The 127,810-nt window shown below is 38.4% G+C and overlaps 9 protein-coding genes and 1 pseudogene across 15 annotated transcripts; 5 read left to right on the top strand and 5 right to left on the bottom strand.

Annotated features, from left to right (window-relative positions):
• Positions 1-1,851: 1,851 nt before the first annotated feature.
• LOC121777302 lies at positions 1,852-3,802 on the bottom strand. The gene is made up of 3 exons (XM_042174505.1): positions 2,906-3,802; positions 2,627-2,819; positions 1,852-2,503 (listed from the first exon to the last, which is right to left on the bottom strand). The coding sequence occupies exons 1-3, from the start codon at positions 3,281-3,283 to the stop codon at positions 2,013-2,015; spliced, it is 1,062 nt and encodes a 353-aa protein (XP_042030439.1). The 5' UTR covers positions 3,284-3,802; the 3' UTR covers positions 1,852-2,012.
• A 14,188-nt stretch (positions 3,803-17,990) lies between these two features.
• LOC121775735 (pyruvate kinase isozyme A, chloroplastic-like) lies at positions 17,991-22,900 on the bottom strand. Its single transcript, XM_042172769.1, has 6 exons — positions 22,249-22,900; positions 20,677-20,767; positions 20,372-20,565; positions 19,807-19,928; positions 18,976-19,454; positions 17,991-18,592 (listed from the first exon to the last, which is right to left on the bottom strand). Exons 1-6 carry the CDS (start codon positions 22,771-22,773, stop codon positions 18,291-18,293), a joined length of 1,713 nt encoding a protein of 570 aa, XP_042028703.1. The 5' UTR covers positions 22,774-22,900; the 3' UTR covers positions 17,991-18,290.
• A 19,246-nt stretch (positions 22,901-42,146) lies between these two features.
• Positions 42,147-44,962, top strand: LOC121776427 (guanine nucleotide-binding protein subunit gamma 2-like). Its single transcript, XM_042173603.1, has 4 exons — positions 42,147-42,658; positions 44,364-44,416; positions 44,492-44,536; positions 44,626-44,962. Exons 1-4 carry the CDS (start codon positions 42,542-42,544, stop codon positions 44,708-44,710), a joined length of 300 nt encoding a protein of 99 aa, XP_042029537.1. The 5' UTR covers positions 42,147-42,541; the 3' UTR covers positions 44,711-44,962.
• Positions 44,963-46,729: 1,767 nt separating this feature from the next.
• On the top strand, positions 46,730-50,143 carry LOC121775991. The gene is made up of 4 exons (XM_042173111.1): positions 46,730-47,510; positions 48,317-48,924; positions 49,213-49,400; positions 49,524-50,143. Exons 1-4 carry the CDS (start codon positions 46,994-46,996, stop codon positions 49,906-49,908), a joined length of 1,698 nt encoding a protein of 565 aa, XP_042029045.1. The 5' UTR covers positions 46,730-46,993; the 3' UTR covers positions 49,909-50,143.
• Positions 50,144-68,080: 17,937 nt separating this feature from the next.
• Positions 68,081-69,745, top strand: LOC121775880 (calmodulin-like protein 11). Its single transcript, XM_042172960.1, has 4 exons — positions 68,081-68,247; positions 68,343-68,500; positions 68,614-68,694; positions 69,331-69,745. Exons 1-4 carry the CDS (start codon positions 68,172-68,174, stop codon positions 69,466-69,468), a joined length of 453 nt encoding a protein of 150 aa, XP_042028894.1. The 5' UTR covers positions 68,081-68,171; the 3' UTR covers positions 69,469-69,745.
• A 6,424-nt stretch (positions 69,746-76,169) lies between these two features.
• LOC121776096 (putative calcium-transporting ATPase 13, plasma membrane-type) lies at positions 76,170-79,339 on the top strand. Its single transcript, XM_042173226.1, has one exon. The coding sequence runs from the start codon at positions 76,204-76,206 to the stop codon at positions 79,150-79,152; it is 2,949 nt and encodes a 982-aa protein (XP_042029160.1). The 5' UTR covers positions 76,170-76,203; the 3' UTR covers positions 79,153-79,339.
• Positions 79,340-83,445: 4,106 nt separating this feature from the next.
• Positions 83,446-86,948, bottom strand: LOC121776097 (ATP sulfurylase 1, chloroplastic-like). Its single transcript, XM_042173227.1, has 5 exons — positions 86,397-86,948; positions 84,326-84,731; positions 83,991-84,251; positions 83,824-83,910; positions 83,446-83,751 (listed from the first exon to the last, which is right to left on the bottom strand). The coding sequence occupies exons 1-5, from the start codon at positions 86,873-86,875 to the stop codon at positions 83,614-83,616; spliced, it is 1,371 nt and encodes a 456-aa protein (XP_042029161.1). The 5' UTR covers positions 86,876-86,948; the 3' UTR covers positions 83,446-83,613.
• Positions 86,949-88,333: 1,385 nt separating this feature from the next.
• LOC121777889 lies at positions 88,334-91,071 on the bottom strand (annotated as a pseudogene).
• A 2,300-nt stretch (positions 91,072-93,371) lies between these two features.
• On the bottom strand, positions 93,372-112,003 carry LOC121776464 (glycine--tRNA ligase, chloroplastic/mitochondrial 2-like). 5 transcript variants are annotated; one of them, XR_006045298.1, is made up of 37 exons: positions 111,615-112,003; positions 111,285-111,335; positions 110,652-110,719; positions 109,994-110,075; positions 109,819-109,882; positions 109,615-109,670; positions 109,399-109,476; positions 109,175-109,249; positions 109,017-109,087; positions 108,401-108,517; positions 108,191-108,292; positions 107,913-108,039; positions 107,125-107,208; positions 106,739-106,825; positions 106,278-106,379; positions 105,395-105,458; positions 104,451-104,506; positions 104,264-104,335; positions 103,871-103,953; positions 102,757-102,805; positions 101,571-101,633; positions 101,399-101,488; positions 101,121-101,207; positions 100,790-100,861; positions 100,633-100,691; positions 100,354-100,447; positions 99,950-100,168; positions 99,323-99,417; positions 98,574-98,664; positions 98,389-98,493; positions 97,989-98,027; positions 97,341-97,430; positions 96,696-96,797; positions 96,033-96,114; positions 95,838-95,923; positions 95,496-95,718; positions 93,372-93,899 (listed from the first exon to the last, which is right to left on the bottom strand). XR_006045298.1 is itself a non-coding variant. In XM_042173636.1 (36 exons), exons 1-36 carry the CDS (start codon positions 111,879-111,881, stop codon positions 95,620-95,622), a joined length of 3,228 nt encoding a protein of 1,075 aa, XP_042029570.1. In that variant the 5' UTR covers positions 111,882-112,003; the 3' UTR covers positions 95,299-95,619. The 5 variants fall into 5 exon arrangements, 3 of the variants coding, with proteins under 3 accessions (XP_042029570.1, XP_042029571.1, XP_042029572.1); XR_006045299.1 differs by having other exon boundaries at positions 95,519-95,718; XM_042173636.1 differs by lacking the exon at positions 93,372-93,899 and having other exon boundaries at positions 95,299-95,718.
• Positions 112,004-123,060: 11,057 nt separating this feature from the next.
• On the top strand, positions 123,061-126,483 carry LOC121775879 (enoyl-[acyl-carrier-protein] reductase, mitochondrial-like). Of its 3 annotated transcripts, none has more exons than XM_042172958.1 (9): positions 123,061-123,362; positions 123,635-123,766; positions 124,253-124,396; positions 124,465-124,567; positions 124,916-125,015; positions 125,502-125,578; positions 125,661-125,739; positions 125,912-125,983; positions 126,193-126,483. In XM_042172958.1, the coding sequence occupies exons 1-9, from the start codon at positions 123,077-123,079 to the stop codon at positions 126,319-126,321; spliced, it is 1,122 nt and encodes a 373-aa protein (XP_042028892.1). In that variant the 5' UTR covers positions 123,061-123,076; the 3' UTR covers positions 126,322-126,483. The 3 variants fall into 3 exon arrangements, with proteins under 3 accessions (XP_042028892.1, XP_042028891.1, XP_042028893.1); XM_042172957.1 differs by having other exon boundaries at positions 125,912-126,030; XM_042172959.1 differs by having other exon boundaries at positions 125,912-126,014; positions 126,193-126,335.
• The last annotated feature ends 1,327 nt before the right edge of the window (positions 126,484-127,810 follow it).

Raw genomic sequence — 127,810 nt, 5'->3', positions numbered from 1 at the left:
AGTAATTACAAATTAAATACTTAAAACAAATAAATCTCCCCTGATAAAAAGGAGAAAAATCAGATTTCATAGCCAAGTTTCCACTCATTTCAAATATTTAAATGCAGTGTATAAAGTTCAATAAAGTAAAATTGCAAAATAGAGTATTTTTTTTGTCAGCGATTACAATGATTAAAAACCTGTAATCTTTAACTCTTTTGTACCAAAAAAGCAAAGCTGACAGCACCTATCTCTACTTTCATACGTTAGGTAAATTCCCATTTACAATAATTTAACTTCGTAAATGAGATTAATTTAATAAAAGAGATAATCACCTGATTAAATTCTTAACCAGTGACTACAAACCAACACACAATCAAACCATACAAATTCAAGAAAGTCAAATATTCTTTGCTTGGGGCCTCTATAGTATTTTAAAGCATTAATTTTTCTTTATTTACTTTTTACTTTTTACTTTTTACTTTTTACCACAACCAATGCTTACGTACCACGTTGAAAGCTTCTTTAAAATAGCTTTTCCCAATACATATAATTATGTGCACATATATTTACTGCCCATTTCCTCTTGTCTGGTCAAAGTAAAAGGCTTACAGAGATAAGTATAAATAAATAAATACACGAGTGTAAATAAATAGGAGAGAGTTAAATAATGCAAGAAATTGGAGTTCACGATTAAATATACATTGAGCCTTTTAAAGCAGCCATCTTAAAACAAGAAAAATATAAAATCCTTATTTATTTTCTTAAAGAGAGGGCTCAATCACTTGACCTCGATCTCGAAATATATCATGTGTTTTCCCTTTAATTAGTGTAATACTCCCTCCGTCCCACATAATTTGACTCAGTTTTCCATTTCAGGACGTCACACATAATTTGACCCATTTCACTTTTACCATTTTTTGTAGTGGACCCCACATTCCACTAACTCATTCTTACTCACATTTAATTTTTAAACTAATATATAAAAGTAGGACCCACGTTCCACTAACTTTTTCAATTCACTTTCATTACATTTCTTAAAACCCGTGCCCGGTCAAAGTGTCCCAAATTATGTGGGACGGAGGGAGTAGTTTTTTATTAAACCTAAAGTATTTGATTCTTTAATCTCGTAACACTGTCCATGTTTCTTGCTCATTCAATCAATTCCTCCTTTTGAAATATATAATCAATCAACTTAATATTAAATTTTCTATATTTAAGACCGACCTTTACAATATGTCAATTTCTACACATATATACATACCTATTTAACTTTATTTTATTTTATCAATATTGAGCTTAAACTTTGAAAAATTATCAATTACAATATCACTAATAATCATGCTGAAGTCATGACATTAATTGTTCTTCATCATATAAAACAATCACCAATAAATACATATATTAGAATCTAATGCATTCCACACTAGTGAGATTGTCAACGGTAGATAAGCAAGCGGTCAGAATCGACCGCGAAAGTCAACATTATCGCATTAGTTTTTCAATGCAATTCCAATCTCATCTCTGATCTGATGACGACGAACTAAATGTTACTACAAATCGACATATGTGTAAGATACTACACTCAAATTTCATTACAACCGATCATCATTTCAAGTGTAATTCGACAAATAGGAACAATAAAAATCCAAAGAGACTCATAAAAATCGAGATTTAACCTGAAAATATTCAATAATCTGACATTAGCAAACACCCAGAAACAGAGAATATCCACGCCTTCCGAGATGGCACGGCCTCCTTCATCATCCCTCACCACTCTTCCCAATGTATATTTCAATCCACAAATTCATTTTTTATATTCCCTCTGTTTCCTCCATCCCCAACAATTCTACTGTATTATCCACAAAAATCTAATTTAAATTTCAAATTGATTGCCTTTTGCATAGAAAGATAAACATCTCCATCTCTATATATTTGATTTTTGTAAATCCAAAAAAGGAAAATTTGATGGTAAAAAAAAAGGTTAGATTAATTATTCTAGGGGGGTAAAAAAGGGAACAAAAATTTCTTCATCAGAGTTTCTCTTTGAGGAGAGCAGCTAATCCGGTGACCACCGCTTTATTCCCTCTTTCAAAACTCTTCGGCTTGACCGCCGGCAGCTGCCACGTCATCGACACCGGAGCTTCCTTTCCCGGCGATGAGGGCTCCGCCTCACCGAAGAACAAGTCCAATTCTCCCCCCTCGCGCTCCAATTCCACCACCTCCTCGCCATCGTCGGCGGCGAGGCGGAGGTGAGGGCTGAGCCACTTCGATTTCATGTAATCAGCTTTCCGCCACGGCGGGATGTGCATGCCTTTCTTCTTCAGGCTCTGCCGCGCCGCCTCCGACGCGATCGCCACGATCTGAATCAGCCTGTCGGTTTTTCCGACGAAAATGTAGGGGAGGCTCTGCAGAATCGCCTTGTAACTGCTCGTCGATCGGGCGATCTCGAACTCCGATCGGAAATCCACGTCGATTATCACTCTCTCGCCTTCCACCACCACATCGATGTATTCGTACTCTCCTACACAATCATCACCAATTTGATTGATGAGTATTGAATTGAGAAACGAAATCTACGCCAATTTTTAAAATCTAGCAGAATTTAGGGGAAATTGGAGTGGAAAAGTGGAATTGAGAATATTACCAGCTGGAATTGAGGGGGATTTATCCCATTTGGATTTGCAAAGGGAGGCGTTATAACCGAGGGAGATTAGACCATCGGTGACAATTTTCCTCAAATCGTCTTTTCTTTTGGGAGTTTTGTTGTTCTTCTCGACAATCTTCGAAGCGTCTGCCAATAGATTCCTCTCCGCCAGAGTCGCGCAAGGCGTCAAACTCTGCAACAACAAAGCGCAAGCTTCAGATTATCAACCAATAGGAGAAGAAATGGACAGAAAATAATCCAATTGAAAAAATTCTGTACCTTGAGAGTATCCGATGGGTCGCTGAAGGAGGAATTAGCGGAAATTGAATCGGAGAAGAAATCGAGCTCGTCGTCGGAGCTATCGTTGCTGTTACCGTTAAAGCAATTGCAGCTGTTGCGAGCACATTTCACGGCCGCGGAGGGCTTCTCGTTGTTATCCTCCATGAAATTCTGAACCATTTTATCCAAACACACAGAGCTCGGCTCGAACTCCGCTGCGCCACCGCCATCTTTGTCTCTTCCGGTGACCGGCTTCTCAGATGAAGTAACCCGGAGGGCGCCGTTGAACGGACGGTCAAATAACCGCTTCAGCCGAGACCTAAACACCGGCGGCTTCACGGCGTCGCTCGGGATCGAATCGATCGGCTGGATTCTCATCAGAAAAGTTGAATTTCTTTAAACACAGCCTATACTTAGACCTTATAACCCTCTGTCACTCAAAAAACACTACCTCACTCACAAAATTTTACAGAATATTCCTCCAAAACTTTCAATTTCAAATTCCTCCAAACATCATTTCAACCTTACAACACTCGATCATCAACACCAAAACGTCAGAACAAAATTTTCATAGTAATATGTACTCAGCGAGAAAATTAAACAAAAAAGATGAAGGAAATTTCCGTCTTTCTCCTTCAACCGAGAGAAAAATGAGGTGTTTAGCAGCTTTCGGTTATTGCTTTTCGTGAAAAACGTGGCGGCGATGATAGGAGCGACGAGCATTGTGAGTGTAACGAGGGGAGTCGGAATCAGATGCCGGAAAACTAATTTTCCGGCGGAGCTCCATCGCCGGAGATCAGATGTTGATAATGTTACTAGGAAGTTTCTAGTTTTTTTATTTTTTCAGGTTGCGGTTTCCTTTTTCTTTTTTTTCAGTATTTATGGTTATTTTGTGGGATAAAATGATGGGGGTTTATATAGGCACCTGGACTTGCTGATATGGAGTCACTGCCACGTGGAGTCACGCGTGGCGCAGAGTTACGGCTACAATCTGCTATGACGGACGTTGGTGCAGGGTGATCTCGACATGCTTCGATCAAGACACGTGTTGATCATCTTATGAGCTCTCATATACACGAGCTATCTCCACTCATTCGTCTATTTTAATTATGATTTTTTTTAAATATGTAATTTTCCTTTATTTTAATTATGTAACTTTTTATACTTATTCCTAAACTAAGTTAATTAGAAGTTAAATTTTTTAAAAATAAGAAATTTAAAAAGTACGTAATAGAAATCCGTATCAAAATGCGCTACTAATTAATCCTCCAAACTCCTTGAGATTTATAACATATTTAAATATTAAAATACTTAACTTCAATGTGGCATGGGGAAGGTTTTCCTAGAGCGTATATAAAAAAAAACTCTTATTCAATAATTGTATGTGTGTCAAAATAATTGAGCTTGAATGGTAACAAAAATGATTGTTTATAATCAAATGCCATGTATAAAGAATTGAATTAGGAATTATATAAATTATTTTTAAAGTACCAAGACATAGACAATCAAATTTGACATTGCAGTGAAGGATAAATTCAAAGCAGAAAAGTAATGTAGTAAGAGAACTAAACCAACATTCAAATTAATTTCATAATGTATCAAAATTATGTTATTACTTTGATCTTTTTAGTAATCAAAATAAAAGCTATCAAGTGCCAACCCTCACATTCCATTAAGGTTTGTTTCACTCAAAATGTAGGGAACAGATTTTAGTCATGTTTAATTCTATACGGCAATGTGCCATTCAATAAGTTTTGGTATACAAAAGTTATGAATTTTTTTTTTGAAATGTCTAACTATCTCGGTATCTCTCAGATAAACTATGAATAAAGTTGGAAATTAAAGTAATATTTTGAATTGGTATCAACATTATTGATTATTAAAGGAGCAGTCAAATAAAAACTCGAAAATAACGTCTAGACTCTAGAAGATTCAAAGAAAAATTTAACTACTTTCAACATATTGCTTGAAAAAAATTAATAGCTAGTATGAGTATATAAAATTAAAGTGAATCATACAAAGTATAATGGAAATGTGTAGGAAAGTGAGAAATGCATAAATATAGTACTGGACTATTAGCTGGTTTGAGATTATTAAAGGATTTTATTGTACTAATTGATTCAATACTAATATTGTTAGCCTATCCACAACTATATCTCAAAATATCTCATTATTTCCATTATTTGGGCTTCACTCGTACCATTACTATTAGCTCTTAAACACACACTATATATTTAACGCGTGACAACCCTCGTGTGGTCATTTCGTGGCGGGTTGTCATGCGCAAATACTCCGCTCCCCGTGCCTCATGCCGGAGGCCCATCATTATCATGTCAACCTGAACCTATAATGGTTTTAGAACTCAATTTTAGCTCGAATCTTAATTAAAAAAGAATTCATGTATTTTTTCATCAAATTTTATTTTTTGCTAATTAAAGACTAAACCTCACATATTTCTCTATTTATAACGTTTATTTTTATTGGTACTTGAGTTTTAATTTAATTATGAATTCATGAATTGTAGTTTTACAAACAAACTTTTGGACGCCTTGCTACAACGACTTAATTATACAATCCCAAAGGCAAAAACCATTTTTGTATGACAAACAATTGCAGCTTATTCTTGGCTTTGTGTTATTCATTCGAATTTCCTGTTGCATACTCTTTATTATATACAATAACTAACTAATTAAGTTATGACCACATATATATGGTGTTGCTTTCTTGTGTGTCTCCATCAACAAATAAATGCTAGATATTTGATATACAAATTGAAACGATAAAATAAAATATTTTTGTGATCATTGTTTATTTCTCTCGTTTTGTATAAAGACATACAAATTATGATTCTTCACCTAATCTTGACTCGTAACACAAACACATCTTTATATAAAGTTGTACTACTAGCTTTGTACATATTGTTGTAAACGTACTAAAAAATAATAAATATATTTGTTAATAGTGCCACTATGGGTATGACTCATGATACTTGTCTAATTTTGTAGTATAACAAAATTACGTTTTTATTATTATTAATTCTATAATAACAAAGTTAAAATGCAATAAATTAATTAACTATGAGTAGTATTCATTACAACGAATCTAAGGGCATCCCGAAATTAAAAAAAATGACTCTAATAATCCGATAAATTTAGAGGGTAAGTGTTGAAACTTTTTAACTCGATAAAACTTCAATCTAATTAGCTTGTAACCTAACTAAGGATGGCCTAGTATTTTCATATTAGAAGAACATGCAACGTGTCAAATTTGTTTTTCTTAACAAGTAGTATCTTCAATATATTAAATCTTTCTACAACTCAAGATTTATTACTTAATGTTATTCTTATCAATGTCATATATGTAAAATAACTATACTATTAATACTTAATTGTGTTCGGATTTATGTTTTTCATGTGACTAATAAATTTATTTTAAAATAAATTATAAATCAAGGAACTTTAGAAATAAAAAATTATTATAATATTTAATTAAAAAATTAATTCGATAAAATTTCTATATTTGATTAGACCACAACCTAAATAGAATTAAATCAAAATTAGAGGAGCTGATTCGATTAACATATCAGTTGATTTTATACATAACAACCATACTTGCACGCAAATACGCTCACATATATTATTAGTAATTTATTCATATAAAAGTTAAATGTCATTGATTTCACCTTCAAAATATTGGGGCGATTATGTTTCGTTTCATATAAAAGAAATATTAATACATTTATTTAAAAAACAAAGCCTAAGAAAGAGTCAATTTTATGAAAAGGCTGTCCTAATCCTAGCATTACGCGTGTTCTTGATTTAATTCTAAACAAACCCTACTATATTAGTATTAATTATTGCACTAACAGTTTATTCATAAATTGACAGCCTAGTTTACTAATGTTCTTGATTTAATTCTAAACAAAAAAATCAGGATTTATTTTATACTATTTCAGTTTTATTTTTTTTATAGGCTAAATGGCCACTAGAGAATAATCAGGTCAGCTCAACCTACACTTAAATCCATGGGCGGACCCACATGTAAAGAGAAGAGGGCTTTAGCCCCCTAATGAATCTAATTTTTTAATTTTTTTCTATTATAAAATTTTAAAATTTATTCATATTTTGAACATATTGGTATATAAAAGCACCTAATAATATTTTAAATTACATGAAAATTTATTTTTATATAAAATTTTGAAAATTTAGCCCCTACTCATGTTTATTTCTGCGCCCGCCCCTGCTTAAATCACAATGCCCTTATACATGGGCTCGGGCAACTCGGCTTAAATAATGAACCACAATGAAAGGTTCTTCGATAATATAAAGATTAAATATTAATTTTGATTTTAAATTTATAACCATTTTGTGAATGTGGTCCAAAATATTGTGTTTGGTAGCTTATGGCTCTCGACATTTCATATTGGTTCATTTTAGCTTAAAACGTGACGAAGCTGTTACATATTAAAATCAGTTATTTAATGTTTTCCGCGTCTCAAATAAATTGAGTCGTATTTCTTTTTGTAGTGTCTCAACTAAGTTAAATCATTTAATTTTTTTTGGTAAAAATAAAATATGTAATCACTTTTATTTTATGTAAAAATTCTTTTTGTTATTTACACCTAAGGTGTATGTGACACCTAATAACAAACAAGCATTGAAGAGATAACTAAGAACATAAGTTCTAATTGATGGCTATGTATGTTATCATTTTGTATTCTGAGAGATGGGAGAGCAGTATAAATTTAAATTTGTATTTATACTATCATTTGCAAATTAAATTAGGTTCAATTCATGCCAAATTGTTTGCAATCATATTTAATAAATAAGTATCCAAAAATTGAATTAGTTAATATTTTTCTAGTCGAGGTTGACCATCTGATATGGATAGACAAGAATTCCTGGTCAAGGTCGAGTCCGTCAAAAACATTAAGCTCGTGTTGTGCAGACAGAGGACTCGGAAATGTGACCTGTTTTTTTATGATATTTCCCCTTATTCGTTCGATTCTTTTTCGCATTCATAATTATTTATGTTGTGTAATTTATTTACTTAAAAAATTAATTAAATTTATTTGTCAAGGTAATCAAATGTATATTGAAAAAAATTAAAATAAAATTAAAATATTATATTGAGGACCAATTTAACAAAAATTTCTAGTATAATGTTGAGTGTCAAATTAAATGACTAAATGCACTAAAATTTAGTTTTAACTTTAAAATTTAACAATTCCATCATCGTTTAGGCTAAAAATAAAATTAACAATTCATAATATTGAGTATCAAAAGCTAATTAAGATATATTGGTAGACAAAAATCTTAAAACGACCCTAATATTCATAACAAAAATAGACCTCAATCTAATTCTCCATAACATATGAAAAGGTTGGTAGTCTATATATGCATCTCTAATGACTTTTTTTTATACACAATTACGTATACTCATATTTATGTACATCTATCTATCTATATACATGTGCACACATTTAGGGTAGATATCAAACCCAGCCTAATTTTAACAAATTCATTCATCAATCAAACTAAACAATCCCACTACAATGTTTCCTTCCGATTGATGACGTTGATGTCAAATTCCATTAGACTACTAGTTGGTTATTTATTTTTTTTCTAGTTTTCCATAGTACACAAACTTCCCATTTTTAAAAAATATCGTGTATTTTGGTTTTTGGATATGTTTTAAATGACATGCATAATTAAAAATTAGTTCGTACATGAGGAAAATGTTCCAATCAAATATAAGTACTGGATATTTTTCATGAGAACTGTCATAGTTGTTTCAAATCCATGGAGAAGAATGATGTATTTTAGAGCATAATGTGTTAAGATTAAATGAGCACAATAAATTTAATTATTATCTTAAAAAATACCTCATTTGTTCATTCACAGTTGAGACACTTATTTTTTACATTAAGTTTAAAAATGAATGTTTAGTGTGTTAATTGAGTATGTAATAAAGTAGATAAAGAAGAAACGGATTATGACAAACTAAAAAACTACAAATTATATGTAAACACTACAAAAAACTTATCTTTTAAGGACACAAAAATTGAGACACAATTACTAGCGTTTGAGAATTTTTAAAAATAACCATAATTTAGGACGCAAAGTAAGTGTCCCAAAGTTGAGGGAAAATTATCTTAATCTTTTGGTTTTTTTTAGGACGATTTTATTTGCGTTCCCTAATTTTAGTTGGGACACCAATCATAAGAACCCTTGTTGGTGGCTAGACACACAAATTAACGTCTTTAATAGCATTAGAAAGTGTACTTATTCAATTTTTCATCGCAGTGAAATCAATACTCACGATAATTCACAAGATAAAGAAACATTGCTAATGACACGTTCCGAATCTTAAACTATGAATAATTCCTAGTCAAGACTCCATTCCATTCACAATTTCACATGCCATAAAGAATGTGTTTCATTTCTTTTACTCCAAATTAAAAGTATTAAATGAAATGGAGTATATTTTAAGAATTGTTGAATTAAAGGTAGTTAAATATATAACATAGATATTTAATCTGTAGAATAATAATCCTTTAAAAGCATATCATACAAACCTACAACACTCCTTAACATTCTGTGGTGTGTGTTTGTGTATATTATGTGCAGTGTGTGTGTATGTACTTGTGTGTCCATAGTAAGTGTATTCTATGAGCATTAAAATTGAAATCAATTATAAAAAAATGATTTCGTTAATTTCGTATTCATTGTGCATACCAAGCAAAAGAATTGTCATTCCATTGCACCCTTATTTCATTCCACCATGCTATGAATAACCTAATTTCGTTGATGTCCTATATCGTCGGAGATACAAATACTAAAAGAACCCCCCAATTCTTTAGTCCTACTCAAAAAGCACCAAAAACTTTCTGAGTTTGATATATCAAGATAGAGTGGATTCAAAAAAAAATCAATGTCATTTTCCCATCAAAGTTCAATTGAATTAGGTCTTGTTAATGGGTGCAGTTGTGATGTGGGGCATGTGTTTGTTTATCTTTATATAAAGGCAAACGATCGATGCATCCAAATCCCACTTGACATTTCTGGTAGTACTTCTAAACCACATTTCCCATCACACTGATAAATTCACCATGGTCCCTATATAACTCAATTATTGCATGCCCACCAATAATGTGTGTTCTAATTAATTTCCCAATTTTAATCATGCATGCTTATTTCGATTAGGTTTGCACTAAACTTATGTAGGCAAGTCATCGCTTATGATGAGAAAATACTAAAAGGAATTAATAGTTCTACGTTAGTTAATATAGATTTTCTGAGCTTGATTTGTTGTCAAATTATATGGAAACAGTGTGTGTTGCTACGTATAGGGTTGTGTTTAGAAATTTAGGGTTCCCCTTTTAACAAATTTGTGGACCTATTGTATTTAGGGACAAGCTTAATCTTTATAGGGTCTGTAATTTGTATGTTTGCAGTTATAATTTAATACGAATTTTAGAAAAATAAGTCTTTTACTATTTTTTTTTAATCTAAGATGTGAATTTTCTAGTTACAAAACGATGAATCGAACAACAGTGATCGGGCAATACAAAACCAACAACATTGTCCTTTAACAACAACAAAATATGGGAACAACAAATCTGTTTAAAAGGTCACTATATACTAGACAATCAAGCAAACAATACCAAAAACAAAACATAGATACAACAAACATCCCAACATACAAACATAGACAACTAAAGAAACGAGCAAAATGCTCGGATCAATCAAATTAACGTGTGTTCTTGGCTTCGTGTCACCCTCATGCACTCCTTAGATCCTCAGTAATCCGGCCTGAAAAAAAGAGGGGGTTGGACATCACCCTTTAATCCATGCGTTAAGCTGCCAAATTAAAAGAGTTACTTCCTTTTAACTAACATGAAGATCGAGATCTTTTGTTGAACTTACGAAGAGGAGACACAACATTTCCTCTTTAAGCAAACAAATAGATAAATTTTATCGCTTGCAATATAAGTACCAAAGGCTGCTAGAGACTTTACAACCGAATATTAGTATATGTTAGGTGGTTTCCGGCTCTTCCTTACATATCACAAATCGATCGTTTCCATTAAAAATGAACCAGAGTTGGAGTTATGCTAAATTCCTTCAAGCCAAGACAACTATGTCCGCTATGGGGATACTTGTCGTCCAAGAGTTATGTGACCTATGAGACAAAGTTAGAGATGAAAAAAATCTTTAACATAAATTTATTTTTATTTTTTTGTTTCTTACCATACCGTTAAAAAAGTTGAGATCGCAACGGAAAAACAGCTCTTCTGACATGATTTTCTTTTTAAAAAGTTGTAATGTACATATAGTAATGTGGGGGATGGAATTTGGTCAGTTTAGCATAAAATTTATCATAGGTCACTGTTTCAACAGTAATATAAGTTAATTCTATATATCTGTTATTTGGGACCTCTAGAATTAATTCATGACATTCCATACCCAATTGTGGCGATGATATATTCAATTTTCTTAAACAATAGTAAATGACATATACGTACATAAACTATTTATTGAAAATATTTCAAAAAACAGAAGTTGCATCTAAGATATTTATTAATACTAGCTAGCTAGTTAGGCCAAAATTATTAAGGCTTTTAATTGCCCTTCTTTTTTCCAGTGAATGCTTGGCTTTTATTTCCTCTAATTGCTTGGCATTTTATTACTTTAAAAGAGTGATTTTGTTTCTATAAAACCTTTGCATTTTGTCTTACTAATTATTCCTCAGAAGAGCTCATAATAATATAATCAATTGTTCTAAATGGAGTATATACATATCACGTGCTTATTTCTTTTATAGATAAATAGTTTAAAATATTAAAGGCTATGATCTACTTGAACTTAAGATTTTTGGTTTCTAACCACCATACTAACTACTATTAGGCCAACTCATATTGTAAATTTCTTTTTAGGTACCTTAGTTGGGACTTGGGATCGATACGTTTTATCGTGATATAGTGCTAATGGAAGTACTTACAAAAAGGATCAATATAATTTTTCATTCTCTTGTAAGTATGGTGACTCAAATTTCCGACTTACTCCATAATTATAAAAATAGTAAAAGTCAATTTTGGTCTTATATATATGATCAAAATACGAATTTGGTCCGAAACATTTACTTTTTGAAAAATATGTCCATAACAAATGAAAATGTCTCTGAAGTAGTCCTTTTTTTACGTTTCCATCAAAAAACTAATGGTCAACGCCAAATGCACAGTGGCATGACCGTTAGTTTTTTTATGGAACCGTAAAAAAATGATCATTCCGACAAGGATTTCATTTGTTGTGGACATGTTTTTCAAAAAGTGAATGTTTTTGACCAAATTCATACTTTGGTCACATATGTTTAGGACCAAAATTGACATTTACTCTTATAAAAAATGAACACTCTTTCCATTTAAGTCCGTCATATTAAAATAGTTTTTTCTAGTTTTAGTATAATTTTTTTCTCTAATTGGTTGACATTATTCTCCACTAACAATATATCAATTACTTTTTATTTTTATTTATTTTTTAATTTATTAATTATGCTTTAAAATTTATGTTGTCTCAAAAATATCTGTTTTTATAAAATAAAGGAAGTATTAATTAAAAGAGAAGCGTTTTAGTAAATTAGGCGGCGCTTAATCATTCGCCATTTGTTGAACTTGTTACTTGGAGAAGTTGCAAGTGTGAGCATATTGCTAGAGACCAAATAAATTACTGTCGTGAATTTAGATGGGGGTAATAATTTTTTAAAATGGAAAGAATTTATTAAGTCGCAAAAATTTTATACATTTGTCTACAACTTTTATAGAAAATGGAGAAAAATTTATTAAGTCGCAATAATTTTATGTATTTGTCTTTTACAGATGTCTCTATATCAAATATTACTATTAAATTGGATTTTGGAGATTTGTTGTTTCGCTTCGCCTCGTAATTGTCTATAAATGTTCAATTAATTGAACATAGGAATTTCCCCTATACAAAGTTTTTTCTTTCTTTTAGCAATCATATTTAACTTTTTGTTGTCATGCTTTTGATTCCTGCTGTTTAATTTAATGCATGGACTATATTCCAAATATTAAAAAAATGCCAAATTAAAAAATAATCTAAAATTTAAAAAGTTGGCAATATAATCCATAATTTATATACTCCATGTACTAGTACTATATTTTTTGTAATTGGAACTGAGACTGGAATTGATACAATTGACCTCCAATTGACAACGATTTTCTTATTTTTTGGACTTAAATGACTCAATTACAGTGGAATGGAGGGAGTATAATGTTCCGAATCAATATCATAAAATAATCATATATTCAGAATTAAATATGGGTTTCAGAATAATTAATAATCCTAAATATTAAACGACGATCCCTATCACCATTGATTTGCAATTCAGCACCTCGATTAATGCAAGGTTTTAATACGAAAGAGATGGATATTTCAACCACTAAACTAAATTATTAGTAGAAGACAATCCTAAATCAATAAGACTTTTTCACCATCCAAGTCCCAATAAACATTTAATTTTACATAAAGATAGCTTTGTTTTACATTGAATTATGGTGATGCCTTTCTTTTATTTCCATGTTAAATTTCACTAGTGGATTAGACATGTTGATAATGATAAGTACCGATTTTAACAAAAGATGGTGTCATAAACGTTTGTCAAATTAAAATTGTTGGTAATAATGGATGACAACATAAAGGTGTTTGATAGGATTATGAAATGATGGGCTTTGTTTTCCTTTTCGTCATCTTTTAGTTTCTTCCTTTTGTATTCTCTTTAAACCATTGAAGGTATCTAAGGGTTTCAAAATGTGTACTTCTATTTATATGCATTCTAACATGCGAGGTGATGAATTGGCCTTTTTTATCATTGAAACACACACATTACAAAGTGATTTTCTTGTTTTCCTTTCCTCTTTATTTTGTGTGGTATATATGTTGTATTGGGTGGGAGTGGTTTTAAACCCATGGTATAAGATGTCATCATCATTGTCTATTTTAGTTTAAGTTCATTGTAAATTGAGGTTTAAGGTGACTGCTCACATGAATTGTATAGTGATGATGTAAACCATTTTTTAAGATGGGGAATATTTTGGTTGAACATTAATATTTCTGTGGTCGAATGAATGGTGGTTTGAGGTGCACTATGGCAAGGCCGGCTGATCAACCAATAATATTATAAAAAAAAGTAATTTGAATATAAAATAAATAAAACTTCATTTTAGATATAAAAAATGGCAAATAAAATTAAGCGATTAAGATCAGGTATTTTTCAAATAATATAGTAACTCGAAATCACATGTATTAGGAGTGTAAATGCTGTTTAATACGATTGGGTATTTGTTTATAATATTTTTTATTTAAAAAAAAATAAAGTGTCTCTTAAGTAAATTTATCATCTTCTCCATGTTTTCCTCGAAAACATTTTTATTTATTTTTATTTTTATTGGTTTTTTTTAATTATTATTAATAAGAGTGAATTATTCAGGCTACATTAGATAGCAAGACTAAGTATTTGAAAATAGGATGCGTTAGGATAACATCAATCTTAAAATGGCAACTTGACAATAACGTAGCATGCGATTTGCAATACATTGGCAAGCAACTCGGCATATGGTTCCAAGCAATCTGTGATACGAAATCAGAGCATTATGGTGACTCCATAATTAAAATGACAATCTACGCAAACAACCTGTGATACATAGGCAAACAATTTGTGATACATAGGCAAGAAACTCGGCATATGGTTCCAAGCAATCTGCAATACGAAATTAAAGATAATTAAGCAATCTGCGATCCATAGACAAGCAAACATGCCACGTGGCAGGATAAGATTGAATCTGCTTCTAAATTTAAAGAGCATTAATTGATGGTATATTGTCATTTTAAATATGATTGTTATTTCAATACAATCCTTGGAAAATATGCACCATATATTTATTAAATAGATCGCATCGAACCATAAAAAGTCCTTGAATAATGACTTTGTACTTTTTGTTATAAATTTAAATATCGCCCAAGGTATCATAAAAAAAATCATAATCTCATTTATGGAGTACTTTGTACCGTTTTCAGAAATTTTTGCACATTTTTCTTTTTTGATAAAATACTGTTTTAGTGAATCTTTATGCATACACTTAATTTCCCTTTCTATTTTTCAATCTCCCATTTATTTAATTTATCCTTTTCTCTCGATGTGATAGCTAAAAATGTTTTCTAGATAAAACAAAAATGAGAAAAATAAAGACAAAAGAAAAAAGATGAGAGAGAAATTAAATAAATGAGAGATGATAGAGAAAATGACTAAACTAGCTTCGAAGCAAAAAACAAAAGGTAGATGGAAGATGGGTGTGAATTGGCCCAATAGTAAAATGATAATGCATACCACAGGTCTAAGGTTTATTTATATTCATTTATCAAAAATAAAGGATGAAATAGCAAAAAGGAAAAAAAAGGAAAAAAGAAAAAAACACAAATAAGATTATTTTAGCCCAGAGATCTCTCACGAAGTACTAGTATTTATTTATTGAAAAAAATGTAAACATCATTAACAACATATTTTTGTTTCTGTAATTCACCCTATTTAAAACATAATATAAAATAGTTCATGCAAATAAAAACATATAGCATACGTATTAAAGCAAATTTGATTCTAAATTATTTTTTATCAAATGTTCCAACTCTAAAATTTTACTGTTTCAGAAATAATACTCCACCAGTCCTTCAAAAATAGAAAATTTGATGACAACATAGATTTACTACAAAATTGGTAAAATATAAAAGAAAATGCAAATAGTTGCAATATGACTATTAGTAATAGATTGTGGAAGTCATATATTACTAATATATTGTGGGGTGATTTAAAAAAATAAATAAAAACAGTCTAATTTTACTGGACGAAATAAAATGGCAAAAGAACAATTTTTTTGGAAAGGAGGGAATCATATTAGAATATTATTATCATTCTTTGTTATTATATTACAGTTTACAATTTTGCTTGGTTGCATTTTTCTAAGAAACCAAACCTCAGTCGTAAACCTTAATATGTTGAAGATATTAAAGGAACGAAATCCTTTTATACGTAAACCAAATAAAAATGGTACAAATATGAACGCACCTAAGAATAAATATTTTTGTATATGTTTAAGAAACTGATATTTTTAAGAAATCTTTTTTGGAAGCCTTATATCTTCAAATTGATCGATCATATCTCCATACTATTAGTAGAGAAAATTATATCCCAATATTCAATATGGCAATCATGATTCTTGACAATCCAATTGGGGCTACATAAACCATTTGTCCAATTTGATACCAACGTTTTCAATACATAATCTTGTCTTGTGTTAGTGTTTGTGTGTTTTGGAAGAAGCCAAAGCTAGTTGGGAGAGGTCTCTTTTCTGTGAACCTTTTTTCTCTGAGATTGTTTTCATCAACACAAAACGATGACGAAAATTAGGGCCCATGGTGTAATTATGCATTTTTTGGGTACAAGTTTTTCATCATCACTATTATTGTTTTGTAGTGAAATATTTGTAGACAGAAAGCGTGTCATGTCCAATTAAATAGCTATAGGTTGAGAAATAGGTAGTAAATTATGTCACATTTTGGTAAATTCTATAAGTCAAATGAGTAGAGGTGAAAGCAATCTTGATGAACAATAAGTTAACAACCACTGGACTAAATTATAATAATAGTAGCAGTACAAAATTAGTAAAATATGCTTTACTAAAATAACAACAATATAAAAGCAATGGAGGATCAATATGAGGGATAAATTAATGGTCAATGATAATATTCAAGATTAAATGCAGTTGTATAGTCAATATCAGAAGGTTTATCAGATAGCTCTAGTCATCCTATTTGACAGGTAATTCAAGAAGGGGTATACGTTGGCAAGACGCTTCTCCTTCAACAGACGCTTCTCCTTCAACGAACAAGTAAAATATTCAAGTCACTACGGTTACGGGGATAAATGTGGAACCATTATTAATGAATAGTCCTCATCTACTCCACTATTTTTCATGTGAAGCCATTTGTAGGGAATGTAGCCCGCAACCCGTGGGCTGGCCCGAATAGCCCACCAAATTTAAAGGGTTAGGGCTGGAAATTTCTAGCCCGATAAAATTAAAACTCAATTAGCCCGCGACCCGTTAGGGCTAGACCCGAAAACCCGATAAAATTTCTATTATTCTATGTTTTACTCCTAATTCGACACTTAATTGATTAATTTTATGATATAGATAGCTAAAAAAATAGCACTCAATTTTATATTAAATATACAAATTATATATTAAATTTTTATTAATATAATAATTGATAAATAAATTAAAAACTTTAAATTCACTTAAAAAATATTTAAATTTCTAAAACATGCATTAAAATTTCACGAAATATCTCAAATACAAATATCTCAAATATTAATATTTGATCATGTTTATGATTGAATTTGACCATATATCTCAAATTTATCATAATTAAATATTTTACATTTTATGAATATAACTAATTTTCATCATTATTTATTGGATTGATCGCATGTTAATCTTATCGGTAGCAATCCGATTAATCAGTTGGGCTAGCTCGAAACCCGAGCTTTTAGGGTTAGGGTTGAACTTTTACAACCCGAAAGAATTCACAACCCGATTAGCCCACACCCGATTGACCCGCAACCCGAGTAGGACCGGCGCGATTGACATTCCTAGCTATTTGTATGCTCAATGAATTGAAAAGGTCCAATTGGTGTCACCAATATTAATTTTGCTGCCATTGATTAAATAAACCACACAAATATTGCCGTACGAGAAAATGCAAAAGAGGTAAAACGACAAACCTGTCTGAATCACCTTCTTCAAGCAAATTCCACTTCTTCTATACCTCGGAGACATGACTATATCAGATTGCTTCTACCTCAACATGTGGTGCTCTTTGTCAAACTGCAAAGATTATATCACCGAAATCAGTTAAAGGGATGGAGCCAAAGACCGAGTATATGTTAGAACAAACAACTTCGACAGTTGTTCGTAGATATCTGCAGCTACTTGGTCCGAATAATAAACATTGTATAGCACAAAACAAAGCTTCGAATAAAAAAGTCGAGTAACATACACCCCAGTTGTTAATAAGCCTTCAGAACAATGTAAACAAACAGAAAATACAAGAGCCTAGCATCACTCTATATTCTAGAAAGAAAAGCTCTCCTTCGAGGCTAAGTTGCCTCTTGGCTGACAAGCATCCAGTAAACACACGTCTCATCCTTCAACATCAACAACCGAAGTCTAGTAAATGCTTATGCCACAAACACCAGTAAAGATGTGAAAATGATGATGGTGAACTGAGCCATCCCTCCATGGAAATAGGATGTTTTATGGGACATTCATAACTTGAATAGATTGCAACATGTCAGAGACAGCAATAACCAGGTCTCCTGACTTTATCATTCCCCGGGATTTTAGCAAAAAGAAAGTCTTGTTGAGGTTGCTGTCCATATCATCAGAAAAGCTCAAGCGGAAAGGTATTAGACCCCATTGCAGGTTCAGGCGTCTGCGTACAGATGTTGATGTAGTAAATGCGAAAATGGGGCAGTCAGGACGGCAGCGTGATAGGAGAGATGCCATGTGACCTGTTTTAGTGTAAACAAAAATAGCGTCCACACCCAGATTGTTGGCTGCATTATAAGATCACGTATTAGCAACTTGCACTATAAATATATAAGATCCGTAGAGTATGTGCACAGCTCCAAATATGTATTGCTAACTAGAAATTCATAAATTGTGAGACATAAATGTTAGATTAACAAGCACGAAGTTGGTGATACACCAAAACACCTACATATTTGAGATGTTTGCACATTTATAAATCTGAGAAGCAGGAGAAAGAAGTAAACTACTACAAGGTTTCCATTCAATAGCCTTGTTCTGGAGCAATTATGTCATGATTCCCTCTTTCAATAAGTTAAGGGCTAGTACTTAACAGCATCTAGTGGCATGGCCTCCTTAGTTGAGGCAAAGAATATAAAACAAATTAAAAAAAAAAGTAAGCACTTCTTACCCATCTTAGCAGTAGAGTTGCAAATCTCTTCTGAAATTCTGTCTCCAAAAGAGGATGTGATTCCAGGGAGTTCCATAGCTTCATGGCGTTTCTCATCTCTCCACCATTTCTCTATTCTTAGACTAACACTTCTGAGAACAGTCAATGCTTTGTCAGGGAACTGGCCCATGGCAGACTCACCAGAAAGCATTAAGGCATCTGATCGCTGGCGAACTGCTTCAGAAACATCAGCTACTTCAGCTCTTGTAGGTGTGGGGTATTCTATCATCGATTCAAGTAACTGGCTGGCAACAATAACTGGCTTGTTTAACTGCCTGCAGAGCTGTACAATCTTTTGTTGCTCTGATGGGACCTGCTCCAACGGGATCTGTGCACCGAGATCTCCTCTTGCCACCATAGCTCCATCTGATGCTATTATGATTTCCTCCAAGTTCTTTAATGAGTCGATACTTTCAATTTTTGCAATCACGGAAATGTCACTGCATCATAGGATCATTTTATTACTTTGACACAGATATATTTGTATATCTTAAAATGAGAAAAAAAAATAGCAATATAAAGTATTTATGATTCAGAAGAACATGCATAATCTCCATATTTTCTCTGCTAATTTCACATCTGGGTGCATGAAAAAAATAACAGCAATGTGAAAGTGTGAGCATGACTTTCAGATGGTTATCATGTAGAAAAGACCAAATGAAGTTAGGACTAATGAATAGAGGACTTACAAACCAAGAGCATGCAAATAATTCCGGGTAATGAAGATTGACAGATATTACAGCCTCTACAACAGAATATAAAAATCTGAAATATAATGAGAATGCTTCTCACCTATCACGAGCCCGTGCCTGGATATAGCTCCTGAGGTGCTTTATAACTTCCGCAGACTTAACAAATGATATAGCAATAAAATCAACCCCCTCAGCAATCCCAAAATCAATGTCCAGCCAATCCTAACAAGTGACGCTAAGTCAGACTAATTATCCAAATACAACTGTGTGATCAGAGTAAATAAAGATGATGACAATAACAAATAGATACTCCCTCCGTCCCAAATTAATTGATTTGTACCTTTTCGGGACGTCGCAGTTTAATTGACTCATTTCCTTTTTTATGGCAAAAGTTAACTCTCTTCTCCCTCTCCTATTTTATTCTCCCTCCTACTTTATTATCTTCCAATTTAACTAACTAAACAACTTTTTCTTAATTCTTGTGACCAAAAGAACTGCTTCAGTTAATCCGGGGTGAAGGGAGTATATATCAGCACAATGGCAATTGGTAAACTAACTCAATACCTAGCAAAGTAAGATGATGAAGCCTTTTTCATAAATGGTTTAATAGCACAAAGTTGGCTGGTTCAAACTTTGTGAAAGCAAGTCCCAAGAGAAACACATACCTTTGAGGATATCGTGGGAAGCATTGCATTACGTTCACGCACTAAGCTCCCATCTCTCCAGAATGTAAGATTAGCCCGAGGTAGCAAAAGTCCAGGATCCGTACAGCGACACTTAACATCTGGACCAATTTTCTCAATCACTTCAAACCTCACCATTCCACCATCAACTAGAAGTTCATCGCCTACTTTTATATCTGCCATGCAAGAATCCGAATTTTATTATCGCAAGATAAATCAATTTTGTTCACTACAAATGAGACAAAAGTAAGTAATTAAATACTACTGTACAGAAATGGGTTTTCAACCTTCGGCAAAGCCACCATAGTTCACAATAATTGTGTGCTCAGGGAGACCAGAATCAAATTCTCGAACACTGAAAGTCCATATTTCACCATCCTGCAAAAGATACAGAACCTCAGATTTAGCTCGAGATATATGTGCTTGCAATCTTAGGGCCAAATCATCAATTCATCTTACAAAATGCAAGGTTCCACGCATGTCTCCGATAGAGAGTTCATGCTTATTGAAAATCTCATATATGCTGGAGCTTCTTATCCATTCATTTTAAAAGACGGTATGCGTTATCTTCACTACAATCTTAAGGTGTGTAGATAGATATAAGTCCTGGGCTTGTATTGTGTATGATACTATGATGCTTTATTCTATGAATCAAAACTAATCAAATGTATAGCTATTGTCCCATCACCCATGAATCATGCAAATACATCATAAATCATACTCCTTCCGTCCACAAAAACTAGTCTCATGTTTCCATTTCAGTCATCCACCAAAATTAGTCCCATGCCAAAAATGAAAAGTTTCTCCCAATTTATTACCCCACTTTATCCCTTTCTCTCTCAATACTTTACCCACATTTTTGTCTTTCTCCATCCTATTTTACCCACACATCTCTTTCTCTCTCTTACTTCACCAATTTTACATTTAATCCCGTATCATGCACCAATGAGACTATTTTTGGTGAATGGAAGAAGTACAATATAGCATGATACTACATCAACCTCAAATACCCATCTTTTCAATCAATGTTAAGATTCAGAAGAATGTCAAAGAGTTGATATTTTGTTGGAAACGTGACTTCATTAGCACAAATTCAGTGGTTTGGAAATAGTGGACTCACAATATTCCTCAAATGAGGTTTACTTCAAGAAAGAGACTCCTTAGTTCTAGGAAACAAGATATTTGTTCCTGACAATTTAGATAATAAAAGGACCCATCTTTGGCCAGAGATAGACCAAACAATTTATATATCACAAAACCTGAGAAGATATGAGGATATTTTTCCAGACAGTAACTAAAAACATATCGATTGCCATGTACAAGAAAATTTGACATCATTCAGTCTACTTCAGCAAAAAAAACCTCATCATTGGTTAGTTTAACTAACACTTACTAGATATTCTTGTTCTATCAAGGACAATATCATTTGGTAAATTTGATTCTTTTTTTTACAATATACAACTTCCTTTTCCAAATTTATGCTCTGATATTGTACTACCAGAAAATCTCATTAAAGTTGAAAGGTTCCTTAAATTTATTTGCTGGAGTCAGTCATCTTTCTATATGTAACTATGTAAGTGATTGGTTAATTTCTGAAAATACAAATGCCACAGCCATGTTGTTCCTCAAACTTAAGAAAGAAGAAATATTTCTAAGTTCCATTTATCTGCAATGACCGTATTGAGTGGAAAAGTAGTTCCATAGTAACAGCATTGTCCCTAACCCTCTAACGAAATCTTCTAGTTGCAACTAATAATAACTACAGTCAACCAAATTCTGTGTCCTTGAGAAATACAAGTAACAATTAAGTGATTGTAAATTCAAAAGAAAATCAATGCTCATGAAATTTCTATCAGTACCTCAGCTTTGGCAGACGGAGCGCCGCCAAGATCCCCCATGTGAATCTCACTCCCCTCCGTATCCATCATAATAGCAACGGCATACCCCTTCTCCTCATTCAACCTCCTCAGACGCTGAATCACCTCCCGATGCCACTCCCTGGTGCCGTGGCACATGTTAAGCCTGGCGACATTCATCCCCCCGACGGCCAGCGCCTCCAGCTGCTCCGGCTTGCACGTGGCGGGGCCGATCGTGCAGATGAGCTTCGTGCGGCGCGTGCTCCGGAATCCGTTCTCCTTGAGCTCCGCCTCCGTCACTGCATCGACCTCGATCGAGCCAGCAGAATCGGCGGCCGCGGCGAAGAAGGAGACGGCGTCCTGCACGGTGGTGCCGGCGCCGTTGTCGGAAGCGGACGCTTTGATGGAGAGCGAGGTTTTGCTAGGGTTTTTGAGGAGGGTAAAGCGGGAAATGGAGTGAAAACGGTGAGAGATTAGGGGTTTGGGGGAATAGGAGGTGGAAATGGAGAAATTGAGTGCCTGCGCCATTGCTGAGTAATGGAATCAATGGCGAAGAACAATGGCGGAGAGATTGAAGTTGAGGTGGAGGAAGAATTAGGAAGTAATAAAGGAAGGGGGCGGAGAAAGCGAAGTTCGACTTAGGATATCTCGTTGGATATCGAGATTTATTTTTTAGACGCTCTTTTTATAACTTTATTTTCTTTATACTCCCTCCGTCTCAATAAATAGGAAACATTTGGTTTTCGACACGAGATTTTATGCAGTGTTGTTTTGTGAGTTAATGAAGAGAGAGTAAAGTAAGAAAGAAGAAAAAGTAGAGATAGTGTTGTTTATATTTTAAGAAAGGTTTCATTTTTATTGGGACAGCCAAAAAAAGGAAAACGTTTCATTTCTAATGGGATAGAGGGAGTACTGATTTTCTTATTTTCCCTAGTAATTGATGACATCCTATTTCGTAATTATAATTATATTATAGGAGTATCATCTTATGGTCTATCGGGAATATTCAAAGTAAATGATCTTCTAAAATATCTATACATATATAAGGGGGAGTTTTAGGGGAATTTATGGAATTATCATTTAAGCTTAAATATATAATTTAAAGACTACAATCTAGACATTTAAGAATAAAAACTCTCACATTTTTTATTTATTTGTGTAGTAATTAGAGAAATTAAAAGGTTCCCATGATCTCCTTCCACAACTAACGCCATTATTTATGTAGTAACTAGAGAAATGAAAAGGTTTTTATGCATTTGTGTAATAATTAGAAAAATAAAAAGGTTTTATTTATATAAAACAAGTTATGTACATGATACACTCTAAGAAAAATCAATCTATTTAGTAGTATTGTGCGAAAATGATGGTTTCAATTAATTTAATATTATGTGGTGTTTAATTTTCTTTTATGTATTTTCTTGAATATTGTTGTGTTTGATTTATGATTGGAAAGGTTTCGATACTATGATCCATTACTAATATTACATTATAATCATGCATATGTTTCCATACTAAATTATCTAATCTAACAAAGCGTGCGAAAAAATCAAGCGGTCAAATTTAATTTTAAAAAATTGTGTTTTGTCTCTTCACTTCCACTTGAATAATTTGAAAGGTCACAAGATATAAAAGATAGAGTAAATGCCAAAATTGGTCCTGAACATATGCTCATTTTATCATTTTGGTCCTAAACTTTATCTTTTGAATTTTTTGGTCCTGGACATTTCAAATCGGATCACAATTGGTCCTCCGTCAACAATTCTGTTAATATTTAACGGTCAACGATTTTAATCACAATTTTGACCAACTTAAACAATTTTTAATTATTTAATCATCAAAATTATTTGTTTAAATAAAATCATAAATTATTTATTAGAAATAATTAAATAATTTTTAAATAATTAATTTATTTATTCCAACTTAAACAATTTTTAAATAATTAAGTTATTTATGATTTTATTTAAAAATAATAATTTTGATGATTAAATACTTAAAATTTGTTTAAGTTGGTCAAAATTGTGTTTATCATCAAAAAATCATAAATTATTTATTACAACTTAAACAATTTTTAAATAATTAAATTATTTATGATTTTATTTAAAAATAATAATTTTGATGATTAAATACTTAAAATTTGTTTAAGTTGGTCAAAATTGTATTTATCATCAAAAAATCATAAATTATTTATTACAACCTAAAAAATTTAATAATTAAATTATTTATGATTTTATTTAAAAATAATAATTTTGATGATTAAATACTTACAATTTGTTTAAGTTGGTCAAAATTGTGTTTATCATCAAAAAATCATAAACTATTTATTACAACTTAAACAATTTTTAAATAATCAAATTATTTATGATTTTATTTAAAAAAAAAATTTTGATGATTAAATAATTAAAAATTGTTTAAGTTGGTCAAAAGATAATGTTTAGGACCAAAATGATAAAATGAGCATATGTTCAGGACCAATTTTGACCTTTACTCTAAAAGATATTTATTATTAATTTAATTTGCAATAAATAATACTATACCATTGAGTTACTATAAAATCATCTATAAATACCAATCCTATTAATAAAAAAAATACTATTTCGGCAAAGATGTTTATGTCCGTCAAATCATGTGGAGTATTATCTTTCTCTCCCAACTATTTAATCTAATTTGTGTTTTTAATTATGTTATTTTACTTTTGATGCTTATCTTATTTTAGTTTCTTGTCTTTCCTTTTTATTACTGTATTTTATTCTATTCATTATATTATTGCAAACAATTAAAAAAATATATGTGAGCAACTATTTTGCAAAATCTTCACTTATTTTTGCAGGTATACTTTTGCCTTCAGAAAGCTTCAAAAGTAACAATTCTGCACCAAGATATGAATCCACAACCTGTTGGTTTGAAAAAAATAGATATTATCATATGGGAAGACATAGTTTAGTTGGAGATTTGCGGCTATTCAGTTTTACCTTACTTAACTCGTAGAATTATCGCATCACCGATTACTCAATATGCATGAAATTATAAACAATTCAAGATATTGACAGACTGGTTTACCTCTCTTGCTTTCATACTTGCTTTCAAGAGCAACATTATAAAGTTACAATTTTTCTTAGGCATATTAAAATTTCATTGGCTATTGAAAAAAACTTGAATTTCATAAAACAATTAAATTGAAGCATGGAATTTGAAAACCTGCTAATAATGATGCATTGCTTTTCACGTCTATTGCTTGCGCAACATGAAGCATGGAGTTTGTGAGAAAATTAATAATATAATACAAATTTATTTAATTCAATCAGTTAATTTTCTTTCTCATTTTTAGCGTCTTTTCATATTTCATTACTTTGATTAATAATAAAATATAAAATGCAATCCAATAAAATTTAACTGTAGTTAATAACGTACTGATATAAAATATAAAATTGCCAATTTGTGGGGTTTCAAGAACTACATTACTGCTTTCAATATCCCCATGATATTAAAGTCTCTACATTGGTGTTGAAGTATTTTATACAATTATATAAAATCCATAATGATATTTACGGAGATTTAATATTGCCATTGATTGGTATTTATAAGTATGAGGAATAACGACCTTTTGTTGTATGAGTATGCGGATTAACCGAAAGGTTGTAAAGTAAATTCTGAGATTATTGCTTCAATGACCTTCCATTTCATTTTCCAAAATTTATTATACATTTATTCGTTACTCATTTCATACTAATACAATGGCGGAAATTATTGTCATTCATTTTCCAAAATTTGATAACATTTACGTAACACTTAGTTTTTAATTTTTGGGAAATTAAAAGGTTTTAAATTTTTTAATAATAGGTGAAGAAAGTGAAAAAGTTTTGAGGAGTTATTGATAGGGTCCTCGATATTGTGAATCTCGTCAAGCATATCCCGTCCAACATATCTTCTTGATTTTATTTATTTAGCATATCTTCTATTTTAGTTAGTTATTTTTATGCAATCTTTATCTTTATTGAGTCTAGTTAGTATTCTATAAATTAGAGGTCTATGTACTCTTTTATTCATTGAGAAATAAAGTATAAACTTATTCTCATTCCCGGTTCTGGCGGAAATCGCCCCCTAGCACCTCAACTAGGGTTTATCTTGTTCTTCATAACCGTTCTTGTTATTCGTTTAACTACAAATCGTTGGTGCTCTAGTCCGATAGATCAAGGATCTATCAATTGCTGCTTCCATTGTTTACTCTTCGTCCATCCCATTCCTACTCTCAAATTCCCTCAAATCTCTCGCCAAAATCTTCCCCAAAATCTCTAAAAAAATCACAACATCATGCTCTCTGTGATATCACTGAGATGCTCATGGACTTACGCCGTCTAGTAGCTGCTCACAGCGAATTTCTAGCCAATTTCAGACAACACACACTGACCGAGGAGCCTCCGAGCAACCTTGCCGAGCGCTCACCTCTGAATCAGAGACCGAAGGAGCCGCCAGACCAGCAGCCGGTGATGACACCGCAGCAGGGCTGGTCTCTTCCGCCGCCGGTCACAAACCCACCGCTGGGTATCAAACCCTGGGTCGTACCACGACTCCGCCTCGAGCCACCACGTTTCAACGAAGAGGATGCCTCAGATTGGATTCGTAAGATCCAAGAGTATTACAACCACCACTACACTCCGCTCGATGATCGCCTTTATCTTACGAAATACTTGTTCGATCCGCCGACGACCGATTGGTTTCATAATTATCAAAAAACTGACATTGATGGTTCGTGTGAGGATTTCTTGGTGGCGGTCTATCATCGTTTTACTTCGGAGTTACTTGAGGGTGATTCACATATGGTGGACGATGTCCATCACTCTGGGCCTATTGTCGATGCACCTAAAGAAGTCATGTTGGATTCTTCAATAACTGATGCAGCGCCAACTTTCTGCAGCGTTGATGATGTCTCGTGTGATACGATTTCAGAAGCATATAACGTAGGTGTGGAGACTACCCACTTTGCTCCCGAATTAGAGGATGAGGTTTCACATGCTGTTGATGATGATCAGTTGGTTGATCAGCCTCCAACTATGGAATCGACCAACAATATTATTTCTAATGGAATTGGTTTTGATACAATAAATTGCTATGAGAATTCAGAAGCTATTACCGAGGAGGTATTTGCTTCGGCATTCTTTGAGGAGGCAGGTTCTTGTGTATTTGATCAGGTCAATCTTGGGATCCCCTATATTGTTGAGAATTCAAAGACAGCTACGAGTGAACCAGTTTATGTAGGTGCATATTGCATATTGGACTCTAGCATTGTTCTTGATGAAAAGATGGCTCGACATAATATGGAGGAGTACAGGAAGCATGCTTACGCATCCTCTATTCCACCGAATCTTGAGGATTTGATGGTTTACAAGACTATGGAGGCGGGATGTAACAAGAGGTTTCATGAAAATGATTATGGAAAGGACGATACAACAGCTGCTCTAGGAAAACAACATTTTGAACTGCTATGCATTACTTTAGATGATACAAGGGAAAGAAGTGATGGTGTAGCGGGGCATAATATATCTTATAATTTAACTAAAGCTTTCGCTGCTGATACCCACTCATTTCTGTCGATACGTTGCATTTGGGCAGAAACATTACTATAGGTTTGAAAGTGCCGCCTGACCGAACGACCTGCTCCAGCCGTGCTGCTAATGCTTCTGCCGTGGACTCGCTGCTGTCACGGATCAGCACTGTTGTAACGAACAATTAGTCTCTGTTGCGAGTAACTTCAGCCGCTGTCGCTGCTCCAAACACACGCAAAAGCCGCGAGTCAGCTGTGAACTCCGTCGGATATGCACGCAAGTCCAGATTGGGTCACGAAGTATCCTTGTCTTGTTCAGGCCGAGACCCAAGAGCATTCTGGAGGTATTCTGATATTACGTAACATGGCCGATGTCGTCGACTTTCTCTACTGCTTCAACACGATGGGGACGTGCACTTCTTTAGTTTGGCGAGAAGAAAGGAGTGTGTGTTTTTTACCCAGGAGATTTTGAGAGTACATCCACCTTGAGAAGGAGTCACTCATGTTCTTATTGGAGTGATTCTCGTGGTTTTATAAGGAAGTTAGTAGCTCTTAAAGGAGTTGATGCATTGGTGAGAGAGGTGGCTAGCACAAATGATGGATCAGAGAACGTTTTCGATGATTATCCAGAGACGATTGTGGATGGTTACTTCGTTGATGCAACAATTGTCAAGCAATTTGGTTGGAAGGAGATCCTTAATGGGTACAATGATAGCTATGACGGAAGAGAATAAGTGTCCTACTTTGGTGCGATGAAAGGAGTTCGTATTTTTTACCCTGAAGATTTTGAGAGTACTTTCACCTTGGACGAGACACTCGTGCTCTTATTTCATCACCCACCTTGAGGGCAAGGTGGTTTTCAATGACTGGAGAATTGATAGGGTCCTCGATCTTGTGAATCTCGTCATCTCGTGAACCTCGTCAAGCATATCTCGTCCAACATATCTTCTTGATTTTATTTATTTAGCATATCTTCTATTTTAGTTAGTTATTTTTATGCAATCTTTATCTTTATTGAGTGTAGTTAGTATTCTATAAATTAGAGGTCTATGTACTCTTTTATTCATTGAGAAAGAAAGTATAAACTTATTCTCATTCCCGGTTCTGGCGGAAATCACCCCCTAGCACTTCAACTAGGGTTTATCTTGTTCTTCATAATCGTTCTTGTTCTTCGTTTAACTACAAATCGTTGGTGCTCTAGTTCGATAGATCAAGGATCTATCAGTTATCTTCTATTTTTTGGACTATAAATATATGACATTTGGTAATTTATCTACTCACATATTTTTTTTCATCACATTTTTCACTCCCTCCATATTTTCCAATACTCTTCATATTGTTTAACATGAAGTTATGATATTCTTTTTATTTTTTTCTATTATTAAAGTTTGTTTTAAGTGATTAACAAAGTAAAATTGAACTGGGACGGAGGGAGGATTTTATTTATATTTGGCTCATTTGTTGGTCATGATGATTATATTTTAACGTTAAGGGTTTATGATTTAGGTTTCAAGGTTTGAGTTTTTAGCGTATTAGGGTCACTATATTGCAATGTAATGAAGCTCTACTATGATAAAGTATAGTACTAATTTAAATGGATACAGAATACAAAAAAGATTACACACAATTTTGTGACAATATTATTCTGCGTCGGCGCTTTTATACGTCAAAATACAATTTTAAAACCGTTTTGAGGTTTGAAAAGCTATCGTCCAATTTTAAAACTTGCAATACTACCAATTTATTTTTGGAATCAAAACTTGATCTTGTGTTAATCAATTAACAATTTAAAATCGTATGATAAAAAAATATTTCGTCGTGCATCGCACGTGGGTTGAAATGCTAAAGCGAGAATTTGAAAACTAAAATTGGCAGTGAAACAACACAAACTAGATTCCAGTTCATGTTGTTACTCTTCCTATTTTAGTTTTCTTGTTGTGAACACTAAAATTGGCTGTGAAACAACACAAACCGCGCTCTCTGATGATTCCGCGAATTTCTGATGTTTGTAAATGCTGGTAGAGAATGAAGATTATGACACAAAGAATTTACGTGGTTCGATTTACTGAAGTAAATCTACGTCCACGGGAAAAAGGGAGGGCAAGATTGTATTGCTTGATCTGTTTTCTACAGCTTACAAATACAAACTTGCTATTTGCTATATGGTGTTTTATCTCTAGAGAGCTTTAACCTTCCATATCAGATCTAAGTTCTATTTATATATGGAACTAAGATCGTGGCTTGCATCTCCACCCTAAGTCATGGATGTCGTGTAGGTCATGGCCTAAGATCGTGGATGTAGCGTAGGTCATGGCCTACGATCGTGGCCTGAGTTGACACCACGTGGTAGTGAGTGTGTTGGACATCCTGTATGGGTCCACCCACTCCTTGTTCGGTCGAATACTGAGACCGAACTGCTTTGGTTGCCGATCTGAGAGTAGAGCTTGATGCCGACCTGAGAGCAGAGCTTGATTGGTCGGCTTTTACCGAGCTGTAGGCTGAGGCCGAACTCTTTGGTAATGCCGAACTCATACTCCTGCTTTGGTTGCCGATCTGAGAGTAGAGCTTGATGCCGACCTGAGAGCAGAGCTTGATAGGTTGGCTTTTACCGAGCTGTAGGCTGAGGCCGAACTCTTTGGTGATGCCGAACTCATACTCCTCCTTGGGCTTTGGGCTGATGGGCCGTTATTGGTGTGTTGGACATCCTGTATGGGTCCACCCACTCCTTGTTCGGTCGAATACTGAGACCGAACTGCTTTGGTTGCCGATCTGAGAGTAGAGCTTGATGCCGACCTGAGAGCAGAGCTTGATTGGTCGGCTTTTACCGAGCTGTAGGCTGAGGCCGAACTCTTTGGTAATGCCGAACTCATACTCCTGCTTTGGTTGCCGATCTGAGAGTAGAGCTTGATGCCGACCTGAGAGCAGAGCTTGATAGGTTGGCTTTTACCGAGCTGTAGGCTGAGGCCGAACTCTTTGGTGATGCCGAACTCATACTCCTCCTTGGGCTTTGGGCTGATGGGCCGTTATTGCTGTTGGGCTTGTTTAGTACGCACCCCATCACTACCCCCCCCGAAAGACGAAGTGAATCACTTCGGCGAAGCGAGTCACTTCGGCATTCTGGAAAAGGGTACGGGGGAGGCTGAAGTCAGGGGACGTGCCCTGCGCGTGACTGCATTAAATGCGGCATTAAATGCGACAGTAAAATCCGGCCGTTGAATCCTGAAAAGGTGGGATACGAAACGGTGCGATGATTTGAAATCTTTTCCAAATCTGATAAATACCGCCTTTCTTCATCATTCGAACACCTTTGCTATTGGCTTCTTCTGCACTCTCTATCTTTTGCGTGAAAAATTTCCTTCCGCTTTCAAAAATTTCCACAGGATTTCTTCAAACTTTCAAAGAGTAAGAACCATGTCTGCTTCTTCTTCGTCTGAGTCTGGTAGCGGTAGAAAAGGGGGTAAGGGGTCTTCTAGCCGGAAAGAATCCGGGGAGAAGACCGTAGAGTATTTTCACAGTATCTTGAGTAAGGATACTGTGATATCCCTTTACGAAAAATACTCTTTTCCTGGGGGGAAGGCGGTGGTTCCCGACGATGATCATAGGGCTAACGACCCGCCGGAGGGTTATGCCACCGTTTACGAAGCCAGCTTAGAATGCGGGCTTCGTTTCCCTCTTCCCCTTGCCTTTGTAGAGTTGCTAGATTTTTTTCAACTCCCTTTAGGTCAGGTGACTCCGAACTCTTGGAGGCACTTATCGGCTTTTGCTGCCGAACTGCGTAGGCTAGATAAGGATCTGTCTCTGAGGGCAATCCTTAATTTTTTCCAGTTTAAAAGGAAGGGATCTTGGTTTTACTTGGTCCCTTTACAGCCTTTTAGGGCCTTTTGTAAAACCAAATGGCCGAAATGGCAAAATCGCTTCTTTTTTTATAATAGGACTGCGGCTCCTAGTTTTCCCTGGAGAGGGCCGAAGTCCGTTATCCGTCATCCTCGGCCTGAACCGTTGGACGAGCTCGATGGCGAGCTCAACAAGATTCCCATAGTTAGGAAACAATACACGGAGTCTGAGCTCGTCAAGGGCGACGTCGTGTTCGACATCTCGTCTTCGGACGAAGAGGCCGAGGGTGAGGATTTCTCTTTATCTTTATGCTCTACTGCTTTAACGAAGAAAACTAACCTTGCTTTCTTGCTTTTTGGCAGTGTACATGCTGAACAAGGCTACCCGAAAATCTTCGGAGTCCAAGGAGCCGGAGAGAGAGAAGGCTACCAGCTCGGCGCCTGATGCCGAGAAGAATCCGAAGAGGCAAAAGACCTCTTCGGGTCCAAAGAAGCCGGAGTCGACTTCGGCAAGTAGGAAGGGGAAGACCCAGAAGCCCCCGAGAGCGCCAGAGAAAGACGTGGTCTTGGCGCCTCCTTCGGAGCATATCTGTGAGCCATTTTTATGGCCCACGGACTTCGCCGAGGTGAATTGTCTTCTTGATTCTTTGGCTTGGCTTCTGTCCTGTATTTTTGGTGCCCTCTGTTGACTTTTTTCCTTATCCATTTTCAGAGGAACGATATGCTCTCCAAGCTCGTCGCAGTCGAACTCTCCAAAGCGTCCAACGACTATGCCGAGATGCAGAGGAAATTGGCGGCTGCTTGTCACCGGGCCGAGCAGGCTGAGGCAAACTTTGAGAAAGCCAGAGCTGCTAGGATTTCGGCCCAGGATGAAGCTCAGTTTGCCAAAAACCAGCTCGTCATCCAGCGAGAGCAGACGAAACGGAGTGATGCTGCCGCCGTGGTTGCCCAAGGAGAGGGTCTCCGTGTTTACACGGAGAAACTCTTTTTGAGCAGCCAGTTCTCGGCCTTTGTCGGTAGTCTGGTAAGGCTAATTGCCGATAAGGGCGAGCAGGGGGCCGACGTCGTGCTGCCTCTGTACAGCCAAGAGATAGCAGCTCGGCTTCAGAATCTGCCGCTCCTTGAGGAGCTCGCTTCATCCTCGGTCCTGCTTTCTGCAGACCGAGTACGGAGTTGTCGAGCTGATCGGGACGAGAACCTGGAGGCTATCTTTGCCTCCGTGGGACCCGTTTCACCCGCTTCGACTTACAACGGAGAGGGTGAGGCCGAGCCGCTGGAGCTGGAGGCCGGCGATAAGCAGGCCGATCAGGAGGCGCAGCAGATCGGCTACGGTGGCGCCGAACAGGCTGGGGAGAGCAAGGAGGCAGAGGCTGAAGCTGAAGCAGATAAGGAGAAGGAAGCTGAACCTCACCGAGAAGGCGGAGACGAGGCTAGCGAAGTATGATTTCGTCTCCCTTCTCTTAGTTTAGTTTCTTCCTTTATGTAAAATGGCCTTGAAGCCCTCCTTGTATAGAAAAATTTTTTTCTTATGAATGAAAAAATTCTTCTTTCTGCTCTTGTGTCTTCGTTTAGCCTTTCGTACTCTCTTACTCCTGTTGTGGTTTACTACCTGCTCGGTAAGCTGAAATGCCGAACTGACGTAGCTGCTTTGTACTCAAGGAGATGGAGATACTTCACTGGAAACGGCTGTACTCTTCGGCTTTAGACGAAGCTGAGAAAAGAGCTATAGCCGATCAGACGAAGAATGACGAGCTTCTGGCCCGTTTAGTGAAGCTGGAGGCCGATAATAAGGACTTAGAGTCCGATAAGAATGATCTGGAGGCCGAGCTGAACACGACCATTGCTGAGAGGACTGCGTACGAGGATTACATCCGTGTGCGCGGGGGAATGACCATATCAGATGTTCAGAGTCGAGTTGACGAACTGTGGGAGGAATATAATGTACTCCGGAGGAACAATGCGCTGGAGAGCTCGGCTTGCCAACAAGTCGTGACATCATTGCGGCGCTGGGCCTCTCGGTACGACATAGTTCTTGCCCGGCGTCCCTCAATTGAGAGATTCCTCCGGCATTTCCCGCCAACAGATGCTAGTACTCCAGCTCAAACCTCTGATTCACTTGCTCAAAACCCTACTCCAAGTCAGCAACGAACTCAGGGACAACCGGAGACGTCAAGTCGAGGACGGACTGAAGTTCGCAGAGGAGCTGTGGTTATGAGTGAGCAAGATCGGCAAATGCTTCGTGAAGAGACTCTTCGCCGCCGAGGTGCTAGGGCTTCCCGGGCTCAGAGAAGAGGTGGCAGGTCGAGGAGAGCATCTCGTCGACCTGCTTATTCTGCGGCTGCCTGGAACGCCCGAACTCAGCTTCACGAGGATTTTATGAATAGATGGCTCAACTTTAGCAACCCTGGACAGTAGAATAGTCCTTTGTAATAGCGTAACGCCATCTCGTAGGGTAGCGGAGTTGTGTGCCGAACAAGATTTGAAAAATGAAATTTTGTTTTCGCTTCTAACACTCTGTATTTACAGCTTAGCGAAAAATTTCATCGTACTTGTCCTCGGTCTTATGAAGTAAACTTCTTTGACCGGACTTGTCTTTGGTCTGATGAAATAAACATCTTTGACCGGACTCGTCTTTGGTCTGATGAAATAAACATCTTTGACCGGACTCGTCTTTGGTCTGATGAAATAAACATCTTTGACCGGACTCGTCTTTGGTCTGATGAAATAAACATCTTTGACCGGACTCGTCTTTGGTCTGATGAAATAAACATCTTTGACCGGACTCGTCTTTGGTCTGATGAAATAAACATCTTTGACCGGACTCGTCTTTGGTCTGATGAAATAAACATCTTTTGACCGGACTCGTCTTTGGTCGGATGAAATAAACATCTTTGACCGGACTCGTCTTTGGTCTGATGAAATAAACATCTTTTGACCGGACTCGTCTTTGGTCTGTGTTCTAATTTGGCGATTTTTGTCGCCGGCTGACCTGCTTATTCTGCGGCTGCCTGGAACGCCCGAACTCAGCTTCACGAGGATTTTGTGAATAGATGGCTCAACTTTAGCAACCCTGGACAGTAGAATAGTCCTTTGTAATAGCGTAACGCCATCTCGTAGGGTAGCGGAGTTGTGTGCCGAACAAGATTTGAAAAATGAAATTTTGTTTTCGCTTCTAACACTCTGTATTTACAGCTTAGCGAAAAAATTTCATCGTACTTGTCCTCGGTCTTATGAAGTAAACTTCTTTGACCGGACTTGTCTTTGGTCTGATGAAATAAACATCTTGACCGGACTCGTCTTTGGTCTGATGAAATAAACATCTTTGACCGGACTCGTCTTTGGTCTGATGAAATAAACATCTTTGACCGGACTCGTCTTTGGTCTGATGAAATAAACATCTTTGACCGGACTCGTCTTTGGTCTGATGAAATAAACATCTTTGACCGGACTCGTCTTTGGTCTGATGAAATAAACATCTTTGACCGGACTCGTCTTTGGTCTGATGAAATAAACATCTTTTGACCGGACTCGTCTTTGGTCGGATGAAATAAACATCTTTGACTGGACTCGTCTTTGGTCTGATGAAATAAACATCTTCGACCGGACTCGTCTTTGGTCTGATGAAATAAACATCTTTGACCGGACTCGTCTTTGGTCTGATGAAATAAACATCTTTGACCGGACTCGTCTTTGGTCTGATGAAATAAACATCTTTGACCGGACTCGTCTTTGGTCTGATGAAATAAACATCTTTGACCGGACTCGTCTTTGGTCTGATGAAATAAACATCTTTTGACCGGACTCGTCTTTGGTCGGATGAAATAAACATCTTTGACCGGACTCGTCTTTGGTCTGATGAAATAAACATCTTTTGACCGGACTCGTCTTTGGTCTGTGTTCTAATTTGGCGATTTTTGTCGCCGGGATCGAACTTTCCCTTGTCCTAATTCGGCGAGTTTTATCGCGTGGATCGGACTTTCCCAGTTAACCGAAGTGGTCTTATGCAGTAAACCTCTTTGACTAGACATGGTCGTCCTCGGTCTTATGAGGTAAACTGCTTTGACCGAACTTGGTCGTCCTAATTCGGCGAGTTTTATCGCATGGATTGGACTTTCCCTTGTCCTAATTCAGGCAAGTTTTATCGCGAGAATCGGACTTTTGTTGCAGTTCGTTTCAGACGAAGTGCTTGATTTTTAAGCAGAATTGTGGTCTTGTATCCTCTTTAGAAGCTTTGACACACAATCTTTGGCTTGTTGCAGCTCGTTTCGGACGAACTGCTTGTTTAAGCTGAATTGTGGTCTTGTATCCTCTTTAGAAGCTTTGACGCACAATCGTTGGCTTGTTGCAGCTCGTTTCGGACGAACTGCTTGTTTAAGCTGAATTGTGGTCTTGTATCCTCTTTAGAAGCTTTGACGCACAATCGTTGGCTTGTTGCAGCTCGTTTCGGACGAACTGCTTGTTTAAGCTGAATTGTGGTCTTGTATCCTCTTTAGAAGCTTTGACTCACAATCGTTGGCTTGTATATGTTCTAAGAAGGGGATCAGCCTTCGAAGAACAAGATACCTCAGTAACATTTGTAAGAGACGACACGCACATAGACAGACAAAACGCATATAGACAAATAAAAAGCACATAGAGACGAACAAAAACCAAGCAAACCAAATAAAGCACATTGACCGAACAGGACTCAAGACCGACTGACCGGACTGTCTCTTACAAATGGAACTTTTTGAGGTTGGAAACGTACCATGTTCGGGGTACTTGTGCTCCTGACACTTGAGTCAATTTGTAAGACCCTTTGCCGAGGACTTCTGACACCCGATATGGACCTTCCCATGTGGGTTCGAGTTCGCCCAGCTTTTCTGCTCGGCTTACTTCGTTGTTTCTCAAGACGAGATCTCCCACTTGAAATTGCAGCTTCTTCACCCTTTGGTTGTAATACCGGGCTACTTGCTCCTTGTACTTGGCTGCTTTTATGCAGGCCAATTCTCTTCTTTCTTCGGCAAGATCTAGTTCGGCTCTCATTCCGTCACCATTCATTTCTGAGGAGAAATTGAGTTCGGGGACTGGGTATGCCGATCTAAACCGGAATCACAGCTTCAGTGCCGTACACCATTGAGTTCGGCTCCGGTGTGACTTCGGTCATTCCGCCTGCCTCTGACTCCGGCTGCTGTGATTGCTATGCTTGATGGTGCCGAACTGATTGCTCGGCACTTTTAAGCGCAATCTGCGAACACACTTGCTCTTTTTCGATCACCTCGGATGACCGCTATCCCTCCTTTGATGGGGAAGGTGTTCGGCGAGGAAGCCTCTGATCGCTATGATCGGGCTTCTTTTCGTCTCCTCTAGATGAGCTGTCTAAAGACCGTTTTCGACGGTCTGCCTCATCGGCTCGGGAGAACTGGTCCGCAATGTCCCACATCTCTTGAGCTGTTTGCGGACTGCATTCCACGAGCTTTCTGTAGAGAGCTCCGGGCAGGATTCCATTTTGGAATGCCGAAATGACAAGTAGATCATTGACGTATAGAAAGCAGCTGAGCCGAAGTATTCCGGGCTTCCGCTTTCTGAAAGAACCTCCTGTGGAAAGCATCCATCAGATCTCGGTAGGATCTAATGCTGCCTTGAGGAAGGCTGTCGAACCACCTTCTGGCGTTCCCGATGAGCAGCTCGGGGAACAGCTTGCACATATGGACCTCATTGAGACCTTGGTTCGCCATATTATACTGATAGCGTCCCAGGAAGTCATGAGGATCCACGAGTCCGTCATAGGTTATCGACGGAGTTCGGTAGTTCTGTGGAAGGGGAGTTCGGGTGATATCGTCCGAGAATGGAGTCTTCAATGCTCCGTACATGGCGAACCCGACATCTCTTCGGTATGGAGGAGATGGAGATCTCCTGTGATTCCGGTACCGAGGAGGAACAGGAATGTGTCGGGGTTGAGGATTCTTCTTCCTGGAAGACACGGTACTACTGCGGTAGTGACTTTCATGTCTGGACGAGGAAGGAGAATCTACCGTTTTCGTCTTCGTCTGTTGGCTCTTTTGCAGGAAGGCTAAGAACTCATCCTGCTTCTCAGCCAAGAACAGCTTGACAGCCTCATTCAAATCAGGCTGCTGGGAAGACTCGGTGGGACGATCTTTCCTGGAGCGGCTTGTTCCTTCGCCATGAGAACTGGTGGTGGATTTATCCCTAGGCTGTTTTCCAGACCTGTGGGATGGATTGGCTTCCTCCTGGTTCTCACGGGCGGGAATACGGGTACTCTGCGATCTGGTATGCATTTTTTGGGTGGAAAAAATGGATCAAAAATTCGCTTTATCACACATTTTGTTCTCTGTTTCCCACAGACGGCGCCAGTGATGATTCCGCGAATTTCTGATGTTTGTAAATGCTGGTAGAGAATGAAGATTATGACACAAAGAATTTACGTGGTTCGATTTACTGAAGTAAATCTACGTCCACGGGAAAAAGGGAGGGCAAGATTGTATTGCTTGATCTGTTTTCTACAGCTTACAAATACAAACTTGCTATTTGCTATATGGTGTTTTATCTCTAGAGAGCTTTAACCTTCCATATCAGATCTAAGTTCTATTTATATATGGAACTAAGATCGTGGCTTGCATCTCCACCCTAAGTCATGGATGTCGTGTAGGTCATGGCCTAAGATCGTGGATGTAGCGTAGGTCATGGCCTACGATCGTGGCCTGAGTTGACACCACGTGGTAGTGGGTGTGTTGGACATCCTGTATGGGTCCACCCACTCCTTGTTCGGTCGAATACTGAGACCGAACTGCTTTGGTTGCCGATCTGAGAGTAGAGCTTGATGCCGACCTGAGAGCAGAGCTTGATTGGTCGGCTTTTACCGAGCTGTAGGCTGAGGCCGAACTCTTTGGTAATGCCGAACTCATACTCCTGCTTTGGTGGCCGATCTGAGAGTAGAGCTTGATGCCGACCTGAGAGCAGAGCTTGATAGGTTGGCTTTTACCGAGCTGTAGGCTGAGGCCGAACTCTTTGGTGATGCCGAACTCATACTCCTCCTTGGGCTTTGGGCTGATGGGCCGTTATTGCTGTTGGGCTTGTTTAGTACGCACCCCATCACTCTCTCTTCTATTCACATCTCCAAATGATGATAGTATTAAACAAAGATGTATTCCAATAATAGAGTATGATTAAATATTTGCTGCACCTACTAGTTCATAACTACAAATTATGTCCAACGGTCATCCTTACTCCTTAGTAACATGTAAGCATGTTTAATCTAGTGAGTGAAAGAGATTAAGAAAATGAAATTATCCCAAAATAAATGTGTGCTTCATACTGAATATTCATATTTCTTCACGCTTCTAATTTATTTTGCCATGTGTATTTCTTTTTCTATCTGAAATTGGTTAAATTCCACAGAAACTTAAAGGTTGGAATTCAATCATCAACCATTTCAATCTTTTCAAATAACTTAACTTAAACAAATAAAAATTAATCATTGAAATAAAAGGCTAATATTCTTACTAATTTTACTTACGTAATCCATAATTTCCAATATTTGTTTTGGATTCAGTGAAGGGGGGAGGTTAAACTATGGACCAGGTTTAATTTCGGTTTTGATAGTACAAGTGTTGTTTTGGCTAAAATATTTGTAGTAGTTAATACTCCTATTCACTAAATGAATCTATATATTTCTAACATGTTTGGTGAAAAAGATAGAAAACTACTACATTAATATAGTTTTTGTTGACAAAATGGTTAATATATGGGAGAGAGAAGAAAAAATAAATAAAATATGAGGAAAAATACCTTTTTAATTTTAGAATTGAGACTATTTTTTTTATGGCCATTCCAATTCGATTATATTTGGTGGGCCAAAAAAGTATATTTTAAAAATTCAATTTTTTAAATTAATAATAATATGACACAGTCACTCTTTTAATGAAAAGTAGATCTTATTTTTTAAATTCAATCACGTCTAAACTTTTAATGAAAAGTAGATCTTATCTTCATATGAAAATGGCACAGTCACTCTCCACAAGCTGACATTTATTGTCTTACACATTAATATTACTCCATTACTTTTCAAAATGGTTATTATCCATTTCATTTGAATCTATATACCAAAGGTCCATATTATTGCCTCCACAAATCATTTTTGGCCATCTATATTAAAATATCTATTAACATCTCACTCTAAAATTATTAGAAGTGGAATCCATTTTCTATTCACTTGTTTCACTCATAATATACAATCAATTTATTAAAACACATGGTAAAAGTAGACAAATTTTTAATTATGAACAAATGTAGTATTACAAAATAGCTTACTTTTCTCTCTGCTCAATTTCATTTAAGTTCGATCTCTAATAAAAGAGTTTCCCTCTAAAAATACTCTTTCCATCCTAATTAATTGATCACATTTCTTTTATACTATGTACTGTATTAGTTATGTTAACTTTTTTTTTCTTTTAACTTTATTCTTTAGGGCATCAGCAGTGGGCGCCCTAAGGCGCGCCACGTCATCAGTTTTATCCTCCTACCTCCCCACCTACAGTGGGGCGCCCTAAGGCGCCCCACATCATCAGTTTTTTAATATTTACAAAATCCATACGAATTTTAAAAAACTAATAAATTAAAATACGAATTTCAAAAACTTCATTTCATTTAATAAAAATTAATACATTACAATGCGAATTAAAAAAAACGCAAACTCAGCGACGGCGGTTACGAGCCCACACTTCTTCAATCATGTCGCTCATGAGCTGCGCATGATCCTGTTGGTTGCGCATTGAGACCTGTCTAGATAGAACCTCATTGAAGCCTAACGGTAACCCTCTATCGGGTATCTCGGTCGACGTGCCGGACGAGCTAGATGCACGGTCATCTTCATTCCAATCGGTGATGCTTCCGCCTTCATTCTCGACTATCATATTGTGCATGATTATGCACGCATATATGACATCGGTGATGACTTCCTTGTACCAGGAACGAGCCGGCCCTTTCACAATTGCCCACCGTGATTGGAGCACACCAAATGCCCGCTCGACATCCTTCCGCGCCGACTCCTGCTTTTGCGCAAATAAAACCCTCTTCTCACCAATTGGGCAGCTGATCGTCTTTAGGAAAACTGGCCACCGTGGGTAGATGTCATCGGCCAAGTAGTACCCCATATGGTATTGGCGTCTGTTGGCAGTGAACTCGATGGCTGGGCCGTTGCCGTTACATTGCTCGGTGAAGAGGGTGGACGAGTTGAGGACGTTAATGTCGTTGTTCGACCCGGCTACGCCGAAGTAAGCATGCCAGATCCAGAGTCGATGGTCAGCGACGGCTTCGAGGATCATCGTCGGGTGGCTGCCCTTGTATCCACTTGTGAATTGGCCTCTCCACGCCGTCGGACAATTCTTCCACTGCCAGTACATACAGTCGATGCTCCCGAGCATCCCAGGAAACTCGTGCGCCGTCTCGTGCATCTGCATCAGACCCTGGCAATCAGTGGCAGTCGGCTTGCGCAAATATATGTCGCCATAGGCCTCTACTATCCCCCGACAAAAGCGCTTCAGACACTCGCGCCCTGTAGAATCCCCGCAGTGGAGGTACTCGTCAAAAAGGTCCGCCGTGGTGCTGTATGCCAACTGACGAATAGCAGTCGTGCACTTTTGCAATGGTGTAAGGCCGGGTTTGCCGATGCTGTCCTCCCGAAACGTGAAGCATTCATCACGTGAAGACAATGTCCGAACAATGCTGAGAAAAAGGTACCGCGACATTCTAAACCGGCGGCGGAAAATAGTCAGGCCCCATCGTGGTTGATCGGCAAAATAGTCTTCAACCAGACGTCTGTGAGCTTCCGGTTGGTCGCGTCGGACATACGTCCTATGTCGAATAGGCCTATGGACTTGCTCAGCCGTCGCTGCCGCCGCCTCCTCCTCGCGCTGCATTGCCACATAGCATGCCGCCATGGCCTCTTCAACGGCTGCATCTAATGCTTCTGACGTCGAACTACCGGACTCAGACGAACTAGAACTATTGGTGTCGTTGCCGAGATTCATTTTGGTTGGATGTTGAGAGAGAATATGTAAAGAGATAGTTGATATGTTCGTATGTACAAATGAATGAGAAACGAGATTTAAATAGAAAATAAAAAACGCGTGTCATCGTCCGCGTAGCCCACAGTGGGGCGGACGATGGCGCGGCCGATGACCTATCGTCCGCGGCCATCGTCCGCGTAGGCCGCAATGGGGCGGACGATGGACATCGTCCGCGCTATACTCCGCGCCCTTAGTATAGGGCGCGACGATCGTCCGCGGCCTATGTCACGCACCCGCAATGGGGCGGACGATGGCGGGCGCGGACGATGCGCGCCATCGGGCGTGCCATCGTCCACCCCATTGCGGATGGCCTTATACTCAAAAAGCGATTCCCTCATTATTAGGCATAAACTCCCACGATACCGCATAATAATAGTTAAAGAATAATAAAAAGGTAAAAAATCATTAGCACAGCAATAAAACATCAAAATTAGTGGGGCAAGCAATAATTCCTTAACTATTATCCTATACTATATTATAACACCAAAAATCAGTGGGGAAGAGAAGAAAAAGACACAAATCCATTTGACTAACAAAGTGCAGCTCCTTTCCCTTCATCTTATAATTTGATTCTTCACAAAATCAAATTAAAAAGAAACCAAAGCAAAGCTTCTTTCTTTCTGCTTTTCGCTTTCCTTTTACGAACCTTTAAACAACGGCCCGCATAAATCCAAACAGTAAAGCCCAATCCCTTTTTCACGATTGCAATTAATCTCTGAGATTCAGATGGTAGTTCAACTGATCACGAAGCTGGCATTTCCCCTTTCTCAGAATGCCTTTCTAGCATAAATCCGCAACCACAATTGTGGAGGGCTTTATCTCTCTCTTTCTCCCCCTTTCCGAAATTCGGAAGGAAAATGCAAACAGGGAATTCCGGTGAAGTGCGATCGGGTGCTGGAGCAGCGGATACTCGAGGGAAGCACAGGATATCTGCTGAATTGAAGAGTCTCGAGCAAGAAATTCGTTTCTTGGAGGTATATTTCGGTTGACTTCCATAATTTTTAGCTTTTTCATTCACTGTTTTTTTTTTGTGATTTTGTGTTGTGATTTTATTGAGGCCCTGTTTGTGTATTTGTGAAAACTTGATGGTAATGGTGCATTGGAATTGAACTCTGTTTTGGTTGGTCTTTGCTTCTTTCTTGTTAGTTTGTGGAATTATTGAGGAAGAGAACAAAATTGCTGCCCTAATTTGTTGGGCAGTAGACTTTTCGTTCTGCAGTTGTCTTTTTCTTGCTTAGCTTCACATTGGGGCTACCTTAGTTCGTTAAACTTAGTCAATTTAACTTCTCAGCAGCTGGTAATTTTCAGCCAAGGGAAATATTTGAAATGTAAAATGTGCCCTGTGATTCTTTGTAGTTCATGTAGTTAATAGAATGATAGTTTTGACCAAAGAATCTTACTGGCTTGGAATTTTGTTACTAAACAGCTATTAGTATCTGCCTATGTGTGTGTGTGGTTGGAGGAATATCTTCCATTAGTTATGCAGGATGCTCTATTAAAGATTTGCTTTACGTTTTACCGATCATAAGATAGATACTAGGAAAGTACTTCTTTGGTCTCTTTTGAGGGAACTCAAGTCTGTTTTTGATGTGTTTGACATTGTTGTTGAAATTTTGTTGCTAGTAGTGAGTACATGAAAAGGGGAAAAGATCTTCTTGAAATTCTTCTACCTTAAAGATTCTCTACCTGTGAAATTAATGTTACCGAGGGAAAAAAAGAGTCTTTTGTTGCTTTATGAATGCTACCTTGATTTTATTTGTGGCTACTAAAATTGTTCTAGGTGGATACACAGGTTACTTTTAAGATCCCTCACATCATGCACACTGCAGGTTAGCCTCTACCATTATGCGATGGGTTGTATGAAATGAGAAAAAGGAAGTTAGAAATTGAATTATTAGGCTGACAAGGTTTTAGTATAGCATTTTTAGAGTCCATATGTTTATTAGTTCTTCCCTTTTCCAATTCCATGCAACATAATAAGGGGGTTGTTCTTCATAGGATAAGAAGTCGATTCGACATATTTGATGACCTATAAAATGAGATCTAATATGCTCATAGGAGCTTATCGATGCACGTTTTGTATACTAAAAACTCTCCTGTTTGGCTTAGAGGTAGGTTGTGAATTCTTTCCTTGCTAGAAGTATTAATGAATGTAGCCTTAAGCCTAGTTTGGTACTGCTATATCTTTGCTTATATACATCGATGCCAAATTAGTGGATGTCACTTGGTTTTTTTCCCTGCACGCCAAAATACCAGAAACCAGCCACGACATCTTTAATTTGCATAAACATGGGCTTTTATAAAGTTAGGAGAAATGGAGGAACATGTAAAATTTTATTCATAAAATCTGTCCTATGCAACCGGTATTTCAAGATTATGTGCTTCATCAGGCGTTTCAAGAACTTGGTCGAATCGAGGATATTCTTGAATGAGCTTGTACAGATATGGTGTAGTCTTCATTTTTCAAGGAACCTTCTACAGTTTGATTGTCAAATGATGTTTACGAATGCTTGTTGCTGGAGTAACTTTGATTTCTTGTTTCCTTGGTCAAACATCATTTCTCAAAATACATTTTTATCATTATCCATGATTCTGCTACAACCATGTAGTTCTATTAAGTATGCAACTTCAACAAAAAAGAAAGAAAAAAGATACTCATGACTGATAATTGTTCAACAGGAAGAACTGGAACAACTTGAGAAAATGGAGAACGCCTCGGCTGCTTGCAAAGAGTAAGCAAGATTACACTAGTTTACAAGTTCGTATTCTTATGCCATCATCCTTTAACGTGAAATGTATTTGTCCAGGATGCTGATCAACATTGAAACAAGACCAGACCCTTTGCTCCCAGAGTAAGAAGCTTCTGCTTGTTTTCCCCTTAGTAGTTACTCAAATCGACTTCTCTTACTGAGCTCATTTCTTGTCTTCGCTCTCGTTTCAGGACCATCGGGCCAATAAATCCGACCTGGGACAGATGGTTTGAAGGTCCAGAAGAGTCTTCAGGCTGCAGGTGCTGGATACTGTGATATCTTGCCACGAAATCGAGACCTAAACATGAGCCTCGTCTTATAACCAGCAATGACATCAACACTAGACCGTTTGATCGATGCAGAGTGACCGGTTACCCCAAAAAACAGCAATGCCCTCCAACTGACATGTTTTACAATGTATGAAACTGACAAAGATGCAATTTTTCAACCTCAATTCATTTCCCAAAGTTCTATTTGATCGAATGTTAGCCTCACTGTATTTATTTGCCTTGTTTCTGTTTTACTTCATTCTGTATTCCATTTTCTGAATTTCAGTAATCACCCTCGACAAAAATTAATTAGGTCATAATTTGTGGAGTATATAATTATATTTACGTGTATTAATCATTTTAGATTTTAATAATGCATTGGATTTTTAATCAATATCTCAGAGCCACGAATTCTTGAACTCCATTCTTCTCTGCATGAAGTCCAAGTGTTCCCTTATTGCCACCTTCACACACACTATGTATATCTATTTTCTCACTTGCAACTCCCAAACCAAAATTCATCATCACCTAAACTAGTGAAAAAAGAAGAAAATGTGTACAATTGTGGGTTCAATCTCATCAAATTTCTTCAAGAAAAGCATCCCAATCTATGCTTCAATATCACACAATTCCATGCAATTTCCAAGCAAAATTGTGGTTTACCTTTACTCCGGGTAGCCCATGACCCGACATACATACCCGGAACTTCACCGCCGGAGATCACCACGGCGCCGCCGACGCACGATCCCAGCCTCATGGGCCCGAAATCACACACCTCCGGAGCCGGGCCCGATATTCCAACTCCCATCATGGGCTCAAATGGGCTTGCTTTTTACTAATTCTAAAAGATAGTGTGTACGTATTATAATTGATGTTTATTAGTAATAAGTTTTGATATATGGAAAGTGCTAATTTTGTAAATGCAATTAGTTAATTCCCTCAAGAGGTTAACAATAATTAAGATAATTAACAAGTGATGTCGATAATCGCTCGAGTTTATGTGGTTAAGAAAATCAAGTGAAAGGAAAAACTGGAGAAAAAGAAGTCGACAGTGTTGATTTGGTACATGACAGCTACCTGAATGATTGTAGAATAGAATTTGTTTTTTCATCCAATCATTGTCCGGCAAGGTAGTGAAATTACTTTTGCAAAATTCACCAATTCAGTAAAATTCAGAACATGAAGTTTATACTACGGTTAAAATACGTCCCCAACCCAAAGAGTATAAACTTTAGATTCTGCATGAGTTTTAATGTATTATTAGTAAAGGGTTTTAATGTATTATTAGTAAAGTAAGAGAGAAATAGATACAGAAAGTTTTTAAGTATGGTTATTGGAGAATGAGTTTCTTATTTGAGAGAATAAAGTTTCCAAAATTGAAAGTTTATGCTCTTTGAGGACGGATAAAAAAGGAAATAGTGCATACTCTTCAGGGATGGAGGGAGTAATAAAGTTAAGTTTTTGCAAGAAATAGTAGTAAAAATACTGAAACAGTGAATCATGATATAAGAAACTTTTTCAAAGTTGTTAAAATAGTCACGAAATAGAGAAATATTTTTGTTTTGATGTTTTTGTCTTTCCCCCAACATGGCTGGACGTAATTATTGAATAATTGAGGATGTATTCATTCGTCCACGAATACTTTCAGAGGGACAAACACAAACTAATTTATCTGTCATTTCATATATGTCTATTCACTTTTCATGTGTATGTATCATCATATCATATCATATCATGGATGATGCATGACAACTTGTTAGTATGTTTAGAAAAGAAGAATGTGTGTTAATTAAGTTTAGTAAATAATTTCTCAACAAGAAATATTTACATTTTAACTTATAACCAACTTTTTCTCTAGTTTACATTTTAAACCCACTTGAAATATTTTTTCTTTTGGAACTACAATATTCTCAATTTCCGTAAATGAAGTAACGTCGTCTTAATTAATGAAAAAAACGGAGGCCAATTTATTAATTTAACAATAGACAATCAACTTCACCTCGGAAAAGTTCCCTACACGACTTTACATACAGTTCCCTGCAATTCCTCCCAAAATCGCCACTTCCCACGTGAGTCATCGTAAAGCAACAGCACACGTGAAAGGGCAGGTATTTTCCGTTAAATCCTGCAACTTTTTTCTCGGACCTTGAAGCTAGGCATCTTAAACCTTCCTTCAATTACACGAAAATCTCTTTCGATTCCCCCCAATCAAGGTCCAAAACGAATCAAATCTCCTTCACCATACTCAATTTCACTCCAAATCAACACCAATTTCGGTTACTCCGGAAAAATGGCAACTCACTTCCACCCACCTCACTCACTCGCCACCGCACTCCGCCGCCGGAACGGAGGGAGTCCTTTTTTCATCTTCACAGAGAAAACACTTCCATGGCGGTCCGTACACATTTTGGGGAATCAACACAGTGCGATGAGCATTTCGAGGATCGCGGGATTTTCCAGAGTGAAGGCTGCGAACGAGAGTCGAGACTCGTACTTGGACATGTGGAAGAAGGCGAGGGAGCGCGAGAGAAGCTCGCTGCAGTTTGAGATAATGGCCGATAAAACGGTGGAGGATTCGGGAGAGGAGAGCGCGGAGGATTTGGAGAAAAGGAGCCGCGAGTTCGAGAAGCTTCTAGAGGTTCCGCCGGAGGAGAGGGATAAGGTGCAGAGAATGCAGGTGATCGATCGTGCCGCCGCCGCGATTTCGGCCACCAGAGCGTTGATCAAGGACAGCGCGCCTCCGCAGCCGGAGACCGGTGAGCTGGACGTTCTCAGTGGTGGTGAGGAGATGGCCGATCTCGATGAGGGTAATTGATTTATCCCCATTTTTTAAAAATTTATTTAATAAAAACTCAAATTTTATTTCTCAGCTTGCAATTTTATTTGATAAGTATGTATTTTTGTTTATGGATGAGAAAGCTCAGACAAATTGGGCATGAGAAGTATCTTGCAACTTTGTTTATTTTGGGCATCATTCTATTTCATGTCAAGAATGAATAAATATGTAGTAATAGTTGCTGTATTATTCTAATTTTAGTAAAGCAGACGGTTGGATTCATCCTGTTAAACTGATTTTATTAGTCACCTAATCCGTGAATTACTGTTTTCAAGCTTCCAATATTGAAAAGGGTGATATGCTCAAGAGTTCAGTTATGGTTGAGATTGCTCACTTAAGCCAGCTATGATCATTGAGTATTGATTGTGATTGTGAAGAACTCCTTGATAACTTAGTTCTATGCCTTTTTTTAATGATTATTGTATGATTCTGATCCAAGAACTTGTGTTTGAGTTTGTCAACAAACTATGCTTTCTATCTTCTGTTTCGCCTAATGTCAAATTGTATGATAATGCATTGCGTGTTCTTGTTTTCGTCTGGCTGATCCTAGATGTCATATGTTACCATTTTACAGTTACGGCTTCTTGTCCTTGAGGATGTTATTAATGTCTACTGATAGATGGCTGGTCGTTAAAATCTTAACAAAATCATTATCTCAGTAGGACTACTGGAAACCTAAATCGGCATTCTGTATTTGCGTTTCTCAATAGTTTGAAATTGTTGCTTATTCTTGATGTATCATGTCATGGATTTGCTCTGATATGTTAACATGGCCAGGGAGGGAAATTTCCAGCATTTCGGTACCGCAATCCAGTAACTCGACCAGCGGAACACCAGGTCCAAGTTTCTGGGCTTGGGCACCTCCTCTACAAGATGATGGCGGTGAAGGTGATGATTCTTTCGGCAGTGCTAAACTCAAGCCAGCGTCTCCATTTTCAGCTCCAAGCAGCCCTGTACTGGAACAGGAGCGAAGCATGGAATCTCTGTCGATTCCATTTGAGACTGAAATGCTTCAAAGTCAGAATCTTGTCCCCATACCCCCTCTTCAGTCTTTTGTGGAGGTAGAGAAACGGGATGTTGAGTTCTCGACAAATGCAACTGAAGCAGCTGAGGCGCTGAGTGAAATTAATGAAGAATCCAACCAGGGAGTAAACCCTGATGGAACGAGGTGGTGGAAGGAGACGGGTATAGAACAAAGGCCTGATGGGGTGGTTTGTAAGTGGACTCTGATCAGAGGCGTTAGTGCGGATAAAGGTGTTGAGTGGGAAAACAAATACTGGGAAGCTGCTGATGATCTTGCTTATAAGGAACTTGGTTCTGAGAAATCTGGTCGGGATGCTGCAGGAAACGTGTGGCGTGAATACTGGAGGGAATCGATGATGGAGGTTAGGCATTATCTTACTTTATAATGAGCAGTTTATTATGTATGTGATTCCATGATCATCTGTGAAGCACCATATCTTCTGAAACTGTCTAGTATACAACAGCCAAATGAAACCGAATACGAATCAAAACTAATTCATTCAAAACGTACCCATTACTTATATGATCACACATGATTAGTGATACGTCTAGTTTGTGGTGTTTAGATCCTAATTGCTTCTGAGGGATAAGTTTTTAGTTCAAGAATCAATAAATACATGTTCCTAATAGCTTCTTTGATGAGTGCCCAGATTGATGGTTCCGTCCATCTTGAGAAAACAGCGGAAAAGTGGGGAGTCAATATGCAAGGGACTGAGTGGCAGGAGAAATGGTTTGAGCACTATGGTGCAGGCCAAGCCGAGAAGTGGGCTCACAAGTGGTGCAGCATCGATCCAAACACTTCTTTAGAAGCTGGTCATGCACACGTCTGGCACGAAAGGTACCTAAATCAGGCTAAATGCTTCCATGAAACAACTAAATGAAACTGAAATGAGACATGTGTGTGATTATCTATTACAGTACATAACATGTTTAGTACATTGACTGTTCTTGTTCATGATAGGTGGGGTGAGAAGTATGATGGACACGGGGGGAGCACGAAATACACAGACAAATGGGCTGAGCGCTTTGAGGGTGATGGATGGGCTAAGTGGGGCGATAAATGGGATGAGAATTTCGACGCAAACAGCCAGGGGGTGAAGCAAGGGGAGAGCTGGTGGGAAGGGAAATATGGAGACCGTTGGAACCGGACATGGGGTGAAGGCCACAACGGTTCGGGGTGGGTGCACAAGTATGGAAAGAGCAGCTGTGGTGAGCATTGGGACACTCATGTTCAACAAGATACGTGGTACGAGAGATTTCCACATTACGGTTTCTACCATTGCTTTGAGAACTCAACTCAGCTGCGCGACGTTAAGAAGCCATCCGAGTGGCCGGAGAACAGTTGATGCCATTATTATTAGCTAGTAAGGCCACATTTGGTAGCTGAGTTGGATTTGCCATGTTAGTTTATAAACAATCTCATCGGTAGTATTCCTAGGTTGAGATCTTTCATACCTAAGTAAAACATGAATAAGTCATTCATCCTAGTAAAATATAGCTACCAAATGGACCCTACATATATATACATATATGATAATCTTGATTCTCAGCTTTTAGTGGAAGTACATATTTAGTTATTTACTTTCTAGCATCGCGATTACACGCTTTATTTAGCTATTTTGGTACATCCATTACTACTTGTTGTTCACTGGTAAGTAAATTTTACCCATTTTATTACAATAAAACTAATACTTCATATAAAATTAAACACTTACATTTCTCTAACTTTTACCATTCACATTTAGCTATTATCTCTAAAAATAAAGTTAATAAATAATCCCTTCAAAATAGCTAAATTGTATTCCTTTTCGGATCCTTCCAAGATAGTTGAGTCGTTTCATTTTTTGGCAACAAATTTATTCTTTCTTACTTTAATCTCCATTTCTCAATTTTATTCTTTAAACACCCGTTACTTAAAGTAGGAGTCCAAAAAAATGCCTCATGCATCTTGGAACGGAGGTAGTATCCATTTAGTATTAGGTTTAGTGGTTAAATATAACATTTTCTTTAGTAAAAATAATTATACCCTATCAAAATTGAAGTAAATTCTCTATATTTATCCAAATAGTGCACTAGAAAGTATTCACTTTTTTTATATATATAATGCATTTTCTTTGAATAAAACAAAGATAAAAATTTTAATTAAGATATTAAATTAAAAATAATATAAAAAACAACTATTTTTTGGATTTTGAAGTTCCAAATTGTTATTGCACTTTTAAATCGAAAATCTTGAATACGCTATCGTCTATATTTGTTCACATTTCTTAAATGTAAGTCATCAAAAAGTAAGACTTGTAATCATGGATAGATAGAGTAGTAGACGTAATACTTGCTTTCTTATTGTTTTGTATTAACAATATAAATTTTGATATATAAATTCATTGCTCCTATATTAATTGTGCCCCTCTTCAGTTTAGTACATATAATGACTAGATGTTTTTAGAAAATAGATATAGAAGGATTCTTACCTCGTATTAAAAACAAAACCAAATTTAGTTGTTCCAAATTGCTAAGATATCCTTATAAATTAAGATATATAAGTATATTTAAAGTTCAAAATTTGTAAGAGTACACATTTTTCTAGAAATATATATTAATGAGGGGGAGAAAAAGTCTTCTGAAAACTTTATGAATATATTAGAATTCAAACTCTGGAACTGGAAATTGAATTCCAAATATTCTACAATGAATTTTGCCAACAACTATGAAAACTACATCTTCAATGAAACATTGAACTATAATTTTACATAGAAATTTGAATATTTTATTCAAAGCTAAGTACGCGTAAGTGATGAAAACATGTTCTTTAATGATTTATTCTAGTTTCCACAACACGCGGTTGTTGAATTTCTATGCATTTTCGACTTATTAATAGTATCAATATTTTTCTTTATTTTCAAGACTTTTTTGTTATAACAGGAAAATACAATACGGAGTATATTTTATTTTGACTGAACTTTAAAAAAATCCACTTGTCAGCGATAATTTTATCTAGTTCCTAGCAAACTGCAGATGTTGTTTCATTTACACATGATTTATTTTTGAGACCATTTTACCAATAATTTAGTTGCATGAATTAAGTTTTTGATTGGATAGAACTCTCGCAACCAAATAAATATGTGGTAATCAGAAGTCAATTTAGAGATAACATTTTTATGCTTTGAATTATCTTTGGAAGATAAGCATTTATTGAATAAATTTAATAAAGATGTCGGTACCTTGTTTCGCTACTTTAAGTTTTCAATGTCGGAGTAATTAAACATTTCATAACATAATAGCTCCCACAAAGTTTGTCTCAATTTGATCTGACGCATATTTTAAAAAATTATTTAACTTTGAATTAAATGGAAGGTGTGTGGTGGAATAAGGGTCCCACGTTGAGGAAATTGAGGATGTATTTAATATCTATTTTTTAAAAGATTGAAACTGGAACAATCTTTGAGGGACGAATGAAAATAATAAAATGAGACAAACTTTGTGAGAAAGAAGAGTATATAGGGTTTGGGTAAAATGGTAAGGTATGAGTTTGTACTTCCGATCCATCATTTCAGAATTTAATTAGTTGTTTATTTGGCTACTTATGTTCATCAATTTGATGTGAATTTTGAATATTAGTCATCCATGAAAGAAGTTTATTGATACTGCTCCCCTGTCCCCAAAGAATATGCACTTTGGGGGCGGCACGAATTTTATTGTAAAATTGGTGAAGTAAGAGAGAGGTGGAGAGAAAAAATAAATAAAGTATTGTTAGTGGAGAATGAGTTCCACCTCATTAGAGAGAAAATACTTTCTAAAATTAGAAAGTGCATATTCTTGTATGACGGACTAAAAAGGAAAGAGTGCATATTCTTGAGAGACGAGGGAGTATTATTTTGGAAAAAGGCCACTTTTTATGTTCATCAATTTGATGTGAATTTGAATATTAACCATTGGGTCAGTCACCCAACTGATTAATACTTTTTAGAAGTAATGGCAGCTCAAATTATCAACTTTGTTTATTTTTTTATTTTTCTTGTAAATTACATATTTTTTATTAGTAATATCACAAATTTTGGGGTATAGTTGTCCCTCTTTGTCTTCAATCAGAGATGCTGTTATGTAATTTTGTCGAACGTCAACTATAACAACATCAGATTTTAGACTCTCGAACGGCGTATTATAGCAAATTAAATAATTTTATTTATTGAATTGGAGTTTATAGTATTATGCAAGAATGGGATTGTGTGACATTGTTTAATTTAGTATAAAGTGAGAAATGCTGGCTAAACCTGATTATGTGATATTGTTGGGATTGTGTGACATTGTTTAATTTAGTATAAAGTGAGAAATGCTGGCTAAACCTGATTATGTGATATTGTTGGGATTGTGTGACATTGTTTAATTTAGTATAAAGTGAGAAATGCTGGCTAAATCTGATTATGTGATATTGTTTTGGTTAATGCTATAAGTTTGGGTTAAAATGACAACACCATTTAAGATGACACTGTACCACTAAAGACAACCGTTAGATTTAGGAGCAGATTCAATCTTAGTCTGCCAAGTGGTAGACTTGTTTGCCTATGTATCGTAGATTGCTTGATTATCTTTGATTTCATATAGCAGATTGCTTGAAACCATATGTCAAGTTGCTTGTCTAGATTGTTATTTTAACTATGGTGTCACCATAGTACTCAGATTCCGTATCGCATATTGCTTGGAACCATATGGAAAATTGTTTGGCTATATATCACATATTGCATGCATATGTATTGCAGATTGCTTGTTACTTGTTGTCACGTTGTCACTTTAAGAGTGGTATCACCCTAACGCACTCCTAATGCTACATGAATAAATTATTAACTCGTAATTACCATTGAATTGCTGAAATTTTGACATGATTGCAAAATCAGATTAAAATAATTATTTTATAATTTATTAGCATATTTTAGTATCATACTCCCTCCGTCCCCAAAGAATATGCACTTTAGAGAAGCCACGGGTTTTAATGTAAAATTGGTAGTAAGAGAGATGTAAAGAGAAAAGATAATTAAAGTATTGGTAGTGGAGGATGAGTCTCACCTTATTAGAGAGAAAAGACTTTCTAAAATTAAAAAGTGCATATTCTTGTGGGACGGAGGGAGTAATATGAAAAATCATAATTTAATGAAGGGATCGATTCCTAAATTATTGAAGAGGAAATTAAACTGGCTATGTGGAATTGTGGATGGATTACAGGAGTAGTATTAATTTGTTAACAATCGTGTTTTTTTGGAATAAAAAGGTTTATCGCAGTTCCCAAAGCTCAAAGCTGTTTATATTAATTATTTATATGGCTCTTGATGGATCCGCGAATTTTTGATGTTAGTAAATGCTGGTAGAGAATAAAGACTACGACACCAAGAATTTACGTGGTTCGATTTACTGAAGTAAATCTACGTCCACGGGAAGAAGGGAGGGCAAGATTGTATTGCTTGATCTGGGATTACAGCTTACAACACAGACTTGCTATATGATGTTTTATCTCTAGAGAGCTTAACCCTGTCTATCTGATCTAAGTCCTATTTATACATTGAACTAGGATCGTGGTTTGCAGCCCCACTAACAAGATCGTGGGTGAGCAATAACTGCTCAATAACTGCTTCGTACCACTAAATAGATCGTGGGTATAGTGGAGGTCGTGGAGGCCTTTCATGAGTCCACTAACTCCTAGTTCGGTCGAATGCTGAGACCGAACTGCTGGACTTTACCGATCAGCTCTTGCCGATCTGAGAGGAGAGCTTGACTGGTCGGCTTTTACCGAGCTGTAGGCTGAGTCCGAACTCTTTGGTCGTGCCGAACTCTTTGGTGCCGAACAGATACTCTTTCTTGGGCTCTGGGCTGATGGGCCGTCACTGTTATTGGGCTTGCCATTAGGGTTTAGTTCGTACCCCATCACTACCCCCCCCCCGAAAAGCGAAGTGAATCACTTCGGCGAGGTGAGTCACTTCGGCATTCTGGATAACGGTAAGGGGGAGGCTGACGTCAGGGGACGTGCCTTGCGCGTGCCTGCATTAAATGCGACAGTAAAATCCGGCCGTTGAATCCTGAAAAGGTGGGATTCGAAACAGCGCAACGATTTCGAAATCTTTCCCGAATCTGATAAATATGCTCTTTCTTCCTCATTTGAACACTTTTGCTGTTGCGTCTTCTATACTCTCTCTTTCTCGAGAAATTTTCTTCCGCTTTCAAGAGCTTCTTCAGACTTTCTTCACCTTCAAAAAGTAAGAAAAATGTCTTCTTCTTCTTCTTCGGAGTCGGGTAGCGGTAGGAGAGGCGGTAAGGGGTCTTCTGGCCGGAGAGAGTCCGGGGAGAAGACCGTAGAGTATTTCCATAGCATTTTGAGTAAGGATACTGTGATATCCCTACCCGAAAAATACTTTTTTCCTGGGGGGAAGGCGGTGGTACCTGACGGTGATCATAGGGCTGACTCCCCGCCGGAGGGTTACGCCACCGTGTACGAGGCCAGCTTAGAATGCGGGCTTCGTTTCCCCCTCCCTTCTGCCTTTATAGATTTACTAGATTTTTTTCAGCTTCCTTTAGGCCAGGTGACTCCGAACTCTTGGAGGCACTTGTCGGCCTTCGCTGCCGAACTCCGTAGGTTAGGAAGGGATTTGTCTTTGAAGGCGATCCTTAAATTCTTTCAATTTAAGAGGAAGGGGTCTTGGTTTTACTTGATCCCTGTACAGCCCTTTAGGGCCTTTTGTAAAACGAAGTGGCCGAAGTGGCAAAACCGCTTCTTCTACTATGATAGGACCGCGGCTCCTAGTTTTCCCTGGAGAGGGCCGAAGTCCGTTATCCGTCATCCTCGGCCTGAACCGTTGGACGAGCTCGATGGCGAGCTCAACAAGATTCCCATAGTTAGGAAACAATACACGGAGTCTGAGCTCGTCAAGGGCGACGTCGTGTTCGACATCTCGTCTTCGGACGAAGAGGCCGAGGGTGAGGATTTCTCTTTATCTTTATGCTCTACTGCTTTAACGAAGAAAACTAACCTTGCTTTCTTGCTTTTTGGCAGTGTACATGCTGAACAAGGCTATCCGAAAGTCCTCCGAGCTTGTGGAGCCGGAGAGGCAGAGAGCCCCTCGCTCGGCGTCTGAAGCCGAGAAGAATCCGAAGAGGCAAAGAACCTCTTCTTCGGATCCGAAAGAGCCGGAGCCGTGTTCGGCTAAAGGGAAGGGGAAACTTCATGAGTCCCCAAGAGTGCCGGGGAAAGACCTGGTCATCTCCGAGGTGGTTGCAGACATCCCGGAACACGTCCCTGAGCCTTTTCAATGGCCGACGAATTTTGTGGAGGTAAGCTTTCTGACTTGGCTTCTTTTCCATATTTTTTGATGGCCGTTCTGTTGAGTTTTTTCCTTGTTCATCTTCAGAGAGCCAAGTTCGTCTCCGTGGAGCTCTCCAAAGCATCCCACGACTACGAGGAGATGCAGAAGAAGTTGCATCTTGCTCGTAGTCTGGCCGAACAGGCTGAGGCCAAATTTGAGAGGGCCTGAGCTGCTAGGATCTCGGCTCAGGATGAAGCCCGGTCAGCCAAAAACCAGCTCATCATCCTGCAAGAGCAGACGAAGCACCGGGAGGCTCAGAAGGAGGCTGCCGCCGTGGCTGCCCAGGGGGAGGCTCTCCGTGTTTACACGGAGAAACTCTTTTTGAGCAGCCAGTTCTCGGCCTTTGTCGGTAGTCTGGTAAGGCTAATTACCGATAAGGGCGAGCAGGGGGCCGACGTCGTGCTGCCTCTGTACAGCCGAGAGATAGCAGCTCGGCTTCAGAATCTGCCGCTCCTTGAGGAGCTCGCTTCATCCTCGGTCCTGCTTTCTGCAGACCGAGTCCGGAGTTGTCGAGCTGATCGGGACGAGAACCTGGAGGCTATCTTTGCCTCCGTGGGACCCGTTTCACCCGCTTCGACTTACAACGGAGAGGGTGAGGCCGAGTCGCTGGAGCTGGAGGCCGAAGTCGAGCGGGCCGGGCATCCGGAGAAGGAAGCCGATCAGGAGGCGGAGGCGAGGCCGGCAGGATGCGAGGCCGAGGCTGAGGTAGCTCAGGAGAAAGAAGCTGAACCAGACCAAGGAGCCGGAGACGAAGCTGGCGGAGTATGATTTCGTCTCCCTTCTCTTAGTCTAGTTTCTTCCTTGTAAAATGGCCTTGAAGCCCTCCTAGTGTAAAAATTTTCCTTGTGAATGAAAAATTCTCTACACTTGTCTTCGTATAGCTTTTCGTACTCGCCTTTATTCCTGTTGTATTTTACTATCTGCTCGGTACAGCTGCCGAACTAATATAGCTGCTTTGTACTCAAGGAGATGGAGATACTTCACTGGAAACGGCTGTACTCTTCGGCTTTAGACGAAGCTGAGAAAAGAGCTATAGCCGATCAGACGAAGAATGACGAGCTTCTGGCTCGTTTAGTGAAGCTGGAGGCCGATAATAAGGACTTAGAGTCCGATAAGAAGGATCTGGAGGCCGAGCTGAATACGACCATTGCAGAGAGGACTGCGTACGAGGATTACATCCGTGTGCGCGGGGGAGTGACCATATCAGATGTTCAGAGTCGAGTTGACGAACTGTGGGAGGAATATCATGTACTCCGGAGGAAAATGCGCTGGAGAGCTCGGCTTGCCAACAAGTTGTGAAATCATTGCGGCGCTGGGCTTCTCGGTACGACATCATTCTTTCCCGGCGTCCCTCAATCGGGAGATTCCTTAGGCATTTCCCGTCAACAGATGCTCGCACTCCAGATCAAGCCTCTGGTTCCCTTGTTCAAAATCCTACTCCAAGTCAACAACGAACTCCGGAACAGCCGGAAACGTCAAGACGAGAACGGGCTCAGGAGCATCCGGAATCGTCAAGACAGGGACGGACTGAAATTCGCCGAGGAGTTGTGACTATGAGCCAGCAAGATCAGCAGATGCTTATTGCAGAGACTCTTCATCGCCGAGGGGTTAGAGCTTCTGGGGCTCGCGGAAGAGGTGTTGGGTCGAGGATAGCATCTCGTCGACCTGCTTATTCTTCATCTGCTCGGAACAACCGAACTCGGCTTCCAGAGGATTTTGCAGATAGGTGGCTTAACTTCAGCAACCCTGGACAGTAGAATAATCCTTTGTAATAGCGTAACGCCATTTTGTAGGGTAGCGGAGTTGTATGCCGAACAAGATTTGAAAAATGAAATTTTGTTTTCGCTTCTAACACTGTATTTACAGCTTAGCGAAAAAATTTCATCGTACTTGTCCTCGGTCTTATGAAGTAAACTTCTTTGACCGGACTTGGTCCTTGGTCTTATGAAGTAAACTTCTTTGACCGGACTTGGTCCTTGGTCTGATGAAATAAACATCTTTGACCGGACTCGTCTTTGGTCTGATGAAATAAACATCTTTGACCGGACTCGTCTTTGGTCTGATGAAATAAACATCTTTGACCGGACTCGTCTTTGGTCTGATGAAATAAACATCTTTGACCGGACTCGTCTTTGGTCTGATGAAATAAACATCTTTGACCGGACTCGTCTTTGGTCTGATGAAATAAACATCTTTGACCGGACTCGTCTTTGGTCTGATGAAATAAACATCTTTGACCGGACTCGTCTTTGGTCTGATGAAATAAACATCTTTGACCGAACTTGGTTTGTGTTCTAATTTGGCGATTTTTGTCGCCGGGATCGAACTTTCCCTTGTCCTAATTCGGCGAGTTTTATCGCGTGGATCGGACTTTCCCAGTTAACCGAAGTGGTCTTATGCAGTAAACCTCTTTGACTAGACGTGGTCGTCCCCGGTCTTATGAGGTAAACTTCTTTGACCGAACTTGGTCGTCCTAATTCGGCGAGGTTTATCGCGTGGATCGGACTTTCCCTTATTGCAGTTCGTTTCAGACGAAGTGCTTATTTCTTAAGCCGAATTGTGGTCTTGTATCTTCCTGAGAAGCTTGGACTCACAATCGTTGGCTTATTGCAGTTCGTTTCAGACGAAGTGCTTGTTAAGCTGAATTGCGGTCTTGTATCCTCCTTGGAAGCTTGGACTCACAATCGTTGGCTTATTGCAGTTCGTTTCAGACGGACTGCTTGTTAAGCTGAATTGTGGTCTTATATCCTCCTTAGAAGCTTGGACTCACAATAGTCTTTAATAATCGATCTAAAAAGGGGATCAGTCTTTAAAGAACGATATACCTTGGTACCATTTGTAAGAGACGACAAGCACATAGAGACAAAACACATAGAGAAAAAATGAAAAAGATGAAAGAAAAAAACTTTAAACTTTTTATAAAACGACGAGTAAAAGGTACAAGTAAGAAACAAACAAATAAAAACATATACCCCTATGACCGAACTAGACACGAGACGGACTGACCGGACTTTTGTCTCTTACAAGTGGAACTTCTTGAGGTTGGAGACGTGCCATGTTCGGGGTACTTGTTCTCCTGTCATGTGAGTCAATTTATAAGACCCTTTGCCGAGGACTTCTGACACCCGATATGGACCCTCCCATGTGGGTTCGAGTTTGCCCAGCTTTTCTGCTCGGCTTACTTCGTTGTTTCTCAAGACGAGATCTCCCACTTGAAATTGAAGCTTTTTCACCCTTTGGTTATAATACCGGGCTACTTGCTCCTTATACTTGGCTGCTTTTATGCAAGCCAATTCTCTTCTTTCTTCGGCGAGATCTAGTTCTGCTCTCAGTCCGTCGTCATTCATTTCTGAGGAGAAATTTAGAGTTCGGGGACTGGGTACGCCGATCTCCACCGGAATTACGGCTTCAGTGCCGTACACCAGACTATACGGAGTTTCACCGTTGGAGGTTTTGGGCGTAGTTCGGTAGGACCATAGGACTTGAGGGAGATTTTCTACCCATTGTCCTTTGGCTTGTTCTAACCGAGCTTTTAACCCTTTCACCAGAATCCGGTTCGTTACTTCCGTTTGTCCGTTTGCTTGGGGATGGGAGACCGAAGTGAACCGCTGTTGAATGTTCAGCTCTTGGCACCAATTCTTGAACGTCTTGTCGGTGAACTGAGTCCCATTATCCGAGATGAGGATGTGGGGTATGCCAAATCGGCACACTATGTTCTTCCAGACGAAGTCCAATGCCTTTGAGCTCGTTATCGTAGCTAATGGTTCAGCCTCCACCCACTTCGTGAAGTAGTCCACGGCAACGATAAGGAATTTCATCTGCCGAGGAGCTTGAGGAAGTGGTCCCACTATGTCTATGCCCCATTGCATGAAAGGCCAAGGGCTTTGCATAGTGTATAGATCGGTCTGCGGCATCCTTGGGACATTTGCATGAATTTGGCACTTCGTACACTTCTTGACGAGCTGCACTGCCTCTTGTACCATGGTTGGCCAATAATATCCCCATCTCAGAACTTTTTTAGCTAAAGCTCTGGCTCCGATGTGGCTACCGCACGATCCTTCATGAACTTCTCTGAGGATGTAGTCTGTCTCTTCTGGTCCTACGCACCGCAATAACGGCTGGAGGTAAGACTTTCTAAAGAGGACTCCTTCATGAAGTTCGTACCGAAGTGCTCGGCACGTGATCTTCCGAGCTTCTCTCTTATCCTCGGGCAATAGTCCTTGATCCAGATACTGCAAGATCGGCGTCATCCAGTTCGGCGAGCTGGATACTGAATGTACCTCGGCTTCATCAATGCTTCGATGCATTAATTCTTCCGCCTTTGAGTTCGGATCTGAGGCCAACTTACTTAAGGTATCTGCTCGGCTATTTTCCGCTCTGGGAATGCGGATTATCCGAAAATAGGAGAAACTTCGGCTGATGCTTTGCGCTTTGTCCAAATACTTCTTCATTCTCTCGTCACGAGCTTCACTTGTACCCAACATGTGATTTACTATGACTTGTGAATCACAATGGACTTTGAGAGATTTGACGAGCAGACTTTGCGCTAACTGGAGTCCGGCCAGGAGGGCTTCGTACTCGGCTTCATTATTAGTAGTGGGGAATAGGAACCGAAGTGAGTAGGTTACCTCGTGTCCGTCGGGAGCGACAAGTAAAATACCAGCTCCACTTCCCATCTTGTTTGAAGCTCCATCTACGAATCCGCTCCAGCAGTCCGGCGGCTCTACTTCGGATTCCAAGGGCTGTGCTAGTTCGGCATTGGCAGAATTCTTCTGTTCGGCAATAACAGGAATTGCTTGATCGAACTTTGCTTCTGCAAGAAAATCTGCCAAGGCTTGTCCCTTGATGGCTTTCCGAGGTAGATATTCAATTGTGTGCTCTCCCAACTCTATAGCCCACTTGGCGATTCTGCCTGATGCTTCTGGTTTGGTCAACACTTGCCGAAGTGGCAGATCAGTTAAGACGCATACCTTGTGAGCATAGAAGTATGGCCGCAGTCTCCTTGCTGCATTTACTAATGCCAGAGCAATCTTTTCCAGAGGTTGATACCTGGTTTCTGGACCTCTTAATGCTCGGCTTGTAAAATAGATGGGAAGCTGCTTTAGGCCTTCTTCTCGTACAAGCACCGCGCTGATGGTTTGATCCGATGCCGCTAAGTATAAGAATATTACTTCGGCTTCGGTTGGAGCAGAGAGAATAGGAAGCTCGGCTAGATAACTTTTGAGCTCGTCAAAGGCCTTTTTCTGCTCGGCTCCCCACTCGAACTTTGGTGCCTTTTTCAACACCTTGAAGAACGGCAGTTGCTTTTCGGCTGCTTGGGAAAGGAATCGATTCAGTGCGGCTAGACATCCGGTTAGCCTTTGCACGTCATGTATGGACTTCGGCATTGCCATGTTCTGAACGACTTGAACTTTTGAGGGGTTTGCCTTGAGTCCGTCCTTTGAAACCCAACAACCCAGGAACTTTCCCGAATCTACCAAAAAGGTACACTTTTGGGGATTAAGTTTGAGGTTGGCTTTCTTGAGCACGTTGAGAGTGGACTTGAGGTTGTGCTCGTACTCCGAAGTGCTTTTGCTTTTGACGACTATATCGTCAACATACACTTCGACCTCCTTTCCAATCAGGTGCCGAAAAAGCTTGTCTACCATCCTTTGATAAGTGGCTCCGGCATTCTTTAAACCGAATGGCATCTTTTTATAAGCGAAAATGCCGAAATCAGTAATGAAGGCCGTTTTTGAAGCGTCAATCTCATCCATTAAAACTTGATGGTATCCTTTGTACAGATCAAGAAAACAAAAAATTTCAAAGCCTATCAAAGCTTCTACTTTTTTATCTATGTTCGGAAGGGGATAGCAATCTTTGGGACAGTGCTTATTTAGATCGGTGAAATCTATGCACATCCGCCATCCTCCTTCCTTTTTCTTGATCATGACAGGATTGGCCACCCACGAAGGATACTTCACTTCGAATAACACATCCGCCTTCAATAATTGACGGACTTCGTCATGGATGACTTGACTTCGTTCTGCCGCAAAGAGTCTTTGCTTCTGTTTTATCGGCCGGACTGAAGGATCAATATTTAACCGATGAGTGATTACCTCGGGGGGCACTCCGGTCATGTCCAACGGAGACCATGCAAAGACGTCTTTATACTCCTTGAGGAGCTGGATGGTTTTTTCCCGAAGTAGGGGCGTTCCCGCGAAGCCGATCTTAACCGTTCTGGATGGATCGTCTTCGTACAGCTGAACTGTCATCGAGTTCGGCTCCGGTATGACTGCGGTCATCGCCTCTGACTCCGGCTGCTGTGATTGCTATGCTTGGTGGTGCCGATCTGACTGCTCGGCACTTCTAAGCGCAATTTGCAGACATTCCTTTGCTCTCTTTTGGTCACCTCGGATGACCGCTATCCCTCCTTTAGTAGGGATCTTGATGGTGAGGTGATAAGTGGAGCAAACGGCCCGAACTGTGTTGAGCCAGTCTCTTCCCAGGATGATGTTGTACGGGGACCGAGCTTTCACCACGAAAAACTCAATCATCGTACTGGAGCTAGTAGGCGCTTTCCCCACCGTGATCGGAAGGCTGATAATACCTTCAGGGCGGGTGTCCTCCTGGGCGAAGCTCTTTAGGGGAAGCGGAGCCGGACTGAGCCGAGCTGGGTCCACTTCTAGTTTGTCAAAGCACTCTTTAAAAAGAATGCTAACCGACGCTCCTGTATCCACAAACACCCTGTGGATCAGTTTGTTTGCCACTCCGGCTTGGATGACAATGGCGTCTTGGTGAGGAGAGATCAGCAGCCGAGAACGTAATCACTTCGTCCTGCTTCAGCCTTTTATGCGTTGGCTCCTCTCGATTGGAGCCTCTGCGCTCTGACTTTAGGGACGACTTGGTCTTCCCGGCAGGGAGCGCGTCAATAGTCTGGATTACTCCATCATATTGCGGCTCGTCATCGTCTTCGGGATCCGGCTGCTTTTTCGGATCCTGAGGAGCGCAGTTCGCACCACTCTGCTTTTTATTCTTCTTTGGCTGCTTGCTTTGGTATTTTTTCAATGTCCCTGCCTTCACAAGAACATCGATACCTGCAGCCAAGTTTCTGCACTCCTCAGTATCGTGACCGTGGTCTTGATGGTAGGAGCAGTAGCTATCCTGTGGTCGGCGCGCGGCTGATTTCGTCATCCGCTTTGGCTTTTCGAATAGGTCAGAGTGCAGTTCGAAAATTTCCGCTCTCGGCTTGTTCAGCGGTACGAACTGAGCGGGCGGCTTCTCGGGATTGAGACGAGGTCCCAATCTGTCTTGCACCGGAGCCCTTTGAATTCTTTCAAATGGAGTCCGGCGAGGATGCCCCTGATCGCTATGATCGGGCTTCCTTCTGTCTCCTCGGGTCGATGAGCTGTCTAACGACCGTTTGCGACGGTCTGCCTCATCGGCCCGGGAGTACTGGTCCGCAATGTCCCACATTTCCTGAGCTGTCTGCGGACCGCACTCAACGAGCTTCCTGTAGAGAGCTCCGGGCAGGATTCCATTTTGGAATGCCGAGATGACAAGCAGATCGTTGAGATCGTCTACTTGCAGGCATTCCTTGTGGAATCTTGTCATAAAGTCGCTGATTTTTTCGTCGCGACCTTGACGAATGGAAAGCAGCTGAGCCGAAGTGATTCGGGCTTCCGCTTTCTGAAAGAACCTCCTGTGGAAGGCATCCATTAGATCTCGGTAAGATCTGATGCTGCCCTGGGGGAGGCTATCGAACCACCTTCTCGCGTTCCCGATGAGCAGCTCGGGAAACAGCTTGCACATGTGGACCTCGTTGAGACCCTGGTTCGCCATGTTATATTGATAGCGCCCCAAGAAATCGTGAGGGTCCACGAGCCCGTCGTAAGTCATCGACGGAGTTCGGTAGTTCTGTGGTAGGGGAGTTCGGGTGATGTCGTCCGAGAACGGAGTCTTCAGTGCTCCGTACACGGCGAATCCGATATCTCGTCGGTATGGAGGAGATTGAGTTCTCCTGTGATTCCGGTACCGAGGAGGAACTGGAACATGTTGGGGACGGGGATTCTTTCTCCTGGGAGATGCGACACTACTGCGGTAGTGACTTTCTTGTGCGGAGGGAGAAGGAGAATCCGCCGTTTTCGTCTCCGGCTGCTTTTGGCTTTTTTGCAGGAAGGTTAAGAATTCCTCCTGCTTCGCCGCCAAAAACTGCTTGACAGCCTCATTCAAATCGGGCTGCTGGGAAGACTCAGTGGGACGATTTTTGGAGCGGCTTGTTCCTTCGCCATGAGAACTGGTGGTGGATTTATCCCTAGGCTGTTTTCCAGACCTATGGGATGGATTGGCTCCCTCCTGGTTCTCACGGGCAGGAATACGGGTACTCTGCGATCTGGTATGCATTTTTTGGGTGGAAAAAATGGATCAAAAATTCGCTTTATCACAAATTTTGTTCTCTGTTTCCCACAGACGGCGCCAGTGATGGATCCGCGAATTTTTGATGTTAGTAAATGCTGGTAGAGAATAAAGACTACGACACCAAGAATTTACGTGGTTCGATTTACTGAAGTAAATCTACGTCCACGGGAAGAAGGGAGGGCAAGATTGTATTGCTTGATCTGGGATTACAGCTTACAACACAGACTTGCTATATGATGTTTTATCTCTAGAGAGCTTAACCCTGTCTATCTGATCTAAGTCCTATTTATACATTGAACTAGGATCGTGGTTTGCAGCCCCACTAACAAGATCGTGGGTGAGCAATAACTGCTCAATAACTGCTTCGTACCACTAAATAGATCGTGGGTATAGTGGAGGTCGTGGAGGCCTTTCATGAGTCCACTAACTCCTAGTTCGGTCGAATGCTGAGACCGAACTGCTGGACTTTACCGATCAGCTCTTGCCGATCTGAGAGGAGAGCTTGACTGGTCGGCTTTTACCGAGCTGTAGGCTGAGTCCGAACTCTTTGGTCGTGCCGAACTCTTTGGTGCCGAACAGATACTCTTTCTTGGGCTCTGGGCTGATGGGCCGTCACTGTTATTGGGCTTGCCATTAGGGTTTAGTTCGTACCCCATCAGCTCTTAACCCAAAGTTTAGTTGTGAGAGAGTAATGGTGCTTGGTTGGAATGTTGACATCAAAACGAGTGTTTAATTATGAGTAAGTTTAGCTGTTTATGCAATGTTTTTTAGTAAATGAACCCACCGAAAGATCTTAGCTTATTTTATATAGATCTCATTTTCCAATTTTTAAAAAGGTTTAAAAATTAAATAGTGAATCCATGAATAGCTAAGGTTTTGATCTGATTTTCTGTTTAATTATAATTGCAAAATTTTATGGTATGAACAGAAATATTGATGTGATACTTTAAATTAGTACTCATGTTTGATGGTTTGAGTCTAGGTTTATAGTATGTGACGATTGTTATTTTAAAATTTTATATAGTCGAATTTAAGTTATTATACTAAGCATTATTTAACTTAGATTGCATCACGTATGCAGGAACGACTCAACGTGAAATTAGTGAATCACTTCGTCGAACTTGTTGTAAATTTAATAGCTTAATATATTGATATATCCTTTGACCTATTTATAAATAAATACTTATAAATCTAATGCATATTCATAGCCTGTTGAGTGCCTAATTATAAGAGAGAAGAAAACCAATTAACTTTGATATCTGATCATCAATTTGGTGAAATTATGCAAGGTGGTAGGCTGGTAGCTATATAAAAAGCAATTTTCTATTGTGATTATATTTTTGTGCAATTTAGTTATATATGTTTAAGGGAAGATAAATAGAACATCTAGTCATTTAGAATGGGTGGGTAGGTACGGTATACCTTATCGAAACCACCATACAGTATACCTTACCGTAAATTCGGTATACGAAAAAGTCATACCTTTACCTTTCCAAAGTTTTCGGCATACCGAACTTCGATATACCTTATTTTCGGTATGACGAATTTCCATACCGATACCGTACCTCATTTTCGGTATACCGTATCAAAGTTCGGTATACCGTACTTTTGCGGTATACCTGACTTTCAACATCAATTAAAATAGAAAATTTGAGTTTTTAGAATATTATTTATATTTTCTAATTTTAAAAATATATAAAATATATTTAATTCAGAATTATATTTATATTTCACAATTGATTTTATAATTTAAAAATATATAAAATATATTTTGTATATAATTATATTTATATTTTATAGTAGATACCTTAATTTACTGTATATGCCGAATTTCGGTATGCAGCGGTATACCGCGGTATTTGAAAAATCATACGTTACTTTGCTGGAATCTTTCTGTAAGGTTTCATACCGTACCGAAAACCACGGTATACCGATATTTCGGTATTTCGGTATTTTTCCCCAGTCCTAATCTAGATGCATATCACAATGATAAATAAATCAATTTCAGGAATTGGAAATGAATGAAAAATTAAAAAAATAATAACTATAATAAAATATAACAAACTAACATGCATTTATTCTCACAAAGCTACATAGTATATAGCTAGAAATGCGCAGTTAATAACATTATAATGAAGGATCATGAATTTAATATACTAAAATAATTGCACAATTATGTTTACGCGGCACAATATTACGGTTATTAACGTATGGACTTATTTTATACTCATAAATAGCTCTCATAGTCATATAGTATAAAATTTTTATTTATAAAATGATATTATCATACCCCACCGGCCACTCACCTTCCTGGTCAAAAATACAAAATCATCATGATCTAATTAGCCGTACAAAAAGATTAGTGTAACAACTAACAACTTATAAAAGCAAATATTTTAATGTGCACATATCTCACCTTTGAAATATAAAATCCTCCAACGATAATGACTTCATCGTTGAGTAATGAGAGTAAAAAAATACCTTCTTTGAATTGAATTTTCACCAATTCTATAGTGCGATAGCTCCACACTAGATATTGAAATTAATTTTTTTAATTCTTATGTCATGTATTACTAACAATATCCTTTGTATTAACTTCGCTTTTTGATGCCAGCAACGACTTTATTCACTATAATCGATCCAATGGTTCCATTTTCTAGATCCGTCATTGGCATCAAAACTCAAGCCAGTATTTTTTGATAATTCACCGTTATCCAACAATATAAACAAGATTACGAAAGATGCGTGGCACGTGCGAAACAGAAGGCAGATCCCCTCGAGCAAGAAGCGCAGCGTGGTCTTTGGTTATGGCTGCAGAGTGTTTCAAACACGCTTTCCAATTTATACCTAATTTTCCCGCTTTCTCTTCTAATTCTACCCAACTTGACTCCTTGTTCCCTACCAATCAAACACTATAGCTGTAACAACAAAATTAACTAGATAAATACCTCAAAATATTTAAGTTTACCACCATATTTAATTCAATTCACCTCTATAATAGTAGTAACATTTTTGACTCCCAAACTTGTCTATTACTACTACAAACTTTGCCCCGACAACTTTTTGTGGTCAAAGGAAATTATTTGTCTGTTTTTGCTACATGGTCTTGTCCTTATTGATATTTCTACTATTGGTTTGAAAAATATGGTGAATTGGTGGAGAGATGATATTTTCATTCTAAATATCACTAATTACAAGTTGAAATGTTAAGTATTGCATAATAAAGCCGTCAATGAATTAGGTTATAGGGTCAACTTATATGTAAGTCTACAAATTACTAGATATTGTTTGGGATAGTATTAATATGTTATGAAAATTTGGTAACATTTTCTCAAAAATATCAAATATTTGATCATAAAATGATATTTACACCTTCTGAACTAAGAAAATGCCAAAACACTTTAGATGTAAATCGATAATATAAATATATACATTGCATATAGTAGTAGGTATAGTATATGATTTAGATTCAAAAGGGCATTAATTTTTCTACGTCACGAAAAGGGATTTGACGTGTGTGGGAGAGTGTTTTTCCTTTACTTGACACGTCCATATATTTCATTAATACACTATTACAAATATTGACCTACTCAAATCACAACCTCTAATAGTATATTTCATCTTTTTGACTACTTATTTTATACTAGTATATTTAAAGTTTAATTAAAAATTGAATGTATTTACAAGGTTTTCTTGTCCCCCCTTCTGCCTTCCCCTACTACTTAAGCCCAGCCAGGATTGAGCTTGAGCTATACTCAACCATCTCTCTCTCTCTCTCTCTCTCTCTCTCTCTCTCTCTCTCTCTCTCTCTCTCTCTCTCACACACACACACACACACACACACACACACACACACACAAAACCTCATGGGAGAAATATTGAAGGAAGATCAAATAGTGGAGTTCCAAGAGGCCTTTAGCCTATTTGACAAAGATGGAGATGGTAATTAATAAACTACTTTTACTCTTGATCATTCATTTTTTGGACATGTTTTAGGAGATTTTGATGATATATTTATTGATGTAACATAACTGCAGGTTGCATTACCATTGAAGAATTGGCGACTGTACTAAGGTCTTTGGATCAAAACCCTACTGAGGAAGAACTCCAAGACATGATCAACGAAATCGATTCCAATGGAAATGGCACCATTGAGTTTTCCGAGTTCTTGAACCTCATGGAAAAGAAAATGAAGGTAGCTAAATTATTACAAAATTATTTTGTTCGTAAAGAAAAGAATTGTTTTGTTGTTATTTGATTAATTATTTATGTAGATTTATTTCTGATAATTTCGATGATTTTTGGCAGGAAACTGATGCAGAGGAAGAGCTGAAGGAGGCTTTCAAAGTGTTCGACAAGGATCAAAACGGCTACATCTCAGCTGAAGAGGTATCAATTAATCTATTACTTATGTTAAAAGAATTAAATCTATCTAAAGAAACCCATTTTACATAATTTTTTTTGGGTAGGTGATGTATTTATTGTTTTCTTACTTTGTTCATATCCATATTTTTTATATTTATGTGTGTGTGTTTTAGATGTTAACTACGATTGCTCATCATCCGTAGTGACATTGTACTTGATAAGTACCATAATTTAATTGCCATATTTTTTATTTTCGTCGTATTCATTTATTACATTGATTTCCTCGTCCAATTTGGATTTTTGTCGCCTAGCAAAATTACAAAGTGGTAAAAAAAGACGTGTATAAAATTGAATTTCACTCCTCAGTGCTCATTTTGCCTATAATCATTAGTTATATTGTTTTCATTTTGTCTCGTTTCTCTTTTATTATACCAATATTTTAGCATTAAATTAATTGGTATCGTCTACTATCAAGATTATAGGTAAACCCAGTTTTTTTTAGTGTTTCTGCACACATCCATCTCCAATACAATGAACTTTACCAAGTTTAAACTAAGCAGTGCACTTGGACTACTTTTGAACTTCACTTTCACCTTTTAAATAACATTTCCTTACACTATTAAATAAATTATTAAAACTAATTAAATTCGATTTGTGCAGCTTCGACGCGTGATGATCAACTTAGGGGAGAAATTAACAGATGAAGAGGTGGAGCAGATGATAAGGGAGGCTGATTTGGATGGTGATGGACAAGTTAATTACGATGAATTTGTTAAGATGATGATGGCTCTTGGATAATTGAAGACGAAGACTGGTTCAGATTATTTGTTAATCCTATGTTTGATTAGTTTAATTTGCTTCAATTGTCTGATTAAGGTTAAGCAGTTAAGCTTTTGTGTGTAGAGAGAAAACAAATAAAGAAAATATGTCAGTTACAAGTAAGTAGGATTGGTTGATTAAGTTATTCCTTAAGGATGAGTGTATGGCTTTCTCTAAATAGAGTAATTAGTTTGTGATTGTATTCTTTAAATTGTAGTTCATTAAAAAATTACTACTACATGATTTTATTGTTTAAGCATTGAAAACGAGACATTAAATATATATACTTCCTCTGTTTAAAAAAAATAATTTTAGCATTTTAAGCCTCCACAAAAATTAGATTAATTCTGTATAAGCAAATTTTAAACAACTAACAATAAGGATCTCATAATACTTCCACCAACTTTTTTTTCTTTTCCTCTCTTATTTTATTAATTACGTATTAGAACGCGTGTCATCTATAAATTGGTACATTTTTTTATGGACGAAGAGAATATGCATTTACGTATAACTCGACATACGGGAAAAGCCTTGAGCTATGATATTTTTACTCTGTCACTCGCATTTTCCATAACTCAAGTGTAATTGTATTGTTGGGTTACAAACCCCATCCCTCATCGAGTGTTGGAGGGAAGTTGGAAGGTGTATATAATCTATGTCAAACCCTAATTAGTTATAGACTTTTTGGGGGTGACCCAAAACAAATTCGAGCTGGCTTGAGCCAAAGCGGACAATATCAAACTAATGTTGCAGTCGACAATATTACATCAAAAACATTATAATGAATTCAAATAAGATTAATAAAATATTATATGGTGCTCTGGTTTTTACAATAAGCTTCAAGTCAATATGAAGATTTGTTGGTATGCTTGACCTTTGACTGGAATTGTTATGGTTCGAGCTTATTTTCCTAGTCTCAAAAAAATAAGATGTGCGAGTGGCAAAATAACACATAATAGCTGGAGAAGAGCTTCTAAATTTTAATGATTATATTGTGCGGTTCAACTTTAGCTAATTTTACCATTTTGTCCTAATAGTAAAATAGTAATGGAGTAGAAATTAATGTAAAATTTTATTTCAAATTTTTAATAAACGAGGCAAGAGAGAAATAAAAAGAAATTTTTTTAAAAAAATGAAGGGATTATTAAATTATTTCAATATATCCACTAATCATTACTCCCTTTGTCCACGAGACCAAGTTAATCGTACACAAGTTTTAAGAAATGTAATAGAAAGTGAATAAAAGAAGTTGGTGGAAGGTAGGTCATACTTTTAAATAAGTTTTAAAAAAACTTTCGATATTTAGATTCTCTAATTTTGAAAAATGACCCGAAATGATCAAATATGTCTATTTTTTTTAGGACGGATAAAATATCTAATATTTCGCAGTTTGAAGCCCAATTTTCTGTTTCACTGTTATTTAATAACCCAAGAACCTTATATCAGCCCAAAGTATTTTTGGCCCACAAAATTGTACTAATATATAAACAATCAAAATTATCATTACATCCGATGAATATTAACTCCCTATTTCCCGCTTAACTTGGCCCATTTCATTTTCAGGTTATCCACTTGACTAATTGTTTTTTTTGTCAATCACTTTATATTATGTTAATTACATATCTGTCACACATCTTTACACAATATCCAGGCGCCCATGTCCCCAGGGCCAACAGTATCCGAGACGCTAGAGCCGCCTCCCGCCTCTCTGCGACCGCGTCTGGATCGCACACGGGGATGGCTACCGCTACCCTGTCTCGGTGTTGAACAGGAATCTGGAGGTGCAGATGATGAAGCAACTTCAGGAGAACGCCAGAGCGTACGAGACCGCAACCGACCCGGTCACCAAGGGGGTGTACTTCGAGCTCATGCAGAGGCTCAGGGAGCAGCTGGGTTTGGGGAGGGCGGTGACGCGAGCAGCGGGGGCGGCGGTGAAGAAGAAGAAGAAGAAGAAGCCGATGATTCTGATGATACCACAAAGAAGACGGTGGCGGTGTTATTTTTATATTTTTTTATAAATTTTTTGTTGTATAATTTTCCCGTATCTATAATACAATGAAGATTTGGTTTAAAATATTTTTAATTAAATTATGTTTTTTTTCAAATTATTATAGTCCGATAATTTTTATTCTAATTGAATTAAAATATATCAACAATTGAAAAAAATAATGTGATTTGTGGTTGTGACGTGTCCACTATTGGGCTGGACAAGTTTTTTTGTGGCTGTGGACAAATTTTTGTAGCTATGAACAAGAATTTGTGGCTTGGCCTTAAGCTTGGCCAAATTATTGTGGACACTCTTAAAACTCATGCCCATAATAAGAGTGACAATTATTATAGGACGGAGAGAGTATCTCTTATTTTATTCTTTTCTTTTAATATATAAAATAAAACTATATAAAATCTCAAGTCAGCAAATGGTCAAATCTTATTTAAGATAGAGGGAATATAGACTAGTAATTTCTTATATGATAAATGAATTATTTATCAAAAATAATTTATAATTAACCTAAATTATTTTCGAACTCATGTTTTCATTCATAATAAACTCTTCTTTTATTTAACTGGAAAGGACATAAATTAGTAACCACGCCACGTACATACCCCATAGATTAGTTTTATTGCCTGCCATATGAAGTTCAACGAATAATAAGCTAAAACATTTAAACACAAACCAACTAAATTCATTTGAAAATTCCATCTTGATTCTTTAACTATTTATGTTTCAAGTTTCAACATTTAAGAAATTCCCTGGAACTATTAAAGCTGGTGCAAAGCTACTTTCTATCAAAGACTAATTAACGTTAACATTCTTAGGGCACCCGCAACGCGTGCCGCCGGCGTTCCGCGTGCCGTTCCGCCGGAACGGTTTCGCCGCGGAACGAGTTGCGGCGCACCATTCCGCTCCCATTCCGTTCCGCGTGCCGACGGCACGGAACGCGGCACGGCTTGTGCCGCCACGCGCTGGGGCGACGTGGCGCTCCCCGCTTCGTGCGTGCTTCCCACTCGCCGGCCCGCGAGTGGGACACGTCAGCGATGACGCAATAATTAATTATTTTTTTAAAAAAAAAATTTTAACGGTCATATTACCGTTTTTTTAACTTTTTTTTAATTTTTTTAATTTTAATTTTTATTTTCTTATTCTATAAATACACCTAATTTATTACATTTCACACACAACTACACATCTACTCTTCCTAAACCAACATCAATTCCTCTCCAATTTTCTATTTCAATCTCCTTCACAAAATGTCCGGCGACGGGAATTACGGCGGTGGCGGCTCCGGTGGGTGGGATCTCAACGCGTTCGGCGATTGGGAGACCATGTACAACACACTTGGTGGTTCCGGGTCGTCGACGCCGGGCACCCAGGGGGTCAGCGACGCCGGGTGGGTACCAACCACCCACTTTCGATGTGGATGCCTACGCTCGACCACCCGGCTCGCGGCTTTCTCAGGGTTTGTCCCAGATTCGGGAGGATATCCCCGTTGAACCCACCCAGGGAGGAAGCCGAGGCGGTGGAAGCTCTAGGGCTGCGTCTGAGGCACCCGAGGAGGAGGAGGAGGAGAAGGAGGAACTGGAGGATCTGGGCCGGCATCCGTACAACAACGAAGAAACTAAGGCGGTGTACACCGCCTGGCTCACCGTCTCGTACGATCCCATCGTCGGGAACCAACAAGCCGCCAAGTGCTTCTGGGAAAAGGTCCGTGATGTCTACCACCAGACTAAGCCGAAAGGGGCCCAGAAGCGCAAATATACAATGCTCCGTGCTCACTTTGGCCGAGTCGACGCACAGGTCAAAAAATTTGCGGCATCTACTGGGCCGAAGCGGCGAACTACCAAAGCGGAGCTTCGGGCGCCGACATTCTGAGGGCGGCTTTGCGCGTCTTCTACCAGGACACCGGTCTACAGTTCAAATATGTTGATATTTGGCAGCTCGTCAAGGACGAGGAAAGGTGGGCCGGCGGTGTCCGCTCGAGCTCGGGCTCAACCTCAAAGTGCACGAAGCACACGGCGAGCGGCAACTACTCAGGGTCTGGTGACACCGGTGAAGCCAGCGAGGGTGAACCGCAGGTGTTTGGGGGTACGGGGGATCCAACGCCCGACGAATACGGGGGATCCAGCCGTGGGCGCCGTCGGCCGCAAGGGACGAAGGCGGCGAAGGCGGCTAGAGCGAGGAAGGGCCGAGGCGAATCAAGCCAGTCGGCCTCGGGATCGGGCTCGCGGGGAGGCTCGGACACACTTATGGTGGAGTACATGACTGCCACAATGGCGGGCACTTCCCGCTTCTCGTACGCCCAATTCACGGCCTGGTGGAACGGAATTGTGCATATGGCAGCACAACTTTGCCTTCCGACTCCCCTTCAACCTCGACCGCCTCCGGAGGATGATTCGCCGGCGGAGTAGTTTTTTTATTTTCCCACGTTTAATTGTGTGTTTTTTATTTTGTGTTTTTTATTTTTTTAGGATTTTAATTGTGTTCTTTTTTATTTTTTTAAAGTTTAAGTTGAATTTTTTTTTAATGTTGTGTGTTTTTTAATAAAGTGTGTTTGTTTTTTATTAAAGTGTGTTTAATTAAATTGAATTGGGTTGGAAATAAAAAAAAATTGAAATTGAATGAATAGTAATTTGAGGAACGGAGGGTTGCAGGTTCCGTTCCTTAGTTAAGGAATGGAGTAAAAAAGTACAGTGGGGCCCTCAAATAGTGGTTTAAGGAACGGTATAGGAACGGTATAGGAACAACGTTGTGGATGGCCTTAGTCAGTAAAATATTGCAAAGCTACACTTAAAGTTTAACTAAAATTTTGTCAGTCTTTTTAGCTTTTCTCTCTTATTGTGAGGGATGTGATTCCCACAATCACTTGTATATACATACATACATACTATATCAATAGGTAAACTAATAGATAGATTCTCATGTTTAATTAAGTTATTAAAATTTTCCATTTGTGATGTTTGCGTGTGCATGATTGAAGCTTTGCTTCAACGCCAAGTTCTTTTGCGATATCTAAATGGCAACATCATCAAAGCTATGTGCATACCGAAAATAACGAGTACAAGCATTTTAATGAATAAAAAAAATTATATTTATTGATAAAAGTCAATATAAACCTAAAAGCATAACAAAAAATAAAATCAGGAGATATAATTAGTTTAAAAACGCCTATAAATACAAACTAAAAATTACAATATATTTTCAATATAAATTTATAATGGAGTGGATGAGAAGGTATTAACAAACCGAAGAAAATGAATGCAATAACACGGCAGAATCTCTGCAGTTTTTCGAAAGAGGCATCTTGATGAATACTTAATTAATAGCTTTGAAATTACATCCATCATATATTTAATAATATTCAGTTCCCTTTTTCCCATTTTCTTTCTCTTTCCCTTTTTTCCTAATCTATTTTTGGGTAGTATATAGAAAATATCTACACATATTAAAGTAGATTCCTTCACCACAAGAAAGGAATAAATAAATCTAAAGTTCTCGTTGTTAAGACAACACCTCAACATTTGAACTTTCCGAATTCTAATTTGAAATTTACACACAATTTTCATATATTCGAGCTGTGTCTTCTTTTAATATACTTAGCTTTTTCATTTAGTATTTGTCCCCGGATTTAGTCTCTATTTCAACTCTAAGTTTGCAAGGGTTCCACGAAATAGATGCATCATTTCACAAATGAGTGAAATAGATGTAGGTAGCTACTGCTCCAATCGAAATTACATGAAGTTGTATCATATAATCAACATAGATGTATCAAAGATAAACGTAAATAAATAGACGAAATCACATCGTACAATGCAACACCAATTAATCCACATTTACTCATGTTTAAATTGAATATTTTTTTTTGAAATTTATTGTTAAAGAAAATATTTGAAGTTTCAAATAATATCATTTCAATGTAACAATTTGAAATTTATAATTAAAGTAAATATTCGAAGTTTCAAATATTTGAAAAAATAGGTACATCTAAAAAACACACTGAACACACACACTGGCCATTGCGCACACCACATACAAATTGTGACACCACAAAACGAACACAATATTACACACACTACACACAACACATACAACCCAAAATATATTAATATAATTTAATATAGAGATATATAAAAAAACAAAAAATATAGTAAAATTTCAAAAAATTAATATCAAATTTAGGTTAATCTTTTTATTAAATGTAATTTTATCAAACAACTAATTTGAAATTAAATTCTCATGTCGATCATAAAACTCGCGAATAGCGTCGGCCAAATGAGAACATTGCTAGCCAAATCAACTTATTAATTGATTCACATTTACAGCTGAAATTGAAACATAATCCCCACTTGTTCTCATACAGCACATCCAAAAAATAGACCTACGCTTAATTCTTCCTTCAAAAAGATATTACTAATTGATAGCAATATAATCAAAACAGGTAAATTAAACTTAATAACCAAGTAATTGCAAGTAACGTAAAATAACAAAATATACTCCTTAATTACATATAAATATTCGAGTGTGAACTCCACAGATCATTGACCAAGTTAATACAACGCGTTGACTACGCGTCGCTGTCATGATTTTATCCAAAAACATGCACACACCGCCATTGTTTTGGTTACCTTATATATACATTACATATCTACACCTCCCAACTCATTCACAAACCTTAAACAATTTCCAATTCCCATTGCAAAAAAGGACAAAATACTAATATGTCAGCAATCATAACAGAGCTCCTGCTTCATCAGCATGATCCCATGCATTTTCATGCCTCCATAAATCCAAACAAAAAAAAATGGCACAAAGCCTTCGCCACCATCTACTGCTCCAGAGCCTTCCTCTCCACCACCGCCATCGCTGTCGTCGTCGACCACCACCTCCCCCACCTCGTCAAGGACAAAAACCTCCGCCAACTCTCCCTCCTCAAAGGCCCCCACGGCGTCGCCGCCGCCCTCAAAACGAACCCCCTCCACGGCATCACCGGCGACGACCATGACCTCGCAGCCCGAAAAACAGCCTTCGGCACCAACACCTACCCCTTTCCCCCATCAAAATCCTTCCTCCACTTTGTAATAGAAGCCTTTAAAGATCCCACCATCCTCATCTTACTCGCCTGCGCCGCTCTCTCCCTCGGCTTCGGAATTAAAGAACACGGCATAAGGGATGGCTGGTACGACGGCGGAAGCATCTTCGTCGCGGTGTTCCTCGTCATCTCCGTCTCCTCCGTCAGCAACTTCAGACAGAGCAGACAGTTTGATAAGCTCTCAAAAATAAGCAGTAATGTTTTAATTGAAGTAGTTAGAAGCGGAAGGAGGCAAGAGGTGTCAATATACGACGTTGTTGTGGGCGACGTCGTGTGCTTAAACATCGGAGATCAAGTCCCTGCAGACGGCCTTTTCATAGAAGGCCACTCTCTGCAGGTGGATGAGTCTAGCATGACCGGTGAGAGCGACACTGTGGATGTCGAGATTTGCGTCAATCCTTTTCTATTTTCCGGTACGAAGGTGGCGGACGGGTATGGGAAAATGGTGGTGACGGGTGTTGGGATGGACACTCTGCGGGGGGAGATGATGAGCAGGATTAGTAAGGATGATGCGGATGAGGAGACGCCGCTGCAGAGGCGGCTCAACAAGCTCACTTCCTCGATTGGGAAGCTCGGTTTGGCTGTAGCGTTTCTTGTTCTTGTCGTGTTGATGGTTCGTTATTTTACGGGGAATACAGAGGATGAGAATGGGGTGAGGGAGTTTAATGGAAAAAGGACTAAAGCGGATGATGTGATTAATTCGGTTGTTGGGATTGTTGCTGCTGCGGTGACGATTGTTGTGGTTGCTATACCGGAAGGTTTGCCTCTTGCTGTCACTCTCACTCTCGCGTATTCGATGAAGAGGATGATGGCTGATCAATCCATGGTGAGGAAGCTCTCGGCTTGCGAAACCATGGGCTCTGCTACTACTATCTGCACGGATAAGACGGGTACGCTAACTATGAATAAGATGATGGTGACGAAGTTTTGGATGGGGAAGGACTCCTTTGAAGATGGAGTGAATATTGGGAGGAGTGTTGTTGAGCTGCTTCGTGAGGGCGTTGGGCTTAACACGACGGGTGGTGTGTATATGTCTGATGAAGGGGTGGAATTCTCTGGTAGCCCGACTGAGAAGGCGATCCTGTCGTGGGCGGTGGCGGAGATGGGGATGGATATGGAGGAGGTGAAGAGGGGATGTGAGATTCTTCATGTGGAGGCATTCAATTCTGAGAAGAAGAGGAGTGGTGTTTTGGTGAAGAGAGATCATGAATTCCATGTGCATTGGAAAGGAGCAGCTGAGATGATTCTTGCAATGTGCTCACACTACTATGATTTGGAAGGTGAGAAAAAGGATTTGGATGATGAAGAGAGATTGCAATTCAATCATATTATTCAAGGAATGGCTGCTTCTAGCCTAAGATGCATTGCATTTGCACATAAACAGAGTGATGAGGTGAATCTTGAAACAGAGAAGAAAATTCAAGAAGATGGTATGGTTCTACTAGGTTTAGTAGGGATAAAAGATCCATGCCGGCCCGGTGTGAAGAAGGCTGTTGAAGATTGCCAGTATGCCGGTGTTGATGTGAAGATGATCACCGGTGACAACGTGTTCACGGCCAAGGCCATAGCTACAGAGTGTGGTATACTCCTCCCGGGTCAAGACCAAGACGGATGTGTAGTTGAAGGAGCTGAGTTTCGATCGTACACGGATGAGGAGCGGATGGAGAGGGTCGAGGGCATCCGCGTGATGGCAAGATCCTCCCCATTGGATAAGCTCCTCATGGTGCAGTGCTTGAAGAGGCTCGGCCATGTGGTGGCAGTCACGGGAGACGGGACGAACGATGCACCGGCCTTAAAAGAGGCCGACATAGGCCTGTCGATGGGGATCCAAGGCACAGAGGTGGCGAAAGAAAGCTCTGATATAGTGATCATGGATGACAACTTCGCATCAGTGGTGACAGTTTTAAAATGGGGGAGGTGTGTGTACAACAACATACAGAAGTTCATTCAGTTCCAGTTGACGGTGAATGTAGCAGCGTTGACGGTGAACTTTGTGGCGGCCATCTCGGCCGGTGAGGTGCCTCTGACGGCGGTGCAGCTGCTGTGGGTGAATATGATCATGGACACTCTCGGGGCGTTGGCGCTGGCCACAGAGAGACCGGCAAGGGAGTTGATGGAGAAGCGGCCCGTGGGGAGGCACGAGGCGCTGATCAGTAATGTGATGTGGAGGAATCTAATGGCACAGGCTGTGTATCAGATTGGGGTGTTGTTGGTGCTGCAGTTTGGAGGGGAGGGTCTGTTTGGGGTGAGTGAGAAGGTGAAGAATACTTTGATATTCAATGCGTTTGTGATGTGTCAGGTGTTTAATGAGTTCAATGCGAGGAAGGTTGAGAAGAGGAATGTGTTTGAAGGGTTGCATAAGAACAAGTTGTTTGTGGGGATTGTAGGAGTGACGGTGGTTCTTCAAGTGGTGATGGTGGAGTTGTTGAATAAGTTTGCTGATACAGAGAGGCTGAATTTGGGAGAGTGGGGGATTTGTGTTGGGATTGGGGCACTTTCTTGGCCTCTTGCTTGGGTTGTGAAGCTTATACCAGTTCCTCAAAGGCCATTTTTCAGTTATCTTACTTTCAACAAGTGAAGAAGAAGAAGAAGACTAAGGGAGATTTTTCAATTTATTTATTTGTTTTTTAATACTACTATGAATATGATTGGATTCTTTTCTTCATATTTTTTCATATAGTATAGTTTGGATTTTGGAATATAGTAGTACAGTGATTTCTTGATTCAATATAATACCAAGAGTTTATGCCTTGATTTTTGGAATATAGGGAGTAGTAATAAGTCAAGTTTGTGTCTTGCATTCACTATAGTCCCTAGTCAAGTTTCCTGACACCAACGCCTATACTATATATATCCCAAGTCCAAACCACACACATTGTACACACTTTCTACACACATTCAGCATTTCTCTATTTTTCTCTCCTTCTCCTATTACATTCGTAAATCACCATGGAAGTGGGATTTAAGATTGAAGCTCTAACAGCCACACAAAACCCTGAATCTTGCGAAATTTAGGGATAAAAGAGGATGAAATCGAAGCCTATTATGAAGCATAGAAAAAGGGTTGATTGATCCTCTATAACATTTCTCTCTTGATTTTAATCTTATTTTGTTAATTGGTAATGAAATTGTGATAGTATACTTTGAAATTTGTAAGTCCCTAGATAAGTCTCTGTTTCTCTTGCTTTATCTTTTGCTAATATGGTGACATTAAATCTTTTATAAGAACTCAACATAACAATCCTACTACATTACGTTTCTCTTAGCAGATTTTATTCCTTACTAGGTACCATCAGTTTTTTTTCTCGATTTCAGACTTTCGAATGAATACCCATCTAATATTGAATACCCATCGAATATTGAATACTCATTTCCGCCATCGTTAATTTCATATTCAAATTTAAAAATCAATTTTTTATTCAAATCACAACATTTGAATCTTGAAACTTTAAAATTTTCATACTTAGAACACATAATCAAATTACATTACTTCGAACACGTCAATTTTTTCCCCAAGTCCACGCACTGCAATTCTTCGCCAAAATTTTTTCCCAAACTCATGCACTGCAGTCTACTTGTGAAAACCTAATTCTTCAAACTCACCATAATGGCTACAAATGAAACTAACAACAAAAACCCATCAAATAACACCAAAATAAAATCTTTCACTTTACTTCCACCTTCACAACGATTTCGAGATACTTCATAATTAACTTCTTCCTCTCCTCCAACCCCACCTTCATGCCGACTATGCCCAACCAAGTCAAAATCCACACACTTCAGATAACACCACCGAAAATAATTGCAGCCTCCAACCTTGCCATTTCTCTCGCAAACGAAGTACAACATTCCATTTGATACCTTTCTTGCGTCGACACCGATTTTGAGAATCGCTCTTTGCCGGCACATACATTTTTCGTATTCAAATCAGAGCCACCTACAACCATTCCCTCCTCCATCAGCCGAGTTTTTAACAGACAGCGAAGACATGAAGACAAAAAACTAAACTCAGCGTTGCAGAGGGAAGAGAGATTTTGCGGAGGGAAGCAGAGAAAGAAGAAGGGATGAGAGATAGATGAGAGAAGTGTGCTTACTGCATATTTAAAAGAGAGGCAAGAGAGAGAAATATAAAGTGACATCTACCTATGACACAACCTGCACAAATCAAATAATGAGCTGCCACACTCAAAAGTAAAATTATTAAAATGACCAAAACACTCAAACCCTCAAAAAGGTACTTTCGTATAAAAAAGACAAAAAGACTGAATTTGAAATAAACCATTAGTCAAGGGTTGTCTGACGATATTTTTAAAGTCCAAGGACTATGGGCGAGATGAACCCATAGTCCAAAGACCATTTTTGTAGTTCACTCTTTCAAAAATTACTCCTCCATAAAGGATTTTAAAAAATGAGCCGTTATTTTGTTAGAAATTGTTAATGCATGGAGTAATTTATTTATCTTAATGAAGAGAACTAGAAGATGTGCTATAATATTGATTCTATTATTTATTTTATTTATTTATGTTTGTTTCTACTTTAGAGTGGCATTTCGATTTATTTAATTTCAACCAATGTTTTAAAAACCGGACTGGACCGGCCGGTTCGACCGGTCGGACCGCGAACCGGTAGGTAGTCCGGTCCGGTTCACCCCTTTAAACAACCACTGCATTGAACCGCCGTGAACCGGTGGAACCGGCCGGTCGGACCGGTTGGACCGTGAACCGGAAACCGGTTTTTTATTTTTTTTTCAAAATTTTTTAAAATTTGTTGTTGGTAGAGGTAGAACTCATGACATCTCTTCTAGTTAAGAAGACCTCTACCACTCCACCACATGGGCTCATTGAACAATTTGAACATTAAATATTTTATACATTAACCATTAATTTTATCTACAAAAACTAATAATTCATTTTAATTTTATTATTCTTTAATATAATTGTTAATTATAATATATATAATTATCATCCTTTATCTTTTAATGATGCTCTACTTACCACCTATATTATTATTAGAACCATATAAGATTCATTATTTCCTATAAATAAATTTTTTATATTACATACTTAATTTATATACCCTAGCTATTGACATTAATGAATAATCTTATCTAAACTAATTAATAAGTACTTAATTCGTATTTAATTATATATTATTTTACGAAATAAATTTTCTTAAATTAATATAAACATTATTTATTTTAATACATGAAATATTAAATTTTTTATCTAGACTAACTAGTATTAAATATATATATATATATATCTGAATATATTTACTAAATTTTAATATTATTTATATTTATACATCACTAATTATCTATAAGGTTTAATGTTTTGTGATATATTATTAATTGTAAATCATTTACTAAATTTAATATATTTTTATATATATTTGCAACAGTAAAACGGTTAGACCGGTGGTTCGACCGGTTGAACCGTGAACCAGTAACGTCGCCGGTTCGCTTGCCGGTCCGGTTTTTAAAACATTGATTTCAACTTTACTATTAGTATTTGTCATCGATATATATTATAGTATATGATAGTAGTTGTTATGATTGTGATTTTTATTATAGTATATAATAGTAGTTGTTATGATTGTGATTTTTTTATGATACTCCTTCTGTGCCAAAGCAAGACATTTCATTTTCGCACCACTCTCTTCTACATTATTGTCTCTTTTACTTAATTTTATCTCCACTTTAACTGTTTATCATCATTTTCTCAAAACATGTACAAAAATGAAACATCTCGTTTAGGCTGGGACGGAGGGAGTATATTTTTTTCCATCCATGAAAAAGAATTATATTTTTCTATATTGTTGAGTCCATCAAAACTATTTACTAGCAATATTTTAATCACTTTTTAAAATTACTCTCTTACTTTTCAATTTCCAGTTAAACTCATATCATCATTAACAAAGTTATTTTCATGTATGAAATGAGTAGTGATTCTTTCAAGCACTTGCATGAATCCCCTACAAAAAAAATTCTGCGTCTGTGAGGATAGTATGGACAAAACACACAATTCCACTTAAATAATAATAAATTCAGCAAAAATGACTTCCACTTCCATTTTTTTTTCCTAAACAACAAAGTCCAATTAAATAAATCTGCCCCAAACAAGGTCAAATCTGATCAAGTTTTAAAACTCACCTTTGCATACACAACAATCTGAACACGCCCAAATCAACACAAACGGACCCCCAAAATAACATAATCGAACCAATCATTTCAGAATCCCTAATCTAATTAAATAGCACCTCAAAACTTTACATAATTCACAGATTCTAATTTAAAATAGCACCTGAAAATCGACAAATTTCAAAATCCCTAATTCAACATTCAAACCAACAAAATTGGGCCAAGTTATTAATTCGGGGTTCAACATAAACAACTTTAAACAATGAGGGACCAACAACAACACAATACAATAACAGGCAAAAAAACATAAAAAGATGAAATCAAAGAGCCCACCTCGACATTTCCCTCAATCACCAAAGTAGCCAACCGAAATTGTCATTGCTCCGTACTTTTTCGAATAATCTAAGAATTTGTTACGGACTCAATTCCCACATCGGTTGTGAGAACAACTGATGTGGGGTATATAGACTAAATGGGCTCTCTCCTAACAGGCTAGTCTTTTGAGATGAGTTCTCCTGTTTGGTCTGTATCAGAATCCAAGCAGAAATTGCACGATATTTTACTTAGGGTTTGAGAAGAGATTGGGGAAATAGCCTACAACAATGAGCTGTAAATAAGGTTGAGAATCGTCAATTGCTCTGGAAATGATGTTTCAGAAGATAAAAGTCAATTTAGTGTGCAAAATCTGCAAGAGAGGGATGGGATACATATGATATCATATCAGTTTGCATATAAATCAAACCATGGGAATTTATTATACAAAGAGGAATGACTGTTTAGTACTAGCACACACTATATTACATCTGTGGCAGTGGCACATTATATATTACATCACACATTAGAGATTATTGAGGAAGATAGTTTAGAAACATAACATATTATACAGAGTGATGATCAACATCAAGCAGCAAGTGGTTGAGGCACCCGGCCGTTGCTGGCCGGAGCCAGACTCTCATAGTATTCCACCAACACTTTCCACCCACCGGGGCACATGAATCCCTCCGGAGGGCTCTCCCGATTCTTAGCCAGGCTCCGCATCTGCCAACGAATAACAACGAGGTTACAATCATAAAATCAACACTCACTCTGATCACTACCACCAAACATTACCTTAGTCCCGGATATGAACACAAAGTCTTGAGCCCTTGATGGATCAAAGAAGGCCATCTTACTCTGTGTCTTGTCATAGGCAGCCACCTTCACCCAAACAATCTATACTATTAAAAAAAATGTTGATGTTTCAATTCAACACATTTATAATCATTCATTCATTCCACCTTGAAAGGCAGTATGTTGAGGCGCTCCAGCCCCGGGGCCATGCTCACCACCTTCTTCCCGTGATCAGCATCGTACAGGTCTCGTTTCTCGATAGGGTGAGCCATCCCGGCAGGGTCACGCCCGACTATGTAGAAGTTAGCACCCGCATTGATCCGAGCCTTGGCATGCCACTGCACCTCAGTAGGCCCCGCGTAGTGCATCGGAGACGGGAATATCGAGACCACCGTAGTCTCCGGATCCAGCACTCCATCTTCAAGAACCTAACACAACACAATAGATTAACATTTCAGCTCAAATTCTTCCACTTAAAAATCAATTTCTTGATTTTGGTGACCTTTTCATGTTGCTTCATGCGCCAAGTGAGTGGAACATCATCCTCTTTAGTGTAGCCACCCAAAGGATGGAGCAAGAGAACAGGATTCTTGTATCCCATGTCAAGCAGGCGACGACGAGTGTCGGTCATGAGCAGGGCGTGGCCGTTGTGCACCGGGTTCCTCAGCTGGAAGGCAAACACCGCGTCTGCATCGCGCCTCTCAAACTCGAGGCGGAGCTGGGCAGGGGAGAGGCGGAACCGGTCCAGCCCGTCGTTGTACTTGATCGGCTTTACGACCTCTAGGTCACCGCCGATCAGCCAGTTTCCGGCGCCACTTATAGCCTTCTCAGCATAGGGAATGCCACCTGCTGTGGTGCCCCAAGTCCTTGCTATTCTCTCTTCTTTATTGTGCTTGTATATCTCAATGCTACACTTGCAAAAAACAGCATAATACTTTAATATAAATGTAACATCTCAAAAACTAAAGCTTGCAAGAATTCAATGTGAAAACAGAGAAATCAAATAAACAGAATCACCATTCTCAAATTATCTTTGAACAGAGGAAATCAATAGTAACAACTACAAGTCAGCATTCACTGATTATTAGTATGTAAACAGTGGATTACTTTGTATAGTGATTGCCACGTAAATCTCCATTAAACTTCATTGTTAATTCAAAAACTGGATAAAATTATGTGACATATATTCTAACTATAGTTACTATAGAGACTTATCGATCTAGTAGGGCCATGAAGATTCAAATCTGCTATGAGGAAAAGACAACAATAAATAAATCCCAATGATGGATTGAACTTCTCTCAGATAATCCACTAATTTTGTCTTGGCATATTCAGATTAAGACATGAGAAGAGAAAACATCACATGTGTATAAACATCTACAACTCGATCACTATGATGGAGATAACTGTAGAAAAAGTAGTCTTCCATCATAACCGAAAGCAAACTAAGCAATATTTATACTCGAAATACCTTACAACTTTGGGATTTACAAAAACTTCCATTTATTTTCTGTCCAAAAAAAGTACACCTTCCTTAAAACAAAACATCCATTGTTTTCAAATATGATGCCTACATCTTTTTATCCTTATAGATGTCTCATTTCTAAATTAAGTTCATTTGAAAACATTCAATTCAAATAATAAGAGTAATAAAGACTAAGAGCAAAAAAATACATTGCCAATTCAGGTCTTTACCACCAATTTAGAATATGTTGAAAAAATATACTTCGAACTTTTAGCATGTAGTCAATTTCTCACAAAATCAAATTTCGATGGCATGTTGGAATATCCAAAGTGATGTTGTCAGAGTCTAATATAACATGTCTAACTAGACCAAAACGACATCGTTTATCAAAAAAATAAATAAATATTTCAAATTACATATCAAAAGTCCATCTAATTAATTATCAAAACGAGTCGGTTTGATGTATTGACCTTTTATTTTAACACTAATTTTGTCATATCATGCCATCTCTACATTTTTTTATAGCTACGTAGAATTCAATTTTTCCATAATATTTGATCGTTGAAAATTGACTACACCCTTGCACCACATTCGAAATTGGTGGTATAGACTATAGACCTGAATTAGTCTATAGTTGGTGTATTTTTCGGCTATCTAACCCTAATAATAATAAAGACTATTTTTGTGCTACTCTTTTGAAAAAACATCCCAACTATAGTAGATGAAAATTAATACACCATTTACTAGATTTATTAGCATACTTAGATATAGATACTCATATAACTATTTTAAGTGCTTGGTAACATAGTTAACCTATCATGTAACCCTATGTTATTCTCTATGGCCCATTGAAGCCCGCAATTCTTTTTCTCAAAATAAAAGGATATGTATCTCACAAATTTGATCGGATAGCATTTGAGCTTATCTTGACACAAAGCTTGCATTTCTTATCTTACTTTGCAAATCTTCTTATATACATATCTTTCTTATCATACACTATATTTAGACATATTTAATTATTTGTACTCATAATTCATTCAGAAATCACCTATGATAAAAAAAAATAAACTAGCAAAAAAAAGAATAAAATAGGAAAAAAAATCCTTACTCGCTCAAAATAGCGACGAGATCGCCCCCATCGTCGACCAGCGCGACGGCGGTGGACGACCCGACCCGGCTCTTCTGGAGGTCGTCAAGCGCTAGCACGATGGGGACCGACATGTTGACCCGCGACCCGTCTCGGAGACGGAGCGAGGAGAAATGAAGCGTTTGGAGGAACTCAGACTCTCTCATGAAGCCGCGGAGGGGGCTGGCCCACCCCTCGCTCAGCACGTGCACCCACTGCAGGTCCACCGCCGACAGCCTTATCTTCGGCAGCTGCTCCGCCGCCTTCACCTTCCACGCCTTCTCCGATTCCTTCACCATCAGCTCCACCAGCCTCCCCCCGTCGGGCTCGATCAGGGAGGCCCGGACGCGGCCTCTCGGGCCAGGGCGGGCGAGAATGGGACGGGGCTTTGGGAGGTTAGGGAAATGGAGGGAAGGGGTAGGGGTTTTGAGGTGAAGTGATGCCCATGTAATGGCTGCCATTTTTGGTTATGGTTTTGTGTAGGGGCTTGTTTTTACTTAATAGTGTTTGGAGAGAGAAAAAATGGTATAGAAATATTTTAAGTGGTGTAGCATTATGAAAAAATATTATTTAAGTTATGCATTTATTTGGATTTGCAATGGTCCCGTGAATAATTGAGTATTTTTTCATGTAATTTGTACAATAAATCATATTGGTTATACCGGATTAGGAGGGTATAATACTAGATTATTAGGTCATTAGATTTACATGTTCAACATAGTGGAGAAGAAGAAAATTAAAATGGAGTGGGGAAGTGTAAAGTGTGTTTAGTTTGGAAGTATTGAGGTTTTTATAATGTTTAGAAATTTAAAATTAGAGGATGAACCTGGACTCTATTAGCTCAAGGCGTAAGTACTAATTGTTCTCTAAGTATGTGTATTTGGACAAATGCATAGCCCAAAGCATTTAGTGGATACAACTTTTATTTCCTTAAAATGACACAATTCTTTTCTTAAAAAATTGAACTTACGAGGCTGTTTTTGGAGCGTCAGGCCCGTGACTTAATTAGTTGATTAGATTCCTATTAAACATTAATAACATCTTAAGTGAATTAATGATTTTAAAATCAGTACTTTAATTATTAGTTGCGGCTGTACGCCCACAAGTTGTTTTGTTGATCTGAAAACTCCATCATACAAAAACTCATCTAATTTAGAAGAGTTTTGAAGTTTTAGACGATCTATTGGTTCAAACTAGACTAAACGTATCCAAATCAGTTTTGATTTAGAATTTTTTATTATTCCTAAGTCAATATTTTAACAGAATTTAGTTGAGTATGTATGTGCAATAGCAGTTCAACTGTTTGATTGAAAAATTTTATAATAAGATCTTTACTCCAATTTTTGCTTTAGGATGCGCATTTAGGTATTGGAAATTTTATAATAAGATCTTCACTCCATGCAGATAGGGAAATTAGTTGTTGGGCGTCAATTGACCAATTCTACGTGTTATAAATTAGGTGCGAAACTTAGAGTAGTGTTTTTACTTTATGTCGATAAAGGTTACAAGAAACTATGATTAAAAAAAGAAACACTTTAAAATTAAAGAGATGGTCATTTAGAAAATCCATCCCATCTTATCCATCTAATCTACGTTATATTAAGTGAGCACATTATATAACTCTTGTTTAAAAATTTACATTCTATAGTTAGAAGCTATCAAGATTCATTATCTATGAACTCGTACAAGTAAAGGCACCAAAGCATGTGTTCTTTAAGGTGACGTTTGATTAGCTAAACAAGATAATAGTTGCCATACAATATGCAATAAGCCAAAATAAAGTTTGTCTAAGATTAAATTAGTCATAGGAGTGAAGATAATATAGTTAATCATGAGATACAATGGAATATTTGGCATTGTGGAAACAGACCAAGATACATTGTCACAGATCCAATTTTTTAAAATAGTGCAACCGAACAAGAGATAGAATTATTACTGCATGACATTTAATCACAAATAATCATGGCAACTGAACGACTCCTAAGTAGACATAAATAATGAGATATCATCACTACATAGTACATGAAGTAACACTAGCTCAGGAACAAACTTACCAGTTTGATGCATGTTTATAGTGTTATCGCATGGAAAAATATGGTTTTAAAACAAAAATGGCCACACTTAATAAACTTAATTATCTGAAACATTGTCTTTCCTAATCCACTGTCTTACTTGTTTGTTTGTGTTTTGTGTCCTCTGCTTTATGATAGTTGTTCGGCTTCCTCGACCGGTGTCTGTTGAACGAACTTTCTGGATTGGCATCGGGTTTGGCTGTGCGGGTTCTTTGCTTTGTGCTTCACTAGATACTCCTTCGGATTCTGCTGAGGGCAAGCCTACTGGCTGTGGAAGAAACATACCAGGTAACAGGACCTCATTTTTCTTGGGTTCAATCAAGCCATTATTTTCTTGCTGGATTTTTAAAATGGCATCGAATTTTTCTTTTCTAATAATTTCCTCCTCTGACTGGAGAAAGCCACCGTCAATCTCAGTTCCGGCACAGTCCTGAAAATCAGCAAACCACGTGATTAATTTCTCTTCATATGAGAAACTAGTAATAATAAGCAAATAGCACAATGATTCTCTTTGTATCAAACTCAAACAAAAATGGATCAATGATATTGTCAAGTGAGAGTAACAATATCTTTCAACAGAAATCATAATTGAGAACGAAACGAATATGTAAGAAAGCCTTATTTGACATACCAAATTGTCACTGGTCCCAACTAAGTCAAGCACATGTTCAATATCCTTGGCAAGAAATATTTTCCGGCAGACAGGGCATTTGCCCATACTTCCTTCCATCATTTTGCGAATACCTAGCGAAGAGAATGATCGCGTTAAGTGTGAGAAATGGAAAGAATATGGGAAAGTAAATGAAGACTGAGACAAAAGCAGCTTCATTGGGGAGAGAATACAACCTTGTTGGTCTGGCTTACTCCTAACAGTTGATGATGACGAGCTTGAACTCTCGTTTTCACTTTGCATCTGGATCCAATTCCACCACCTGATGATGCAGTCACTGCAACAGTTGAAAAAATAAATTGAAACTTCAGTAACATTTCAGAGGTGACTATGTTTAATTGGAGAGCAAAGAAAATATTAGATGTACTTACCAATGAAAGCAATGGAAGCAAGACATTAACTTCATAAAAGGTAAGGAATTATTCCCAGCATCTTCATCTAGTAAAGGAAATAAACATAAAGGGCAGTCTCCCTCGGGATGATTCATACTGGAAAGCTTCTCCACTGCTTCCTAAATTTTTAAGTAGCTGTTAACATCTTGGAATGGATAATTTTGATGGGAATAGTCATGATATATAATGAAGTGATGGGTTGCAGAAATGGGTGAATGCTAACAAGTGCAATGTGATTGTATGGCACAAAAAAGGAGCACGGACACCAGTACTCACTTCATCAATGAAACAATAAGTGTAGCAAGCCAGAATGTGCCATGTAAGATGATATAACATTGACCACCGAGGGCGAAAAAATAATAGCTAATGGTCCAAAGCACACAAATCATCACCTCACAAAGTGCCACAAGCATTAAACATGAGGCAAGTTCGAAAGCTTTGGAACAAATGCTTTCCATCAGATGTTTCTGCCTCTGCTCATCAAGACCCTTGGAATCAATAATCCTAATCACAGGTGGCTCTTCAGGGTACTGCACAGGAAATAACTAACAATAAAAATACTGATATTAACGCACATCTATTTCAAATTAACACCTCACTGAAGCTCAGCTTACGGCTCAACATTTTATGTTTAATTGCAAGTATCCTAATTAGAGGTGAACTATGGGATTGTAAATTCACCTTACGGCCAGCCTGCATCCCAATAGTTGCTTCCACAAACTGCAGAGAAGCGCTGTCAGTATTAATGGCTCATTATAACACATATACCAACGAAATTATAAGAACATCACCAATATATAAACACAATCCAACAATACAAACTTACAAAGTGAAGATAAAGTATTGATGCTGAAATTTAGCATGTAAGTGGGTTCAAGAAAAATGGAACAAAGTAGTAGGGATCAAAAGACAAGAACTTTTTAATCATAAGAAGACATCACCAACTTCATTCAAGCACAAATCGCAGAAAGTGAATTCCTTTAAGCATTGATTCCACCATCTTCTCTGAGACAAAGTGCCTAATTGATATAATTTCCACACAAAAACACAATTCCTTCTTCAGAAATTCATATCTCCACACTCAGATTCAACCACAGTCTAGTAGAGAAACCAATTCCAACGCCACATAAATTTTCAGCAAAAATGCAGAATTAATTCCAGGAAAAAACAAGTCACGGAAAAGCAACCGCCACACAAAACAATGATCAAACGAGGAATCGCTACTTGCAAGCAAAAAAAGGTCAATTGAGAGCGAATTTTGAAGGAAGAGGAAAACACTAATCAGCGTGAAAACGGAGATACCTGCTCAGATGAGACCTCGGCGGTGCGGGGCTTGAGGTGGACGTGGAGATGGGGAGGGTAGGTTTCGATGACAAGGCAATCGTCGCCGTACACCGCCTGGGCTGCCTCCACTTCAGCCATTACTTCTTCTTCAGCCATCGGCGGAGGTGGCGGAGGATTACGAGTTTTACTGATTTGGGGCGGCGATGGCTACGGCCATAAACATTAGGGTGTCCACTATAAGGCGGACACGCCCAATAGCCCCAGTTTTTTTCCATAGCCCCAATTTTATTGTCCATAGCCCCAAAATTTTGTGTCCGCCACTATAGTGGACACCTCCAATAGCCCCCAAATTTTATAATCAACTTTCATTTTATAATATTTCAAGTAATTATGAACAAATTTATCGGGCTCTTAGTGGATTAGAAGAAGCCAACTATACGAACTAAAAATAAAAATAAAAATAAAAATAAAATACAAATTAAAAGTAAAATTAGAATTACACACTAAATTAAAATTAAAATCACACACTACATTGAATCTAGTACAAATCACTACCAAGTTTACACAACGCTACTACCTCCCCTACGTGCCCACACTTCTTCAATCAAATCGGCCTGCAGTGTGTTATGTGATGTGGTCCTGCGCATATCAGCGAAGCGTTGGATCAAATATTCATTGCTCCGTGGTACGCCCACCGTGACTTGTACTTGCACCCTCTTCCGGCGCCCATCGCTCTGCCGCAAATCCTTCATCTTCTATTATCATATTATGCAATATGATACAGGCTAACATAATATTCGCGACATCATCTTCGTGCCAAACTCGTGCCGGACACCGTATAATAGCCCACCGCGATTGGAGGACACCAAAAGCCCGCTCAACGTCCTTCCTAGCACTCTCTTGTGTTGCGCGCAAAATATTGTTTCTTCGGTCCTACCGGTTGGCGGACAGTCTTCACGAATACGGGCCACCGCGGATATATTCCATCAGCCAAATAGTATCCCCTACTGTACTGCGTGCCGTTGGCTACGAAGCTGATTTCTGGTCCCTCCCCCCGGCACTCCTCGTTGAAGAGAGGCGACGACTGAAGAACATTGATGTCGTTGTTCGAACCTGCCACGCCGAAATACGCATGCCAGATCTTCAGACGGTAGTCCGCAACGGCTTCCAGTATCATCGTTGGATGTTTGCTTTTGAATCCAGTAGTGAACTGGCCTTTCCATGCCACGGGGCAGTTCCTCCACTCCCAATGCATGCAATCGATGCTTCCTAACATTCCTGGGAAGCCGTGCACCGACCCGTGCATATCAAGTAGGCGCTGACACTCATCCGGGTTGGGCTTCCGTAGAAACTCCCCACCGAAAATTTCCCGGATCCCCTTACAGAACTGCCTAAGCACCGTGAGGCTAGTCGTCTCACTCATCTGTAGGTATTCATCGAACATGTCCGCTGGTCCAGCGTAGGCAAGCTGTCGGATTGCAGCGGTGCACTTCTGTTGTGTGGACAGCCCGATCCGGCCAGCCGCATCACGCCGGAGGGTGAAGCACCGGTAACGCTCCGCCAAATTCGTCGCTATATAGTTGAACAGCCGCTGTGACATCCTGAATCTCCGACGGAATATCTCGGGTGGATAACAGGGGTTATGATCGAAGTAATCATCCATTAAACGTTGGTGAGCACCGACGTGATCTCGTGGGATTGTCCGCCGATGAGTAATGGTGCGAGGGATCGGATCCTCCGCATCCTCTGCCTCCTCCGCCAAACGGGCCGCTACCTCCTGGGCGGCCTGGTGTTGCACCTGTTGAATCAGAGCATTCCAGTTGTCTCTCTACAAATTGTTCATTTCCGACCCCAAATTGTAGTGAGAGAAATTTGTATAGATGTTGTGTTTGAATGGTGTGAAAATAATGAATGGAGTGGGGTGTATTTATAGGTGAATTGAAGTGTAAAAAAAAAATTTAAATTCGCATGCAACCGCCGCGGCTTTATCTTCGTGCCACTATAGGTGCCGCGCCTATAGGCGCGGCTATAGCCCCCCCGCCGCGTCCTCGCCCCGCACACGGCGATTCCGCGTCCGCCGCCCCTTCCCCCACCCGCCGCGTCCACCCCCGCGGCGGACACCCTTCCCACTATAAGTCGCCCCGCTTCCGCCCCGCTCGCGGCTATAGCCGCGTCCACATTATAGTGGACGCTCTTAATCAAATCAACAAAATTAAATCATAATAATAATAATAATAATAATAATAATAATAATAATAATAATAATAATAATAATAATAATAATAATAATAATAATAATAATAATAATAATAATAATAATAATAATAATAATATTCCATGTGAGTCGCATTCGATCTGAATAATATGAACTGAATTATGTAAAAAATATATTCATTAAAAAATATTGAGATTTTACCTTATTATGTATTAATCTTGTTTCATATGGAGTGTGAACATTTTAAGAATGCTACCTTTTGATCAAAATTTAACAGTGCATATGAAAAAACTTTTTGGTGTTATATATTTTAAGAGTGCTAGCTTTTAGTTCTAAATAATATATTTTGATCCACATTCGAAGGTTCCAGCAAAATTTAACTTTCAATCACGGTTTAAAATTCAAAAATTGGTCTCATAAAACTGCAAAAAAAAAAAAACATATCGAGTCCTACACAGATGAACCAGCCAAAAACTTGTGCAAAATGAGCCACCCAAAAAATTATAGCTTTATGTGTAGTCGTGTAGATGTGGTGTGAAGTGCGCGCCATAAGAGCTGTGCAGCGGCGGAGCCAGGGACTTGCACGAATACACCATCGTCAATGAAGGCCCCATTGCGGTTGGCTGGTTACTCCCGCGAATTAGCCACTTTGACGATTGCAAGTTATAAGAGTTGTGCCAGCACGAACATGGGACTTAGCCGGTTGATCTTTCCTGTTATGACTCATTGATTTGTACGTGGATCCCTATTCCGTACTGCATTCACAATAAGAGCCTATCTCCGGAGCCCATCTCAGAGTCTATTTCTATTTTTTCATGTCACGTCAGCAGGCACATCCCAGAGCCTATCTCCCTGCAATGAGAGCACATCCCAGAGACTATCTCATTTCCACATCATAACTATTTTATATTTTTCACTTTTAATTTAGTAAGAAATAAAATGATATAAAATAACAAGAAATAAAGACAACTCAATGAAAAATAAATTTTATTAAAAAATATCTTACATTTAAAAAAATTATAGAAAAAAACAAACAAAAAATATTGATAAAAATATTGAAAACATTGTGACTAGAGAGAAGTAAAATGTAGAGTGAGATAAAATGAAATGGGGTGAATATGAATAATTAGTGGAGAATAGAGCATATATATGGGATAAAAAATAAATAAAAACAAAACAAAAAAAAGAATAGGAGATCGGCTTAGCCGATCTATCGGTCTTTGGGGAGGAGCCCATGTGAGTGGCCATCAGCCCTTGCTCCACAATGGGAGCCTTAGATAGCCGATGAGGGAGCCGATCGCTCGGCCCTTGCGATCGGCTCCCATTGCCAATGCCCTTAGAGCATTAGCGATGGTTGGGCCCTCCCATTTCACATCAGCATTTGGCCAAAGGGCCTATCTCCATGCAATGAAAGGGTCCTCCCATTCCATTTCATTTCATTTCCACATCATCATCATTTTATTTTAATTTTTTAGCACTTCTATATTTAATATGTTATCAAATTAAATTAATTTAGATCCAAAAATATTAATATGCAAATCTTCATTGTATTACAAAATTGGAAAATAGAATACAACGAGATACAAATTTTACATAAAACTAAAAATAAAAATAAAGCAACAGTGCCTATGCCTCATAGAAATAAAGAGAAGATAAGATGTTGGTGTGGAAAATGTAAAGAATGGGAGGTGATATTTATAGTGGAAGAAATGGAATAAAAAAAATTTTAAAAAAGAGGGAGGCCGATGATCGGCCCATCCTCCACAATGGATGGCCGATCATCGCCTCATTTCGACGGCCATGGCCGATATATCGGCCCATCGGAGGGAGGCTTGGGAAGGCCCTCTCGCTGCAATGGTTGGCCGATGAGGCCGATGGGGAAGGCCCTCCCATTGGCCAACCATTGCTAATGCTCTTAGAAATGAAAGGATTTATTGTTTAGTTTACTTCTCATGTTACTAATGAACTTGCATTTTACTGCGTGAACTTATACATCATACACAGTGGAGTGTGGTTTTGTATCTTCAAATATAGTACTCCATCCGTCCCATAAAAAATGACTCACTTTCCTTTTTAATTTGTCTCACCCAAATTGACTCATTACTAAAATAGAAACTATTTTATCTCTATTTTATTCCATCTCTTTTACTCCACTTTATTCTCTCCACCTAACACACAAAATAAAAGTGCATAAAAGGCAGAGTGATGCGCTGAGATTGCAGAGAAATAGGTAGGGAGTGTAGCTATAAAATGTGTATAATAAACGACGACATAATATTAAAGCCAAAATGCTAAAAAATCGGTAGTTGTTGGGTACGTCTTATTCTATGATACTATAATCCACACAAGTGCTACTCAAAGCCATATGACTAGAAAAAATGTTTCAGATTTCATGATTCAATATATTGAAGGCAAATGAGGAAGAATAAATTGACTTCTAAGCTATACCTTACGAGCCTCGCAAAACTTACACGTGCTAGCCGTAGTTTTCCTGTTGCTGACGACCTTGCTCTCTCGTTTTCTATTGAAACGGTTCCACAAACTGAGCTTTGTAAGTTAGACGTGACTAGTTTTAGAATCCAGGAAGAATAGAGAGGTCTACTATTCCCTTTGGAAGAAGTGATATATTTCGAAGGAGAGCAAGCCTGTTTTTTCTGATTCTTTCATCTTCCTGCAACCACAATGCAGGGCAATGTCACAACTAAATATAACCTCATTCGAATCCGAATCAAGGCACCCGGATTGTCAGCAACTAAGTATAACTCTCTTGGGTATTAAAGAAGGACATACCACCATCACAAATACATTGTTAAAGAAATCTTCCAGAGGCTGCAATAGACAGGAAGATGCTTCAACAAAGTCATCGACTTCCATGTCTGTAAATGCACTCGCGGGTTAGCAATATAAAAAAATGGAATTCGTAGAATTAGTTCTAGAATTGAATCTACATGGTGGAAAACAAGAATGCATGAAGGAGGAGGATACCAGAATGAATTTTACTCCTTAATGATGTATAAGTGCTCCATAAATTTCTCTCTTCCACTGTTTCAAAAGCCGCCTCATCCACCTAACAGAATGGTTTCCATGTCAGAAAAAAAAAAATGAACACTGAAGAATGCAAAGAATCACAATATGAGTGGCAAACGAAGTATACTTCATCCCTGAGGTGTGTAGATTCAGCATCTATTTAGTATATTCAGAAAAGGACAAGCTTCAGTTGAAAAGCAGTCAGGGTTATAAATAACACATTAGAAGCCAAATGTGATGTTCACTAGATGTTGTATTTACCAAATATTCTAGCATAGATGCTAATAAGGTTATTGCTAGTGCACTAAATAATCTTACTAAGCTTTTAGAAGCAGCGAGCGGTCGTTCTACGCAAGATTCTTCAACGATAAATATCATCAGACAGTAGAGACAGAGGAATAGACCAAACGAAGTCAGTAGGAATTGCTAACAACACATGGGATGTTTTACATGGCATGGAGTGGATCAATGTGGCACATTATTCATTATTGATAACTTGCCACAATGACTTAGGTTACTGGTCATTAAAGATTGAATAGCTCGGGTAAAATAGGAACTCTGAGCAACGTAACTATGTTTTAAGTAGGCAAATGTATAACCCATGTTTTTTAAGATCTGCACCTCAAGATCATGAGTGGACTCTTTTCCACGGACTATTCTTGTTGGGCGGGAATACGCCTCAATAATTTTGGGTAGCAGCTCTCCTTCTGATAAAATTTTCATCTGAAATTAAGCACAAAAGGGGAAGAAATTATGAAAAAAGAAAAATCAAGTTCTACCATACAGCTTTTCTTAACAATAAAACTTAAGCTTGCTTGAATGGTTGAACCCATTGTAAGTAAAAAAAACATTTAACATCAGTCATTTGGTACCTAAGGTTCACAACTAAAGAAATAATAAGAGTTTTACATGACAGCCAAAATGTAAAATGTGATTCAGAACGTAATACAAATTTATTGCATAAAGGAAGAGATGGAGAAAGATACAATACTCCATCATTTATTATTGCTGAGGTTGTAAATAACTTAACTGGTACAGCTGTACAGGCAAATATTTTAGGATCGTGTTGACTAAATACTTATGTCACATATTGCTTGGGGTTTGTAGGAACTAGTGCAGAGGTAGAGGACAGTATCTAGACCAGGAGCAGGTAATGAGTTGAGTCAATAGACAACTCTCTTTCCATCATGACAACTTAGAAAACTATACATCCTCTTGGTTGCAACATGGTCAGGCACGTAGAAACAAGAAGACAGTGGCACTTACCTTATGCGCAGACCTGGCTGCCAGACAAGGCAAATTGCCACGCTCTGCAAGAACAGAGCGAACTATATCTGGACTTATTCCTTGGTCAATCTGCGAGACATGCGAGAAATCCATCAAAATCATACCAACTGCAACTACATAGAAATAAAAATCTTAGACCTCAATGTAAGTTCGCAGATAGCCATATATACAATGGTCATTAACTTAAGGCATTCAATAGAGAAGGAAAATAACCAGAAATGGACCATGGTACACGAACAAGTTCCAAGGCAAAGAATATAACTTAAAGTTTCAATAGGGAGGTTTTTCAGTCAAGATGAAAGGGAGGGGGTGGTCCAACAAGTGAGAATAAGTCTAGAGCATACATTTGTTTTCACCCATAATTATATACAATCCCTGTCAAATTCTCAGGGTAAGCATGATTTATTTAGTTTCACTTGGTATCTCAAACCATAGCTTATAGAACATGTACTCTATTAGAGGAGATCCGTTTTATAACAAAGAATAGGGATGCTTGTCCCAACATCAACTAATGTTGAGGGGAAATATTAGGAATTTACAGTCTACTTTGGCGTCCTGTTGGAGCAAAAATGATCACAAAAACTTGTATATTCTGAAAGCATTTCACGGGTAAGAGATATAACTTACCAAAAGTTGTTCAAGTCTCCTTGTTACAAACTGATGCACCTGCAACAAAATGAGAAAATTGTCATATATGATTAACAGAAAATTGCCGTGTATAAACTCAGCTCCATCCATTTATTAAAATGTCTGAGTGTGCATAAATACTATGTACTGTACTAAATAAGTCCTAAAGTTTGCTAAAAACTAGTATAACAGATGCAGCTTTTAAAATGTGTCTGCATTAGAAGGTAATAGAGTATCGTGTGATTCGGAACAGGAATAAAATAGGAGTATCACATAAAACTTGGCATAGAATATAAGAATTTAATGGCCACAAAGCACGTAAATGATTGCTAACATATTGCAAAAGCACACAGCAACGACCTTCCTTGATGAATTTACAGAAGAATGAAGTGCTTCTTACATCATCTAATATTTTTGATTCAACGTTTATGGGCTGAATTGCAGCAGCAAGTTCCAGCAAATGCCTGAGTCCCAAATTTTTATCGGTTTCTACTAACAGTTGTACCTGTAATAAATGAAGGAAAAAATTACTTATATACTCCCAAGTGAAAATGAAATTTTTATATTATATTGGTTATGCCATACTAGACCGTAAGAGATTCTTCGCAGACCGAATGGATCATTAGCAGAGCTAGGCTGACAACCAGCAGCAACCAATCCAACCAGGCTGTCCAACCTGCAGAAAATGGTTGGAAAAATATACAAAAATAATTAATAAGTATTAGGCAAAAGATCCTAACAAGTATGAAGAACAAAGAATCAGTAAAAAAAAGATAAGAAGACAACAAAAAAGGTCATGTTCTTCCATTAGTTTCATACAGTACATTTTTCCAATCACAAAAGTTGAAAACCAAATGGCGTTTTGACAATGCAAGTAAAATTGATAACATTAAATATGGCCTAGTTGAACTTTGCAAGTGCTGGGGGCCACATGCATTCGTAGTAAAGGTCAAAGGGATAAGTTGGTTTGAATTGAAGTTGAGGGGTCAACTGACTTGAGATCAATGTTGTCAATGGCATATGACTGCTTACGGCCGTTGGCCCAAAATCCACCACAGGGATAAGGGCAGTCGATAGATAAATATACATAATAATAGTATTAATCTATTGTATATATATAATTGATATAAACTGACTCTATCCATCACTAGCTCATCATTTTGTAAATTAAGTGGACAAAAGGTGGCAAGAATCAAAATAGCTTAGTATGATAGTATTTTATAATATGCTGGCAAGACACTTAACCAAAAAGATGTAACAGAATCACAAAATTATAATGGAAGAGTTAATAGTTGTACTATTCAAACGGGGAAGTAAAACAGTCATTGGCATACCTGTCAGTAATTGCCAATACTGTCCCAGCAACGGTTTTGGGAAGTATATCACCCGAAAATCGTGGAAGCATAATCTCAAACAGTGCATCAGCAATCTGATGCAAAAAGGAATTAACCACTAAATCACTTTTCAATACTAGTGTTACTAGGACTATAAAAGTTGAAGGCATATCTAAGTGGAGAAAAAGCCATCTAGGAAGGCTGACAGGAAAAATGAGAAAGTTCCTGTGATTCTTTTAGCCCACTGCATTCTCATCTTGTGGGTTTTTATTTTTATAAAGTTATTACAGAATAACCAATAAAGTAAAATGTCAGCTTGAAGATTTCCAGCACGAGCATCTAATTCAACTTATCCTGCCCGGCTCCAGCAGGGGAAATAACAAAGGAGGAGGAAACTGGCAAGTATATCTACAGTTCACACCTCTATTCTAAGATCAGATTTACATTGTTCTTACTCTTACTCTATATTATATCATATTTTCTTACACCAAAGTGTAGTTGCTACTACTGTCAGACCAGTCTCACCAAGCACCATCACAAAAAGTGATTTTAAAAAAGAATGCAATCAACAAGGAAATGCAACAAGTTTTCAACAACTAAGTAAAGAAGCTGGACTATGCCCACAACCTGCTCCGAATAGCCATCTCTCAGAGCATAGTGACGTGCCATCACCCCAGCAAGGGAGGTGAACTCTGTAACGACTGCAGATGAGAGATCTGACATAGCTAATGATGCAGCATCTTGAACAACTCGGAGTGTATCTTCAGTTGTCTCCAGAGACAATCCAATTTCTGTAACCAAACTTTGGACTCGTGTCATCTTGTCCAGCATGGTCCCCAGTTTTTCCTGTTTATTATTAAAACGTGAAATTCAAATTTATTAAAAAATACCATCAAATTATACTCATAAATTCACAGAAGCACTTCGTTTGACATTTTCCTACATGATGACAATGAGATTTTCCCTCTTCCTTTTCTTCAAATCAATAAATGTGTAGCGCCATCAAGATAATGAGAGGATATGAAACTTACATGGAAAAGGATCCCTTTCAGTTGATTTCGGAATTCAGAAAATCTCTTACTTGTGTCCAGCTCGTAAAAGAACTTTGCATCTTCATAACGAGCTCTGTAACCACATAGTTATATACTCAATCAGTGCATAGCTAAAGCAATTGGAATATATATGGAATTAAATTAGCAGTTTCCAAGACAAGCACTATCCAGTAAAGCATTTGATGAGCACATTTGTATCTTGAGCAGAGAAAGGCACAACATTAGTGCAACAGAAAAAAGACTAGGTGTACATCCAACCTGAGTACAGCTTCATTTCCTTTTCTCACAACAACTTCATTGATTGCTCCATTTGCAACCTACGACAACAGATAGAGCGACAGACCAATTATTATAGTGTCAGAAAAGAAGAGATAACAAATTAATATAGGAAGATGATATGATTAGCCTGACTAACAGCAATAAAATATGGCAGTAGCTTTTCATCCTGATCAGTTATTGCAAAATACTTCTGATGCTTCTGCATCACCTGCAAGTTTCATGACAAGACACCCAACTATAAGGATAAAGCGCCATAACATGTGCAAGACGTTGAAGCAAAATTTAGTTGGTAAGACACTTCCATTCCAATAGGTCGGGGGCTCGAGTCACCACGGCATGTGCAACAAGTTAATCACATATAACATGTTTGACAAGTTAATCAACTTCTCAACCAAAAGAAGAAAGCAAAGGTGTGAAGGTAAAGGTATCTAGATGAATGTATTAGCTTTCAATAGAAATTGACAAACCATTATTAGCAGGTCTTTTGGAAGCTCCAGGAAGGATTCACTGAATTTTCCAAGAACTGGGTGGGGTGCTTCAACAAGATTTACCACCTAGTAATTATCAAGATGTTTTAAAATCGTCTAATCGTCTAAGGATAATAATAATAATAATAATAATAATAATAATAATAATAATAATAATAATAATAATAATAATAATAATAATAATAATAATAATAATAATAATAATAATAATAATAATAATAATAATAAGCACCAAATTGAAAAGACTCGTATCTTACCTCATCAAGTAAACCACTTTGCATTACAATGGACCCATTAATGCCTTTTACAATGGAAGTAGCTTTCTCCAAAATTATCTTCTTGCGTTGCTGCACAAATAAGTAAATGAAACACTCTATATGTATAATATGTTCTTTTCGGCATATTGAAGAAAATATCTGTATCAAACACCTCAATGCTGATAGCTATCCCAGCATTCTCCATAACATCAGTATAACATTCTGCACTTTCTACCTGTGTTCAAGAGGAAAAAATAAAAAATAAACAAAGAGCAATTACAGAAAATAGTAAATAAAGAGGACCCACTAGTCAATATAAGAAGTCGATAGACAACATTGTATTTGGAAGAAGCTTTTCATCTAAACCCTACATGGATGCTGCCATTAAGATTATAATAAGCTCACACGAGTATTCTTCAAATTGCTTGCTTAAGAGTACTCTTGAGCAGTGGTACTGTAATAGAATACCCAAAAGATTTTTAGAAATAAGAAGAAAAATGAGATTAAGAAAAGGACTACTAAGGGTTTTACAGTTAAGACCCCGTTAAAAATTTGACAAATTTGCATGAGACAGCCGATCTATTTAACAAAATGGCACCTACAGTCCTACACATTATTCTTAAACATTTTTAGGGTACACAAGAGGGTTCGTTTAGGAGAAGAGGTCATCAAGGAAGTCCAAGTAATGTTGTGCATGAACAAACATGACACAGTAATAAAATATATTATCAGCTGAAGTTCTGAATTATATGAAATAGATACCAAACACAGTGAGGGTGGTGTACAGCAGTGAAATTCAGGAACGCCATCTCGCTCTGCTTTTGGTAATATAAAGATGAGAACGGTGGTGCACAGCAGTGAAATTCAAGAAGGGCATCTCGCTCTGCTTTTGGTAATATAAAGATGAGAACTTTCAGATTTGGCATAGGGAGATTGAGAAAGCTAGGCTCCAAAGGGGGTGGTCTCCTTTTGAAGCAAAGAGAGACACACTTGCATAATAAGTATTGCAAGAGCTGTAAGAACATTGGTATTCTATGACAGGTATAGATATTAACCAACATTTTTTCTGAAATATAGCTCCAGAGTTGTATAACACATCTGGTACTGAAACTGGAGTTAGGTTGAGTTGTACAAGTGCTTTGCTCTACTAGTTGCATCAAGAAAAATAGAGCCTGGAGTCCTTTTCATACAGTTTTCTGGTATTTTCTGCATTGAAATTATACTTTTTTTCTCTTTTTCTTTGTTCTCTCTTTTCTTTTCTTTTATATGCCTATTGCTCACTATGCATAAACTGCAGCTCCTGGTACCACAAGAAGCAAAATTACAAAGAGATGGCAGGTACAGGTTCAGAAACTTACCCTAATAGTAGCTGATGGAGTGTTTCGAAGCCCATGAGAAAGATCCCCACTGTCATGGAGAACTTAGGTAAGTACTGTGTAAAAATTAAAGTTAACTCAATATTGGCCATTAGCATTCATATTGACATTTGCAAATTGCAACTACCACAACATGCCTTTATAGCATGATGGGCACCTAGAATCAAATTATCAAATAAAATATCTCTGGAAAGAATGAAGGATTTCAAAAATTGCTTAGCATGCCAGGTGGACTAGGCATGAATTTCTCAAAAGCAAAAAGTCACAAGTTAGAACTAAACAAGCGCAGTGTTGTCAAAATGTCGTTCGGGTCGCTCGGGTCGCCTGGGTCGAGACCATCACCGCCCCAACATGGGTGGGTTGATCGAGATACAGGGTCGCCGCTGGGTCGCCTGGGTCGCCCGGGTCGAGTGTGTCGGCTGGGTCGCCCAAACACATGCTGCGCAGTCATGTTTTAAGATAAATCCCTAAATCCTTTTTATGTAAATCTTTCCCTTCGATGCTGATTTGTTTTTACTAAAATAAACATAATATAAAAGTAAAACTTACCTAAAAATCTGCTCTCTCTTATTTTCTCAAATATATCACACGTTTTCGGACTTTCTCAATCTCAATTCTCTATATATATGCATGCACCACATCAAACTTTTCAAACCTACTTTCTACACTTTAGAATTCGGTTCAAAGATCTTTTGCTGTCACCCTTCATATATTCCTTTCTTTTGATATTTTCAGACAATGGTTTCAATTATTTATTTTGTGTTATGACTTATGAATTGTTTTGATATTTTTGATAATTTCTATTTTCCACTTTATCTCTATTCACATGAATTACATCTACATTTATATTATTTGATATATTATAAACATTAGAGCAATATATTATTTGATTTAATATTAAAAGGCAAAAAAATAAGCCTAGATTCGTGGGTCTCTCGACCGCGTCGACTCATCGACCCGCGACCCGAATTTTCACCTCATCGACCCGGTGCGCCCCGCGACCCTAACATCACTGAACAAGCGCGAAAGACGTGATTTCATATATTCAACAAAAGGGGGGAAATGGGAAGAGCCATAAAAGATTCTTTCAACTTGCCTAAGAGCACCAGCAAATGTGAAGGGAACCACTGAATCTCCATGCAGAGCCAAAATCCATCGAATAGGTCTACTGAACATGATCTATGTTTAGAAAAATCATATTCAGAATTCAGTTTTTAAAATTTTAATCAAGACTATGAACAAGGGCATGCATCAGCAGGGAGCATACAAATGTAAGTTGATAAGTGAGTTGTGAAATTTGTAATTTATAGAAAGAAGCATGCATTCATATGTTAACAGTTTACAAAGAATAAAAACAAAGTATATATCTATATTCAAGTTATTTGACATAAATGGCAAGAGAAAATGTTAATAGAATACCAAAAGACACTCAAAATGAGGAAGAATCAGACATCAAAACATAAGATCTAAATCTTAAAATGGTAAGGACCTCAGAGTTCCACCGCATCGACTTAGGGAATGATATTTTACTCAGGGTCGCAGGTAACTCATCAGATAACACCTGTTCAGCATTCCAACGGAATAAAATATACATGTAACAATTCAGAAGGTAAATAGTGAAAACAAATTATGGATTTAAGTGTCATGTTCGTGGAATTACTGAGAGAAAAGCATACCTCCAAAGCGAGCCTAGATGGTTCCACTGCTTGAACATAGACATACTCTGTTTTACCTGAAGCAATTTTAGGAATTAGGATTTTTAATGCCGCATTTTATGGACTCCCATGGATTACTGATATCGAACATTATCACATATTTCATGTACATTAATTAGTATAGCCTAATGTTAGCATGGGAGCACCATGGCAGCATGGCGCACATATGCTAGCAGAGCACGAGCTAAATAGCCTGTTATAGTGGCTAGTTCTTTTCTTATTTATTTACTTTAGTTTAATCATTATTCTATTTATTGTTAGTAATTGTACTACTAAGGGCCTGAAAGTATGCATGGGCTTTTAGGTTAGAGTTTCCTCTCAGTATTTAGTAGCAGTATCACAGTATGAGTCTATGATCTTGATCATAGCATTGTTATGGATAGCTATCAACGTAGGCTCCATGAAGGGTTACTTTCTATCATATCAAGTATTGAATGTAGATAATATGTTAGAATGAAACTTCACTGTGGCCTATAGAGATAGTTGTCCAAACAATACTATGATGAATATCATTGACTCCTACTGCGATATTGTTATTAAATAGTACTCCTAAAAAGAAACCCTAACCTTAAGCTCATCCATACATTCAAGCACTTAGTCCAATTACTAACAATAAATATTAGTGACATATAGACTAAACTAAACTAAACTAAATAAATAAATAGGAAAAAGATCAGCCACTCCGATCGACTATAGCTCCAACACTAGCACCCAATAGTAAAACATATGCTTTCTAGAACAATACAAAACAATATGTAGATCAAGCTTGTGACTTAAAGTGGTCTTATAAGATATTTGTATGTCTGTTAGGAACAGTATAAAGTGCCAAATATGTTTGCATGCATGTATGTATGCATGTATGCAGGAGAGGAGAATGTGCATAGCACGTGTGGAGATTGATATACCATCAACTCTTTGGTACAAGGAGCTCAAAGGCACTCCATTTTTGCGGCAAAAACCTTCGGCTGCCTGGTCATACAACAAAATTAGAGATCTAAGGATAGGGAAGCTCCATTCAAGACATAAGTAAGTCCAGCAGAATACTTTTGTTCTCCAAAAAGACACAAAATGGGTCAAATATCAAAGATTTTGATTTTACATGAATAATGGCTATACAAAAGATTATAGTCCTCGGATGAAAATAGACATGTGCTGTAAATCAGGAACCATCTATACAGTCCAAAAAATGGTATATTACATTCTGGCAAAAATCAGTAGATTCCCATTATATCTAAAGCAAGTTATTATGTTCACTTCTCTACAAAATTACTTTCATATCATAATAGTTTAAAACGGAGAATAATCAGACAAAAGTTCGGGCAATGTTCAAATGTTAGATTGATCTTAGTTATAACAGCCGAGTAACCTGAACATGAAATTGTGGTCATACTTGGTGGTCACTGAATACCTCACGAAAAGTTGTTAGAAAAGTATTCACAAGGATGAAATAAACTTAAAAATTAATGAATTTATTAAACAAAAATGAATCTAGCCATTAATTATGATGCGGGACAACAAACATTCATTATTAGGAGATAGAAAATACAAAATTGAATGTTGTAAAGGCAGAATGTGGTGAATGAGGTAAGCCTTATAGTGCAGGGTAAGTAATTTATAAGAATAGCCATAGGCATACATGCCAGAGGTCATTTACGTTTCTGAGTTTCTGACTTATTTAATCACACAACTCAAACCAAACTATCTTCCACTACGTGCTTGAAGCCTGTCATAGCTAACATTTCATAAATTCAGTCGGTAAATAAAATTGTAAATTCCAGAAGAGTAAACCTTTGTTGGATTCCCTTGCTGATCAAATGCCTTCGATGCTGGAGGTCCCCGAACCTCAACTTCATTGGCCACCTGCTTGGCAATCAGGTCATTGACATGGACCTGCACAGAGAGCCATATGAGGAGACTGGGACTAAAAGATTATTCAGCATATTTAACACAAATTTTCACCTATGGAATAGAAGTAAGCTCAGTTCATAACCAAGTTTAAGTCATAGGAAAAGCAATTATTACATGAATGCTGAATTCGTCATCAAGGAAACTCCATCAAAAGTTAGTGATTACTTGACAGTACATAATTTAAAGTAGTAGAAACATAACATAATGAAGGGTCAAATATGAAATGTGTTGAAAAGTGCACACGAGTATATGCCACTTAGATTATATCAAGGAAATTGTTCAGCATCTCAAGAACATGGAGCCAATTTAAAGGTGCTATCAACATAGGAATCCGAGCATACCACAAGCCTACGTGGAGTTCCAAATGTTTCCACATCTCCATGACTCAATCTTTGTTTATCCAGTAACTGCTTGACTAAATCTTTTAGCTGCAACAAACAATGACACATGAGAGCTACATAGCAGACCTGCAATAAAGTTCACGAGATAACAACAATTCTAGAATCCTGACCTAAAATCAACTTCAGAAACAGATAAGATACTAACCTACATGGCCAAATCACAAGGAAAGAAATTATAAATTTTGATAGTATTATACAAGCATGGAAGACTAAAGACATGGTCAGAGAATAAAAAGCTATCAGGTGCAAAGCCTGCATAAGTAGGTCTTGAGACTTAATTAAGAAATAAGAAACATAATCATTTAAAGAGAAAGAAGAAACATTACTTGATTGCAAGCATTAACAACATCATTTGGCGGCAACTCCTCCGTCCCAATTTCAAGAATAAAAGGCCGAGGCCGTTCAGAAACCTATGTGAGATGGGAAAAGACAACATGAAAAAAACACCAGCCTGGAAATAAAGCTAATCATTTTAGAAATTTTGCGCTTAGGCTAAACCCATAGTAAGTATTACATAGATAATACAACAACGAATATAACCAAAGGCCCAATTACACATTGAAAGAAAGGGATCATAAAGAAAGAGAGCGCTAATAATCTTTAGGAGTGCGACGAGTGTCCAAGAAAGCTGTTAGCGGTTGTCTAAGGAAAAGCAGCAGTCTGGGTATCTGCAAAGCAACTAGTGTGGTGTGTAGAGGTCCTATAGATTTATTGACCCCCAGATTGAGAGAGCAGATCCTACTGATTGCTTCGTTTTCACGAAGCAGCTTTGTAGTAATGCTGAGACTGAGACTGAGACTGAAATAACTGGGAAATTAAGTTCAGGTATATGAGAGATTAGCCCAAAACTATCTTTGTACGTTGTGTACATTTCATTATAGAATAAAGATCACATTCAAATTGCCACTGGTAAGGATCTAGCATATATGCTTTATTTACTTTACCCTTTCTTTTGCCTGTTCATACTAGACATTTGCTATTGTTTATTACAACGTTGTGTAAAAATATAAGAACAAAACAATTAATAAACAAACAGCTCTCCAAACCACACTAGACAACTAGATGGGATAGATAGAGTATTGATACAGACATATATGGAGGTTCTCGGTATAACCTTAATCTTGAGTTCCTCTATATCTTCTTCTTGGAATCCAAGGTGGTTAGGATTAGAAGTAATGCCCAAGGGGTACCCAAGAGACTCCCTTGTCTTTAACCACTGTTGAGCACATTGGCGGGCTAAACTGAAAGGAACCAAGAATTTGGATTTTGATATAAGGGTCAATGATTGTCATGAAAACATGAGTCCCCCCTCTCACAAAAACAGAAACATGCTTATAATATTACTCTATAATGATCACTTGCATTAACAAAACAATCAAACAGATGACCAACCTACGCATACGCCCAAAATAACGAGCACGTTCTGTTACCCCCACAAATCCTCTAGAGTCCAAGACATTAAAAGCATGAGATGTCTTCAAAAGCTGATCATACCTAACATTAAAGAAAAATATAGAGAAGGATGAGAACTGCAACATCAAAAACCAGAAAATTCCTTAGTTGACTATAAATATAATGCAAGAAAGTTGTAGAACAGTATACGCAGGAATCGCAAGGCCCAAGTCAAGCAAGCGGCGAGCTTCAGCCTCAAATTGATCGAAATGACTATGAATGTGATCTACACTGGCATGCTCTAGATAATACGCACTCATCTCCTTCCTGAAAAAGGAGTCATCAGGATTTTTCACCAAGGTAAACATAAATACGACAGCATCGAACATGCAAGCAAGAAGGGAACATAAATATATGATAAGTACATATATATATATAAGATACACGGAAAATTGAAGCAAAATATCAAGAACAATGATATTGACATTCGTGAAAGACACAAATTAATTTATATAGAGTATACACATTCAATAATTCAATATTAGGGAAATGGGGAGAGAGCAATGGAGGATGAAGCATGCTGGGGAGACCAACTTATATTTGTGCGATAATTGATATGGAAATAACTTAGTTAACAAGTTGGAACTGTACTAGGGCAACTCCAATCTCCAACTCATATGGAGAGAGCATGCAACTTGATTGTCTGAAAAATCTCTATTTATATACCAAAACTGTAGATAGAACATGAATATAGAAACACTCAACTCCATGTAGTGGTCTATTGTTATAAACAAATACTAAATGACATGAGCAACAGCTTATTTACTCATTTTCCAGAAAAAGCTCCCCATATGTTATTCCATCAGCATATCGAATTTTCTTGAAGTGATCAACTCCCTGCAAAGAATTCACATAAGCTTCACGCAAGAATGTCTATGGGGTCGTCATAATGCAAAAGTGAATAGCTGATTGCACACTAGGGACCTGAAGCAACATAATGATTCGCTCAAGACCATAGGTAATTTCAACTGAAACAGGCATCAATGGAAGACTTCCAGCCTGCCAAAGGAAAGAAGATAAATAAACAAGGACAATAGAAAATCAAATATGATTACTGAAGCTGTAGACCCTATACTAACAAAAGATTTGCAAAGAATAACCTAAAGAGTATATTCTTGTTAATTTTCAGAACAGAAAGATAAGAGGACCTGCTGGAAGTAAGTGAACTGAGTAATCTCCATTCCATCCATCCAAATTTCCCAACCCAATCCCCAGGCACCTAATACCTACAAGAAAATCGGAAGATAAGACACATTTGTTAAACTATGTAACCTTGTAATCATGAATTTGAAAAACTGGATGGTGAACTGAATTGTAAGCTACAACTAAGCAGTAACCACAAAACGGATCAAACAAAGCCTCACCGGGCTCTCCCAGTTGTCCTCGACAAAACGAATGTCGTGGTCATTAACATCAATACCTAGATTAAAAATTTAGCGAAGGAACAAATATAAAGAAAATTTTCAGAAACCAAAAAAGAGAAAGATTATAGGAAAATACTCTGTATTAAATAAAATATCTATAAACTGAAGGAAATAGCAAGGAAAATGGCTGAATTACTACAGAACCTAAGGCTGATAAACTCCGAATGAACAAGTCTTGTGAATTCCCAGGATCGGGCTTCAATATCACCTGACATAAATTTGGGGTAAGCACTGCAAAGTAAATAAGAGAATGATGAAATGCAACATAGATGCTGATGAGTTCAAAATATTTCACAAATTAATCATACTATAAATTCACCTGGAATTGTGTGTGCCTTTGAAGTCTATTTGGGTTTTCACCGTAACGACTATCATCTGGCCGGATACTAGGTTCTACATACCTTCCATCATAAATTTATGCATCAGTCGTCACATAAAGAAATTATTGAACCACAAGAACATAGTAAAAGATAACTATGCAGATAAAACTCAGGAAGGATATGTATGTATTAAGGACCATAAATTATTTCTGTGAAACGTAAAGGCTTCCAGGCTATGAAGCTACAGCTTTTAATGTTTTTTCTATAAAACTTTCTAGTTTGAACCACGTCAGAATTCAACTACCCATAAAAGGCATAAGCAAAATGCATATCCACGAGTGACTAAAAACAAAATAACATGATAATATTATACTTTTTCAACTTCTTTTAAACGTCATAGATTCTTCATGACATTTAGCCAAAAACCATATCAATAAATTCCATTGAAGGTTCCGTGTCTTTGTGGCATCCAAATCAGAGGCAACTAAGCTAAGTCCTAGTGAGACATTCAATTTTTCCATTTCCCTATGGTGAGAGGTCAATACCATTACCATCACTTACAGATGCAAGCAAAAGTGTGCCGAGACAGGGCAGAAAAATATATAAAGACAGGAAAAGCATATTGATTTCATCACGGGTGTGAAAAAGCGTACTTACGCAACATTCCATGGCTCTGGGCCAAGAACCCTTAAAAATGTAAGAGGATTCATAGTTCCAGCTCCAACCTGCTCAACACCGGCATAAACCCAGTGAAAGAAACTAGCAATAGTTAGGAGGCCTCAAAAACATGTAAAAATGGGATAAAAACTTTTAAGAAATTACAATCTGACAAAGTGGCCACATAGTTGAGAAATTGGTCAATTTACACTTTCTCCATAAGAAGAAAAGATTCATGAACTCATTCTTACAATTATATACAGTAACCTACACTCTAATACTCATAAAATGTATGATAACTAGATCTCTCAATCTTGGACATAGATCTCCCCAAAATTCCAAAACACAGGAAACTCTAGTCTGAAAACTGCACATTTTAAAACATAACAGCTTGCCTAATGTGCCAAAACTTTTTAAGAAGCCGCATGTGCTCATTCGTCATTGAATGGTTGAGTTAAGAGCTATATCATTTTGTCTGAAACACTAAGATACAGAAAAAAAACTATTTTGACTATAATCCAATATAGAATATGCCGGCCCTGATGCGGAGAATAAAAGATATGTTATCGAACTTGAAAACCGACACCATTTGTTCCCAACCATATTGGACAGGAGAAAGAAGAAAGTGATTACCTCAGTATTGCTGCATTGCATCACAGCGCATCCAACAGAAGCCCAATATTCCTGCAAATTCAGAATTCAGGGTCTAAAATAGGAGACTTGAAATATCCCAATTACAGTACATGAGATATTTCGAAGCTTCTTCTATGCTGATCTTCCACGATTCAGAAATACATTCTTATGGTAACAGCTATAACAATTTGAACTACGGCAACAAAAGTGAAGACTGAGAAAGACTGAAACTTGTGCCCAAAAATTTCGACAATTTTCGATTTCTAAACTTGAAACCGAATGTTTCAACTTAATTCACAATGAATTCGTACCACTTATCGATCACAATACCTGCAGCCGCTGAATGGCTTGCTGGAAAGTTAGAGTAGACGACGACGACAGCGCCGGCTTCTGGCTGTCCTGTTCCGTGGCATGGGCGTTGGCAGGGAGAGAGAGCTTCGCAGCGGCGGAGGAAAACCGCCTCCGCCGGAAAATTAGAGGCGAATTGGGGTAAATAGTCCTCCGACCGGCGGCTAGGATGAAGGAGAGGGGGCGTTTGTAATCCCTGGGAGATTTTTTGAGGATTGAAGTTACGAGCGGCAGTGAAAGGATTGCCATTGAGCAAACGAAGTGAGGATTGTGGATAGCAAAACAGCAGTGAGCGCCGAGCGCTGAGGGTGGAATGGGATTGGAAGGGATGAGATACTGTGCTGTTTCATAAAACAGAGAACACTTTTTTTAGATTAATATTTTCATTTAATTTTTGTAAAACACTTTATTTTTTTGAAGAAGATCAAAGCTAATCACCTTATCCTAGTAATGATTTATGATATCGTAAGGCTATAAATTATAAACAGAAGAAAACATGTTTTACAAAATAAAATGATGACACTCAGTGATTGAAAAATAAAATACACGTGATTGTATTTGTTATGGTAATTAGATTGGTAAGTGCTTATTTATAAATCTAATTTTATTTTATTTTTTAAGTCATTTTATTTTTTAAAACGGAATTAAGAATTAGTGGTCAATGTAAAAAAGTAATTCACATAAATGAATTTAGTCATGTGTTGATAATAAAATATACCACTAAAAATTAAAATAAATCAACGTTAGTCTCGAAGAGCACACGGAAAAATTAAAAATATAACAAAAGAAAAGGATTAGACGTGCATTTCAGTTTTGTTACTATTGAACAATATGATTCAAGTCATGTTTATTATTTTAAGACAATATTAAAAAATTTCTTGGTTAAGGATAAAAATTGTTATTACATTAATGAATTCACTCGTATGTTAAGGGTAAAAAATACCAAAATTTTAAATTGCACAAAAAAAAGTCAAATGCACACCTTCATAAAAAAAAACTAATTACAACACAACATAGTAGCGCTTAAGTGGGGTCCAGATTGATAAAAGAAAACCTAGCCCAATATAATTGTGGGCTGGATCAATCCGACTTCAATTTGATTGGGTTTGAGTTGGGCTAGAATGAACCAACCTACTTAACAATTCTTCATTCAACCATTCTTGATCCATCATCAAGTATAGTTATATTAGAGAATGGGAGCATCACCAGTGGCGCGGAATTTCCAAAAACACCACCTATCACATTATACGGACTTCTCACTGCACTGCTACGTCATAAGGACTTCCCACTGCACAGTGGCGGACATCCCCAAGGACTTCCCACAATTAAAAAAACCACAAATTCACAAATTAAACAATTTCCGGAATTAAAATTTTTTAAAAAAAATAATGCAATAAACGGGAATTCCGCGCGGACGTCCGTGGGAGTCAACGCAATGGCGGACGTCCGCACGCCCGTCGCGACGAAATTCTGCGTAACGTCGCGGAACTGCAGTGTCCTCGGCGGAATTCCGTATCCGTGCATACCATGCACAATGGCGGACGTCCGCCGCGGAATTCCGGCATGCCGGTCGGAATTCCGAATGAACGGGTTCCATTGCTGATGCTCTTAACAAAGTTGTAGTAATTAGTAGAAGATATTTGCAAGTGACATGTTAACTTTTAAAACATTATTAAACTAAAGTGTTGTATAAAATTAGCACTAAATTTCCAGCCCAACTTAGTTAAATTACTTATTATCTCTTCTTAATCTTTATTACCATAACTTATAAATATCAACAACTCTATTTATCTTATCAATTGATCGCATATTTTCCGGCTTCTTCATTCGGTTGAATGATTGCATCGTTAGTTGATCCATCTCTATCAAATTAGCCGAATCAAGATCAACAGGGCTTGGCTTTTGTGGTGTCGACAAATAAAGCTTATTTGATCACATTTTATTTATTAAAGATAAACAATTAGATTGTTAAATTATAAGAAAATTAATTGAAAAAGTATTTATAAGGGTAAAAAAGGGATAAATATTTTAATTCACAGTACAATTTTTTGCCTAATACTCCACTTTTTGTCTAAACATTATAATAGGAAAACGTTTTCAGAAAGTAACTTGATGAATATATATGAATTTTTTAAGTGAATCTATACAAAATTATCTAGTGTCTAAAGTCTGTCGTCCCACAAAATAAAACTACAAATATCAGTATTTCATACATATGTGTATGATTTTTTAAGTGAATCTATACAAAATTATCTAGTGTCTAAAGTTTCTAGTCCCACAATAAAACTACAAATATCAGTATTTCATATGTATGTCTATGAATTTTTAAGTGAATCTATACAAAATTATCTAGTGTCTAAAGTCTCTAGTCCCATGATGAATCGGCGAATTTTTGATGTAGTGAATGCTGGAAAACATAGATCACGACACGGTGAATTTACGTGGTTCGATTTACTGAGGTAAATCTACGTCCACGGGAAGAAAAGAGGGCAGAGTTGTATTGCTTGATCTGTTTTCTACAGCTTACAATACAGACTTGCTATTTTGTATTTTATCTCTAGAGATCGAGAGAATGTAACCCTATCTATCTGATCTAGGTTCTACTTATACAAAGGACCAAGATCGTGGCATGCAGCTATTTACTAGGTAGTGGATGTCGTGGAGATCGTGGCGATCTTGCATGGGTCCACTATCCTGCATGAGTTAATGACTGCTTGACACCAGTAAATAGATCGTGGGTGTAGTGGAGGTGGAAATCCTGCATGAGTCCACTATTTCCTAGTTCGGTCGAATACTGAGACCGAACTGCTGAATTATTGCCGAGCAGCTTTTGCCGATCTGAGAGTAGAGCTTGATGCCGACCTGAGAGCAGAGTTTGATTGGTTGGCTTTTACCGAGCTGTAGGCTGGGGCCGAACTCTTTGGTTGTGCCGAACTGAACTCTTTAGTCATGCCGGACTGATACTCTTTAGTCATGCCGAACTGATACTCTTTCTTGGGCTTTAGGCTGATGGGCTTTACTGCTGTTGGGCTTGTTTAGTACGTACTCCATCACTACCCCCCCCGAAAAGTGAAGTGAATCACTTCGGCATTCTGGATAAAGGTACGGGGTGAGTTGATGTTTGTCCTCGGTCTGATGAAGTGAACTCTTCTTTGACCGGACTTGGTTTGTGTCCTAATTTGGCGAGTTTTATCGCTCGGATCGAACTTTCCGTTGTCCTAATTTGGGGATCGGACTTTCCCTTGTCCTAATTCGGCGAGTTTTATCGCGTGGATCGGACTTTCCCTTGTCCTAATTCAGGCAAGTTTTATCGCGAGAATCGGACTTTCGTTGCAGTTCGTTTCAGACGAAGTGCTTGATTTTTAAGCCGAATTGTGGTCTTGTATCCTCTTTAGAAGCTTGGACTTCACAATCGTTGGCTTATTGCAGCTCGTTTCAGACGAACTGCTTGTTTAAGCTGAATTGTGGTCTTGTATCTTCTGTAGAAGCTTTGACTCACAATCGTTGGCTTGTTGCAGCTCGTTTCAGACGAACTGCTTGTTTAAGCTGAATTGTGGTCTTGTATCTTCTGTAGAAGCTTTGACTCACAATCGTGGGCTTATATATGTTCTAAGAAGGGGATCAGCCTTCGAAGAACAAGATACCTCAGTAACATTTGTAAGAGACGACACGCACAGAGACAGACAAAACACACAGACAAAACGCACAGAGACAAATAAAGACCAAGTAAACCAAATAAAGCACATTGACTGAACAGGACTCAAGACTGACTGACCGGACTGTCTCTTACAAATGGAACTTTTTGAGGTTGGAAATGTGCCATGTTCGGGGTACCTGTTCTCCTGACATGTGAGCCAATTTGTAAGACCCTTTGCCGAGGACTTCTGACACCCGATACGGACCTTCCCATGTGGGTTCGAGCTTGCCCAGCTTTTCTGCTCGGCTTGCTTCGTTGTTTCTCAAGACGAGATCTCCCACTTGAAATTGCAGCTTCTTCACCCTTTGGTTGTAATACCGGGCTACTTGCTCCTTGTACTTGGCTGCTTTTATGCATGCCAATTCTCTTCTTTCTTCGGCAAGATCTAGCTCGGCTCTCAGTCCGTCGTCATTTATTTCTGAGGAGAAATTTAGAGTTCGGGGACTGGGTACGCCGATCTCCACCGGAATTACGGCTTCAGTGCCGTACACCAGACTGTACGGAGTTTCACCGTTGGAGGTTGTGGGTGTAGTTCGGTAGGACCATAGGACTTGAGGGAGATTTTCTACCCATTGTCCTTTGGCTTGTTCTAACCGAGCTTTTAACCCTTTCACCAGGATACGATTTGTTACCTCCGTTTGTCCGTTTGCTTGTGGATGAGAGACCGAAGTGAACCGCTGTTGAATATTCAGCTCTTGGCACCAATTCTTGAACGTCTTGTCGGTGAACTGAGTCCCGTTATCCGAGATGAGGATGTGGGGTATGCCAAATCGGCACACTATGTTCTTCCAGACGAAATCCAATGCCTTCGAGCTCGTTATCGTAGCTAATGGTTCAGCTTCCACCCACTTCGTAAAGTAGTCCACGGCAACGATTAGGAATTTCATTTGCCGAGGAGCTTGAGGAAGTGGTCCCACTATGTCTATGCCCCATTGCATGAAAGGCCAAGGGCTTTGCATAGTGGATAGATCGGTCTGCGGCATCCTTGGGATATTTGCATGGATTTGGCACTTCGGGCATGTCTTGACGAGCTGCACTGCTTCTTGTACCAAGGTTGGCCAATAATATCCCCATCTCAGAACTTTTTTAGCTAAAGCTCTAGCTCCGATGTGGCTGCCGCACGATCCTTCATGAACTTCTCTGAGGATGTAGTCCGTCTCTTCTGGTCCTACGCACCGCAATAACGGCTGGAGGTAAGACTTTCTAAAGAGGACTCCTTCATGAAGTTCGTACCGAAGTGCTCGGCACGTGATCTTCCGAGCTTCTCTCTTATCCTCGGGCAATTGTCCTTGATCCAGATACTGCAAGATCGGCGTCATCCAGTTCGGCGAGCTGGATACTGAATGTACCTCGGCTTCATCAATGCTTCGATGCATTAATTCTTCCGCCTTTGAGCTCGGATCTGAGGCCAACTTACTTAAGGTATCTGCTCGGCTATTTTCCGCTCTGGGAACGCGGATTATCCGAAAATAGGAGAAACTTCGGCTGATGCTTTGCGCTTTGTCCAAATACTTCTTCATTCTCTCGTCACGAGCTTCACTTGTACCCAACATGTGATTTACTATGACTTGTGAATCACAATGGACTTTGAGAGATTTGACGAGCAGACTTTGCGCTAACTGGAGTCCGGCAAGGAGGGCTTCGTACTCGGCTTCATTATTAGTAGTGGGGAATAGGAACCGAAGTGAGTAGATTACCTCGTGTCCGTCGGGAGCGACGAGTAAAATACCAGCTCCACTTCCCATCTTGTTTGAAGCTCCATCTACGAATCCGCTCCAGCAGTCTGGTGGCTCTACTTCGGATTCCAAGGGCTGTGCTAGTTCGGCATTGGCAGAATTTTTCTGTTCGGCAATGACAGGGATTGCTTGATCGAACTTGGCCTCTGTAAGAAAATCTGCCAAGGCTTGTCCCTTGATGGCTTTCCGAGGTAGGTACTCGATTGAGTGTTCTCCCAGCTCTATGGCCCATTTGGCGATTCTGCCTGATGCTTCTGGCTTGGTCAAAACTTGCCGAAGAGGCAGATCGGTTAAGACGCATACCTTGTGAGCATAGAAGTATGGCCGCAGTCTCCTTGCTGCATTTACTAACGCCAGAGCAATTTTTTCCAGAGGTTGATACCTTGTTTCTGGACCTCTTAATGCTCGGCTTGTAAAGTAGATGGGAAACTGCTTTAGGCCTTCTTCTCGTACAAGCACCGCGCTGATGGTTTGATCTGATGCCGCTAAGTATAAGAATATTACTTCGGCTTCGGTTGGAGCAGAGAGAATAGGAAGCTCGGCTAGATAACTTTTGAGCTCGTCAAAGGCCTTTTTCTGCTCGGCTCCCCACTCGAACTTTGGTGCCTTTTTCAACACCTTGAAGAACGGCAGTTGCTTTTCGGCTGCTTGGGAAAGGAATCGATTCAGTGCGGCTAGACATCCGGTTAGCCTTTGCACGTCATGTATGGACTTCGGCATTGCCATGTTCTGAACGACTTGAACTTTTGAGGGGTTTGCCTTGAGTCCGTCCTTTGAAACCCAACAACCCAGAAACTTTCCCGAATCTACCAAAAAGGTACACTTTTGGGGATTAAGTTTGAGGTTGGCTTTCTTGAGCACGTTGAGAGTGGACTTGAGGTTGTGCTCGTACTCCGAAGTGCTTTTGCTTTTGACGACTATATCGTCAACATACACTTCGACCTCCTTTCCAATCAGGTGCCGAAAAAGCTTGTCTACCATCCTTTGATAAGTGGCTCCGGCATTCTTTAAACCGAATGGCATCTTTTTATAAGCGAAAATGCCGAAATCGGTAATGAAAGCTGTTTTCGGAGCGTCACTCTCATCCATCAATACTTGGTGATATCCTTTGTATAAATCAAGAAAACAGAAAATTTCGAAGCCGATCAAAGCTTCTACTTTTTTATCTATATTCGGAAGGGGATAGCAATCTTTAGGACAGTGCTTGTTTAGATCGGTAAAATCTATGCACATCCGCCATCCTCCTCCTTTTTTCTTGATCATCACAGGATTGGCCACCCAGGAAGGATATTTCACCTCGAATAGTACATCCGCTTTTAGTAATTGGCGGACTTCGTCATGGATGACTTGGCTTCTTTCTGCCGCAAAGAGTCTTTGCTTCTGTTTTACTGGCCGGATTGAAGGATCAATATTTAACCGATGAGTGATTACCTCGGGGGGCACTCCGGTCATGTCCAACGGAGACCATGCAAAGACATCTTTGTACTCCTTGAGGAGCTGAATGGTCTTTTCCCGGAGTAGAGGCGTTCCTGCGAAGCCGATCTTGATCGTTCTGGATGGATCATCTTCGTATAACTGAACGGTCATTGAGTTCGGCTCTGAAGTGACTTCGGTCATCTCGCTTGCCTTTGACTCCGGTTGCTGTGATTGCTATGCTTGATGGTGCCGAACTGATTGCTCGGCACTTTTAAGCGCAATCTGCAGACATTCTTTTGCTCTCTTTTGATCACCTCGGATGACCGCTATCCCACCTTTAGTGGGGATCTTGATGGTGAGGTGATAAGTAGAGCAAACGGCCCGAACTGTGTTGAGCCAGTCTCTCCCCAGGATGATGTTGTACGGGGACCGAGCTTTCACCACAAAGAACTCGATCATCGTATTGGAGCTTGTAGGCGCTTTTCCCACCGTGATCGGAAGGCTGATAATACCTTCAGGGCGGGTGTCCTCCTGGGCGAAACTTTTCAGAGGAAGTGGAGCCGGACTGAGCCGAGTTGGATCCACTTCCATTTTATCGAAACATTCTTTAAAAAGAATGCTGACTGACGCTCCTGTATCCACAAATACTCTGTGGATCAGTTTGTTTGCCACTCCGGCTTGAATGACAATAGCGTCTTGGTGAGGAGAGATGGCTGGGACGGGATCGGCGTCTGAAAATGTAATCACTTCGTCTTTCTTCAGCCTTTTATGTGTTGGCTCCTCTTGATTGGAACCTCTGCGTTCTGCTTTTAGGGACGACTTAGTCTTCCCGGCAGGGAGAGCATCAATAGTCAGGATTACTCCATCATATTGCGGCTCGTCGTCGTCTTCGGGATCCTCATGCCTTTTCGGATCCTGAGGATTGCAGTTCGCACCTCTCTGCCTTTTGTTCTTTTTCGGCTGCTTGCTTTGGTATTTTTTTAACGTTCCTGTTTTCACAAGAACATCAATACCTGCAGCCAAGTCTCGGCACTCCTCGGTATCGTGTCCGTGGGCTTGATGGAAGGAGCAATATTGATCCTGAGGTCGCCGCGCGGCCGATTTCGTCATCCGCCTTGGTTTTTTCGAACATATCGGAATGTAGTTCGAAAATTTCCGCTCTTGACTTGTTTAAGGGTACGAACTGAGCGGGCGGCTTCTCAGGATTGAGACGTGGTCCCAATCTGCCTTGTACCGGTGCCCTTTGAATTCTTTCAAAAGGAGTTCGGCGAGGAAGCCTCTGATCGCTATGATCGGGCTTCTTTTCGTCTCCTCGGGATGAGCTGTCTAAAGACCGTTTTCGACGGTCTGCCTCATCCGCACGGGAAAACTGGTCCGCAATGTCCCACATTTCTTGAGCTGTTTGCGGACCGCACTCCACGAGCTTTCTGTAGAGAGCTCCGGGCAGGATTCCATTTTGGAATGCCGAAATGACAAGTAGATCATTGAGATTATCTACTTGTAGGCATTCCTTATGGAATCTCGTCAGGAAGTCGCTGATCTTTTCGTCGCGACCTTGACGTATAGAAAGCAGCTGAGCCGAAGTGATCCGGGCTTCCGCTTTCTGAAAGAACCTCCTGTGGAAAGCATCCATTAGATCTCGGTAGGATCTAATGCTGCCTTGAGGAAGGCTGTCGAACCACCTTCTGGCGTTCCCGATGAGCAGCTCGGGGAACAGCTTGCACATATGGACCTCATTGAGACCCTGGTTCGCCATATTATATTGATAGCGTCCCAAGAAGTCATGAGGATCCTCTAGCCCGTCATAAGTCATTGACGGTGTCCGGTAGTTCCGCGGCAAAGGAGTTCGGGTGATGTCGTCCGAGAACGGAGTCTTTAATGCTCCGTACATGGCGAACCCGACATCTCTTCGGTACGGAGGAGATGGAGTTCTCCTGTGGTTCCGGTACCGAGGAGGAACAGGAACATGTCGGGGTTGAGGATTCTTTCTCCTGGAAGACACGTCACTACTGCGGTAGTGACTTTCATGTCTGGATGAGGAGGGAGAATCCGTCGTTGTCTTCTCCGGCTGTTGGCTCTTCTGCAGGAAGGTTAAGAACTCCTCCTGCTTCTCGGCCAAGAACAGCTTGACAGCTTCATTTAAATCGGGCTGCTGGGAAGACTCGGTGCGATGACTCCTGGAGTGGCTTGTTCCTTCTTCGTGAGAACCGGAGGTAGATGTCTCCCGAGGCCGTTTTTCAGACCTGCGAGCTGGACTAGCTTCCTCACGGTTATCACGAACGGTATTATGGGTGTTATGTGATCTGGTATGCATTTTTTTTGGGGTGAAAAAAGGGTCAAAAATTCGCTTTATCACAAATTTGGTTCTCTGTTTCCCACAGACGGCGCCAGTGATGAATCGGCGAATTTTTGATGTAGTGAATGCTGGAAAACACAGATCACAACACGGTGAATTTACGTGGTTCGATTTACTGAGGTAAATCTACGTCCACGGGAAGAAAAGAGGGCAGAGTTGTATTGCTTGATCTGTTTTCTACAGCTTACAATACAGACTTGCTATTTTGTATTTTATCTCTAGAGATCGAGAGAATGTAACCCTATCTATCTGATCTAGGTTCTACTTATACAAAGGACCAAGATCGTGGCATGCAGCTATTTACTAGGTAGTGGATGTCGTGGAGATCGTGGCGATCTTGCATGGGTCCACTATCCTGCATGAGTTAATGACTGCTTGACACCAGTAAATAGATCGTGGGTGTAGTGGAGGTGGAAATCCTGCATGAGTCCACTATTTCCTAGTTCGGTCGAATACTGAGACCGAACTGCTGAATTATTGCCGAGCAGCTTTTGCCGATCTGAGAGTAGAGCTTGATGCCGACCTGAGAGCAGAGTTTGATTGGTTGGCTTTTACCGAGCTGTAGGCTGGGGCCGAACTCTTTGGTTGTGCCGAACTGAACTCTTTAGTCATGCCGGACTGATACTCTTTAGTCATGCCGAACTGATACTCTTTCTTGGGCTTTAGGCTGATGGGCTTTACTGCTGTTGGGCTTGTTTAGTACGTACTCCATCATCCCACAAAACAAAACTACAAGTATAGCATTTCATATACTATGTCTATGAATTTTGAAGTGAATCTATACAAAATTATACAGTGTCTATTTAGGTTGTGTACATATAAATTGTCTCCCAAGATCAAAGTAATTGCTTTTTTCAAATGGTAGATTATTGCATAGTATTATAGGAGCACTATTAGAATTCAAAAAGACTTTGGTCATGTTTAAAAATAAAACTATAGGAGTACTATTTTTGTATTCTTTGTTTAGCCCAATCTAAATAAGTAAAATTGGGATCTCTACTTTTTTGTCGATTGAGACAAAGTAAGTAGGGTAGCTTATATTAGTAGTACGTTACTGGTTTATTAGATAGAAATATTTTAAATTATTGATAATTACATAGTAGATGTAAAAATTACAGCAAAAGGCAAAACTGAGAATTTTAATTATTTTAAATTATTGATAATTACTAGAAGATGTAAAAATTATAGCAAAAGGCAAAAATGAGAACTTTTTTCTTAGTTCCCTCAGATGATTCCCGTACATTTTATAGAAATTAACGATAATTTAAAATATTTTTAGAAAAATATACTCCATCGTCCGTCATTTGAGTCCCAATTTATCATTTTAATCCGCTATTCATTAAGACTAAAGTGATGATTCATTTTTACTATAAGACCTCGTATTCTAATAACTCATTCCACTTACTTAAAAAATTTAAATCCATGTTCCACTATCTTTTCCACCCAACCCACTTTCTTTTATAGTAGTACTACTTGTTAAAATATTCCGAATTTAAATGGTTGCAGATGGATTTACGTAGGGATGTCAATAGGGCCGGCCCTACTCGGGTTGCGGATCAATCGGGTGCGGGCAAATCGGGTGTGAATTCTTTCGGGTTGTAGAAGTTCAACTCTAACCCTAAAAGCTCGAGTTTCGGGCTAGCCCAGCGGTTAAGCGAGTTGCTACTGATAAGATTAACATGCTATCAATCCAATAGATAATGATGAAAATTAGTTATATTCATAAAATGTAAAATATTTAATTATGATAAATTTGAGATATATGGTCAAACTCAATCATAAACATGATCAAATACTAATATTTGGGATATTTCGTGAAATTTTAATGCATGTTTTAGAAATTTAAATATTTTTTAAGTGAATTTGAAGTTTTTAATTTATTTATTAATTATTATATTAATAAAAATTTAATATATAATTTGTATATTTAATATAAAATTGAAAGTTAATTGTTAGTTATCTATATTATAAAATTAATCAATGAAGTGTCGAATTAGGAGTAAAAAAATAGAATAATAGAAATTTTATCGGGTTTTCGGGCCAGCCCATCAGGTTTTCAGGTCTGGCCCTAACGGGTCACGGGTTAATCAGATGCATGCTAATCGGGTTTTAATTTTATAGGATTAAAATAAATTTGGCGGGCTATTTGGGGCAGCCCACAGGTTGCAGCTAAAATTAAAATAAACAAATTAGCGGATATAAAATGCACATATTTTCAAAAAAGTAAACGATAAACGAAATGGCGACTGTGAGGCTACTTACCGTGAGCGCTGCTTTCCACCGTCACGGCGGAGCATCGTCGCTTCCGCTGCCATCGAGGCTACTCCGCTTCTCCAATAGAGTTATCCGAGCATTCTCCTCCGCCACGTCTCCACCTTCCAAGGCTGTGGTGTACGACGAGCAGGGCGATCCCGACGCCGTGTGCAAAATCAGAGAACTGCCGCCGGTTCCGATAAAGGATGAAGATGTCTGTGTCAGGATGCTCGCCTTCCCCATCAACCCCTCCGACATCAATCGAATCCAAGGTTCTCTCCTCGTTTGTGCGATCATATCTGTTAATTTCTGATTACTGTTTTGGAGAGTTGTACTGTACTGTACTACACTGAGATGTATGAACTCTTTTGTTTGTAGAGTTGTTAGTAGTTAGCTGAATTTATTCTCCTTGTGGTCAATTTCGAAGTTATTGGCTGTGTTCCTTGGTTTGCTCTCTCTATATGTTTGAATGCAGTTAGCCTTTTTCTGTAATAGGATATTACATTCTATTGTTATACTGTTTGTGCAATTGGACTCTGAGTAGGAGTGTATCCGGTGAGGCCAGCTGTTCCTGCTGTAGGAGGATATGAAGGGGTAGGAGAGGTACATTCTATAGGTTCTGCGGTGGAGGAACTTCGTCCAGGAGACTGGGTAATCCCTTCTCCGCCTTTTTCAGGTGAGCGGCTACACATTTGAAGAGACTTGAGTTCATATTCATTTCCGGTGTTTACTTTGAGTGATGGATAGCTTGATACATATATACTATATGTGATTGATTGACTAAAGGTTTGACGATCAAACAACCTCAAAATTGTAGAACTATTGTTTATTCGAATTTGCAAGTATGTGGTAGTTTCACCTTTGAAATTTTTTGAAAGAATTATTTCTAGGTAGGCTTTTATCCTTTTATCTGCATATGCAAGAAACGAGATATTGGTCACTTGGATCACTGTGTTATTTCTTTGGTAGTGTGTTGACTAGTTGAAATACTCAAAAGGAAATAGGGACTACATTCATGTAATTGTGAGAGGTATTTCCTTAACCACCTATTGATAGTTCACTACCAACTGAGATCAGAGGATTTCAGGTCTGGATTGGTAAGATACTAGTTGAAGTTTGGTGTCTGTGCTCTATATTATCCGTGACAGCTATTTCTGGTCAGGTACATGGCAGACGTTTGTTGTCAACAAGCAGAATGTCTGGCACAAGATCGATAAACGTACTCCTATGGAGTATGCTGCTACTATAACTGTGAATCCTTTGACTGCCCTGAGAATGCTCGAGGACTTTGTGGATCTGAAATCAGGTACTGATACATAAATAATGTTCGCTTAGTTCTTTTCCGTCTTTCCTTAATTTTCTTGATTGGAATAGGGGACGCTGTTGTTCAGAATGGGGCTACAAGCATCGTGGGACAGTGTGTCATTCAGCTTGCACGGCTTCGAGGCATTCGATCTATTAACATCATTCGTGACAGGTGAGCATTTGTTAGTGTGAATTAGCATTCCTTCCTTTGCATGCATCAGGGTATTGCTGCCAAATTTCATATGCTAGTATAGTATGGGAGCTGTTGGTCAATTGTTCTTTTGTCCCGAATCGTTTACATATTAAATCATCTATTTCGTGTTGGCATCCTCACTATTCACGGCATATTCCGCCTATGTCCGCCACCTAGTAGTATGCTTAACACCTACATGGAGAGTGTTAAAACTTAAAACGTCAACGAACTTTTTCGATGCATTATCAAATATCCCACGTGAACTTGCATCAAGCATAAAAGGTCTGTGCCAATAATTATCTGACGTTATGAAATCTGCAATACCAGGCCAGGATCTGGTGAAGTAAAAGAGAAACTCAAAAAACTTGGTGCTGATGAAGTGTTCACTGAGAGTCAGCTGGCAGTCAAAAGTGTCAAAGATCTTCTGGTATTACTTTCGAACTCTTTATAGTAATACTATGAATTTTGTTTTAGATTCGATTTGAATGCTTGTTCTTTGGGCACCAGTTTGGTTGTTGGAGCCTTCTGGTCTTATTGGCAAACTATTACTCCCTCGGTCCCCAAAGAATATGCACTTTGGGTTCAGCACGAGTTTTAATACAAAATTGGTAAAGAAGAGAAAGGTAGAGAGAAAAAGTAATTAAAGTATTATTAGTGAAGAATGAGTCCCACCTCATTAGAGAGAAAAGATTTTCCAAAATTAGAAAGTGCATGTTCTTGTGGGACGGACTAAAAAGGAAAGAGTGCATATTCTTGTGGGACGGAGGGAGTACTACAATTCTAATGAATTGCATGCCTACTTAGTTTAAGCTTTATCATTGTTATCATATTAGGTTTTTACTTATCATTGATTTTGCGTTTAATCATTTCTCACTCTTTCCTGGAGTAATGGATTTGCATCTTACTTTTCTAGGCTGATATACCAGAACCGGCATTAGGTTTTAACTGTGTTGGTGGAAATGCTGCTTCTCTTGTTCTTAAATTCTTGAAGTGAGACTTTATAGTGCTTTACCAGAGAATAGTTTGTTTTCTTATTTTCGTTGTTTTGAAAGTGTAGTATTCTTGTTTCCAGACAAGGTGGAATAATGGTCACGTATGGAGGAATGTCAAAGAAACCAATAACCGTCCCCACAGGACCTTTGATTTTTAAGGTACATATCCAAGACTAAGTATAGCTCTAATATACTCCCTACACTTATCGGACGTAGTTCACCTTGTATGGAGCAAATTACGTATGTTTTTTATGGATCATATGCCAGGGCTAAAAATGCAACTTTACCTTTCATTGTGCACACAATAACGACATTTTAACCATTTTTACAGGATTTATCCTTAACAGGATTCTGGTTACAGAAATGGATGGGTTCTGATAAATCAAAAGAGTGCAGGGAGATGGTAGATTACCTTCTAAGCCTGACCTTCAGCGGTGAACTGAAATACAAGTGTGATCTTACATTTTCATGTTTCTTACATTACCATTTCCTTCTCTTCTAAAAGTCACCTCAACTAACTACATTTTTCGATCTATTTGTTATTTGAACCCCTGCCTAGTTCTTTGATTTGTGAAAACGCATACTTACACTGTGACCTGTGTGGCGTGACAGCTTGGAGCTGACACCTTTCGATCAATTTCCTACTGCTCTGGACAAGGCCCTTGGAAAGCTAGGAAGCCAACCCAAACAAGTGATCAAGTTCTAGTTCAGTTTCGATTATTTGTGATCTGCTTTCAGTGAGTAGAATGTGTTGAAACATAAGGCTGGCTGGCCGGCCAATGAATGAGTCTATGGACTTGAATTTCTAAAAATAAATAGATTTGAGTACTCCCAAACAAAGGTTAAACTAATTCGAAGATTGTAATGTTTCTTTGCTCAAAATATAATCCATGGCTTCTTCAACTACTGTTGACATGATTTTGTCTTAGCATGAGTACAATATCTACTATTGTGATACTTGTTAGAATTAGATATATATTGTTGCTATACACAGGCATACCCTTGTTGTCAACTGGACAAAAGTAGAGACGTAAAAGAACAGTAATTAAAAGAAGTTACAAGTAAAAAGAAGCCAACTATTGTATTCGAGTTGAGTCAAGGTAACCATCTCTCCACAAAAACAAGGTATGCTCCGACCAGTGCTCACAATTTGACGTGTCGTCTCCAAAGATTAAATGTTTCCTCCTATCGAATAGAAATATCTCAAACTTGTAAACTCGATATCCAAATGAGAACAACACAATGTTCATAAAATACAAGCTAGGATGATACATAGCAAATGAGAGAGGAGAGATAAATGCTTTGAAATCGTGTGCTTCTCAATAGTAAATACCATCTCCATACCTTATATATGCAAGGGAAGGGCACTTGAAACATCATGGCCATGAAGCCAATCATAATATCATGGAAGTAAAAAGACAAAAAAACATGGCAAGTCTAAGAGACTAAAGCCTAAGGTTTCAAACAATTAAGGGGTCGTTTGGTTCGTTTGCTTGGTATAGGACATGTTCGGGCTTCTAGATGGGCTCAGGTTATGTTTGGTATATAAACCTGCTGTTTGGTTTCACTGTTGAGTGTTTAGGCCCATCTTACAAGTTTTGTTTGGTACTTATGTCTAATGAAGAAATTTCACCATCCATGACTCTTCTACCCCTCTAGGGTTTCCGATTTTGGGAGGCTTTGATACATCGATTACAAGGTAATACATCATCTTTAAATATTCATAAAATGTTAACTTTTCTACAAATAGAGCGTAGAACTTACAGGGAGATGGCTTGCCCACGTGTTCGCCGAGACGATGATCTTGTTGCTCGGTTCATTCCAATATGTACCTGCGATTCCAAGGAGCTCTTTGAAGGTCCTATAGCGCTGTTCCAAGAAGTGAAGGCGATCCACAATCTCGAACCATTCAAACGTCACGCCGAAATGATACTCCACCACGGACTGAGCCTCGACAATAAAGTGGCTGGGGAATACCGAACCCTCACAGCCATACTCCTTTTTTAGGCGAGCCATGGTGGTGAGAATGATGGTGTCAATTTCATGCTTCCATTTGCCCCGGTAAAGAAATGAGCTTTGGAGGGGTGAGTCCATTGCCATTTTGATGCTATCGAAGTTGAAAGAGAGAAATGAGATACTTGTGTTTTTCTACACCAATGAGGTTCATATTTATAGAATCTATTCTTCTTCCTCATTTATGAGCACATTTCCTACCCTCCATCACTCTTAT

Source organism: Salvia splendens, chromosome 18 (assembly GCF_004379255.2).
Source record: "Salvia splendens isolate huo1 chromosome 18, SspV2, whole genome shotgun sequence".
NCBI classification, from domain to species: Eukaryota; Viridiplantae; Streptophyta; class Magnoliopsida; order Lamiales; family Lamiaceae; genus Salvia; species Salvia splendens.
Note: the sequence above shows the minus strand (reverse complement) of the source record. Positions and strands in the feature narration are given on the sequence as shown.

Excerpts from the sequence above, each read along its gene's own strand:
- LOC121777302 (XM_042174505.1), bottom strand. The coding sequence starts at position 3,283 with ATGAGAATCCAGCCGATCGATTCGATCCCGAGCGACGCCGTGAAGCCG. Across the intron at positions 2,820-2,905 it reads ACCCATCGGATACTCTCAAG|AGTTTGACGCCTTGCGCGAC; the intron begins GTACAGAATTTT and ends TTGTTGTTGCAG. Across the intron at positions 2,504-2,626 it reads ATCCCCCTCAATTCCAGCTG|GAGAGTACGAATACATCGAT; the intron begins GTAATATTCTCA and ends ATGATTGTGTAG.
- LOC121775735 (XM_042172769.1), bottom strand. The coding sequence starts at position 22,773 with ATGGCGCAGGCACTCAATTTCTCCATTTCCACCTCCTATTCCCCCAAA. Across the intron at positions 20,566-20,676 it reads CTATGGTGGCTTTGCCGAAG|ATATAAAAGTAGGCGATGAA; the intron begins GTTGAAAACCCA and ends CTTGCATGGCAG. Across the intron at positions 18,593-18,975 it reads CAACTCTACTGCTAAGATGG|CCAACAATCTGGGTGTGGAC; the intron begins GTAAGAAGTGCT and ends CTTATAATGCAG.
- LOC121776427 (XM_042173603.1), top strand. The coding sequence starts at position 42,542 with ATGCAAACAGGGAATTCCGGTGAAGTGCGATCGGGTGCTGGAGCAGCG. Across the intron at positions 42,659-44,363 it reads AAGAAATTCGTTTCTTGGAG|GAAGAACTGGAACAACTTGA; the intron begins GTATATTTCGGT and ends ATTGTTCAACAG. Across the intron at positions 44,417-44,491 it reads GCCTCGGCTGCTTGCAAAGA|GATGCTGATCAACATTGAAA; the intron begins GTAAGCAAGATT and ends GTATTTGTCCAG.
- LOC121775991 (XM_042173111.1), top strand. The coding sequence starts at position 46,994 with ATGGCAACTCACTTCCACCCACCTCACTCACTCGCCACCGCACTCCGC. Across the intron at positions 48,925-49,212 it reads GGAGGGAATCGATGATGGAG|ATTGATGGTTCCGTCCATCT; the intron begins GTTAGGCATTAT and ends ATGAGTGCCCAG. Across the intron at positions 49,401-49,523 it reads GCACACGTCTGGCACGAAAG|GTGGGGTGAGAAGTATGATG; the intron begins GTACCTAAATCA and ends TGTTCATGATAG.
- LOC121775880 (XM_042172960.1), top strand. The coding sequence starts at position 68,172 with ATGGGAGAAATATTGAAGGAAGATCAAATAGTGGAGTTCCAAGAGGCC. Across the intron at positions 68,501-68,613 it reads TCATGGAAAAGAAAATGAAG|GAAACTGATGCAGAGGAAGA; the intron begins GTAGCTAAATTA and ends GATTTTTGGCAG. Across the intron at positions 68,695-69,330 it reads GCTACATCTCAGCTGAAGAG|CTTCGACGCGTGATGATCAA; the intron begins GTATCAATTAAT and ends CGATTTGTGCAG.
- LOC121776096 (XM_042173226.1), top strand. The coding sequence starts at position 76,204 with ATGTCAGCAATCATAACAGAGCTCCTGCTTCATCAGCATGATCCCATG.
- LOC121776097 (XM_042173227.1), bottom strand. The coding sequence starts at position 86,875 with ATGGCAGCCATTACATGGGCATCACTTCACCTCAAAACCCCTACCCCT. Across the intron at positions 84,732-86,396 it reads CTCGTCGCTATTTTGAGCGA|CATTGAGATATACAAGCACA; the intron begins GTAAGGATTTTT and ends TTGCAAGTGTAG. Across the intron at positions 83,911-83,990 it reads TCAACATACTGCCTTTCAAG|GTGGCTGCCTATGACAAGAC; the intron begins GTGGAATGAATG and ends GTTTGGGTGAAG.
- LOC121776464 (XM_042173636.1), bottom strand. The coding sequence starts at position 111,881 with ATGGCAATCCTTTCACTGCCGCTCGTAACTTCAATCCTCAAAAAATCT. Across the intron at positions 108,518-109,016 it reads GAGCTTTTTCTGGAAAATGA|GAAGGAGATGAGTGCGTATT; the intron begins GTAAATAAGCTG and ends CTCCTTTTTCAG. Across the intron at positions 101,634-102,756 it reads CTCCATCAGCTACTATTAGG|GTAGAAAGTGCAGAATGTTA; the intron begins GTAAGTTTCTGA and ends TCTTGAACACAG.
- LOC121775879 (XM_042172957.1), top strand. The coding sequence starts at position 123,077 with ATGGCGACTGTGAGGCTACTTACCGTGAGCGCTGCTTTCCACCGTCAC. Across the intron at positions 123,767-124,252 it reads CCCTTCTCCGCCTTTTTCAG|GTACATGGCAGACGTTTGTT; the intron begins GTGAGCGGCTAC and ends ATTTCTGGTCAG. Across the intron at positions 125,740-125,911 it reads CAGGACCTTTGATTTTTAAG|GATTTATCCTTAACAGGATT; the intron begins GTACATATCCAA and ends CCATTTTTACAG.